This window comes from Rhinolophus sinicus, linkage group LG04 (assembly GCF_036562045.2).
Source record: "Rhinolophus sinicus isolate RSC01 linkage group LG04, ASM3656204v1, whole genome shotgun sequence".
Classification (NCBI taxonomy): Eukaryota; Metazoa; Chordata; class Mammalia; order Chiroptera; family Rhinolophidae; genus Rhinolophus; species Rhinolophus sinicus.
Window position 1 is genome coordinate 183,624,276 of NC_133754.1, and position 112,978 is coordinate 183,737,253.

General features: G+C 50.5%; 5 protein-coding genes and 1 pseudogene across 9 annotated transcripts; 3 read left to right on the forward strand and 3 right to left on the reverse strand.

Annotated features, from left to right (window-relative positions):
- Positions 1-8,803: 8,803 nt before the first annotated feature.
- On the reverse strand, positions 8,804-36,018 carry PTGES (prostaglandin E synthase). Its single transcript, XM_019728817.2, has 4 exons — positions 35,923-36,018; positions 19,126-19,316; positions 16,212-16,294; positions 8,804-9,417 (listed from the first exon to the last, which is right to left on the reverse strand). The coding sequence occupies exons 1-4, from the start codon at positions 35,954-35,956 to the stop codon at positions 9,168-9,170; spliced, it is 558 nt and encodes a 185-aa protein (XP_019584376.1). The 5' UTR covers positions 35,957-36,018; the 3' UTR covers positions 8,804-9,167.
- Positions 36,019-46,229: 10,211 nt separating this feature from the next.
- Positions 46,230-46,651, forward strand: LOC109446004 (ubiquitin-conjugating enzyme E2 variant 1; annotated as a pseudogene).
- Positions 46,652-49,914: 3,263 nt separating this feature from the next.
- TOR1B (torsin family 1 member B) lies at positions 49,915-55,803 on the forward strand. The gene is made up of 5 exons (XM_019728822.2): positions 49,915-50,183; positions 50,838-51,103; positions 52,514-52,689; positions 53,130-53,257; positions 54,037-55,803. Exons 1-5 carry the CDS (start codon positions 50,003-50,005, stop codon positions 54,276-54,278), a joined length of 993 nt encoding a protein of 330 aa, XP_019584381.1. The 5' UTR covers positions 49,915-50,002; the 3' UTR covers positions 54,279-55,803.
- A 2,124-nt stretch (positions 55,804-57,927) lies between these two features.
- Positions 57,928-66,593, reverse strand: TOR1A (torsin family 1 member A). Its single transcript, XM_019728819.2, has 5 exons — positions 66,301-66,593; positions 65,399-65,664; positions 63,166-63,341; positions 62,942-63,069; positions 57,928-58,567 (listed from the first exon to the last, which is right to left on the reverse strand). The coding sequence occupies exons 1-5, from the start codon at positions 66,479-66,481 to the stop codon at positions 58,317-58,319; spliced, it is 1,002 nt and encodes a 333-aa protein (XP_019584378.1). The 5' UTR covers positions 66,482-66,593; the 3' UTR covers positions 57,928-58,316.
- Positions 66,594-67,710: 1,117 nt separating this feature from the next.
- LG04H9orf78 (linkage group 04 C9orf78 homolog) lies at positions 67,711-74,041 on the reverse strand. Of its 2 annotated transcripts, none has more exons than XM_019728823.2 (9): positions 73,884-74,041; positions 73,486-73,545; positions 72,610-72,661; positions 72,320-72,390; positions 71,724-71,801; positions 70,757-70,954; positions 69,886-70,022; positions 69,687-69,785; positions 67,711-68,368 (listed from the first exon to the last, which is right to left on the reverse strand). In XM_019728823.2, the coding sequence occupies exons 1-9, from the start codon at positions 73,964-73,966 to the stop codon at positions 68,277-68,279; spliced, it is 870 nt and encodes a 289-aa protein (XP_019584382.1). In that variant the 5' UTR covers positions 73,967-74,041; the 3' UTR covers positions 67,711-68,276. The 2 variants fall into 2 exon arrangements, with proteins under 2 accessions (XP_019584382.1, XP_019584383.1); XM_019728824.2 differs by having other exon boundaries at positions 73,889-74,038.
- Positions 74,042-74,123: 82 nt separating this feature from the next.
- USP20 (ubiquitin specific peptidase 20) lies at positions 74,124-110,491 on the forward strand. 4 transcript variants are annotated; one of them, XM_019728828.2, is made up of 26 exons: positions 74,124-74,262; positions 85,516-85,626; positions 86,831-86,927; positions 89,312-89,365; positions 90,895-90,957; positions 91,303-91,434; positions 92,461-92,557; positions 92,984-93,053; positions 94,419-94,532; positions 95,525-95,603; positions 97,994-98,441; positions 98,711-98,851; positions 99,171-99,286; positions 99,497-99,669; positions 100,276-100,370; positions 102,666-102,699; positions 102,906-102,951; positions 103,866-104,046; positions 104,140-104,266; positions 104,571-104,740; positions 104,823-104,904; positions 105,855-105,963; positions 106,908-107,010; positions 108,303-108,374; positions 108,802-108,974; positions 109,228-110,491. In XM_019728828.2, exons 3-25 carry the CDS (start codon positions 86,847-86,849, stop codon positions 108,960-108,962), a joined length of 2,748 nt encoding a protein of 915 aa, XP_019584387.2. In that variant the 5' UTR covers positions 74,124-74,262; positions 85,516-85,626; positions 86,831-86,846; the 3' UTR covers positions 108,963-108,974; positions 109,228-110,491. The 4 variants fall into 4 exon arrangements, with proteins under 4 accessions (XP_019584387.2, XP_019584388.2, XP_019584384.2 ...); XM_019728829.2 differs by having other exon boundaries at positions 110,161-110,491; XM_019728825.2 differs by having other exon boundaries at positions 108,802-110,491.
- Positions 110,492-112,978: the final 2,487 nt, after the last annotated feature.

A 112,978-nucleotide genomic window follows, 5' to 3' on the forward strand; every position in this document is an offset into this window, starting at 1 on the left:
GGTATTTAGGTGCCTCTGGGCAGGACCCCCCTATCTGGTCAGGCAGTGTCTCCTCTTCCCTATAGCAGGGGGCAGGGGGCGTGACCATGGACGGGCTAGAGGGTGTGTGGGGCAGATACTGAAATTGAATCCCTTGCTTCTGCACATGCAGAAAGCGTGGGACCCCTCCGGGCATTTGACTGTGGAGGGGCCCAGGCAAATGGCCCAGAAGGTGGGGTGCAGAGTGGAGGTCCCAAGCTGGCTCACAGGACAGAGGAAGAGTCCTGACAGCCAAGGCCACCGGAAGGCCTTCTCCCAATTCCCCCTTTTGCAGAGGGTAACTGGGGGTGAGAGAGGACACATGTACCACCAGCCAATGACATCATTTATGAGGAGTCTATAGAAAACTGTGGGTGAGGGGAGTGGTCTGGAGCCACCCCTTCCACCTGGCTCCATGCCTCCCCTTCTGAGGGGCACACCTTCCAGGGAAGGTAAGAGATCATTTCCAATAAAAGTAACCTCAACCAGTCCCCAGGAAGTGGGACAGCACTCCTGGACCCCCAGGGGCAGCCCGCGCTGTTCCATGGCGGTCACACCCTGGTGGGGTCCACACTCTATAGTCTGCGCGTACTGCAGCAGAGCGCCCCCGAGTGCCAGCATTCCCACACAGGCTGCAGCCGCATGACCTCAAACAGGCCAAAGCCATGTGACAATCCTTGCATGAGGCATGGTGCCCGTTTTTGTTTTAGAAGAGATGGTGACTATACCCATGAGTGAGGTGAGGAGCCCTCCCCCTTCTCCCCCAATTCACCCCTAGATAGTCCTCCTGGTACTCCATCTGGATTTCTACCATGAGAACACGGTCCTTGGGGTGGAGCTTGGCCTCCTCAGATGTGCAGACACACTTGGGAAGCTCGGCCGTGTGGCTTCCTTGTGGCTGGAGGGTTGGGACTCTGGTCAGCAGGAGAGCGTGGGACACTGAGGGGGCTCCGGTGTGGGAGGGGACATTCTGCTGATGCCTTGAGCTGGCTCAGGCCCACCTGACTACGAAAGTTGGGCCAAGCACAGGAGAGACCTGCACCTGGTCAGGGGTGGGGGAGGCAGCCAGACCTGTTTTCTTGCTCACTTTGGCCTCTGCTTTAGCGAAGTGCTTTCTGGGCCTCCATTTTGCCATTTATCACGGAACAAATATTATGAAACACTTGCTGTGTGCTGGGCCCTACCCAGACCCTGAAGAGAGAGCAGAGAACTGATACTGAACTGACACAGACAAGGTGCCTGGCTATAGAGGCCACACCCAGCACAGAGGCCCCAAACATAGTCTAAGGCATCCAGGCAGGCTTCCTGGAGGAGGTGCCCTGGAAGGATGAAGAGTTCACCAAATCAAGAGGGGAGGGAGAACAGTGTTCCTGGCTAAGGAAACAGCATGTGTGAAGGCCCTGGGGCAAGCCAGAAGCTGTCTCTTTGGGCCAGCTCCAGGGTTCAATCTGGTTCAGGATAAAGGTGAAGAAGCAGGAGCCGGCTCAAGTGGAGATGGTATATCCAGATCATCCTGGCACTGGAGAAGCACAAGGGGATTTGTGTGGGGAGGGACAGGGAGGAATGGGAAGGGACCCACCCCCTGGGCTGCGTGTGGAGGCTGAGAGATCCCTAAGGAGACCCAGGCATATATCCAGGCAGGAGAACCCGCAGCCTGGACCACATGGGGACAGAGCGGGCAGATCTTGGAGGTGTCCTGGACACAGCAGGGGTAGGGTTTGATGACTAGATGATGGGCTGAGGGACAGGCAGAGGCCAGAAACCCTGGAAATGAGAGCTGCCTGGTAGAGTTCTCTGGAAGATGCTGGCCTGCCCTTCCACCTAGACAAGAGCTGGGGCCATCCTGGTCTGAGCAGTGTCCTCCCTCACTGGAGCTGACCCTCTCACCCCTACCAGGGGATTTGCACCAGCCAAAGGCTGGCCCATGGGGCCCAGAACAGTGCACTCCTGGGCAGCCAGGAAGAGTGGCCCTTTCCTCCCCAGAAGTACTGACCTGGGAGCAATGGAGGGACAGGCCCGCCCAGGCACTTGTCAGTGCTCCAGAGCTCGGATGGAGGACACACATCCGGTCTTTCTATTTGCAATCCAAAGGGAGGGTGCAGTGAAGCATGGCCAGGTTGGGGCTGCCTGCAGCAGAGATGGGGTCACACCGGGTGGGGGCTCCAGCTGAGGCCTGGAAGGCAGGTCCCAAGAATCCCAGCTTTGGAAAAAGCCAGGGGCAGGGTTCCCACAGAGGTGCTGGCCCTGCCATGGGGCACAAGGACGTCAATGTCACTTCCTCCCGAGCGCTCTAGCAAAAACAAACCCGCTTAATCGTTTACATATGTTGCTCTGGGGAGCTGAGGGAGGGGGCACAGAGGCCCTCCCCGTAAAAAGAAATGTATTTGCACATTGCTGTTGTGTTGTAGCCTAATTGCAGGGCTGTGCGGGAGCTTCGTGGGCACTCGTCCCGGGACAGAATTTTCCATGAGGAGAAGGTACCCAAGGCCCCATCCCAGGCTGGGAGAACTCGGAATCCTCTCTCTGCCTCCCTTTGTCCGTTTGTGAGTTTGGGAGAGGGCATTGTGTGCATCTACTTCTGTTTCTTGTTTGAAATACAGGAACTTAAGGAGAGAGAGAGAGAGAGTGAGGGAGAGAGAGAGAGAGAGAAGGAAAGGCAGTCTGGCTCTTATGAAACTCAAAACCTGAGAAATAAAGGCCAGTTTTACCTTGGGCAAGGCACTTCTCTGGGACTCAGTTTCCTCCTCTGTAAATAGGGAGAATAACAGAAGCCACTTCACAGGGTTGTTGGCAAAAGTTACCCTCTGAAAATGGGCACTTTGGTGTTTATGGTGGAGGAGCACAGAGCGAGGGATGGAGTTTGAGGAAGTCAAAATACTCCCCGTCCTGGGGGGAACTGGCACGTTCCCTGTCCGGGGAACCAGGCACACACAGTTCAGGGGCTCATCTCCTGTCCCTTTGGTGCCCACACTCCTTGGGAGTGCCAGTTGGGGACAAAAGCAAAATGGTGCCCCCAGTTCCTGTACCTCTACCTCCTGACCCTGGAGGGCTCTCTGGGGTCACTGTCAGGCACAGACCTGGGAGAACACCCACCCTCTCCCCACAAATCACAGGGCAAGCAGTCAGCTCCTGACCCAGCCTTCTCTCAAAAGACAAAGAAACAAACAAATCCCCAACCACCAGCGGGGGTCACAGAGGGGAAATCAGTACAAGCCTTCCGGAAAATGTACCAATGGCCATGAAAACGTGTGCAGGTTCTCACCCATCTCTAAGCCCCACTTGGAGAAATAATCCAAAATGGGGGGAGAGTGGCGGGAGGGGGAAGCAACGTGTGCCAAGATGTTTATCACACATTTCATACATGCAGTGTAAAAAATCGGGACAGACACAAGACAAAATGCAAATCGTTTCCATATTATGGTGGTTCACAATCCAGTGTCCATATTTCTGTAATGTGGTTAATAACCTGATAGAAAACCAAACTCAGCAGGCCAATGTGACAGTCTCAACGACACAAGGAGCTCTTTGAAGCTAAAACAATGTGCTTTCTTCCCTTTTCTGTCCCCCTGGGCGGCTCGGTCAGAGCTGAACATGTCTTTTCGATACCTTTCGGTGAGCGGTGCTATCCCAAGCTCTCCACTCCACTGCCTGGCGTTCCATCAGTCCTCTGGCCTTGAAGCTTTGGGGTAGTGACGTCATCAGTGACGCCCTTTTATATTGCAAGTGCTGGAAAGGGTGGGTTCGAAAGCTTCTCAACTCTTAGTTCACATCTTAGAAGTGGGAATGGATCGAGCTTGGGAGGTGAGGGATCAGGAGTGGGCACCTGGAAATCGGAAGAACTGAGAGGCAGCCAGACCTTTGTGTCATCTCCTCTCTTTGAGTGGGGGTGCAACCTCTGACTTGCTTCTAACCAACAGAGTGTGGTAATATTGAGACATGTAATTAAGATCCCTACTTAGTTGACTTTGACATAATCCAAAAGGAGATTATCTTGGGTGAGACTGACCTAACCAGGTGAGCCCTCTAAGAGGGTCCATGCTTTCCCTGAAAGGAGAGAGTCAAAGCAGAGAGATGCCTGCCTGCTGGCCTGGAAGAACAAACAGCCATGCTGTGAACCGCCTGTGGAGGGGGTGGACCTGGCTGCTGAGGGCCTCAGTCTTATAGCACAAGGAACTGAATTCTGCCCACAGTCTGAGTGAACTTGGAAGTGGACACTGACCTTCAGGGAGACCTCAGCCTGGAGGTCCCTTGCCTGCAGCTTTGTGAGACCCTGAGTAGAGTTCTTGAGGTACAGAAACTGTAAGATCATTACTGCCGTTGTTTAAAACTGCTACGTTTGTGGCAAGTTGTTACCCAGCATAGAAAACTGATACAGGTCGAGATGGTGGTGGGAAGTCCTTTTTGAGTTTGGCCTTCCTCTGCCCATGGTGTACCCAAAAGAAACCCCAGACCTACTGCAGAGGAGACATGAAGCCTCTATTCAAATTGTCTGCCAGGCCACAGTAACAACCTCCTGTCTTATCTTCTTCCAGGCCATTCTGCACAAGCCAACAGAATAACTGCCCTAAAACACAGCCTTGGGCATGTCCCTCCCCTGCCTAAAGCCTCCTATGGCTCCCCAGGGCCTCCCCAGCAAAGTTCCATCACGCAGGCCAAGTGTCTGAGGATCCAGCATCTAGCCCTGCTGTCCCCTACCCCCAGGTTCCTCAGACAACCCAGACAACTCTGTCCCTGGACCCATCACATGCTCTCTTTCCACTCTCCCCTGCAGGGACATGTTCCCCACCCAGCCCCCTCTGCCAGTGAAAATCCATTCCAACGCCAGTTCTGATGTAGTGTCAACTTTTTAAAAAACCCAGTTAAATTCTAGCAGATGCATTAGCATGTCTGGGGAACTGTGTGTGGTTTGAAACAAAATAGTTCAATGTTACAATTTTATATTTGGAAAATGGAAAGAAAAACCCTATCATTTTCATAGTTCAAACTTTAAAAAGTGAAGCTCCTCAGCGTTTTGGCTGGCATGGATAAAAGGAATGACAGTTTTCTCACCGGTGAGCACGCTGCAGGACCTCCAGGGAGTAGAGGTAACATGAACTACCACAGTCTCCCTCTCTTTTGGAGACATAGATACTGTAGATATATACATATCTAGAGTATAATATAAATATCATATATTTAATATGCACACATACAAAATATTAGACATATTAGGCATGTAATACGCATATATATTTACTATGCATGGTGAAAAAGTCTGGAATCATAATCCATAACATGAACAGTGATTTTCTCAAGGATGTGGGATTGTGGGTGTATATTCTTGAGGTATACCCTTGTAAATTTCCCTACTTGGGTACTAAGATATGGGCAAGAATCTTTTTAAAATCCTATCCAAACCGGAACCATCTTTTTTGAAGGACAATATGTACCCCGAGCCTTAAAGACGGGCATGTCTTTTGGCCCCGTGATTTTACTTCTAGACACGTACCTGAAAGAAATGGGTGTGCACAGAGATTTATGTACAAAGATGCCAGTGAAAGCATTGCTTATGCTGATGCAGCCTGGAAAATTAATTATCCAACAATAACGGCGATTAAATAAATGATGAGGGCATCCGGGGTGACAGAATGCCAGGGAGCTATTAAAATTCATGATATTGACCATTGAAAGCCCTGGGAGGAAGTACAGAAGTATTAAGTTAAGTCTCAACCAATGACAAAAGGCCAGTCCAAAGTGTTGCTGCGAGGCTGTGAGCCCTGAGCACAGACGCCACCCACATCTGTGACACACGGATGTCTCCCCCGTGCCAAGAAACATGAGTATTTTTTATTATGGAATTCCATCCTGAATAAAAACAATCCTGAATCCCTGTCTCTCCATACCACACACACACACACACACACACACACACACACACACGCGCGCGCGCGCGCATTCATTTTGCACAGCATTCATTCACCTCATAGAAACGACCTAGGAGCCAGGTGCTCTTCCAAGACCACGAGCACCACAGGGCACACAGCCACGTCTCTGCCCCCAACAGCGCACATTCCAGAGGGAGAGACGGACAATGAAGCAGGTGAAGACTGTGTGGGGCCTTGCTGGCCTTATGAGAACATGGCCTCCCTCTGATGGCAGAGAAGCCTCTGGCTCTGGGTGGGGGACGACCTGAGGACTGAGGGCAGATGCAGGGATCTGGCAGGAAGGTTGTTGCAGTGACGAAGGTCCTCAAGGCAACGTATGCCAACAAGGGTCCCAGCGGGTGAGAGTATGGGAGGTTTTCATTTCTTCTTTGAGCTTTTCTGCCTAAGCCTTTGACATTGACCATTGCTCATGAGTGCATGGAATTAACAGATTTTGAAACTTCCATCTACCTTTCAGGTTCCAATTCAAATGATGCCTCTCCCAGGAAGCCTGCTTGGATTCCCCCCAACTCCAACAGACACCTCCTCTTCTGTGATTGCCTGGCCACTCTGGAAGCCCATTCCCAAGCACAGTGGCCTGCCAGGGACACACACACAGAGGCCCCAGGGTCCCCTGGATATTATGTGGGAAAAGGGCTCTGCCTCCCCAGGGGTCCCCCAGGTTCTGTCCCTGCCTCCAGGACTATGCAAACCAGTCCCCTTTGTCCTCTCACTTTTGCCTGTTCCTCCAAGTCCCTCACACATGAAGGAAGTTCTTGGAAGCCTAGAGTCAAGAAATCCATTAAAGAGAGCCCCAGGGGTTCCTCGGAGGGGCCCTTATGGGAGCCTGGGGTGCCCAGGTGGATGGGGTGCAGCATCTGTCTTGGGCTTCCTCCTTAGGAGTGTGCACTGGGCTGAACCTGAAAGTTTCTACAGCATTGGATCAAACTGGCAACATTTCAAGGAGAGGGCTGGAACTCACAGACCAGCACCCTGACCCTGGGGTCTGACGACAGGCCAGTCCAGCTCTGGCCTCTCCCGCTCACTCTGAGCCCAGGAGAAGATACCCCAGACACATGGCTCCTACCAGAGACAGCTCCACCCTCCCAGGCCCTGGGCTCCGCCCAAAAGTCCTTGTCTTGCTGTGAGTTCCCCAGGCTGCCACCAGCACGCTCCACTCCCCGGCACTCCCCTCATTTCACACCACCCCAAACCCCAGGTCAGGAGGGAGGAGGCAGCCCCAAAGGGTCAATCCAAGTCTGGGTGGAGAGTGTGCTGCAGGTGAAGGGATGAGGCCAGACTTCACCGCTGCCCATGGTCAACCCCACTTGGTACCCGAGATGGCTGGAGGGTGGCCAACTGAGGTACCACAGAGGGGAATGAATGATGGGGTACACATGGGGCTCAGCATCCCTGTGGCTCCACCCCCTTCATCCAGGTCTCAGGTTTACGTGGTCCCGGTGGCGTCGGATGCCCTCCAAATCCGGGTCTGAGCTGGGGACGCTGCCCTCTCCGCCCTTTTTCCCAGGAGAGAAATACAGAAATATAAAAACAAGCAGGTTCTGTTCCTCTAGCCTTACCACATCCCAGGTCAGGGACATTGGGCCAGTCACCTCTCCTCTCTGAGCCTTACTGCCCTCATCTGCATCCCCTCCCTCTTGGGATCGTTTTTTAAGGGTTAAGTGAAAAAAATTCTAAGTACCATGCCCAGCCAACGCTTAGCAAACGGTAGGCTCTCAACACATGGTTTCTAGGTGAGCAGCCGCGGCCCGAGAATGGAGGTTGTCTCACCACCAGGGGGCAGTGTTATCCACTCCCAGCTCCGAGCGCGGCGGGGTAGGGAATAACTAACGCGGATTTCTAGTGAGGCCCGTCAGTCCATCACTCCACCGGGGCAGTTCAGAAGCTGCAGGGAGGGAAGGGAGGAGGTGGACATGCCCAGGTGCTGCGGGAGGCTTCCCAGATCCTGGCCAAAAGGGGCAGTGCTGGGAGAGGGTTCAGGGAAAGTGAGGCAGTACACGCAGTGGTGAGACCAGGGCCTTGGACCCCTACAGGCTGCGGTCAGAGCCGAAAAGCCCAACCACCCCCTGGAACCTGTGCCCTCACCTGTAAAAACGGAGGTCGTAGACCACCTCACTGTCCCTGGCGGGAGGCAGGAGGCTGTCTCAGAGCAGCGTGCTTGCTGGCTGCTTGGCTTAACGCCACAGGCAGGGCGCGTCTGTGCGTTTGCCAGAGCCCATGCCCTCCTGTCAGTTTGGCCCCAGACACGCAGGCTCAAAAAAGTCCAGCGAGCTGGAGCCTCAGGCGGGCGTGGGCAGCCGTGGACGCCAGGAGCAAGCAGCCAGGAGGTTGCGAGGCTATGGGCCAGCTGGTCAGATACACCACTTAATGATTAAAGCCACAGGCGTCCCAGGACAAGAGTCTAGGAGAGACTCGATTCCTCACATGTGAGCACATTTGTGATTTTCAAAACTTGCAAAGACTGAAGGAGCCAGCAAGTTCCTTTTAGTGGTTGGTCATTCCACACCCTCCTCCTTGACTGACAGTCCTCAGGAGAAGAGGAAGTGGGGCTCACTGTGGGCCCCTTCCATCAGCACCTGCACCACGGGGTGGGGGGGGATGGGGGGAGCACAGGAGGTGTCCACAGGGCACAAAGGAGCATAACCTCACCCTCACCTCGTTAAACTCCAGAGAAGTGTCAAAAACCACATCTGTCTGGGCCTGGGCCTCGAGAGGAAACTGGCAGTGGTTCCCAGGCCTGGCCATGGCTGGGACTCACAGGGGAGCTTTTTAAAAATGCAGGTGCCTAGCATCCCTTGAGACCCGCCAAACCGGAAACTCCGGGGTGGGTCTGAGAAGTCTGCATTTATTACAGGTCTGGATTCAGATGCCATTAGGTTTATTGACCTGAACGGAGTCTCCCCTCACTCTTCCCCTTCTTCGGGAGGAAGAGGGAGTGATGTTTTCAATGCTCTGTTATATGAGTGGAGAAACTGTCTATCAATCTTGACAACACATCTCCAATTGGCCACATCACCCAGGAATCCAGGAGGCACATGTGTGTGCACACGTATACACACACGCACACACACACACACAGAGGCCAGCTGGGCCAGGAGCTCACGTTCAGCAGGTCGCCAGGAAACCAGGCAACCTCGAAGGGACGAAGGGACGCCCTGTCCTTCAAGTACAGCCCCAGTGGCTTGTGGCCAGCGGTCTGGTGGCCGAGGAGGTGTCAGCTGCTGGTCACAGGTGGCGGGCTGCTTCCCATATGATCTGCAGGGCCATGGAAGCACAGGGGATCTGGGCCACGGTGTAGGCCAGGGAGCGGGTGGGCGCCCGGAGCTTCCCCAGGTAGGCCACGGTGTGCACCATGCGGCCCAGGAAGACGAGGAGGAAATGCATCCGGGCCACAAAAGGGTGGGGCCCCAACAAGGAGTAGATGAGGCCCAGGAACAGGAAGGGGTAGATGGTCTCCATGTCGTTTCGGTGGGCTCTGGGAAGGCAAGGGGGTGCAGTCAGCCAGGTGGCAGCTTTGAGAATGTCATAGAAGCTGGGGCCTTCTGCCCTGAGAGGCCCTGCCCCACTGGGGATCGTCTCAGGGGCACCAGACATGTCCATTCAGGGCCAGAGCAAGCGATACCCTGGAGGTGGGAGGGATGGCAACTCCAAGCTGGCACCTGCCAGCAGCTGAGGAAACAAAGCTCCGTTAACAGGAGCCATGGGCTATGCGTTGGGGGTTTCTTACCAAGCCCACTCCCTGCCACAGTCTCCCCGATCCTCCCCTCTGGGCTTGGACCCCAGGCGGGAAAAGTGGGGTTCTGAGGGGTTGAGTGAGAGCTGGGTGTACCTAGGTCTGTCTGGAGGCCATGCTCTTTACCACCATGGCCAACCTCCTTCCAAATGCAGGTTCCTGGGCCCTCCTGGGTGGGCTGAGCCTAAGAGCACGAAATCCATGCATGCCTCTTATTTTGCTCCTAAACATAAGCATCCCCCCTCCCGCTTTCAGGGATAATAATAACAAGAACAGCTTCCACTCACTGGAGCCAACCAATCGCCAGACGCTGGCAAAGCTCTCTGTTTCATCCGTGCAATCCTGCTTCTTTTGTTGTTGTTTAAAATAATCAAGCGTGTGAGTATGTTGTGTGTGTGTGGGGGGAGGCCTGTGTATAACCCTACCATAAATAAATGACCAAGAAAGAAAATTCACCCACTTTGGCTAAGAGTCAGTTTACATTTCCCATGACTCCTGCTAATGGGCAGCTTCCTTTACGGCGGGCGGGGAGGTCGAGTCCCATAAATTAGAGACTGAGAAAGTGACTGAAGCCATAGATGGCATGTTGGAAGCTCACATAAACAAGATACCCGGTGCCCGGGCCATGACCTCCCGGGCACTGGGTGGCAAAGGATAGGCCACATGTGTGAGGCTCAGGGAGTCTGCTGGAACCGAGGCCCTTCTCCAGGCCTTCCAGCTGGGAAGCGTTTCACGAATGCTGTGCCAGTGGGCCAGGCCCAGCCCAGCATCCCTGGGTGGTGACCTGCTGCAGAGTCCTCTTCCCTCCCATTACAAGGAGAGCCTTAGGCAAGGGTTGTGGTATGTGGTATGTGGGCTGGGCAGGGCAGGGAGGGGGCCTGGAACAACCCAAAGCTGTAGGGGCCTCTGCAGGGTGGGTGTGGTCAAGGAAGAAGAGGTTTGCACTGAAGCCTACATGATGAGGGGCTGTCAGTGCAGGGGAAGAATTTTTCAGGAAGAGGGTTTGGCACAGGCAAAGGTCCTGAGGTGACAATGAGCATAGTGTATTCAAGGCATAGAAAAGTGAACGTGTGGCTGGAAGGTGAAGCACAAGAGGAAATGGGGCAGGATAAGGGTGGGGAGGAGCCTGAGAAGCAGGATAAGGAGTCTGGAATTCAGTCGGAGTGTACGAAAGCTCCCGTAAACCCAGCAGGGCCTGGATCTTTCTTAGGTCAAACTCAGAACATGGCAGTTGTGTCTCTGTCCCCATACATTGGAGCTTACATGAGCCTTCCTTCTCCTTTTCTCCTAAATCTCGACCTTGGGACTCAGCCACAGGGAAAGTAAGTCTCCAACAGGGCATGTCTCACCCAGCTGTGTCAAAGACTGCTGCCTCCTACACCAGAGAATGGCAGGCCCTGGCAGGCCCTAGCCACAGGGAAGGAAAGGGGGAAACAGAACTGGGGCCACTCTAATTCCTCAACCCAGCAAGTCCCTTACCTTACATGGGAGTTATAGGGAGGACGCAGGAAGTGCCCCCCTAAAATCGCTCCGTCCTATTGGAATGGAGCTGTTATACCAACACTGCCCCCCTCCTTGAGTTCTTAAGGGCACACCTTTGGAAAACCCATTTTAAATTAAATCAGTGTGTCTCAGAATGGGGTCTGCCTACCCAGGTGACCTGAGAGGTGGTGCCATCTGGATGAGGTGTTATGTGTGTGTTACATGCCGCTGAGTCAGCTCAGTCTCTTAGTGACACTTTGAATGAGTGGCGTCCACAATGTCCTGTCCTCTCAGCCCTGTTCAGCTCCTATGGACTCTGCCTATGGCTTTCTTTCTTTTTTTTTTTTTCATGGGGTCAGTCCATCTGATATTTGGTCTTCCTCCTCCCAGCATTGCGGCCTGCTATTTTCCCAGCATTATTGTCTTTGCCAAAGACTCCTGATGTGCTTGAAGTAGGACAGCTTCCGTTTTGTCATTTTTTGCTGCCAGAGACGTTTCAGGCTTAATTGGCTTTAGGACCCACATACTTTAAGGAAAAGTATCTGAATGAATGGGTTTCCTATGCTACTTATGCTTTTCCTGAAACTTTTAGATAAATACGTAATTTTTGTCATGGTTACATATTTTTATCTAAAAGTTTCAGGGAAAGCGTAAGTAGCATAGGAAACCCATTCATTCAGATACTTTTCCCTATAGTATGGATTTATATTTTAAGAGTGGGTCTTTTTTTTCAAGAAAGCAGTTAAGATAATCGTTGGCCAAACCCCAAAGAGCAGGTGACAGAAAGAAGTTGGGGAAACACGGGGTGGGAGATGTTCACGGCAGGTGTGGGCCCTGCTCTGTGGGGCAGGATGGAGGCTGGGGAGGTGGTCTTTGCAGGAAACCACGCAGTGGGTGCCGAGCCCCACCTCTGAGTGCTAACAATTGGGGCTGGAAGACTCAGAGGCCAGCATGAGGGAGGAGAGGTGGCTGGGAGCTGAGAAAAGCCCCAAAGCTCTAACCCAGAGACCCCAGGGCTGGCCCCACCCTCCCTTCTCACTCTGGTATGTCTCAGACCACAGTGGGGCCCCCACGAAGCCACAAGTGGTGCCAAGGACAGGGAGACATGGGGAACTCAGGAATGATGCAAGAAAACGTACTCCCTCCCCACTCCAGGATCTGAATTGAGAGATACAGATGGAGTCACTTACGTGACTCTTGGGCAAAATGTGTCATTCAAGTAACCACCAGTTTTTAAAGGAAAATGTCATCCCAAGAAAATTCCCGCTAGACTGAACTTGCACGGCCCTCTGCAGCATTGGGCCCGCCCCCTTTCTCCAAACAGACATTGCAACACCAGCTGCATTTTACAGCATCAGGTTACATACAGCGGCGGTGGGGAGAGGGAGACCTGGTTACCCCCAGATACCCTGGGCAGGGACAAAGCTGACAGCCACACCAGGTCTCTCCTTTTCCTTTCCCTGCTCCCTTCCCTGTTTTCCATCCACATTGGCGATTTCCTCGAATTCAGTTTAATACAATGTAAAGGCTACTTAGTTTAAAAGGCAGATTTGAGAGAGTAAAACCGCCTTCGTGAAGAGGAAAAGTGTTTAAGAGCAGAGCCCACATGTCAGCAGGCCTGGGAGGCCTGGGCTCAATCGCAGTTTAGCTGTCATGAGCTATGTGGCCTTGACAAACCTGTTTCTTTCTCTATAGATAATAGTCACCTCCTGGGAAGGCTGTAGGGAGAGCCAAGCGAGCTGGTACCTATAAAGTGCTTAGAATGCTGCCTGTCAGTGAGTAGGTGCATCCTAAGTGAGCTGCCATCTTCGTCATTCTTGTCACCACCATCGCCAGCCCTGTCGTGGCCAGGCTTGTCGAAGCTAATTTCACCCTCTTGATTTTGCCAGATTCCGGACCGCCCTCAGATGCCTTGGCCAAATTAATAAAAAACACTTTAAGGTGCGGTGGAAAGTGAGTGCTAGGCTAGGAGCCTGCAGCTCTGCTGTGGGGCTAATTAGTTCCTTGGCCTAGTGCAGAGCTCCCTCCCTCCGTTCACCACCCCCAAAAGGAATGCATTGGATGATGTCTAAGGGACTTCTGGGAATGAGATTTGGGAACCCAATTTCCTGACAAACCAGTTCACTCAGACTAATTCTACACACTCCAAATAGTCAGAAACAGTCCAAAGCCGGGTCAAGTGTTCATCTTCCTTCTTTGGGATCACTCAGATATCCCCTCACTGCAGTTTCATACACAGACTCAAAATTGGACCAAAACATGCAATGCCAGGAGACTTGGATTGGTATCATAGAAGGAAGGTGGGTCTCATCATTTGCCTTGAAACCTAGCTCCTGACTTCTCCCAGAGCTGGGCTCACGGTTTGGCTCCAGCCTGAGCTCATCTGCAAGGCAGATTTACCCTCCGAGAACCAAGACCTAAGGGCTTTCCTGTTTGTGCAAAGGGTGCCCCTGACTGCACTGCAAACTCTTGTCTAATAGTTAACTAACTTTTGCTTCCAGGGCCTCGTTCCCTCTGGAACTGGGTTCCAGCCAGTTCTCCGGTAGCGGGCGGCAGGATGTGTGATTCTGAGGTCTGCACCCTCAAGGTTCCATGATGTGAAGTCAGGAGGAGGAGGAGCCCAGGGACCAGGACGGCCCAGGTCAGGCATGGTCAGTCCCCAGTCAATACTCGCCAAATGGATATGAAACAGTATTAGATCAGAGATGCTCAGAAGGTACTGAATTGAATTTCAACCATTTGAGCCTCAGTCCTACCGTGTTTCCCCCAAAATAAGACCGGGTCTTATATTAATTTTTGCTCCAAAAGAGGCATTGGGGCTTATGTTCAGGGGATGTCCTGTTGAAAAATCATGCTAGGGCTTATTTTCCGGTTAGGCCTTATTTTCGGGGAAACACGGTACTACAGATGGTGGGTCATTTTGATCAGAAGAAAAAACTGTATTGGGTGGGTGGAAATGTCTCTCGCTGGCATGGTAAGCTTAGCTATGTAGAACACCCGAACCCTGCGAGAGGCCAAACACATCCTCTTGGTGGCTGTGGTGCGTTGGCTCAGGCTGCCCCGTCATGGCAGACTGCTGCCTCACCTACACGTCCTTCTCCACTGCCCAGGGAGTCGAGCCACCCAGGGGTGAAAGTGGGATAAGGGTCACCAGTATGGCTTCGTGTATGGGAAGGCTTTTGTTCACTAAAGCACAACAAGTGTTTACCAGTGTCTTGCACATAGTAGGTGCTCATTAAATGTTGGCTGACTGGATGGACCTTATATGAAGGGCTACATACTGTAGTTACATGAGAAAAGGTGAAATAGCAAAGAATTTCACTTCTTACATTACACATATTCTGTAATTTTTAAAAGCCACAAGTATGTATATTACTTTAGATGGCCAAGGCCATAAGAAAGTAAAAAATAGACTTTCTTTGAACAAAACATTCTCTATTACATATATGACCAGTGTCCCACCCATTTCTGCCTGTGATGCATGGGAATGTGCTGAGAACTATGTGAGGGATTCTTTTCTGTCTCACTGCTGTCCCGCTACCCACTTCTCTATGAAACTCCACTGACAACCCCCAGGCCACTGGGAGTGCCACCGCCTCGCTTTCCAGCCCACTGGTGTAAAATAGCAGAGAGGAAATGGCCCAGAAGTCCAACTGAGATGGGTGACATGAAATTAAGATTTAGTCTCTGATGTAATTTTACACAGCCATTTTTTAAGAATCATTGAGGGCCGGCCCGGTGGCTCAGGCGGTTGGAGCGCGTCCTCTCAACCACAAGGTTGCCCATTTGACTCCCTCAAGGGATGGTGGGCTGTGCCCCTGCAACTAACAATGGCAACTGGACCTGGAGCTGAGCTGTGCCCTCCACAACTAAGATTGAAAGGACAACTTGACTTGGAAAAAGTCCTGGAAATACAAACTGTTCCCCAATAAAGTCCTGGACCCTTTTCCCAATAAAAATCTTTGAAAAAAAGAATCATTGAGTACTATTTACTGACATGGAAAATGAAATAATGTTAACTGGAAAAAAATCAGAACCCCAAATTGGGTATACAAGGTATGCCTATGAGTCATTTTATGAAAAATATTTAGACCTAGAAGACAAAGAGGAACTAGGTGAAAATGTTTACAGTGATTAGAATTGTGAGTGGTTTTCCTTTTTTCTTCTTCTATGTATTGTCAACATAATTCAAATTGTCTGCCATGTGCTGATTTTTATAATAAGAAAAATGTTTCTGGTGGACTGGGGGATGCTAAGTATGAGAATATGTTCAACTTCACTCGGAAATAAATGCAAAATAAAACCAAAATGTGACATACGTTTTCACCCATCGCACTGGTGGTATATCCACCCAGGAGTAGACATGCTGAGGTGGCAAGGCCCCAGAAAAACATCTCACACACCGGTGCTGGGCATACGTTTGTGCCCTATTGGACAATATTTCTTGGCATTTAATTGCATCCTGCTGTTTTGCTCACATGTACACGCAAAGGCAAATGAAAGAGGTTTGGATGCACTCTGTTCATAACAGAAGGGAGAGCAGCCTAAATGCCCATCAGAGGGGAGCTGGGCAGGTGGGTCAAAGACACATTCAGCAGAGTAATGGCATAAATGCCGCAGCCCCGAGGCAATGACCGAGGCCCCTCTATAAGCTCGTGTGAAACCTCTGCTGTTGTGTGAAAAAAGCAGAGTACAGCCAAATGGGTGAAAGGTGATCCTTTGGGGGTTAAAGGACAGAGCGTGGCACATGTGTTAGTGCGTTCAGAAAACACGGTAACTGCATTGGCGCCTTGGGAGAGAACTGGGTGGGACCGCAGTCAGAGATGGGAGGGAGACTGACCTCCCTGAATATCCTTTGCTCCCTTTGTAATCCTGAGCCATCAGCATGTATTACTTTTCCACAATTAATTAGAAATCAAATCAGTGAATAAATAGAGCAGTCTGACAGCGTCAGGAAGGCAGAAGACCTTGGCCTCCGCGATCTTCAAGCCCCAGTGTTCAGAAGAGGGCCTGAAAGGACAGAGCGTGGCCAGCCCGAACCCAGTGGTACTTGCCTGAGGCAGCGGTCCACATCCGGGTCGCTCCGGCAATACTGAAGGCCTCCGTGTCTCAGCGCATCCTCTGGGTTGGCAAAAGCCTGAAATACATCAACTGAGAATTACTGTTCAGGAGACGGGACGACCTGGTTGCCCGGGCCTGGTATGTGTTGTCACATGCACGTCCATTCACCAGCGTCCACGAGCTCCTACTATGTGCCGACTGCTGGAGACTCACTGTGAGCAAGGCTGCTGTGGATAGAATGTTTGCATGCCCTGAAAATTCAAATGTTGAAACCTAACCCCCAATGTGATGGCATTTGGAGGTGTGGCCTATGGGAGGGGATTAGGTCATAAAGTTGGAGCCCTCATGAATGGTGATTAGCACCCTTATAAAAAAGACTCGAGGCTCCCTGGCCTCTCCTGCCATGTGAGGACACAGTGGAAGACAGCCATCTATGAACCAGGCAGTGTACCCTCACCAGACAGAATCTGCTAGCACCTTGACCTCGGACTTCACCTCCTCTATAACTGTGAGAAATAAATTTCTGCTGTTTATAAGCTGCCCATCTATGGTATTTTGTTAGAGCAGCCCAAATGGACTAAGGCAAAGGCTGTCCTGTCCCTGCTGCTATGAGTCTCAATCTGCTGGACCAGGGAAGACCAGGTGGTGAGTGTTAAGAAAGAGAAGACAGGGTTGACCTTGAGAGTGTTCACAGGAGACCTCATGGAACCTGGGATCAGAGGCTTCTCTGAGGCAGTGACATTAAAGATGAGGCTTGAAGAAGGCATCCACATTACGTAGGTGAAGGGAGGGTTGGAGCAACAGCAATCAAGGCACTGGAACAGCATGTGCAAAGGCCCTGGGGTCAGAAGATGGGCACTCAATGAATTGTCAATGGCAAGCAGAGACTTCAGGTCACACTCAGGTCATTGAAGGCCCATGCCCATCACTCATGCTCCATGGTTCCCGGATGGCATCCAGGCAGGCCAGCCCCACCAACCCACAGCAAACCTCAGCACCAGGTTTTCTAAATTGTCTGTCCAATGGCAAATCCTGCTGCTTCTGACTCATGAGTCCCCAACCGCTGGTTTGTCCTGCATGTTGGGCCTGTCTCAGCCCCACCCGAGAGGCGAACGCAGTCCATTCCTATGCCTGTCTCAATCAGGACCGGAGCCCCCACACCCAGAATTCTCTGTTGGCCCTCAAGTCATGGTATCACCAATTCTGATGGCCCTGCAGAGTCCATGGACTCGTGACACCCTTCAAAGGGTCTTAGAATTCAGTGGGCAGTTGCCTTCGGAGTCTACCGTCCATAGGGTTGGTCATCTCTGAAGACAGACCTGGAATACAAGTGGGCCTGGCCAGGCGCCAGCTGCCGTGCAGATGGGAAGAGCCCTGCCATCCGAAGCTGGAGTCCTACCTCCAGCTGGGGCAGGCGGCATGTCCCTGGATGCACTCCCATGAAGCGATCCAGTTTTAATAAGTGAGGAGAACTAACAGCGGTGGAGCGTTTACTCAGGTGCTGAAATCTCCTGGCACTACTGTGACAGAGGAGGAAACAGATCCCAGACTTGCCCAAGGTCCCAAGGCTAGTGGGTGGAAGAGCCAGCTCCTGCACCCATCACCTCCATTCCTCTCCCCTCCTTGTCACCTTCCCAAGCAGAAATGAGAGAAAAAATTTGTAGGCAGCACCTTGGGGACAGCCCCAGGGAGGTTTCCTTTTGCCATTCCCCACTGACCAGGCAGACGGGCACTCAGACAGGTCTGTCTCCTCTCTTCCCTGAGTTCGGGTTAAAAGGGAAGCTCGGGGCCCCTGCACTTCACTATTGAGAACCCTATCCTCCTGTGGCAGGTGTGGACTCTGCAGCTGGGCTCAAACCCAGCTGTGTGGCCTTCCAAGTATTATTTCCTCTCAGAACCTAGGTTCCTCACCTGGAAAACAAGGTGAATAAGGCTACTCCCTTCCTCCCCCAGGGCTGTGGTGGGGATTAAATGCTCACCTCCTTGAAAGGATTCAATGGGGAATGCAGCTGCCCCTGCTGGGTGCCTGTATCCTGCAGCCTGGGTGGGCCAAGGCAGAGAGGAGGCCAATTGACCAATGGTCCCCCGGGAGCTGCCCTGCCTCAGTGCTGCATCTACCTGAGCCAGGGGCTGAGCCGGCTGCCCAGTGTGCACCCTCCAAGAGGTGCCAGAGCCAGCCTGGCCTCGCCTTTAAACTGGACAAAGGGGACAAGGCGGCGGTTTCCAGAATTGATTCCTCTATTAAATACCTGGAAGAGTAATCAGCAGGTGTCCCCTGGGCCCTGTGTGTAAGGGGGGGATGGTACGCTTGGCCCACAACGTCTCTGCTCTGGCCGTCCAGTCCCACATGAGGAGAATCTAGCTGGAACCCCGTCCCACCCACCCGCTGGCTCTGGCTCAGATCTCAGCCGCTTTATTATTGTTTTATTCCCCTGACTGGTCGGGGAAATTCCTCCCTAAAAGCTCCGTGGAGCCCGGCCGAGACCCGGCCCCTGGAAGCTGCAGTGGGTTTGTAAGTGACCTCGCCAGTGAGCTGGGAATTTCCACTTAAAGCTCTCCTGGGTCTTGTTTCACCGGTTCCCACTCCACCCAAATATCAGATCTGTGCCCGGAAGCCACTAGGTCAGACGAAGCTTTATGTTGTCTTGCTCCACCCCAGGGACCGGTATCTCAAGAGCTCAGTGGCACCGGTCCAGTCTCGTCATGCCAAGAACTTACCTGACGGCACGGTGAGTGAGTAAATGCTCTTAAAACAGAGGACAGGAAGGTGCGGGCCCTGCTGGAACTGAGAGCCACAGAAGAGGCATCCCACAGCACTGAGAGAGCCACTGGTCCCCAGCCTTGCCCACTCATACTCTGGCCCGAGCACTACCTTGGCAGGGTGGGGTCCCCGAGGGCGGCACGTACCTTCTTCCGCAGCCTCACTTGGCCCGTGATGACAGCCACCACGTACATCTTGATAATCAGCAGTGTACTGCAGAGCAGGAAGGCCGGGAGTACCTGGCCACTTACTATGGCCAGGACGGGCGCAGGCATCTTGACAGGAGGAGATCTGGGGAAGACCGGAGGCGGGCGTGTGGCTTTGCCGGTAGCCGTCTCTAGTGCAGGAGGAGGCGGGGAGAGCAGCGCTGAGGCCTGTCGGCACTGAGCACCCGCCCACTCCCAGGCTGCCGCAACTTCTGGCCCCAGGTGCTGGGACAACAGAGAGCTTGGGGGTGTCCCAGATCCAGCCTCTGGCCTTAGGCCACCCCTCCCCGGCAAATCCTTAACCACTTTCTGTTTCCTGTTAAAAAAAAAAAAATTCAGTGGAGTAAATTTGAAGATCTAATTGGCTTTTTTCAGCGATTCTAGCAACTGGAAGGGCACTCTGAGGGTTTTTTATAGGATGGATGGGCAAGGGAGTTAATAATGAAAGAAAAGGAAGGATTATTTCGGGGCTGGGACATGTTTCTTAGAGGAGAGAGGAGAGGAAAGGCTTTTATCATGCAGATGGCCTCTTCTTTCTGTGGGGGCTGTAGGGGACGGAGAGAGCCCGGATGAAACAATACCTTACTGGTTGACCAGAAAATTCCAGGCTGGTTGACTGAGAGATTATGTTTCTTGGAGAGGGTGAAACTGCAGTTAGATCAGGTATTAAAGTTTGGTATCATGGGCTTTTAGCACGAGTGATGCCGTTTTGGGGCGGGGGTGCCACAGTGCCTGCCTTCTGGGGGGCTATGACAAAGTAGGGCACCTGGAAGGACCTCCACAGGTGGCAGATGTTACTGATCTGTGCCCACCTCCCTGAGAGTCAGAGCAAGTCGTAGGCACACAACAACTGAGCCATCTGCCCCATCGCAGCCTGGACACTTGAGCCACAGCCATACCTACACTGATGTGACGGCCCCCCAAAGCTATCCACGTCCCAATCCTCAGAGCCTGTGAATATGTTAGTGTACATGGCAGATGGGACTAGTAAAAATCTTGAGATGGGGAGATTACCCTAGATTATCGGGGTGAATCCAATTTAATCACAAAGGTCCTTCTAAGAGAGATGCAGTGGAATTTGTGGATGAAACAAGGGGCTCTAAGGAAAGTGACCTCACTGGGTGATCTAATGATTAATTCCTAACTGGGTAGGTCCTGGTGGGTGTTCATTCCCCAGGCGTATAACTTCTTTAGTAAAAGGCTTCTCTTTGCCCCAAGCCAGCCCTGTCCATTGTTTCTGTGCATCTAGTTAACACGCCTCTGAAACAAGCAGTAACTACCCTGAAGAGAGTACAAAATCTTAACTATCCAGTAATATAACCCCGGACTTGCTTTCTCCCACCTTCATTTAATCTTCCTTACATTCCCTCCTTAGTCTCAAATGCATAAAAGAAGTTGCAAAACCGTCAATCTCTAGAGCCGTTGAGATCTTGCTCCCCAGCATAGGTCGTCGGTTTGGCTCAAATAAACTCTTATAAAAAGAATTCTCTACAGGTCAGGATGTCCTTACATAGACAAATGAGAGGGAGGAAAGCGTTATTAAAAAAAAAAAAAAAAGCAGAGGTCAGAGAGGAGAGAAGATACTATACTGCTAGCTTTGAAGATGAAGGGAAAATGAGCCTGGCAGCCAAAGAAAGTGCAGGTGGCCTCTAGAAGCTGTAAAAGTCAAGGAAGCAAAATCTCCCGGAGAGCTTCCAGAAGGAACCGGCCTTGCGGACACCTTGACTTTAGCCCACTGCAATTGAGTGTGGACTTCTGGCTCCCAGCACTGTAAGATAATAAATTTGAGTTGTTTTAAACCACTAAATTTGTGGTCATTGGCTACAGCAGCAGCCATAGGAAACTACTAGCACACACTGCCACTGTCTTCTTTGGCATGGCTTTACTTTCCAGGGAGGCTCCCAGGCAAATGGCTTCATTGTTCATTACAGGGAACTTCCTGAAAGATCCATCAGCTCTTCCACAGGAAGCATCAACAGTTTGTGCCCTAAGATTCTTTGAAGCCCTTGTTTCAAAATCCTTCCCCTGCTGTGTCCCCCTGCACCTTAACCCTGTTGCCCAGGTTTGGGGCAGGACCTCGGCAAAGGCAGGGAGGGATCTTGTGCCTTTAGTTTTGCCAGCACTGCTTGCTTTGCTAGGGGGCCCCCTGGGGAAGTGGGGAAGAGGGATAAAACAGTCTCCAGTGCCTGCTCCACCTTCTCTCCTCTAGAGCCACGGCAGTGCCAGTCTGGCCAAAGCTGCAGAGACCAAGGGAAGGACTGGTCAGAGGGCAACGACACTGCCCATGTGCTCTGGAGCCAGACTCAGTTGGCATGGAATCCCAGAGCCAGCCCTCGGTCGCAGCTGTGTGGCCTTAAGCAAGCAGTTTCCCTCTCTGAACCCATTTCAACTGTAAAACACAGCTGACAATCAGTCCCTCCCCACAGCAGCTGAGAGAATTAAAAGGAGTCTTGTCTAATTGTGAAGCAGCTGGCACATAGTAGGCCCTCTGCTTCCTCATCCTCAAAATGGAGATAATAACTCCCACCTCGCAGGGCTGCCAGGAGGGGGACTCTTGGAAACCCCTGCCCTTGCTGCTGGGGGCAGTGGGTTGGGGATTGGGGAGGTGGGATAGCTTCTTGTCCATTTGCAAATGTGCCAAACCTTCCTTTATCTGGACAAAAGATACACTTGCAAACCAACAGCCATGTTTCTGGAGCTGCCAGGCGGGGTTAGCCCAGTCCTGAGAGATATTGTTAGGTCACGATCAGGGACATTGAAGGCATTGAATGTCCTGAAATAAGTTTTATCTCTGTGTGTCGGGTAGAACTGTGCAAGCCTGTTCCTTGGATGTTTCTATCTGAGAACAGAGGACGCTGGCCTCTCTGGTCCCTGTTAGGCACAGCCAGAGGAATGAGTCGTGGGAGACCAAAATTGGTCTATTAGAATTTATTTGGTGTGTTTGAGCAGCGGGAGGTCAGGTTAGAAAAGACCATAACCTCTCCAAGTAAGAGGGGTATGGAGTTTTATAGGGGGAGGTAAACAGGGCTGTTTCTCTTCAATGCACCACAAGCAAGCAGGGAGCAGGAGAAGACGGCTTCTAAGATAAGATGGTTTCTATTCAGCACATTCCAGGTGGTTTCTCCAGGCCTAAGGCGGCCTCTGCTTCTGGCCTAACAGTCTCAAATTTTAGATTTTCTAACCTCGATGTAAATCTCTTTGGCCTGTGGTGGAATTTTCTATTAAATTCAGCTTTGTCCCTTAAGCCGGTTATCGCAACCTCTGCATATGTTATGTAGATTTAAGTTGGAGCCCAGAGTGGATCCCCCTACAGATGCAAAACCTCTCCCAAGTCACTGGGCCAGCACTGGGCCTAAGTAAATAGAAACATTGAAACTGGAATGCACAGTAAATGTTTGGGAGCAAAATCATTCAGAGGCAGAGAGAAAAGAAAGTTTCAAAAAGTCCCAAGCTAAGTTACACTTGTTAAATCAAATTATACCAGAGATCCAAATTTTAAAATAGAAAATTTAGTGCCACCATTACAATCCCCTGTCTTAACAGTCCCCAGCTTGGAGGAACCACTGGAAGTGGTCTTCCTTGTCAAAAAGTTCAGTTATGGGGTCTGGTGGCTGCACCACCCTCAGAATCGTGGACCAGAGGGAGCCCGAGAGGGCCTCTTGGTGTAGATTCCTCTTTAGACTAGGGGGCACGCTCTGCCCTGCTCATCTTCTGAAACAAAACCTCACCAGTAGAAGCTGGGAAAACCAGCGTGGGCAAAAAGCAGATTATTACCCGCTGTTACCCGAAGCCAAAACTAAGAGGGACTTTGTGGGGAAGCCCCTCTGATTGATGCAGCGCGACTTCAGGAATCTCTGCCTCATTGTGTGCTGAAATCAGCCAGTTAAGCCTGGGCCTGGCAAGGAGGACAAACCCTTCTCTGATCTTTGGCCAAGAATTTCCCTAAAGCCTCCTTTAGTCAGTGGAAGCCCTGTTGTTTCTGGTGGTGGAGATGATGGGGTGTTACTTTCCGCTGAGCTCCAGTTACAACATTTGCCTGTAAAATGGGATTGGTGGCCCCTGCCTTGCAGGGGGTGAGGGAAACTAGAGAGTGTGCGTGCAAAGCACTGCCCTGTGGGGGTGGGGTGAGGAGGTGGGGGGTAGGGGGGGAGGTGGGACGGGTGGGGGTGGGGCTTACTGTGGGCCTGGCCTTGAGGCCCAAGGAAAACACAGCGGTGCCTGCCCAGAATTGAAGGTGAGCAAAGGCAACGGGTCTGCCCCCCGGAGGAGGCTCCCGGGTGTTGGCAATGTTTTCTATCTTGACCTGTATGTTGGCTACACAGGTAGATATATGTGTAAAAATTCACTGAGAAATATCTTCAAAATTTGTTACTTTCTTGTATTTTTTTTTAAGCCACGAAAGTTCTCCGTCACAACTCTACAACACTGAGCAAAGAGGAACTGCTGTCTTAAGCCCCGTGTGGCTTCTTCCAGCTCATCCTCTTCACCATTTCCTGAGGATCAGAGACCCAGTTCTGCTGTTTAATTGTCTGTGACTTCAGAGGAGGCTTAGAGAGAGGAGGAAGTAGCCCAGCCTCTGGCAGCCGCTGGTTTCTGACCTCAGTGAGTATTGCTGGGGCTTTCTCCAGCCAGGGATGGGGAAATACAGTGATTAAAAAAAAAAAAAGACTGTCGCTCAAGTGACCTTTTAGGTCAGATCTTTATTGTAGTTGTCACTGTGGCATCAACCATCCTTTGGGAAGCAGTGTTTTTGAAATGTGGTATGTGGTCTACAGAAGAGGCAAATGTAGATATGTAGATTAGGTAACTCTTTCTGATGGCTCTGCAGCCCTAGGGCAGAAGCCCACCAGGTGGGACCCCTGGACTCCCTTCAGGACGAGCAATTCAATGAAGGAATATTGTTTTTGTCTGTCATCTCCCTTCTCTCTCCTACTTTCCTTTGGGAAATCACACCCTTCCTTTCAGGACCTGTACCCTAATTGCTTGTAATTTTGGTGGGCCAGCCAATCAGAGTACTTCATCTTAGTATGCGGTACTGCATTTCGTACAAGCAGAGCCAATCAGAGAACTTCCCTGGGAGGTTATATTCTGGCACTGATAAGGAGGCCCCTGTCGGCTCCAGGACTGGGCTCTGGGACAGTATTGGCCTGAAGCTGTGTGCAGCCATTGGAGGAGGCTGTATTATGAAAGAGACAGTGAGACCCCAATCTCTGACTCACCCCAGTCTAGAAGTCTAGGAGTTTCCTCTTTTACAAAAAGGAACTTAACATCCTAAACAAAACATCAGTCAAATCACGTCCCTCCTCTATGACACTCTGCGGTGGCTCCCATCTTACGCAGAGTAAAAGCCAAAGTTTGGACGATGGCTCATGGCCTTATTCCATCTGGTCCCAGTCATACTTCCTGTTCTTCAAACATGCCAGATACTGTCCTTTCTCTGGGCCTTTGTTCTGGCCGATCCCTCAGCCTGGAATTCTCTTCCCCCAGGCATCCATTGGGTTGACACGTGATCTTCAAATCTTTGCTCAAATCTCACTTTCTAGATGAGGTCCACCCTGATGGCTTTCATCAGTTCTGCAGCCTGTCCCCATCCCCACTCACCTGCCTCTACTTGCTCTTTTCTTTCCATTCATTGAATAGCACACTTTATAATTTATCCTACTAACACCTGGCTTCCTAGGGCAGGCATCTTGGTTTTGTTCAATGAAGAACCATAAGTACTGGTCCTGTGCCTGACATATAGACACAACTGTAATTTGTTGTATTGAATTGAGTTAAGGTCATTTGATTTGGATTTCTTCTTCTTTTTTTTAAATATATAACCAAAAGAGTCTAGACCAAGATAAGTAAAAAGCTCCAGAGTTTGGATGTGGCTCCTGACTCCTGCCCTCCTATTTCTCGGAATGCTGGCTGCCTCTCCTGTCAGGCAGAAAGCCAGGGAAAGGGCCAGTGAGTCTCTGAGCGGGACTGGCTGCTGAGCAGGCTGGGACCAGAACCAGATAACGAGCACTGCCCCAGGGCACCCGCTTTTGATAACCACTCAGTGAGGACTGGGAAAGACCATGTGACTTTAAATCTAGTTAATTTGCACATCAATGGCACAAACATTCATCCAGCAGCTTACAAACACAGAAACAACATTTATTGACAAGGGTAAATGATTAAGACTGGCAGCTGCATGGGCTGCCATGTGCTGCCATGAGCCACCGGTGGCCAGCGTGAGTGGCCGGTCGCTGGCGAGAGCTGCCGTGAGGTGCTGTGAGCGGATGACCAACAACCGGTGACCGACTGGCTCAATCGGAGGGAGCGCAAGGCTCATAATAGCAGCATGGGCCAGGGAACTGTGTCCTACACAACTAGACTGAGAAACAACGGCTTGAACCAGAGTGTGGGGGCGGGAGGTGGAAGAAAGAGGAAAAAAAAAAAGACTGGCAGCTGCCCATCAACAAACCAGGATAATTCAGGGCTACGTGCCAGACCACTTGACTGGGCTCCCAAGCCCACCCTGGCCCCTGAAGCCCATTCTTGAGACAGTCAAGCTGGCCTGAGGGATGATGCTATGCCACTTAAGGACAGCAGTCAGGTGGGAGATGGCCACAGGGTCACTGGGCATTGCCCTCACACCTGGCACTGGGCTAATCACAGATGCCATGGTATTTAATCCTCCTGAGGAGATATGACTTAGACCCATTTTAGATATGAGGGGTTAGGGGCTCAGGTTGGTGGCTGTACTAGCCCTGGGTCCCTTGGCTGGGCTTGGTCATTCTTATCACAGAGGGACTTATCACAGAGGGACCCCGTTTTAGTGAGCTCAGGCCCAGAGGAACCTGTATGTGGTAAACACTTCAAGAGGCAGCAACTTTTCATGTGTCATTTAAGGTCCCTTCCACTTTCTCCATGTTTCCCTGAGTCAGGAAATTCCCGGCGAGCTCGTCCCATCCAGGGAATGAGAACTAGGACACTTGCTCAGCTGTAGCGTCCAGTGGTGACAAAAGACCAGATAGCCACATGTGGAATATTATCCAGCCATGGGAAGGAATGACGCCCTGCTCTGTGCTACAGTGTGAATGGACCTGAAGAACATTCTGCTGAGTGAAAGTAGCCAGACACAAAGGGCCACATCGTGTCTGATTCCATTTATATGAAACATTTGGAAAAGGCAGATCTGTAGACAGAAAGCAGATGGGCAGTTGCCAGGGTGGAGGTGGAGTGGGGAGTGGGGCTGACTGCTTACAGCACACCAGCTTTTCTTTGGGGAAGATGAAAAAGTTCTAGAAATGGATAGTGGTGATGGCTGTACAACAATGAACATCCTTGAGGCCACCGAATGGCACATTTGAAAATGGATAGTTTTATGTTCAAAAAGAAAAAGAAAGAAGAAAAGCCAGGGCCACTGTCTTGTTCACGACTCTATGTACAGGCCTAACATGGTGTCTGCATAGAGCTGTACTTAGTAAATATTTGTTGAAAGACAGGCCTCCTGAAGGTGTGCGTGAAGTGCTGGTGAATTTCTGGGGCCGGGTGTGGGGCACACCCCCTTCTCCTGTCTCAGGGGAGAGAAACAACATGTGGCTATTCCAAGTTCTGACCCAGCGTGGCCCCTGATGGAACCCACCTGTTTCTCCTTGAGCTCTGGCCTCAGATCCCGTTATTGATGCGCAGAGCTGTGGTCAGAAATGTGTGTGAGCATTTCCTGAACGCAGCTTGGGGACACAACACAGCTGACAGGAGAGGCCGATGGGGGAGGAGAGGGAGGGGAAATGTTTGTCTCAGCACAAACCACTGCCAAGACATTTCCAGGGAAGCTGCTGTCACCCTGTGTGTGGCTGTCCGTGTTGGCTCCGGGGTCCGTGAGAGCCAAGACCATCCATGCCCGGATTGCCCATGCACGCGGTCTCACGCACACCGCCCACCAAGGCTGTTTTCCTGTGGGCAGTTCCAATGTCCAGCTCTCAGCCACATCAGGAACCCATTTCCTAGGAGGCCCTGGAGGGGAGTTTTGCATTCCTGGGATCAAATTCAGCCTGCAATGGCTCAGGGGACAGCTGGTTGGGGTTTTCAAATGCAGGAATGATGGGAACCCTTCCCACTTCCTCAGCAGCCTCCAGGACCTGAAACTTCCTCAGTTCCACGAGAGGCACCACCCCCTTTCCCTCAGGGCCCTTGTCACGGAGACAGTATTTTATGACTGGATTTTTAAACTAATCAACCCAATATGTCAGATGCTGAAACTGTCAAGGGGGTGAAGTGCGTGCTTCCTCCTTTAGCTCTGATGCAAGGGTCGAATCTGCAACTCCCTGATGGTCCATCTCAATTCAGACCCTGCCAGTCCAGGGAACTATGTCCAATAATAATAGCAATAACAATAGCAACAGCAGCAGCTGTCACGTATTTGGCACCTCCTAGGAATTAGGCATTGTCACATGCTTTAGGGAAAAAACCCTCCTTGTTTTATCTGCAGCAGCATCACCCCGTATTATGGAGCATGATCAGGCCCATTTTACAGATGGAAAAGTAGGCTCAGGGCTATGAATGACCTGCTCTAAGGTCACAGATCTGGGCAGAGGTGGAGCAGTCCCTAGCCAGAGCCCGTGCTCTTACCCCCCAGAAAGAGCTGAGGTTTGAATTTAAGCCAGCCGTCCCCTTCTTGCACAACTCTCAAAATTCCTTCCTTGTGCTGAGCTGGATCTGCCTTTCAGGGCTAAGAGAACACACAGCTCCTGTCCCCTCCCCACCGCCCTTCAGAAATTGGAGGACACACTGGGTCCACCCTAAATCTCTCTCAAGCAAAACAGCTTTTATGCCACCAGCTTATACTTGGATCCCATGTTTTCTAGGCCCCACGACCCAGTCTGTAAGGGTCCCTCTTAGAGGGGCCATAACCCTGTGTGCCAGTGAGCCAACTCAAGCCAGCCAGGCACCATCAGCCCTTGCTGGAGACCCCTCCCTGCCACCAGCATAAGAAGAATTGTGACTCCACGCAGGTCTGGGTACACGATTTGTGGGGCTCAGTGCAAAATGAAAATACAAAACCCCTTGTTTGAAAGTCATGAAGAGTTTCAGGATGATAAGAGTAAAGCATTAAACTGCGCATGGGACGCTGTGCGACTGCACGGAACTGGCCCCAATTCGAAGCTGAGGGTGACTCAGCATAGGGTGAGTAAGGAAGGCATGTCCTAATCCAAGCCAGAGAAGGATAACATCAGATCTTGATAAGGCCTGTCATCATCTCTACCTAATATAATGGATGCCAACATTTTAGTATAAATAATAACATGACCAATGATAGCAGCCAGCATTTTTGAGCTCTTCCCCTGAGCCAGGCATCATGCAATATATATATATTTTTTTGTTTAAAGATTTTATTGGGGAAGGGGAACAGGACTTTATTGGGGAACAGCGTGTACTTCCAGGACTTTTTCCAAGTCAAGTTGTTGTCCTTTCAATCTTAGTTGTGGAGGGTGCAGCTCAGCTCTGGTCCAGTTGCCGTTGTTAGTTGCCATTGCTAGTTGCAGGGGGCGGAGCCCACCATCCCTTGCAGGACTCGAGGAATTGAACTGACAACCTTGTGGTTGAGAGCCCACTGGCCCATGTGGGAATCGAACTGGCAGCCTTCGGAGTTAGGAGCATGGAGCTCCAACTGCCTGAGCCACCGGGCCAGCCTCCGCAATATTTTTTTAAACAATGTTTATATAATTTTCACCCTGTGCCCAGGAAATATTAACTTATTTAATCTTCACAACATCCGGTTGAGGTAGGGACTATTAGTCCCATTCTATAGATGAGAAAACTGAGGTATGGAGCAGTTGAGTACCTTACCAGTCATATAGCTAATAAGTGGTCTCGTAACAACCTTTCAGGGTAAGTACTCATAACACTGTTACCTCCAGTTTTCAGAGAGGCTTCCTGAGGTTCAGGGAAGAGAAAACAACCAGAGTGAAGAGATCACGAGTGGAGGGTTCAAATCCAGAAACACACAGTTGCAGAGCCCCTTTGTGGTCCAGCCTTTACAGGAAACATGCCTGTAGTGTGCTGAATAGCATCCCCCCAGAAGATATGCCAAGTCCTAACCCTCAACCTCCGGTGACCTTATTTGGAAATAGGGTTTGTATTAGTCAAGATTCTCCAGAAAAACAAAACCAATAGGGAGGGGAGAGAGAGGGAGAGAGAGGGGGAGAGAGAGAGAGAGAGAAAGAGAGAGAGAGAGAGAGAGAGGCGAAGCGAAAGAGGTATTTATTATAAGGAATTGGCTTGCGCAATTATAGAGGCTGAGAAGCCCCACAATCTGCCATCTGTGGGCCCACTGATTCAAAGGCGAATCTCATCCAGAAATGCTCTCACAGACACACCCAGAAACCTCACTTAGTCTGGGCACCCTGTGGCCAGTCCAGCTGACACATAAAATTAACCATCTCAGGGTCTTTGCAGATGTAATTAGGTTAAGAATCTTGAAATGAGATCACCTTGGATTTACGGTGGTCTCTGAATCTAATGACTGGTGTCCTCATAAGAGAAAGGAGAGGGAGGGTCCAGATCCAGAGGAAAAGGCCGTGTGAAGATGGAGGCAGAGCTTGGACTGATGCAGGCACAAGCCAAGGGTTGCCAGCAGCCACTGGAAGAAAGGCATAACGAGAGAGCCCCTCAGAGTCCCCAGAAGGAAACGGGGGGGTGGGGGGTGGATTTTCCTCTACCCCTCCAGGTTCTCCCAGGTGATCTAATAATTAAATCGACATGAGACAGATTAACAGGAGAAATAGCTGAATTTAATTACATACATACCTATGGGAACACCACATACATGAGAGGTTCGGAGACAGAGAGTTAAAATGAGGATTGTAGGGCATTCTGAGGTAAGGATAAGGTAGGGCCCCTTGGGGGCTTCAGGAAAGTCATTCACAGGACGATAAGAAGGCAGAAGTCCAGCATTAGAAGTTTGCCCTGTGGCTATAGATAGGTCATAAAAGTTATTTCTGGTGATTATGGGCAGGGCTCCAATTTAAATTCTTTAAGGGAGAGGCAAGTTTCTCATGAGCCTGCAGGGTCTCAATTGCCTTCAGCCCCAAATAATTCACATACCAAAGAAGCACGCCTTAGGGAGACCTTTTCTGAGCCCATCAGAACCAACCCAGCCAACAGCTGGATTTCAAACTTCTGGCTTCCAAAACTATAAGAGTAAAATTCTGTTGTTTTAAGCCACCCAGGTTGTTACAGCAGGCCCAGGAAATGAATACAATGCCTCTTGTGTTTCTAAAAGTGTCTGCATGTCCACAGGACATGTGTGCCTACAGTCTGCTTTCCAGAGAGTGCTTACTTCACATAATTCAGCCAAAGACTAAAGATTTATTCCACTGATACTGTCAACTTGAAAATAAATCTACAGACCCCCTTCTGGATTCCCAGAGGCCCAAGGACTGCAGGTGAGAAGTGTTGTCTTGGTTCAACAACTGGTTTACAGACAAGGAGCCAGAGGGGAGGTAGCTTCCTTGGTTGTGGTTAGAGAGCGAGGAAGGTCCAGAGCCGTCCAATGGAGACATAATGCCACCACAAGTGCACATCACGTAGGTAATTTACAATTGTCTAGGTTTCAAAAAATAAAGTAAAACAGTGAAATTAATTTAAATAATCGGATTAGTTTCTTGCAGCTGCTGAAGCAAATGACCAGAAACTTGGTGACTTAAACCAACAGAAATGGGCCGGATGGCTCAGTTGGTTACAGTGCGAGCTCTTAACAACAGGGTTGCCGGTTCAATTCCCACATGGGATGGTGGGCTGCGCCCCTTGCAACTAAAGATTGAAAACGGCAACTGGACTTGGAGCTGAGCTGCACCCTCCACAGCTAGGCTGAAGGACAATGACTTGGAGCTGATGGGCCCTGGAGAAACACGCTGTTCCCCAATAAAAAAAAGTTAAATTAAAATTAAAAAAAACAAAAAACACACACAGAAAAAGGCCACAAGTCTGAAACCAAGGTGTCAGCAAGGCTGTGCTCCCTGCCACAGCCACAGCCACAGCCTCAGGGGAGAACCTATCTGTTCCTGCCTCCTCCGGCTTCCAGTGGCGCCTGCATTCCTTGGCTTGTGGCTGCATTGCTCCGATCTCAACCTCCGTGGTCATACTGCCCCCTCCTCTTCTCTGGGTGTCTGTGTCAAATCTCCCTTTGCCTCCCACTTATCAGGGCACATGTGACTGCATTTAGGGTTTACCTGATTAACCCAGGGTAACCTCCTCCTCTCAAGTCCTTTAACTGAATCACAGTTGCAAAGGAAGATCCCCTTTGCATATAGGGTAACATTTACAGGTTCCAGGGATTAGGACCCGATATCTTTGGGGGGATATTATTCAGTCTACTATAATAATATATTTTATTTAAACCAGTGTATCCAAAATATCCTCATTTCAACCTGTAATCAGTATTTTTAAATGATTAATGAGGTGGTTTACTTTTTGTTTATAGTAGGTCTTCAAAACCAGGCATGAGTGTTAGGCTCGTGGCACATCTCCATTTGGGCTCCCCACATGCCAGGAGCTCGAGGACCATACCTGGCTTATGGCTACCCCACTGGACAGTGCAGCTCTAGAAAAGCTGCTCTGAGACTTACTTCTTTCTTGTGTTTTATTTCTTTACGACACATGGTACAAAGGCCGCAGATGTGATTAGAATCTCAGATGAAACGCAGGCCTTTTGTTCAGACCACAAGGCTTGTGAATCAAGATGCTGAAGCTGGGGGCCAGCTCAGGTGGTTAGAGCTCCGTGCTCCTAACTCCGAAGGCTGCCAGTTTGATTCCCACATGGGCCAGTGGGCTCTCAACCACAAGGTTGCCGGTTCAATTCCTCGAGTCGTGCAAGGGATAGTGGGCTCCGCCCCCTGCAACTAAGATTGAACACGGCACCTTGAACTGAGCTGCCGCTGAGATCCCGGATGGCTCAGCTGGTTGGAGCGCGTCCTCTCAACCACAAGGTTGCCGGTTGGACTCCCGCAAGGGATTGTGGGCTGTGCCCCCTGCAACTAGCAACGGCAACTGGACCTGGAGCTGAGCTGCGCCCTCCACAACTAAGATTGAAAGGACAACAACTTGACTTGGAGAAAAGTCCTGGAAGTATACACTGTTCCCCATTAAAGTCCTGTTCCCCTTCCCCAATTAAAAAAAATCTTAGATATAAAAAAAAAATGCTGAAGCTGCCGTTGAGGTACGTGCCCAAACTGTGGGCTGATTTTGAGCAAGCTGGCCTTCAAGGTCAACTCTGTAAACCCCGCAATTCCCAAAAGAACAGCCAAACTCCTCTTCCCATCTGTGATAATAGTGCCAACCTAGGGTTTGCGTTTTACAGTTTGAAAAGCGCTGACATTCTGTGACCACCTCATATGTTAAATCTTCTTATCCCACTGTGAGAAAAGGGGAAACTGAGGGAGGCCTGGAGATGCCAAGTAACCAGCCATGATGGCCCTGCGGCTGAGGAGCAGGAAGGAGCACAGGGCCTGAGCCAGTGCCTGGTCGCTGTCAGGCAGCACCTCCTTCTAGCTGAGCACCATACTTCACCTCTCGGAGCCTCGCTTTCCCCATCTCTAAAATGGGCATGTTAACAGGCTTTCCCTAAGGATTATTGAGATCATCCAGGTAGCACGGAGAATTGTGCCTGGCACGAATTAGATGTGCACTAGCTCTGCTGTTGGTGTTGGTGCTTTAACAACTGAGAGTCAGCCTGGCCAGTCTAATTCTAGAAGCAGAGCTGGGGGGCTGGGGATGCATGTGTGAAGATCCACCGCCCTCCACCAATAATGAATCGGGATGGTCCAGACTGGTAAAGAACTAATTACCTCACAACAGGATAAAAATTACCTCACAACATGATATGCGTGTACCAGGTGAGGAGAGAAGCATACAGGAGAAAGGGGTGCTTTTGCTGGGTCCCCCAGGAACCTGACTGGCGGGTTGGAAGCCAGGGGATGTACTGGACAAGCCCAGAATTGGGCCCTGCCTGAGCCCCTATGAGGGGGGGTCCCCCCACCCACACAGGTAGACACCCATCTCCCATTTCCTGGTCCGCCCATGTCCGCCACAGCTGATTGGACAGTGGAGGGCACCTGACCACAGGGAGCAGATGGGAGGCTAGCCAACAGCCAATGAAATCAACAGCTGGGGAGAGCTCTGCCCAAACCTGCCTCTCAGGTGTGAACAGAAGACACCCAGACCCAGCAATCTCTCTCCTGGGTATCTACCCAAAACATCTGAAAACATTTATACATAAAGACATAAAGACATGTGTGCTCCGATGTTCATTGCAGCTTTGTTTACGGTGGCCAAGACATGGAAACAACCAAAATGTCCTTCGATAGATGAATGGATAAAGAAGTTGTGGTATATATACACAATGGAATACTATTCAGCGGTAAGAAAAGATGATATAGGAACATTTGTGACAACATGGCTGGATCTTGAGAGTGTAATGCTGAGCGAAATAAATCAGACAGAAAAAGCAGAGAACCATATGATTTCACTGATATGTGGTATATAAACCAAAAACAACAAAAGAACAAGACAAATAAATGAGAAACAAAAACTCATAGACACCGACAATAGTTTAGTGGTTACCAGAGGGTAAGGGGGATCAAATGAGGCTAAGGGGGATCAAATATATGGTGATGGAAGGAGAACTGACTCTGGGTGGTGAACACACAATGGGATGATGTAATACAGAATTGTACACCTGAAATCTATGTAGTTTTACTAACAATTGTCACCCCAATAAAAAAAAAAAAAGACACCCAGAGAGAGATGGAAGGTTGGGCATGGGCGCGGGAGCCCAGACACAGCGAGAGGGGGCTGAGCTCAGCGGCTCCAGGGGTCCCGTTGGGCAGCAGGAGCAGTGAGTGCAAAGGATGTTGACAAATAAGCCCCTCCGTGAATCCGCTTGGGGTCCTGGCCAGCACTGGGGACCTGGCCTGCGTTCCTGGGCCCCGCCCAGGAGCTTGCCCCTGTACTCGGAGCATCCTCACTGCAAGCCCCTCTATTCCAGGATCCTCGGTGCGGCCCTAGCAACAACACGGCCCTAGCAACAACACAACGAACAACTACCACTGACTAGGTCTAGTTAGCGTGGGTCTGCCACCTGCTCTCCTGGGCACTGGGTCCACCAGAAGCCAACGCCCCTAAGAAGGCTATTTTGGAACTTGCTTGTCTTCTTGGTACCGCATGGTAAGCCATTTTCTGTGCCAGCTTCTCACTGCTTCCCTGCACCTTCTTAACTCGAACTCCTCCGCCATGAAGGCCTCTTTGCTCTCACCTTGCCCTAGGAGCCAAGTCCTCCCTGGCACAGGGAAGCACAGTACTGACCCAGACAAGCCCCTTGCAACCCCTCCTCACTGCGTGTTTCCTACCAGGCCTTCTCTGGGCATAATTCTGACCACACAGACCCATCAAAGGCCACTAAGGCTGTGGGTGTGTCACCGTTGAGCATGTGGGAGGCAGCAGCTGAGAGAAGCCAACCAGCACTCTGGGGAGGGGGCAGGCCCCCAGGGCTGAGCAGGCACAGTTTAGACAATGTAAGGCCTGACAGAAGAGAACAGCCTCTTCCCACCCCCCTGACTTCAGCTTGGGCTGGGAACACAAGTTGGGCAGTAAAATGAGTGATGCAATAATAATTATTATATAACAAAATGAATGAAAATGACAGCTCACTTTACCTGCCAGACACCATGCCCAGTGCTTTATAGATATTAGCTCTTTTTCTTCTTATAACAATCCTAGGAGGCGGGTCTATCATTATCCCCATTTTAGAGATGTGGAAACCAAGGTTCGGAGGAGTGAAGTGACTCGACCAATTTCTGTGCTGAACCACAGCTATATGTGTAAAGAAGACTCTTCAGAGAGCCCAAGGGAGGAGGACTGGCTGAGAAGGGACTGATGCTCAGAGCAGGGTGTGAGGAGCCATCAGGCGGGCCTCCCACGGGCCCAGCTGGAGCTCTGACCTCCTCCAAGACCTCCCGATTGCAATCTGGACTGTCCATCTCAGAACTGCAGTCGAGTATCACAGGCTCTATAATCAACTCTTCAGCCCAGAGCACTGGGCTGGGGGGTGGTGTTCCAGAGTTCTGAGCTTAGAGCCCAGAAAGGACCAGTTGTGTCCTTCACCGTCACCCCACCCCCAGCACAAGCTGCAGCCAGGAATCTAGGTAGCCCAGTTTGACATCCCAGGAGACCCTGGCCCTCCTATCTCATCGTCAGCGATCCTTTGCAGCCCTGGGGGTAGCACAATTTTTGGTCTCTGAATTGCACATGATCCTGGAAGAAAAAATGCTCTTCTTCCTGGCTGAGTGCCAAGCTTGCACCCAGCTCTCAGTCATTCCCCAGCTCTGCACAGATTGAGCCACACACCTGGAGCAGGTGACAGTGGCAGGCCTGTGACCAGAATGCCAGGATGAGTTTCCATGGGAACCAGGGATGTGTGAGGCCCCAGAAGAGCCATTTCTGAAGGTCATAGAATTAAAGTTGGAACCCGGAGTGCCCAGTAGAGGTGCCTTGCTTGCTCATTCATTCATTCATTCATTCAACCTCTGAACCCTGAGCGTTCAGTGTGCTATGCTGTGCTGCGTGCTGAGGACACAGAGCTTATGTCAGAGGCGCCTGACATTGGGAGCGGTTTGGAGCTCTCTGGGCAAACTCTCCACCAGTGACCTCTCTCCAAGCCAGGCCTGGAGTTCCTCCGAGCCAGCCTCCGCCCTCCCGCTTGCCTCTTACCCTGTCCCCAGGAACCTCTGCCTGAACTCATCATGTGAGGACGTCAGCGTTGTCAAGTTGGAGGCCTCAGCCAGCTCGAAGTCCAGGGGGCCTCAGGGTTCTTGCTTTCTCCTTCCTGCCTCTCAAGTATGACTCAGGCGGGGCTGTGGTGAGCCTCTCCACTTTGATGCAATCGCTTTCTTCACTCCAACCACAGGCCCTGTGAGGGGGCCCCCTCCTCTGCCCCTCAGCCCTTTGAAGGTCAGGGTTTAGAGCTGGGCAGATGAAGACCATCTCCTCAGCTGGGGGTCAAGGGTCAAGGTCAGTCCTCAGGAAAGTGCCACAATGGAAGAAAACCTCCACTCCAGAGACACCCTCTGTCCAGCATTGCTAGGACCTCCTTCCTCTTCCGCTATCACTTCCTTCCTCCCCCCCTCCCTTCTCCTCCTTTTCCTCTTCTCCAATCAAGAAAGTGTCCTCATAGCCAGTCAACTGGTTAGTGATGGGACGTATGATTTTTCCAAAGGGTAGCTTTATTTTTGAAAAAGAAAACCTGGTACTAGCCCATTCATTCATTCATTCATTCATTCATTCATTCATTCATTCACTCATGGAGAGGCAGTAGAGCAGTTAAGAGCACGGGTTCAGGAATCAGGCAACCTGTAGGTGTGTCCCAGCTCCACCGCTTGCTGCCTTTGCAACCATGGACCACTTCCCATTGTGCCTCCGTTCCCTCATCTGGGCTGTGGTGAGGACTTGGGGGACGCTGCACCCAGGGGGGCTGGGGCAAGGTTTTGATTAGCTGCGGTGCCCAGCGAGGAGGGTTGGCATTTTCCTGAGGGCACTGGGGAGCCTTAGGGGAGTCTCAGGTGGGACAGTGACCTGGTCAGAGGGGGTGCGAGAGGAGAGGGGATGAATGAGGAGGCCGGTGCTACTGCCCAGATGAGGTGATGGGCCTGAGAGAGATGAAACAGAGAACTGACGTGACTCAGTGATAGTCTGGCTGTCAGGTGTTAGAGACAGGAAGTGAGAAAACAGATGTCAACAGAAGTCAGAATAGTGGTTACCTCCGGGCAGAAGAGGGGTATTGATGGGGATAGGACACGAGAAACTGCCTGGGTGCTAAGAAATTTCTGTCTCCATCTGGGTGGTCGTTACAGAGATGTCTACAGAGGTAAAAATATTTGTTGAGCCGTGCACTTAAGAGTTGTGTATTTTACTTAGGTATATTGTATCTCAATGAAAAAGTAAAGTAAAATTCCAAGGCCCAAGTCACTTACTTGAACAGCTGAGTGGATGGGGCTGCCATTTATTGTGTTGGCAAGCCTTGGAAGAAATTCTGACTTGGGAGAAAAGATTAAGAATCCGGTTTCGTGTTTAAGCAACGCTGGGCATTTCAGTTGTTCCTAATGCATAACAGTGCCACGTATAAACAGTCCAGGTATAAACAGTGCAAGATGAACATCTTTGTGCATTCAGATAAGTTCCTACAAGTGGAATTTCTAGATCAAAGTGTATAAGCATGTTTTTAAGATTTTTGACTCACATTGCCAACAAGGTTTTATCAATTTGCATTCCGACCAGCATTCATTTGTTCAGTCATTCCTTCACTGAATGCCAACTCTGTATCAGGAGCTGCCCTGGGTCCTAGGGACACTTGGCCAACAAGACAGGGTGCCACCCACTCCCCTCGCTGGAACTCCCAGTCTGGGGGGAGGAGGGCAGGAAGAGGCACCCTCTTGTTCAGAGGGGTCTATTGCACCCTGAAGGGGTGCATAGACTGAAAACGGTTGCCTACATTCTTGGCCCGAAACCAGCTGTTTTCAGTGATTTGTCTTCTGTCCTTAGAGAAAGATATGTTAGAAAGCTAGAGCTAACAATGCTGTACAGAAAAGAGCTCCAGCGGGGAACAGCATTCCAGGAAAGGGAACAGAATGTGCAAAGGTCCTGCACTGAGGAGAACAGGGCAGGGGGGCAGGGCCAGGCAAAGATTTAAACCCAAGGGCAGTGGGAACCACAGGAGCATTTTAAGCCGCCAAGAGATTTTTATTTATTTATTTATTTTTTTGAGATTTGGTTTTCTTAAAGATCTCTCTGACTGCAATAGGAGAAGGGGTTGTGGGGATGGGGGTGTGGCTGAAAGTCCACTGAGTGAGTGAGACACTATCTTGCCGAGGGAATTTAAGTCCCCTAAACCCACCATACGGGGCTTAACAGCAGTTTATACACCAAAGAAGCATGGCTTTTAGGCCTCAAAAGTTAATGTGATCTTAGGTCATATTGACAGAGGTTCACTATAAAGACATGGAGAGATGGCTAAAATGCATAGTAACTTTGTCCCGAAGTTCCAGAACAAAACTATTGTATCAATCCTGTTTTTGTAAAAACAAAAGTAAGTATCCACACATAGGGACAGCCATACATCTCTATAAAGAGAGAAAAAAGGTCTGGAAGGAGGACTACCCAGCCAGTAAGTGTTCACTTCTGGGGAGGACGACCAGAAAGACGAGGGTGGACCATTTCTCTTGAGTTTACATACTTCTCCATGGTTGCAAATCATCACAGGCTCCTATTTCCCACTCTCCAGCCTTGCTTTAACTTCCGGTTTAGAGGAAACATGGGGGGTGGAGGAATAAGTTAAATGACCTCAGGAGGCAGCAAGAGACAAATATAAACAGTGTGGCTTTCTGAGACGGAACACTTGGCCCAGTCTCTCCCAAGGTCAATCCCACATAAAGGGGCGCACTAACCTAGAGCCTCAAGGTCATACAGTTAGACGCAATGCCAGGCTCTGGACTGAGGACCAGTGTGCACAAACCAGTTGGAAAGGACAATTTGGGGTTCAGTGGAAAAATCTTAATAAAATCTTGTTTTAGATAAGATGAAAATTTTCTGAAATGGAAACGTGGAAATCGCTGACTGATTGAAGCGGGTCATAAAACAGTATATTTTGTTTTGTTCCCCAAATGAAATCTCATTAAGATAATTAAATCAGCCTCTCCTAAGAACAATAAACATTCTCTTTTAAACCACAGCATCTTGTCATCCAGTGAAGGCATCAGTGGTTGTGTGAGATCTCAATCAGAAAACATAACCCTTATGAGTGTGTACGTGCCTGGTAAAAGATCCAGAAAGATCTTTTGTTTTGATCCCTTTGAACAGCCATGATGTCTGGGTGGGGATGTGATATTTTTGGGTTTTTTTGCTTGTTTGATTGTATTTCATAATTTTTTTCATGCACATGTCCTGTTTCTGTAATATTTTTTTTAAAAGATTTTATTGGGGAACAGTGTGTTTCTCCAGGGCCCATCAGCTCCAACTCGTCCTTCAATCTAGTTGTGGAGGGCGCAGCTCAGCTCCAAGTCCAGTCGCCATTTTCAATCTTTAGTTTCACGGGGCGCAGCCCACCATCCCATGTGGGAATTGAACCGGCAACCTTGTTAAGAGCTTGCGCCCTAACCAACTGAACCACCTGGCCGCCCCAAGTTTCTGTAATTTTTTTTTTTTTTAAGTTTAAAAATATACACAAGCATTATGGGTGCTTATCCCAAAACTCTCAAATCAAAAGAAGTGATGGGTGGCAGCCCGAGGCTCCCCCACCCTCCTCTGGTAGACCCTTCCTTCGGTTGCTCAGGGTTTTTCAAAACCTCTGTGAGGTCTGAGGTGGAGGAGATGCCCACCAGGAAAACAGAACCTGCACAGGGTCCCCAGTGCTGTGCGCTCCCCAAATGCGGCGGCGGGGAGCCCTGCGCCCTGGCTTCACCCTTGCGGCATGGTCCGGCAGGTTGTGCCTGTCGGTTGCTCTGGGCTCTGGCGTCACATCTGGGTTCCCCTTGCGACCTCCTGGACTCGGACCACCTGGTGCGGCCTGATTGCACCCATCGAAAAGGCAGGGGTTCACCAACACCGGGGAGCCTCTGGGGGCTGGGGGCGCGGTCTTTGCCGGTGCGCTTCCCGCTTCCTGGCCCACTCTGAGCGCAATGGGTAGCAGGGCAGGACCCCAGCTGGGACGAGAGGCACGGTAGACCAGATGCTTCAGCGACTTGGCGCTCAGAGTGGGCCAGACTTGGGTTCAAATCCTGACTCTGCCACTCTGGAGTTGGAGCCCAGCAGGCAAGGTGTTTCAGGTTCCCTAACCTCCTTTGCTGAGCTCAGTTGTCTGCCAAGGAAACCACCTACCACTTCTTCTCTATAATGTGGGCAGTAACTGCCACCAGGCTGTCTGAGGATTAAATGAGGGGCTGTGTGCACAGGACTTCCCTCGAGTTCCTGGCCAGGTCAAATTCTCACACAGACGAGCAATTTTCATTCATTTTGGTTCAATTCAAAGTCTGGTTTCCCATGACAACTAAATGCAAGGCTTAATCCTTAATTAGCTCTTGGATTAAAAGAAAAACAACTCTAAAGTACACATTGCGGGATAATTGGGGGCAATCTGAACGGGGACCATATACTAGACAATATTACTGTGCCGAAATTAAATTGGCTAAGATGGTGGTAGTGTGGTTTCCCAGGGGTTATCCTAACCTTAGCAGATACCTGACGAAGGGTTTAGGGTTTAACGATGTCTGCAAATTGCTTTCAAATGGGTAAGACAAGAGAAAGAGGAGGCCTAAGGCGTTGACATTTGGTGGGTCCCGGAGAAGGATATGGGGGTGTTTGTGGTAGTGTTCTTTCTGCTTTACTGTAGGATCACACATGTTTTCCCCCCAAAATAAAATGCTATCAATTTTCTAAGAAGGAGGATCTTGCTTTCTTGTCACATCAGTAATGGGGTTGGGAGCTTGTCTCTTCCCCCCACCCCATCACTCTCAGGGTCCCCAACTAAGGTCTGTGCTGTGTGTTAAACAGATGTCGCGGGCTAGCCTGGGAGCCTCACCACTTCTTAATGCTGTTCCCAGGGAGAACTGCTACCAGCAAACTTTCAGAAGCCCAACCCCATCCTTGCTGGGCTGGTACGGCCTGGATACGGCTTCAGGATCATGTCAGTTTGGCCCTTGCTGGCCACTGTCCTCCAGCCTCCACCAGGAGCCCCTCTGAGCAACGTCCCCAAGCAGAGGCCCACACTCTTTGATTCGCGTGATAAATAACTCCACCTAATGTAGACTGACTTCACCAAACCAGCTTCCTTTAGAGTTGTGCTTCTTGGCATTTGGGGGAGTTGTCACAGTGACCTTGGACGCTATGTTAAAACTATAGGACTTCTTCCAGAACACACACACACACACATACATACACACACACACACTCACACACATGCATTTTGTGTGGCATGTCAAGGAGCTGACAGAAGCTGTGCCATCCACCCACTGGCCCTAGTGAAAATTTGATGGGCTAGACAGAAATGGGAAACAACCTAAATGTCCATCAACTGGGGAATGGAGAGACAAAATGTGATATACACTTACCATGGAATACTATTCAGCAGTAAAAAAAGTATCTACCGATAAATCCTACAGCATGGATGACCTTCCAAAAAGTTATGCTCAGGACACAAGAGACCAGATATTGTATGTTCTGTTTATATGAAATATCCAGAGAAGGCAAAACTATAAAGACAGAAAGTAGGTTAGTGGGTGTCTGGGGAGGGAACAGGAACTAAGAGGAATGTCCATGAGGGATCATATTGGGATGATATAATGTTGCAACATAATTATGGTGATGGTTGCATAACTTGGTAAATTTATTTAAAATCATGAAATTGCACACATGAAAAGTTGAGCAATATGGTATGCAAATATGCCTCAATAACGTTATTTTAAAATGTCATTGGGCAGAAACAGATTGACTGAGATTTTTTAAATATTTTTTTTATTTCAAAGAAACTTATGTTTGAAAGGCTAGCCCACCTCTGGTGGACACTCTGGGCCCATAATTCAAACTCACGTGATCTTATCCCTGCCCTCCTCTCTTGCTCAAATCCTCACCACTGGTTTGTTCTGCCCAGGCTGGCCTGTGTGTCCCCCAGGGGACGGAGGGGCAGTGTCTGTCTTCGTCACCAAGCTGTGTCCCAGGGCTTGCACAGGGCAACTCATTTCTAAATACTTGTCTAATGAGTCAAAGAAGGAATACATGGTGTCACCCCTCCACACTCCGCTTTGGGAAATGGCAGGTGTCTAGGGGCTCCTTTTACATGGCCATCAAATATCTAACCACTTTCCTTCCCCATGGCTAAGTACCTTAGAATAGCTACCCTGCAGGGGAGCACTAAACTGTGGTCATCGTGTTGCTGGTTTGAAGCCTTGTCTTTGCTCCCCGGAATTGCTAACCCTAGAGTGGTTTGGGTGTTAGGGTCTAGTGTGTCTACCATTTATCAAAGGCCTACTATGTGAGAGGGACACCGTGTGTATTATCTCATTGAATCCTTGCAACAGTTCTGTGGACTAGGTACTGTTATTATCCCTAGTTTGCATATCAGAAAACTAAGGCCCAGAGAGGTTAAGAGTCTCCCAGCTGGTCACACAGCTAGCGAGTCAGAAGCAGAGCCAGGATGGGAACTCAGGGTCTTTATGCCAAAGTCCTGGCACTTGAGACAAAACACGGATCATTCCGCCTTCCAGGGGGTGTGCACATCTCTGGGTCCATCAATGGAATGATGTCAATCAAACGTGGGAACAGAGTTTCCTGAACCCCTGGTTGACATCTGTTTTAATGCCTAAGAACTGCATCTTGGGTAATTTTAAAGACTAGAAAATAGGTTCTTTATCAACACCTGTAAATGGGATTGCTACTCCAACCAACTGGTGGTCTTTTTGTTACCAGAGCGCTGGTTTCTACTTCTACCTCTTATGTTCTCAAATGAATTCTTTTTTTTTTAACTTTTATTTAAGTGTTTTTCTAGCTCCATCAGCTCCAAGTCAAGTAGTTGTTTCAATCTAGTTGTGGAGGGTGCAGCTCACAGTGGTCACTGTGGGGAATCGAACCAGCAACCTTGGTGCTAAGGCCACCACGCTCTAACCAACTAACTGAGCTATCCAGCCGCCCCTCCAATGAATTCTTTGACTGTGCTTCTCTCCTGCAAAAATTGCTTCTTCCTTGTTTCGAGTTGCAGGAGTTGATCCCGGCTCCCCATTTCTAACCCTGCGTGCTGGCTCCATCTAGTGGTTGAAAGTGGGAAGTACACCAGGCTCCCTCTGACAAGGTTGGGGAAATGAATGCCTTCTAGTCTTTCTCTCATGGACAAAAACAGCAACATTATCCAGGTTACCAGAGGGCCAGATCCTCCAGGTGTCATCAAGCTACCTCTTTGGAGGCCACCTTAACGTTTTTATTTAATTATAAACTATTTTGTCGAAGGAACTAACACAACACTCCAGATTTAATAGATGTTACATTTTGCTGTATTTCCTTTAGCTCTCTGTATCTTTAATAAAACTAAAGCTCCAAGCCCCAACCCTTTGGCCCTCCTCCCCCAACGTCACCTCCATGCCGAAGTTGGAGGGTATTAATTCCTTGCCATGTTTTGTTTTTACTTTAACTACATGTGAACATATCCATCAATGACTAGCATATGTGCATTTTAATATGTAAATAAATGATGTGCTGTAATACTCTTGCTATTTTTTTCTTTTTCACCCAACTCTGGTTCCTGAAATTTATAGACACTGATACACATAATTCAAGTGCATCCGTTTTTATCTGCTGTATAATATTCCATTGTAGGACTAAACAATGGTTTGTTTATCTGTTCCCCAATGACGGGAAATTGGGTTTAATTCCATAAGAGTGTGTCCCTGTAGGGCTGGGTTTTGCACCCTGCTTGCCATAAATGGGCTACAGGTGAAAGATGGGATGGGACAGGGCAGCCAGAGCCCTGGGCCCTGTCACTTCATCCAGAAGCCTCTCCACTAACCCCAGTGAAACACTTTGATTTTCAGCATGTGCCACAACGTAATCAAGGCTTAAAGAGGGGAATTTCTAAATCATGGGGTACACACATCTTCGACTTTACCACGTATGGCCAAATTGGTCCTGTCTGCTACCTTAAATTTTCAACTGACTCTGGGTGGGGGGTGGTTCTTGCTCCCCCAAAAGATCTGAGTGACTGCCGTTTCCTGGCTATGTAGCTTAGGACAGGAGAGCATCCAACCATCTAGTCATTTCACAAATATGTACTGACATCTGCTGTGCCATGAGGTAGGAAAGTCCCTATCTCTGACTCACGAGGCACATGGCCTTGCCAGCCTCTCGGAAACTGGCAGGCTAACTTGTGAGCGTTCAAGCAGGGCAAAACTTGAGACCCTTCACTGTTTTCAACAAGTCACCCCCTTTCCCCATCATGTACAAAGCACGGTCACCCTTAGTCTTTTCTGAAAGGTACGATTTTTCATTTTATGTGTCAGGTTGATTCAGTCATGGGGTGCCCACATATTGGGTTAAATGTTATTCCTGGGTATGTCTGTGTGGTGTTTCTGGATGAGATTAACATTTGCTCGATCAACTGAGTAAAGCAGATTGTCCTCCCCATGTTGGTGGGCCTCATCCAATCCGTTGAAAGTCTAAATAGAATAAGAGGCTGAATAAGAAAGGATTCTTGCCCTCTGCCTCATTGTTTTCAAGGTGTGACATTGGACTTCTGCCTTTGGACTCAGAGACTCAGACTGGAGCTACACTGTCACTTCTCCTGGGTTTGGACCGCTCAGCTTCCATACTCAGGTAAGTCAATTCCTTAGAGTAAATATATACATATATTCTATTGGTCTGTTTCTCTGGAGAACCTTGATTGATATAAGCAGGGCAATCTCCACTTCACAGGTGAAGAAGTTAAGATCCAGAGAGGTTAAATAATGTGCCCAAAGAACTTACTATAAGAGAAGAACGGGGTGGATCCAGGAAAAGCATTGCAGCACCACACACTAGTTTTTTCTCAATAGCATTTGTTACCATCGGAAGTGATCACAGCAGTGTATTTGTTCCTTTGCTTACTGTCTCTCTACCACAGCCCCATGGAGGAGGTCCCTGGGGTGTCGTGTTCATCCTGACACAGTGCCTGGCAGATGGGTGGTGCTCAAAGAATAGTGGGTGAGTGAATGAATGAACAAGCTTAGGAGTTGGAAACAGGGCTGAGTAGAGCTGTGGGGCAGAGTGAGAATGGCGTGACAGGCATGGAGACTTTGTACTGGAGGAGAGTGGGAGACAAGAGTGCTTACTCTGTATATTCTGAGCACTTATGACATCCCTACAGAGCAGTCATTGCACATTGCCTGCACTAGTGGAAGGAAGGGAGTCTGGCACTCAAAAGGCAACACATAATAGGTGGAGGCATATTAGGTTCCCTTTGCTATGCAGCCCTTTCCTCCTTCACATAGTTACAGTGGAGGCAATCGTGTCACCCCAGGGAATGTGGCCCCCACCCCAGGCTACAGCTGATTGGATCAAGGGGGCACCTGATCCAGACTGGCCAATCAAAGCCCTTCCCTGGGAGTTTGGAATTGGGGCTGAGAGAGTGAGGGGGAGAAGAAGGGAGGGAGTGCGTGGTCTGTCTGGGTGTCTGGACCAGCACACAGCCAGGTGCTGTGCAGAGAAGACTGGAGCAGATAGATCCACAGAGAGAAATTGGTGACAGAGAAGGAGGGAGAGAGGCAGGCACTCCCGTCCTGACCTGGCCCCTTCCTTGGCACCTCTGCTTGTAAGATTTCCTTTCCCGATTTTGTTTTGCTTATAAAGCAGCTTGGCAGCCCTTGAGCCCACACCCATTAAGATTTCATAGAAATAAACTATCATTGTGTGCAAGGTAACAAGAAAAGGAAAACACCAAAAACCATGTACCCCTCTGTATACAAGAAAGTCTTTCTGTGTAATATAGACACTGGTAAAGTTTGAATGAGAACAGGGCTTAGTGTAAACAGTTGGTATTTTAAATAATCTAGGCTTTTGAACTTTTTCTGTTGTCATTATTTTTGTGACCTTCTGAAGGTCACAGAGGTAGGGAGAGTCACATTTGAACCCAGTTTCTGAGTCCTCAGACCAGCAGCTCACCAGCACCCTCTAGTACTTTCCTCGGGGTGAGCAGGTCTCCCCAGCCGTGGGCAGCTTCCCAGTCTACCAGCGAGGGGGAGGATACCTCTCCTTTCAGTCATAGCCAAAGCTCCCTGAGAAACAGGTGCGAACCAGGGCTCGCTGTCTCTGGTCCTGAAAATCTCCGCCAGCCGCGAAACCAAAGGGCAGATCCCTATTTATAGCAGAATCACCCTTCCCCGTCTTTCCTGGTTGCTCTTTGAAGTCATGACGGCTATAAGGAGTCAAGCTGGTGGTTCTGAATGTTTCTGATTAACAATGTAAACATCGCAGGCAATGCTCCCAGAGAGCAGTGATAGAAAGTGAAAGGGATGAGCAGGCATAAGGACCGGGGGACGAATGACGGGTGGAGAAGTGACGCAAGAGGGCTGCCACCGCGGGCTCGGACAATTTATGAAAACTGAACATACAGCCTTAAAATCGAATGTGGATCTAAATACCCACAAGCACTCCCCTTTGTAAGGTGTGTAACAAAATTTTATATGAATGGAGTTAATAGTTCAATTGGAGGGGTCACCAAGAGCCGTATCCGTGCTAGCAAAATGGCAGAATCCCCAGTGTTGAAGTTTTCCTACAAGAGCTTTGGTGCCTAACGATGTCTAAAGAAAACATGAAACTCCCTCAGGCGCCCGAAGGACAGTGTTATAGCAATCAATAAAAGAGATAAACCATACACTCTGCACTGCCTTCCCCCAACCTCATTTAAGCAGTCTCATTTTCCACAGTAGCAAGATTTCTAGATACGTCTTGCAGACCTCAGAGTACTAGATTTCTCTTAAGATACTGTAAATGATACTAGTTTCTCTTACGATACTACAAATGATACTAATTTCTCTTATGATATTGTAAATGATACAATTTCTCTTATGATACTGTAAATGATACTAATTTTTGGCCAACTTGAAGTATAGAAGTTGTTTTATAATTTTTTAAAAACCTTTTTAAAAGAGGGAGAATGGGGCACAAAGCAGTGTCCGGATCATTATGTAGTCGGGTGGTGGGGTGCAAGTGTTGGGGCTCAGTTATATCTACTCCTTGAGCTCAGATGTGTCTGAGTTACCCAGAGAGCTCTTTGTGGGGGATGAGGGGTTGTGGCCGTCTTCCCACCGTCCATGTATTCCAGTGACCAACTTCAAAATAAATGGCCAAATGACAAATCAGGAAACAGTCACACTTTTCTTCCTTTTTTTCTTTTTAAGGAGGGTGCAGGTCAAAGTGGCTCATGTGGGGATTGAACCGGCAACCTTGGTGTTAGTAGCAACGTGCTCTAACCAACTGAGCTAACCGGCCGTCCTTTCCTTCCTTTTTTAAAAATTAGTTTATTTATTTATTATTATTTTTTAACAGTCACAATTTTAAGAGGACAAAGTGTCATACAAGTATGCAAATTAGCACAAACTGCAGGGCACAACACCACCCCTCCCTATGGCTAGGTTGGGCCAATCAGAGTCTCCTGCTCGCTCCAGGAGGGTGGAGTAATAAGGCCCCAGAGCTCCTGCCACTGAGGCCTACACACCTCACCCCCACCTTCCTCCCAGCGTGGTCACTCAGCATTTTTTTTTTTTTTAAGATTTTATTGGGGAAGGGGAACAGGACTTTATTGGGGAACAGTGTGTACTTCCAGGACTTTTTTCCAAGTCAAGTTGTTGTCCTTTCAATCTTAGTTGTGGAGGGTGCCGTTCAGCTTCAAGTTGTTGTCCTTTCAATCTTAGTTGTGGAGGACGCAGCTCAGCTCCAGGTCCAGTTGCCTTTGCTAGTTGCAGGGGGCACAGCCCACCATCCCTTGTGGGAGTCGAGGAATTGAACTGGCAACCTTGTGGTTGAGAGTCCACTGGCCCATGTGGGAATCGAACCAGCAGCCTTCGGAGTTAGGAGCACGGAGCTCCAACCGCCTGAGCCACTGGGCCGGCCCCTCAGCATTTTTTACATTTCGACAGGCCACCCTGTATTATTCTAAGAAACCCTTACAAAACCCAAGCCGAGCAGTGTCAGCCTCTGTGGTTTGGAAGCACAGAACCTCAACTTGTAGCACAACTGGAACCTGACAGAGTAGAAGACAGGCCACAGAAGCTTAGGGAAATGGGGGGACTTGAAATTGATTACTGAGCCCAAGTGCAGAAAACTGCAGGGGACACCGCCTTCCCCACTCTCCACCTTCTGGGAGAGGAGAGAGAGTACTGGAGCCGGAGCCGACAGTGACGAAACACTGAAGCAAATGTCACCTGGACTCCCCTCGGGACCATCTGCCCACCGAGGGGATGAGCGCCAGAGCCCTGAGAAGCTGAGGCCAAGACCCCTCTCCACCACCAGCAGAGTAGAGCAGGGGGTCCTGATGAAGCAGGAAAGCAGAAAGTAGTTGAAAGATACGCACCAATTTGAGCATCTTGCCTCAGAGACTCCCAGGCCTTGATGTGAAGAATTGTCTAGAAAAATCTCCTACTGAGTTCAAAGGGCCGAGGCCTCTGGAAAATAAGTTCAGAGATGGATCCTATGGATGCTGAACTGTATCGTGGTCTGATTCCTCGCTGCCAGGACCTTGCTAGAGAAAAAGTGGCACGCAGATGGGACGTCTGGGTGGAAGCTGTCAGGGCATCAGGATGACCTGGCAGGGCCGCAACTCCAGGCCCTCAGAAGTGCCCCCCAGTTGTGCCTTCCCCGAAGTTGTGCGTCCACCAGTCGCAGCCTCCATTCAGCCTCAGCACAGCCGGTGGAGGGCGAAATGTAGGATCTGAATGGGACAGAAGCATTACCTCCAGGCGGAACTGCTATTTCACATAACTAGGCTATCTAGGGGGATGTGAGAACTACAGGTTTTGAAGGTTATCTGAGCAAGGAGGTGTCGACAAAAAAAATCCAGACTAAGAGAACACTTATAAGAGTTTATTTGAGCCAAACTGATGACACTTTCCGGGAAGCAAAATCTCAATGGATTGAGAAAATGCTCTGCAAAATGGCGGTTTGCAGTTTATTTTACACATAGAATCAAAGGAGGAGGGGTACACGAAATCCACTGGTGGTAGATTAAGGGGGTGCAAGAAAGCGAAGTGAGGAAATCTCTGGGACTGGATAAAAGTAAATCAGAGAGACAGGTACTTCTTTCACATCGGTGGGTACAGGACAGTTAATAGTTCCCTTTTTATAGCACCTAGAGATGGTCATCAGGGGACAAGAATAATAATGAGGGATTCTGTACTTTCCTGCTCTGGTCCGGAAAAAGGGATTACTGACATTCCCAGGACATGTTACCTTAGATGCAAAAAGACAATAGACAGGCTCACTTAAGGTAAAGACTGACCTTTGTCAAGGAAGCTACAGGCCAAGGATGTGACTTCAGGCCATGGCCCACGTTAGTTAGGAATGTTTATGCTCACGCCACCTATGTGGTTATTTTCAGGCTCCTGAGCTTGTCAGGTTTAACCTGTGGCCCCTTTTCCGTCCACAGAGCGCAGGCAGAATTGAGGACGGTAGGGACACACAGGAGACTCTGCATTCAAGGACCAGCTGGGGAGACCAGGGCAGGCAGCACCAGGGAGGGGCTGCTGGACCAAACACAGCCCCTGACACGTGACATCAAAGGGCATGAGAAGGGCAGACCTCGCACCGCAGGAAGGTACCCCGAGCACCACAGACTCCCAAGGAGTGCGCAGCATGAGTCATGCAAAGGAATCGATTTCCAGGTCCTCAGCTTCCACTGGACTCCTTCCTAAAATCGACCTGCCTCCCCTTCTCCATCTCCATCTCCTGTCCTCTCGCTCCGCAGAAGCGCCAGCCCTCAGCCACCCCAGCTCTGACACCAGACGAGGACTGGAATCGGCGGGTATCGGCAAGGCCTCCTTCCACCAAGGCCTCTCCCGCGGGGCCGTGGGGGCGGGGACCAGAAAGCAAAGCGTGGACTCTGAGACGCGCGTGAGCAAACACAACCGGAAAAGCCGTGCGTGGCGGCGCAAGCCACGCCCCTCGCCACCCGGCCGTGGGAGGGGCTGGGCGGGCCTGCGGGGCGGAAGTGAAGCCAGGCGGAAGTCCGCCCTGTCACGCAGCCGCCGGGCGCCGGGCGCGGGGCGAGCGGTGGGCTGCGCGCGGGGCGATGCCGCCGGCGGGGCGGCTGCTGCTGGCGGCCCTGGCGCTCCAGGCTGTGGCGGCCTTCGAGCCCGTCAGCGTGGCCATCGCCGTCGGGGCGGCGTCGGCCCTCACCGGCTACCTGTCCTACAAGGACCTGTACTGCCGCTTCGCCGAGTGCTGCCGCGAGAAGCCGCTCAACGCGTCGGGTACGGCGGCGGGTCGGCCTGGAGGGGCGCGAGGGGCGCGGGGGCCAGGCCCCTGCGGGCGTCAGGACGGCTCGGCCCAGGTGGGGGGAGGGAGCGAGGACGGACGGGGCCTCGGCCCGGACTCCAGGCCTGGAAGCCGTGCGTCCGAGACGGATTCTGCAGACCGTGCGGCTCAGCCCACGTTCCTTTCTAAGTGTTTGCACTCCTTGGGATTACAGTCGGAGGAAGAAACTGAAAGCAGCGTGGCCAGCCCTTCTGCGCCATGGCGACCCTTTTAAGTAGATTTCAGATGTGCAGCGTCTGCCCAGAACGCCCACATTTGGCCCTCGGCCTTTGCGAGCCAGCAGGGGTGGCCGGGGAATAGCATGCACCTCAGTCCCGAGAGGGCTAATCCCGGGACGAACGGACACGTTTAGTTTCCTTGTCAGACACGTAAGTGTTGAGGAGGACACCCACCTAGCGCATTCCCTTGGAAGTGGCATCGTGTGACAGTGCAGCCCGAGGTTCCGCCTCAGTGCCAGCCCTGGGGTTTGGCAGAGGCCCCGCTGGACCACTTTCGACTCTGTGCCGCTCTGGCCAGCTGGGGAAAGTGCTGCTTTTCTGGTGCATGTTTAATGTGTATTTTTCTTTCTGTTCTCGGGCTGGCTCCTGCAGCCCTCAAGCTGGAATTGGAGGAGAAGCTGTTTGGGCAGCATCTGGCCACAGAGGTGATTCTCAAGGCCCTGACTGGCTTCAGGAACAACCCAAACCCCAAGAAACCACTGACTCTTTCCTTACATGGCTGGGCTGGCACCGGCAAGAATTTTGTGAGCCAGATTGTGGCCGAAAATCTTCACTCCAAAGGCCTAAAGAGTAACTTTGTGCACCTGTTTGTTTCGACTCTGCACTTCCCTCACGAGCAGCAGATAAAACTGTACCAGGCAAGGGAACCCTGTTACCCCGCCTACCTGCTACCCCGCCTACCCCACCACTTCGGCTGGTCTGGGAGGGGTCCTGTTTACTGACGCCCGCTTCTGCTGCTTTTCTTTGCACTGCCGTGACCCTGGCGCGCAGAGTTAAGGCACACTTACCCCATAACCCTTTGCCATTTGCTGAGCTTTTTCCTCACTTGATTCCAAAATAGTTCAGTGGCATAGATGATGTTATCCCCATTAAAAGATGTGGCCAAGAGGTGAGCTTTTTACAATCTGCCACCTGGGGGCAAATCAGAAACTTGAACCCCAGTCTCCTAACTTCCAGGTCGCGGGGTAGCCACCTTCTGCCATGAATTAAGCACGCTCAATGTTCCCCTCACAGCCCTGGATTAAGGAGAACAGCCTTCAACGCTGTGTCTGGACGCGGCTTCTGTTGAAGGCCACGCCCTGACGCAGCGTCAGCTTTGCCTCTGCAGTTAGCCATGCAGAGGAGAGAATTTTCTCCTCTGAATTCCCTTTGCTCCTCCCATCCGTCAAATCCTTGGCATTGCGTTTTTTCTTCAAATGATAGCCTCAAAGACCTGAACCTTAAGGCATTTCTCTTTGAGATATTCTTTCCACATTTAATTTATATTAAGTTGTCTGGTAGGGTTCTCATTTAAATGAATGTCATCCTTGTAAAGGTTAATATTCCTGTTGGTAGGTGGGGACTGAAATAAGAAATACAAACTGAACTGAACAAGGAAATGAAAGCGGATATTTGCCAAACTGTAAGACAAGGAAGAGTGCCCTGAAGAAAGAGTTATTTTCTTGGTTTCCAAATTTTTCATAAGTCTCTAGAAATAGAGTAACACAGCCTTGGAGCCTTTCACGTTTTGGAGTTGAGGGCTGTTGCTTGGGTGTCTTTTTGTTTGTTTCAAGGAAGCCTGGGAACACATGCGTTTTGTGAGATGTCACCTAGGTCAGCTCCTTTGTGCGTGGCACCAGTAAAAGGCACTGGTCTTGGGCACTGCACACATCTTCGTCTACGTTCTCCTTCCTCAGTATGGCTGGTACAATTGAGGTTTCAGTCCATAGTGAGACGAAAATTATGGGTTGGTTAACAGTGAAATGGTAACTGTGCATCTAGCTTCTACCTCTTATTCCTTTCAAAAGTCTCCTCTAGCACATCGTTTGAATTAGAAAAAAGCTTTGCATCTTAGCACCTACCTCTCTGCTGGTTTCCGCTTTTTGTAGATCAAGTTTTGGAAAAGCTGTTAGCCAGTGGATGGAGGGTAGGGAGCAGCTTCTAAGAGTGGTTAGACCCTGAGAGCTCTGATGTTTAGTCGTCCAGAGCATGAAGAACAAACAGGTGGCCGCTTTGCTCCTCTTGGCACATCCTTTGAGCCTCCGCCTCCTACTTCTTTTATGGTCTAGGACCAGTTGCAGACGTGGATTCGGGGTAATGTGAGCGCCTGTGCAAGCTCCATGTTCATATTTGACGAGATGGATAAATTGCACCCTGGGATCATCGACGCAATCAAGCCCTTTCTAGACTACTACGAGCAGGTTGATGGCGTGTCTTACCGGAAGGCAATCTTCATCTTTCTCAGGTTAGTGGGCAGTGGCTTCTCGGGGACATACTTGCCCTTCATTCTCCCCAGATAGAATGAGGTCCTGGTGGCCAGCATGCTGTTTCCCAGGGACAAAGCGCCAGCCTGGCAAAAGTAACTTCCCGATTTCTTTTACTCTGGGGTTGCTAGTATCAGCATGGCACAGAGAATGGGCAGGAGAAAATGAATTAAAGCAATAATTGCTAATAACAGGCAATTTCATTACCTGCACATGTTGTTTCTGAGGGTTATAAAAAGTCACAGTGGCAAGTTCTGAAAAAGATTTTCAAGCTCCTTGAGGGCAGACACTTTTTTCTTTGCCTAGTAGCACTTCATAAATATTCCTTGGTTAAAAATAGGCCTTAGAGCAGGTACATTTCCTGATTAGACACAGAAGTCTTAATATGTGGTCTTAATCTTTGTTTCTTGGGCAAACTCAGCAATGCAGGCGGGGACCTCATAACCAAGACGGCCCTGGACTTTTGGCGGGCAGGAAGAAAGAGGGAAGACATTCAGCTGAAGGACCTGGAACATGTGCTATCTGTCGGAGTTTTCAATAATAAACACAGTGAGTCTTCCAGGGTGAGGGAACTCTGACTCTGCCAGCAGAGTCGTCTCACTATAAGCCTTTCACAAAGCCACAGAATACATGTGCCTTCTTGGCTTTGCTGAAATCGGGACTTCTTCATAGGGTATTTCTTAGGGGTCCTAGGGAAAGTGACCTCACAAGGTGATCTGGTCATCCATTCCTAACTGGGCAGGTCCTGGTGGGTGTTCACGCCCCAGGCATGTAACTTCTTTTAGTAAAAGGCTTATCTTTGCCTTTAGCCAGCCCTGTCCGTTGTTTCTGGGCATCTAGTTAACACACCTTTGAAATGCCTCTTTTCAGACCCCTCGGAGGCATAACCACCCTCCAGGGAGCACATACTCTTGTTAGTATCCTGTAATCCAATCCCTGCCTTGCTTTCCATTTAATCTTCCTTAGGTTCCCTCCTTAATTCCAGATGCATAAAAGAAACTGCAAAACTGTCATTCCTGGAAGCATTTTTCTCATTCTATTGAGATCTTTCTTCCAGGAGTATCCCGTTTGGCTCAAAGAAATTTTTATAAAAATGCGCCACAGATTTGGACATTTCTTACATCAACATATTCTAGAAATCAATTAGCAGGGGAGCCAACTGATCCTTACATCAGGCTTGTTGCACACTTGACAAAACGAGAATCTCAAGGGTTAAAGACATGAAGCGTGTCCTGTGGGTCGGAATCAAAATGGCCCTGTAGGCAGTGAGCTTGGCCAGGTGATGGTGACAGTAATGGGTGGGAACCCACTTGTGTCTTGTTCTGCAGGTGGCCTGTGGCACAGCGGGCTGATCGACAGAAACCTCATCGATTACTTTATCCCCTTCCTGCCCCTGGAGTATACACACGTGAAGGAGTGTGTGCGGGCAGAGATGAGGGCCCGCGGTGCTACCGTAGACGAAGACATTGTCACCAGAGTGGCAGAGGAAATGACGTATTTCCCCAAAGACGAGAAAATCTACTCAGACAAGGGCTGCAAGACTGTGCAGTCGCGGCTGGATTTTCACTGACCTCTTACCCAAGCCAGGAGTTTGTCTTTTGGAAACACTTTGAAGACGTCCTTGGAGTTTGCACATTTGTACCTGTGGACTTTTGGAATATAGAAGTTTCTATTTTTTGGAAAAGCTACTAATCTGTCAAGTGCACTTGTCATTTTGCAACATAACAACTGGTAATTGCAGTTGAAGATGAACTTTTAAAATCCCCCCCCACACACACACACACACTGCTGACAGAAGTGCATTGAAAACAGCTGTAAGTGAAGTGAAACCTAGGACTGTTCCTGACCCCACGGCACCCACCCCAGAAGCTGCTATTGTAACTGAAGTTCAGGGGTCGGCTGCCATCTGGGAGCACCAGGTTTTTACCTGCCAAAAACATTCTGCTGTAGTTGTTTTTCTTTACACAGAGCGTTCTCTGACTTTAAGTCTCTCCAGGTAAAACTGGTGGCACCTTCAGGCACAGACAGTGTCCGGTGGGAGGACGTGGATCTGCATGTAAGCAGCGGCGGCGTGTGGGGCGGGGGCTCCCTCCTCGGCCTCTGCAGCGGCCAGGACACACAGGACCTCTCGGCCTGGCCATCGCTCTGGCTGCTCATGGCGTTCCCTCGCTCACCTGTCAGTTGGTATCGCTGCCAGCCTGCCTTTATTCCTGAGCATCAGTCACTGCTAGATTTGCCCCAAACACATCACTGCTAGAGTCAAATCAGAATGAGACCGTTGGTTTTGAATTTGGTCCCCGTGGTGAAATGTTGTCTGTTGCAGTTTATATGTGGGTCAGTGTTTCATTTTACTCCACAGAACCATTTGAAATCTGTAGGACACGTTCATCTCCATGGATGACATGTGCCCAGGCTGAGTGGTCAGCTTGCAGGTTATACTGCCAAAGAAGTGGAAGTAGCAATACAATAGGAATGAAAACAGCTCGCTAGTTTTCAAGGATGTGTATATTTTTTATAATGTTTTTATTTCTGAATCAGAGAATAGAAATATAGGATGCTGCTTATTTTAAAACATGGGAAGGACACAAAATAAAATAATTGTCTATTTTATCAGATAATCTTAAAAGAAAGGGGAGGAATTTTTGTTGTTAAATGCGTGCTAATATATGGTCACAATTGTGGATGAAAGAAGGTCAGTCTGAAGTTGTGGCTGGTCCTGAGTCATCTAATAATGACACGTTCTGTGGCAGCACCAGGCTGGACTGCCTTGGTCATTGGGAAATCACTTAGATTCTGTGAATCTAAGTCAGTATAAACCGTCTGGGTCTACCTTGTAGTTGCACCTGCAGACATACTGAGAGCAACAGTTAACCTTTTTATATAGAAGTGGTTGAATGAATATTTTCATGACATGAGAAGGCCTTATAGAGGATCACACTTAGCCTTTTAAAAATGTCAATCTAGGGCTTAAAAATTTTAGTACAAATGTGCAAATTGGAGCTGTTACATTTCTTTTAGAACCTTTTGGGTGTCTGGTTGGGGAAGACGGGATTTTCTGTTTACAGTGATGCAATAAACTCAACATGTGTTGGCCACCTTTGGACTTGCTGTTACTGATTTGTAACTTGAAAAAGCCATGGGTGACCATGGCCCAGCCTCCTCCACCCCACATAAGATGCAGAGAGGAGCTGGAATTGGACTAGTGAATATAAAGTAATAAAGCCTAAATTTTATCATGTGAGATGTCATTTGCTAATTTTCCCCTAGTTTATGCATTTGGTAACTGAACAGTCAGAGCTTGGAATAAAGGCTCTTCAACAACGTAGGTGTCACTGGGCTCAGTGTACCTTGAACATGCTGGTTGACAGTCTTTTGCATCACACAGAATCAATATTGACCTAACAGGCTCTTATCCCCAAATACAAAGTTAAATTGGTTTAGATGATGGACTGCACTCCCATCTTATTTTCATGGATGGAAATAGCACCGGAAAGAGCTGCACTTCTCACAAGTATATTCTAAAATTCACGTAGGAAGGACATCGAAGCATGGGAAAACGTGACTGCCTGCTGACATTCTAACCTGAGCAAGGCCAAGCTCAGACTAGGAACCTGTCTGCCAGGTCTTCCCTCTAGGACTGGAAATGAAATCCTGGTTGTTAACCAGATCTCAGCTCAGTCACACTTAACCAGGCCTCTTCTATCAGTGAATTGTTAACATCAGCCCTCTTTCCAGGACTGAGGATGAGCTAGCTGACTTTCTAGAAAGTTCACTCTGCCATCGTCCCACCTACTCCCTTCACTTCTCACTTGAAGGTGCTCAAATACAAGGAGACTGACTCTTGGTCTGGTTCCCAGCCAAACGCATTTTCTTCTCCACCCTGTACTGCCTCATCTACAAGACTGAACTTTCCAAATTAAGTCAGGGGACCCCTGTGTTCCCTAATTAGGGACTCCCAAGTGCTGGGGCTGCCACCTTCAAATGATTAGCCCTAATCTGTGACTGCTGAGGACATGACAATAGGCTACCCTCAGCTGAGCATCAAGACATTCCCAGCCCAGAGGCGGTCAGTTATAGCGCGGTGCTCTTAAGGTTGCCAGTTCGAGTCCCACCTGGGCCACTGTGAGCTGCACCCTCAACAAGATTGAAACAACTACTTGGAGCTGATGGGTCCTGGAAAAACACACTTAAATAAAAGTTAAAAAAAAAACTTCCTAGCCCAACCCCCTGTACAGGCTGGGTAGCCATGAGGCAAAGGCGCCCTGCATCAGCCCGGCAGCCAGCTGCCAACCCAGCTGCGCCTGCTAAACACTGCTCCTGCGTACACGGCTTCAGCACTCACACCCTCAGGAGGCCTGTCTGCTGGTGGGCGCACACGCGTATGCTTAGTCTCTTATAGAGCTGGACACTCCTGCCTGGCATCTCAGCTGGGGGGTATGTCTCTGGGTGTCAGGAGCTCCACGAACCCCCACCACAGTGTGCAATGCTCCGTGCAGCTGAGCGAGCAGCCGGTTGTCCCAGGACCCTCAGTCCCTGCATCAGGCTCTGCGTCCTTCCATCCTGGACTGCTCCTGCTTCGCCTTCATGAATAGCTTAAGCACGTCAGGCCTGCAGGGGATGGGGTTTTCCTCCTTCACAAATGTACGCACAAGTTACACGCAGTTTTACTGTAAAATGGTAGCATTTATAAATAAAAACAGTTCTCAGCATCCGGGGGTGGGGGGCGCTAAGCTTTCCTAGGAGACACTGGGCGTTCCGATTAAACATAACAAAAACTAGCAGTAAATAAGGTTTTCAAAACATGCCAGACAGCCTGTGGCTCCTCCAGGATGGAAGGGAGAGGAGGGCCTTTCTTGGCACAGCTGAATGACTGGCAAGTGACAAGCCAGAAATACTTTCCTTTCGAGGAAAATGTTTCTAACAAATGTTCACAATTATTGAGATGCAAACCCTCGGAAAGGACACTTAAGGCCTTATCCGTGACGTGCGTGAACATGTCCTCTTATGTACTCGTTCTTTTATCTAAACACTTCACTGTCCCTTGTGATGGGCCTCCTGTGACAGCTCTGGTCACTGCTCCATCCAGCCTTGGTCCCCAGTAAGGCCGTCCTACGTACCGAATGAATACATGCCAGGGACTTGGCTTGGGCTTGTCTGCAGTAAAGACATCACGGTGTACGTTACGATGAGAACTTTAAAAAACACACAAAGCCAACAACTTAAGAGTCTGAAAAGGTTCTCATAATGTTAAAAACCATTTTAAATAAAGGTATCACATTTTCAGTAAAACTTGTTTGTTCTTCCTTGAAACAGAAAACACGTGAAATTAAAACATGATTTTAAAAAATCATGGGCCCCTGTCACGAGTGGGCTGGGAGCGGCTGCTTCCTTCTCTGAAGGCTCCAGGGCTTGTTCCGAGGCCACCACGGGTAAGGTGATAGCCTGCAGGCTCTGCTGGAATGACACATGCCCAGGAAAATTTCTGTCATGTCAAACAGGAAAAATTCATTTTCACTCTTCCTTCAGAGGACGGAGTGGGCGGAGGTATGGGGAAGATCTGAGTGCTGAGTTCTTTCTTCTCCAAAGCCAAACAATGACTCTTGCACCATCAGTCATCGTAGTAATAATCTAACTTGGTGAACACCGTTTTGCAGCCTTTGTCAGAGAAAACTCTCTCTTCTTTGGGGAAAAATGTCATCTCCTCAGCCACTTTGGTAACAATGTCCTCATCAACTTCATAGCCTCGGGACTGCATTTCAATTCTGATGCACATTTTTAGGTGTTTATATTCCAGGGGGAGGAAGGGAACAAAATAATCAATGAGATTTCGGTCAATTAAGCTGCTGTGCCAGAAGCCACCTGGGAAAAAGAAAAAGGTGCTGTTCATCCATGGTCCATCTGCCCACCCGTCCATCCAGCACACGTCTCCTGGGTGTCGACAGGAGACAGGCCCTGGAGGTGCAGCCCCACACCTGCCCGTGGGGAGCTCCCAATCTAATGAGGTAGGAGGTCTGACCTCTGAGCTGGCCCAGGAACAGCTGCAAGTCTTGATGCGTCTGTGAAAGCAAAGGGCAGGCAATGCGACAGCGGGGAGGGACACATTCGTTATTCTGTAGGCTCAGTGGAGGCCTCGCAAAATGTGACTTAATGACCTGAAGTGGGACAGCGGCTCCCCATGGCCAGAACAAGCAGAGAGGCAGAGGGGAAGGGAGCGGGTTCACAGGGGGCAGAGTTTCAAAGAAGGCAAAAGGTGGGAAGAGTTCCCAGGGCAGGACCAGCCACTCCTTTATTGACGAAACCTGTGACTCACTGGAGTTTCAGCAGCTGCATAAGCAACAGGGCAGAGACCCACGGCCGCTGCCAGTGTGTCCAAACCAGACAGAGCATTTTGGGGACCAAAACCTAGGAACCTCAAGAGTAAGAACGTGTAAGGACAACACTGTGCTCTGGCCACAGGGCCCGGATTCTGCCGCGTGTTTTTCCCCAGGACAAGGGTGGTGCAGCAGTCACGTCTCCCCTCCCGAGCCCATGGCCCCCCACCCCGCACGCGCTCCCTCCTCTGAGACTACACAGCACCCGCTGGATCACGCCCAGTATTTCTTCAGCCGCTTCCCTTCCGCTTTGCTGCTTGACTCTCGTGCCTTAAATCCCACCTGGGTCTGACAAAATTTCCGACGTGTGGGGTGTTTCACACCAAGCAATTCTCTGACACCAGCTGGGTGTCCTACAATTCACGTTAATTCTGACACAGTCTACACGGAGGTAGTGTCAGAGTCCACAGGTTGAGGGCTCAGTGCCCCCCCTCAAGTCGCCAATCTCAAGTGCAGGTTGTCACCTGTGCTTCCGACTGGCCAGCTACAGAGGTTCCAATGACACCCTCCTTGGGTTCAATTAAGTTGCTGGAGTGGCTCACAGAACTCAGAGAAACTTTCTACTGACTAGATGAGCAGTTTATTATAGGATCGAACTCAGGAACAGCCGGGTAGAAGAGACGCACAGGGCGAGGTTCGAGGAAAGCACGCGGGGCTTCCATGCGTTCTCCAGGAGAAGCAGCCTCCCTATTCATGGACCCGGAAGTCTCCCACCCCAACCTGTCCTCTTTTTATGTAGGCTCATTATCCGGGCATGATTAGTTCAACCTCCAGGCCCCTCTCCCCCGAGGTCCGGGGTGGGACTATAGTTCCAACCCTCCAATCACTTGGTTGGTCCCCTTGGAAACCAGCCCCCACCGTTGGTGCTTTTCCAAAAGTCACCTTATTAACACCAACTCAGTTGTAGTTGAAAGGGGTTTGTTATGAATATCAAGACACCTTTATGGCTCCTTATCACTTGGAATATTTCAGGATTTTAGGAGCTCAGAGCCAGAAACAAGACAAAGACCAAATACAGAGGGTGCCAAAAAAATGTATACACATTTTAAGAAAGGAAAAAACTGCATTAAAGTTGTAATACTCAATATATACCAATAACAAAAGATGAACTACAAGTCACGTTTGACTTCTGCAATTACAAGAGGTGCTACCGTAATTCAATTCAACTTTAAAAAGTAATATATGGATAACATCTCTTAAAATGTGTATGCATTTTTTTGGCACCCCTGGTATATATTTCTTATTACAAATCACAGTATCACAACTGGGGTTTATGCTTTTCTCTGCCAATAGTGCTTTGCACACAACTGGTGCTCAACAAATATGTGATTGCCAGGATAGGGTGGGGTCTGAGGCTGTGGGGAAGAACAACACTAACCGCTGAGCCAAGAGGGACAGCTCCCACTTCTTGCAACTGTGCTTGGACAGGTCCTCTCCTGCAGGCTGCTGTGTGCCAGGCATGCCCTGGGCCAGGCAGACACGATGCTGCCCTCCTGGGGTTCACAACTGAGGAGCGCCCCAACAAGCCAGTCAATAGACCATTTCAGACAGTGTCAGGGGCTGAGTACGGAGATGGAGCAATTAGGCAAGCAGAGCAGACGGCTCACTAGCCAGGGGGACCGGTGAGGCCTGGCTGAGGAGGTGACCTCCGGGCACAGCCCCCCCACCCCAAGACCCAGGAAGAGTGTGCCGCCGAACTAGTGATTTCAGACAGTCTCCTGGCTTTAAGAACCATCTAAGGACCCTCCCCAATTTGTATTCTCAGCCTGACACCCCGGAACTCCACAGGAATATCCAGCCGTCAGCTCCTCGTCTCTGCTTAGATGTCACCAACATGTCATCGCTCACTGAACACCCCTGCCTTCATCTCCCACCCTTCCCCACAAGCCTGCTGCTCCCGAAGTCCGTGCGCCTGCAAATGGCAGGCCAATTGCTAAACCAGATTCTTGATTTGTCCCTCTCTCATTCCTACACACAGTCCTTCAGGAAGGATTATTTCTACCTCCACAGTGCATCCTAATCCAACCATGTCACCAGCCCCACCACGACTGTGCTGCTCCAAGCTCCCAGAACCTGTCTCCTGGGCTGTTGCAGCAGCTCCCGGCTCGTCCCCCTGGCCCTGCTGCCTTCAGTCTATCTACCCAGCAGCTAGTGCAGTCCTGTTCAAACTAAGTCCGATCACGTCACTGTCTGCTCAGAACCCTCCAGGGGCTCCCTTCTCTACATGGCGTCAAACCCAAGGCCTCGCTGTGGCCCCTAGGCCTTCCAGGATCTGCACCCGTACCCCGTCTGGCCTCTTATCTAACCTCCGTTCTCCCTGTTCATCCTGGACCAGCCTCAGTGAGCCCAGGCACACCCCCACCTCAGGGCTACTGTACAGGCTGTTCCCTCCAATGGAATGCTATTCCCTCCCCTCCGACGTCCACATGGCTTGCTCACTCCTCAGGTCAGCTCAATGTCACCCTTACAGTGAGCCTTCCCTGATCACTCTATTTAAAACTGCAGCCAATCCTCTTCCCAGCACCCCCAAACCCTCTTTCTGGCTTTACTCTTTTCCTATTGGAAGGAGGATGGAAGAAGATACATCTCTACCTCTGTGATACATATAGACATACCCCATCATCTGACACTTTTCCTTCCTTACTTATTATCATTAGGATGTAAGCTCCTTCAGAGTCAGGACTTCAGTGTTTTTGTTCACTGCTGTGTCCCCAGGTCTTGGACCACACACCTAGTAGCTGCTCAATAAGTATTTGTTAAATGAATGAGTGAGTGCGAGTTCAGCCATCGCCCAGGGCCACAGCCAGTAAGCGACTGGGCCCGGTCTGCCGGTTCCGAAGCTGGTGCCCTGGAATCCCTTTGGAACCTCCCATCGCGTGGGTGTTAGGCGCCTGGCCTCATGCTGCAGCACTCAGGCTATGCTTTCTATGGCAAGTGTCCATCCCTTGTGGCATGCCAAGAAACTATTGAACATAACACAAAATACTCTCTTTTATCAGTAATTCCAGTTGCACAAAATTGACAAAAAATACCCCGCACTGTTCACGTAACTCCACATAAATATGAATTTCTGGGCAAGTCTGTTTGAAAGGAGAACTTTTATTTTGTAAGCTCAAGAATGAACCAGAGCAAAGACCTGAATGCTAATGGTCAACCTGCACGGCTCACAGGTTTTACCCAGTGGGTCAGGCTTCACCATGGTGGTTTTCCACCTCCAAGGGCTCAGGGTCAAAGGTGTACATGAGTTCACTGGAAGAGCCATGAACTTGGTAGTTAAAAGCTTGGGCTCTGGAACCAGGGACATCTAACAGGCTGTGTGGCCTTGGGCAAGCTGCTATCGTTCTCTGACCCTCAGTTTCCTCATCTGTAAAATGGGGATGATAATAGTCTCTACCCCATGAGGTTACTGTGAAGATTAAAGGAAAGATGCAGGTAGAGGGTTTCACACAGTGCCCGGTACAGAACAAGGGCCCAACCACTGTTTGGCTGTTAGTCTCGGGCATAGAACCTCTGAGTTCAAGGGAAACGCATAGAAAACCAGTGACCTAACAAGCCACCTCCTCCTTTGCAGGCACCTACAGCAACCTTCCCTGCTCAACCAGCTGCTTTTCTTCTACAAAAGAAAAGGATTTAGCTGAAGAAAACAGGGAACTAATTTTCAAGATCGCCATCACCAACCATTTCCCTCTTTCTGTAAAACAGCTTTCTCACACTTTGGTGTGCATAAAGGATCACCTGCAGTTCCTAAGGCAGATTCCGCTGACAGGCCTGGGGTAGGCTCTGAGCATGCGCGCTTCTAACCGGCTCTGGGGGTGGGGATGCCCAAGACTGAAAACGTAGGGACGCAGGATCACGAACTTACTGTTCTTGTTATTGAAGGCCGACACAGACAAGGCATGCTCCATGTCTCTGAGCTTGATTTCTTCCCTCTGCTTCCCGCTTCTCCAGAAATCTAAAGCCACATCTGTGATCCTTTCCGCTCCAGCATTGCTACAAAATAACTCCAGTGAATGAGGGCTGGGTTCCTTTCCTGAAGCCCATGGACATAGGTTCAGCTCTTCAATCGTGGCCCAGCCCTGAACTTACCTGAGAAAGATGAAGATGGCTTTCTGATAGGAGACCCCATCCAGGTGGTCATAATAGTCTAGGAAAGGCTTGATGGCATCTATGAGGCCAGCGTGCATCTTATCCATTTCATCGAATATGAAGATGGACCTTGCACAGGTGCTCACGTTGCCGCGAATCCACAACTGTAACTGATCCTGAATTGCAAGGGAGAAAACCAATACAAAGCTCTCAGCAAGTTCACCTGAAACCAGCATGAGCACCACTAATGCTACAACTATGGGAGAGCTAAGAACTTTACACACACACACAAGCTATCATACCCATTTTGCAGCCAAGCAAACCGAGGCACATCAAAATGGGTGTTTTCATACCCATTTTGCAGCCAAAGCAAACCGAGGCACAGAGAGCTTAATGAATTTGTCCAAGATGACAAAACTACTATGTGGCAGAGCTGGGATCTGAACTGCACCCCATCTGATTCCAAAGCCCCAGTTTGATTATAATTCCTGTGCTATGAGATGTCACACTGCTGCTGTGGCACTGACTTGCTGGTCCTTTGTCATTCAAATGGCAATGTTAGCACATATCCTGTGTACACCAGCCTTCTAGGAAAAAGGCAGAGACAAACCTATTCTGGAGAATAGCCTGGAGAAGGTTCTCTCACTTTCCGATGGGGAAAGTAAGAAATGCAGGCTCCTTTAATGAGGCAATTGAACCTGAGAGCACACGCGCTTTGGCACCAGTGCAGTCAGCTAACTAACACTCGAGTTTCTAGAGCAATGCCTGGAGGTTTCTGAAATAAATTTAGGTTTAAACAGAAACATTCTATAAGGACATATTTAGATACTTCTTGCAACACTAAGCAATCAAGGTAAGGAGAAAAGACCCTTTTAATCAGAAATTTGAGCAATGGTTCTATATACTGCTTTCTTAGACCTCCCCTCATCCCCAAGGTGGAGAAATGAGCTGTTTTCTGAGGAAGACTCTGGATGTTACAATGTATATCTTGATTTTTTATGGCTTTGGTTTTTGCTTGGCTACAATGACCACGGTTACAATGTTCCATGTGTACAAATCTAACCTAAGTGGTAATTCTGTTCTGTAGGCATGGACTAGCCTCTATTTAGAGAGGAGGAGCCTCCAGAGAACTGAAGCAACTTGTGTGAGACCCCAAAGTGAGTCACTATTTAAATAGGGATTCGCTAAGATCTGCTAGGCTCCTGAGCAGCCAAGGTTTTCTCACTGTTACCCCAATTTTCAGGCAGTTAACAGAGAGCATGTATTGAGTCACTGTCCTAAGCACTGTTCCTGTAACGTTTTATTGTGATCTCTCCAAACCCATGCAAGTTGTGTGCAATACAATGCTATTGCATTCTCTATTTTACAGATGAGGAAACTGTGACACAGAGAGGTTAAGTAACTTGCCCAAAGTCACAGAGCTACGTAGTGGAGCCTGAATGCTAACTAGGATGACCAACTTGTCACAATTTGTCTGGAACTTTCCCAGTTTTAACATTGGAAAGCCCACATCCTGGGGAACCCTGGACAGTTGGTGACCCTCACGTTCCCCCAAGCAGAAGGGAATAATGTGTTCACATGGGTGCGGGTTGAATTTCTGAGTGTCTTGCCCACATCGCAGGTTTGTTACATGGATTAAAAAAAGTGATAGTTCACTCTTACTTGAACACTCATGTGCCAGCCAGGTCCCATGACACACACTTGACAGAGCTCATTGAATTCTTACAACCCTCATTTTACAGATAAAGAACCTCAGACTCAGAGCGGTCAGGTAACTTTCCTGAGATCACACAACTGGTAAGGTAGTTAGGACTTAAGTCCAGGTGCGTTGCTGCCAAAACACAGGCTATTTAAACTGTAAAAGGAGTTTGCAACACTGCAGTTAAACAAACTTAGGCCTCTCTAGAAACGTGTCCTCTGCAAAATGAGTTAGACTTAATGATCTTTAAGCTGGATCTGATCATGTCCACCTCTGAAATCCTACCACCTCACTTACTTAAAATGAGAATCACACTGGGCCTATTTCTGGAAACCACAAAGCTTCGACAGTGTAACTAACTACCCCATGCATCTCCAATCCTCTGTAACTTCCACACTTCTCAAAGGGGAACTGACACATGTAGCCATATTCAGAGCTCACTCATTTCAACATGCAATTCTCAGGTCTCACCCCACAACCAAGATACCCCCTAACCCAGCACCATCCAGGAGGGTTCTGAAATTCTGCCCTTGCCTTATACAGGGTGATGTTGGAGGCATGTGGAAAGTGCAGTGTGGCCACAAACAGGTGCACAAAGTTACTGTTCAGACCACCCTCGTAAATATTCTCAGCGATGATCTTGCTGACAAAATTTTTGCCAGTGCCCGTCCACCCGTGTAGGGAGAGGGTGAGAGGTTTCTTGGGCTTCGGGTTGCTTATGAAGGCAGACACGGCGTTTAAGATGACTTTCTTTGCAAGATGCTGTCCAAAGAGCTTGCTGTCCAGATCCTTCTGCAGCACTGGGAAAAACAAAGCCAGTCAGGGAGGGGTTGGGGGGCACACAGCTGGCAAAATTTAGCCAAGTTTACAGGCTCATGTGAAAGCCAGCTACGCTCTTCAAGCACCTTACGAAACACTGAGGTATGTAAGCACTTGGCCCAGGACGGCAGGTGGGTCCAGGAGGCACCTCCTCTGCGAGTGCTGCCCAGTCTACAGCCCTGGCAGGAGCCTAGCTCCTTCCTGAAAAGGACCTCGGCTCCACTGCTTCTGCCACCAGCGTGCACCCCGCACCCCAGCTCTGTTCCTCCTGCCCCAGGGCCGCGCAGGAAGGAGGCTGCAGTTTGGTCACCACGGGTCCGCGCCACCCTTCCGGTCTCCAGCCAAGAAGGCGCAAAACTCGTTGGTGGGCGTTTACAACCGCCACACCCCCCGTTTCTGCGTGAAGCAGCCCAACCCGCAGCTCGCCTCCCCTTGTCGGACCAAAGTCCAGTCTGTCTGTGGTCGTGGCCCCACCCCGCACCCTCCGGCGCTCGGGTTCCGGGTCCCGGTTCCGCGTACCGGCCCCGCGGGCCTCAGCTCTGTCCGGGCTCCTGGCCCCCGAGGCCCGACCCCCGCCTCTGACCCCACCCCAGCCCCCAGCCTTCGCCCCGTCCTACCCTCCCGGCTGAGGCTCCGCTTCTGGCTGCAGCACTCGGCAAAGAGGCAATAAAGGCGCGGGTAGGAGATGTAGCCGGTGAGGACGCCGGCCAGGGCCAGTCCCAGGCTGATGGGCTCCACCGCCTGCACCGCCAACGGCGCCAGCAGCAGCAGGCCCAGCGCAGCCCGGCCCAGCTTCATGCCCGGACCCGCGCCTCCGTGCGCGTGCCGAGCCTACCACGGGCCCGCGCTCCCGCTACACCGCGCTTCCGGCTCCTCCCCAATGTCACCGGCGGCCGCCATCTTTGTGAGGGGCAGCGCCCTTTGCTGCTTCCGGGAGGCGGGCGCCGGAAGCCGCTGGGGCCACTTTAGTATTTTTTAAATAAAATTTAAGTTTAGATTTACAGAAAAATAGAGAAGACAGTACAGAGAGGTCTCATATTCACCGCCCCCCCGCACATGGTACATAGTTTCCCCTTTTAACATCTTACAATTGTATGTTACATATAAACCTATATTGATGAACCTATATATTGATATACAGCTAAAGTTTGTTCAGACTTCCTTAGTTTACCTAATGTCCCACTTCTGATCCAGGATCCCATCCAAGACACCACGTTATATTTAGTTGTCATGCCTCTTTAGCCTCCTCTTGGCTATGACTGGTTCTCAAACTTTCCTGTTTTGATGATCTTGGCAGTTTTGGGGAGTCCTGGTCAAACGTGTTGTAGGATGTGACACTATTGGAATCTGATGTTTATCTCACGGTTAGACTGGGGTTATGCGTTTTGGAGAAGAATATACAAAGTTAAGTGCTATTTTTATAACATATCAAGGGTATAGACTGTCAACATGATTTATGACCATTGATGTTGAAATTCATCACCCGGATAAGATCGTGTTTGTCAGGTTTCTCCACTGTAAAGTTATTTGCACTCATTCATAGTTTTGAAGCCTGCCCATGTGTCGCATTATGGACTAGACCCTGGGGATTCAAAAAAACAATGAGGAACACATAATTCCTCCCTTCACCTTGCATTCTAGGGGAGGGAAAGAAAAACAACGATCTCCATTTTACAGATGAGGCTCAGAGGGAAAGGGATTTGTCCAAGGATATAATAATAAGCGGTGAGCAGGGCTCAGATCTGACTCCAAACCAAACTTCTCTAACCACAACGCCTACTCTAAATCAGCCCACAAGTCAACCGACATGCTCTTTCCTCATCCTGAGCTATTTATATTCTACAGAAAAATGACAGCACATATGGCATCATACTTGACAGCTAACAGGTTGTAGCCTATCTATGTCTCTTGAACTAAATGAGAAGATCTGTCTCAGTAACTCAGTTTTGCATTGGCACTGCCCCACCCCTGCGTGCTGAACACATTACCTAGTGTTGGTGTAAGGAGACACAATACAAACAAAAAGGTTGGATTCATTTTACATTTAATACTTAAGTGCTGAAGGTGATAAAAATTGTTTTCTTTCTTATTGAAGAGGAACAGGTAACTTTGTAAAAGTCAAAAATACCAGTGTCCCTTTGATGCTATCCTAGATTTTTCACTGTCAGCTGGATCCACCGTAAACAGCAAAGGATGCACCTCTAAACCCTATTCCAGATATTTGAAAGTGGAAGGCATAATTATATATACAATAAAAGCACAGTTTAAAAGGTATTGTATCTCCCCCTGAACACACCGCTGTTTCCTCCTGATCCAGGGAAAATATTAAGAGGAAGTCAACATTATTTACAAACAAGATTTAATAATGCTCACAAGAACAGTGTGCCCCCAAATAAGAAAACTACACATTGTTTTGTTTCAAAAACAAATCCAGCAAGTAAGCAGCTAGACTAACAGAATCTGTTTTTGGAACTGTCTGCTAGCGAACGATCAGGTTTCTGTCCAGGAAGGCTTTTATCATGGGGGGGAAAGGGGGCGGGGAGCAGTGGTATTTATTTGCACCCCATTCTGCATGTCTCCCATTTAGCTACCCTCAGTACCGTCTGTTCATCTTCTTGAACTTCTCGTAGTGATAGTCATCAGTGGCCTTCTCATTAGGGGGACGCTTGCGATTAGGAGGGGACCCTGTGAAGGCAGAGGAAAAGCTGTTTGCCATGCTGGAAGTCGCCGATTGGCTTTTGCTCCACAAAGGCAAGGACCATGCCTGTCTCATTCCCCACAGGAGCCCCAGTGCCTACCCTAATAACAGAAACATAATAGGGCCTCAGTAAATACTCGTTACTGAGTGAATGTGGTGAAGGGCCAACCAAAACATGCTGACGTCAGCATTAGACTGGTGAACAGTAGTAGCTACGCTTCACTGAGAGTGTGACTATGTACCAGGCTCGGTGCTAAATCCTTTCAGACATGACTTCCTTTCACCCTCACAGCAACGTCGCAGGGGCATGTTACCATCTATGCTCAGAGGTTAGGTGAGTTGTTCAAGATCACTCAGAAAGTGAAAATAGGCTGAGAGTTGAACCCAAGTCTGGTGACTTCAAAGTCCTTGCTCCCCACGTGTGAAGAGCATGAAGCTCTTTGGGAATCAAAGACTACAAAACCAAGATGTTACAGAAAATAATTTCTCACGGAGGAAGGAAGAAACAGAGTAACAGCCTCAGCAAATTGTCCATTTCCTTCGAATCATCCCACTACTGATAAAAAAGATGAGACCTCCTGGTGCCGGTAGGCTTGTGGGAAGGGGCACTGTCGGATGCTGAGAAAACAAAGGAGCATCACACTTCTAGACGATTGGCTATCATTTGGCGACTTATCAGAATGAAGCCTAAGGACATGATGTAATCAAGAACGACCATTGAAACACTGTTTAACAAAGGAAAAGTGAGAAACAACCTACGTGTCCAACCAGAGGCAAACGGTTAGACTACAGTGGATCTGTCTACACGATGGAGCATGACATGGCCAGCGAAAAGGAAAATAGGTATTTACTGTCATGGACAGACATGCAGGGCGCACCAGTGAGTAAAACGCTGAGACCCCAGTAAGTGTATATACAATGTTTCCTAGATGTGTGACTATTGAAAAAGCCTGAAAGATTGTACATAAAAATGTTAACAGTGGTCATCTTTGGGTGGTGAAATTATAAATAACTTTTATTTTTGTTTATTGAAAATTTTCTAATTTTGGGGTCTCTTTTATATTTGACAGCCCAGTAAGTCCTCACAGCAACCCCAAGTGGTAGGTTTTATTACTCTCCCCAGTTTATAGACGAGGAAATTGAGGTTTGGAAAGGGGAAGGCACGTGACCATAGTCCAGAGCATGGACTGAAACGCAGCTGCTCTGGCCCCAAAGCCCCAGCTCCACCCCTACCAAGTTCCACCCCCTCCATGGGCCCTGGGCTATGTGACCGCTCCAGGGAGCCGAGGCCTCTGCTGTACTCACGCTCGGGCTCCGGCTTCTCTGTGTCACCCACTCTCAAGGGTCGGGCTTTGGGCTCTTCTTTGTTTCTCCGAATGGGGGCATTGAGCTCCTCGTGATAAACTGGACCAAAAGAGACCAGCGGACACGTCAGACAAAAAACATGGGAAGCAGGGGACCTCAAACCAAGCAGGAGCGGGGCTGCTTCCCCAGAGGAACTTACATCGGTTGTGCTGCACGTAATTCACTGCCATGTTGGTGGGCACGAAAGACGTCTCACTGTCCTTCTTCTTGTTCTGCTGTTCTGCCAGGAGACGGGCCTTGGCATCCTCCGTGGAAATGATATTTTTTATTTTAGCACTATGGGAAGAAAGGAGCCATGCCACGCATTAGATCACCACACCTCTGGTCCTCAGAAGGAAATGCACGGTGAGACTGGCAGCCCACCACTGCAGGAGGAAACTGTCTTTCTTGGGGCACAGCTGTGTAGTTTACCAGCTGCTTTATGGCCACGTTTTCAGGGCGCTCTCACAACTATCGGAGAGGTGGGGAGTTATCCTCTTCTGATCAAGAGGAAAGTGAGCCTCCAAGAAGTAAAGTGAATGGCCTAAGGCTCGAAGCTAGAAAGGCCAGAAAACAGGCAAGAACCCAGAAGTCTCCCAACTTTCTACTACACCCAAAGATGTTTCTGACCACTGTATCTCCTCCACAAGCATCCCTTTCAGAGCAGATGTTCTGCAGTAAAAATGAGAGGACGATCATGGGGTGGCTAAGTCTTTAACATTGCTCCTGCGAGAATAAAACAGAAGAATACAAGGGCCTGACTAAACAACTGAAGAGCTGTGAACAAAGGCTAAATAAAAATAAACACTTTGCTGTCAGCAGTCAGGTCCCTAAGTCTCTTTTACGACTCTGACCAACTCTTCAGAGAAATTCCTGGGACCACCATCTCAGCCCACCAGAGAGAATACAGTTTGTGTAGGTTTCCAAGGGAACAGGTAAGAAACAGTCCCCTCAACTTTGCACTGGAAAGCAGAGAGCTCTTCCTCCAGCCTAGGGGCAGGGGAGAGATAGATCACGGGTTTGAAACATACTCGATGCCCAGGTCCACCTCAGGGATGCCGCTCAGCATCTGGTTGGAAAGCATCTCCTCGGTCTTTTTTGCTGAGGAAACGCGGATGTTTTCTGGAAGTTCGTAAAGACAGTCCTCTGCATTCTTCGGCTTCACTTTCTGTTCCTCGTGTTCCACTATCCCTTTCCTCTTCTTCAGCTCCGTCTCAATGTACTTCATCCTGAAACGAGAAACCCACGGGTCTCAGGGAGAGGCAGAGTGCTCACAACGGGCGTCTTTTAAATTAGTGGTCCCCAACATTGGCCCATGGAGAAGTGATGGTCCGTGAAATCTTCATTAGCCCATGGAGAGGTAACAAAAACAAAAGTAACGAGTTTTTTCATGAGGCTAAAATTTACAACTTAAATGCACCAACTGATGAGATTATGTCCTACACTCTACTGGCATTATTAAACGTAAGGTTCTTCGAAGACAGAAAAATAATTGTACTGTATTTCCCCGAAAATAAGACCTAGCCAGACAATCAGCTCTAACGCATCTTTTGGAGCAAAAGTTAATATAAGACCCCGTCTTATAGTAAAATAAGACCGGGTCTTATATAGCATAATAAGACCGGGTCTTATATTAATTTTTGCTCCAAAAGACGTATTAGAGCTGATTGTCTGGCTAAGTTTTACTTTCGGGGAAACATGGTAGATGGTAGTTGTTTAACAGCCTTGTTGGCAAAATAAAGAGTGGGTAGTCTGATGTTTATCTGTGCAATGTTTTAGGGAAATATTACTAGTCAAGGAATCTAAAATCTCAAGAACCGCTTTTGAAGAACTTTTAGGAGTTTTTCCAAGTTTTCCAGCCTCAGATATGGGGGTAAGAAGGGCCAACTTTAATGTCTTTGGATAATTCCAGAAATGTCACCTGTGACTAAATATCTTGGACTGTATCTGGTTGGAGCCCACCCTCAATTGCTCACAGTCAAACAGACTGACACCTACATGTCGGCGTCCTCGTCCCTTCGGTTGGTTTCTGCAGAAAATGACGTCCCCAGGTGGAGGTCTTCCTCGTCACTGATCCTAAAAGGAGAGGAGAGTGAAGTGGGGCCTTCAAGTCACAACTCAGGCTGAGGTTTATGTTATAGCAATAAGACAAATATGCACTTGTTTTATCATCCTGTTTATAGCGGGAAAAAATATGTAGGATACGTAAATAAAGTCAATGTATGGAAGTGAACTGCTGGCCTCTGGAGATTCCTCTGGGGAATGAATAGATATTTTATTTTTTACTCATATATTGTTTGAATGTGCTAATTTTATAATTGTGCTTTTATGTTTCCTTAAAAAAGAAAAATGCAACATCCACATGGATTTGAAAGACAAAAAACAATGCACCTTTAGAAAGGAGTGTACCCACATCTCTCTAAGCTAACTTTTAAGGAGTTTTTGTGTTCTTTTGTTTTGAAACCCTGTACAAAGCACAAAGGATACTTGAAGATGTCCCGCTAAAGCTGCTACTGCAGGCCCCCGCTCTCTGGGGCACACAGACCCCAGCAGGGGTACAGGTGACTCTGTACGTCAGTGAGCCCTGCACTTACTTATCTTTGCCCCTTTCCTTCAGTTTCTTCATGTCCACCATGCCGCCTGTCTTCATCTGAAAGGGATCATCCTGCAGAACACAAACACAGCTGAGAGGAAACAGCTATATATTAGCTTGCTGCAAAAGTAATTGTGGTTTTTGCAATTATTTTTAACCTTTTAAACCACAATTACTTTTGCACCAACCTAATACTTGGCAGTGGATTTTTTCTTTTTTTAAAGAAAACACCATCACTCAATGAAGAGCATCCACATCTTCCCACTGCTCAGGGAGGACCCCACAACTTACCACTAGAGTGGTCTCTTCTTGTACCTTCTCTCCCACCAGCAGGGCCACAGCACTGTGCAAAACCAAAAAGGGAGGGAGGGTGGAAGGGAGAATGGCATGGTTTAGTGATGTGGAAGAACGTTTAGGAAGTTTGTAGGTTGCAACATTAGTGCAAGGGGGAGATCTGAGGGATGGACACCAAAGCCAGCTGGAAAAGCCTACAAGAATGAAACAGGGCTCAACAAGCACGTTAGATGCTGGGGGTGCTGGGTGAAGGGGTACACTTTCCTATAAAGCCATTTGGCATGATCTTGGCTTGGAAACATCAGTTCTAAAATTTTGCCTTCAGGGAAAATAAAGCTAAAGACAAATGCTGGAAGATAGATATTGCAGCCTTATTTGATGAAAGTTTACAAAACAACCTACAGGTCCTCAAATAGGGAATTAGCTAAATTATGGGACATGCATTTGGTGGAATGCTATGTTGCCGTTAAAAAGGTTTTTGGGAAAATAATCCACAATGTGAGTGAATGTCTGCAATGTCGTAGAGTTGAAAATAGCATAGAAGTACCCACTACCCTTTACAAACCAGAGAAAGAATACAGATCGGAAAGAATAGTAAATGATAACACTGGTTACCTCTGGATGGGAGAATTATATTAATAGGTGCTATTTACTGACCTGTTTCTGCACCTTCAGAGCAAACCTTAAGACCACACCGTTCAGGGCATCTCCTGGTTAAATATTTTCAAAGAATGCTAGACCCCTTTCAGGGCAGCGGAAGGTGCACAGTGTGTCAAGAAAAGGGGCTATGTCTGAGGAGGTGTGTGTGACAGCGACCGGGAAAGGGGCGTGTCTGTCATCCCCTGCTCCTCCAGGTTCCCCCGCGGTACCCACCTCACCCCGTTGGGCCGCTTCCTCAAATTCTGCACCTCTCGAGTCTCTTCCAGTTTTAATCTGAAAAAAAAAAAGGCAATACGCAGGCTGAGAGACCCTCCGCAGAACTCAACAGTCAAAAAGCAGCTTCGACCCAACCCGCTGCTGAGCCGCGGGCACAGTGGTACGGAAGGCGAACCTGCGCCAAGACCCATCAGATCCACCGCCCATCCCGGAGACAACTCTCCTAACTGCGCGGCCTTGGGGGCGGCGACCACATCACTAGGACCCTCAACTTCTTCACCCGCGACAACAATCCCGGCTCACAGCAAATACGGTCAACGAGGCTCCCGGCCGGTGGTGGGTCCCCAAGTCGGCCTCTCTTTTCCTGCCCCGTGGAAACCCCGCCCCAAACGCACCGAACCTCCTCTGAGTCCTGCTCATCCTCCTCCGACTCCGAGTCGGCCCGGCGCCGGCGGAAAGTCTTCCCGGTCACCGGCATGATCGCGCCAGCCCCGCGGTCCCGCCGCTGCGCCGCTGCGCGAAGGCCTAGTATGCTTCCGGCGCGCAGCAGTGCGGTCAGAGCGCCGGCTCCGCCTGGCCCCGCCCCAAGCCCTACCTGGGCCCGCCCCTGGCACCGCCCACCTGGCCACGCCTCCACCGGTGGTGTCGGCCTCTTCCGATTGGGAAGCCAAGGAGGAGAAGGCGGGGCACGGCCGACCCGGCCCCAGGACCCTGCGCGGCGTAGCGGAGGGCGCGTTTGACTGACAGGCTGAGGCAGCGAGGTAGCGACGGCAGGTGAGTTCCCGGCTGCGGCGGGCAGCTTCGGGGGGCCTGGCCTCTCGGAGCAGGGGCGACCCAATCCCTGCTCCGGGCCGGCGGGGGCCTGGCCCTGCCAAGTGCGCTGGACGCCGCGGCTAGGTGAGCGGAGCCCGGGACCCCCGGACGCTGTCGCCCATTCCCCTCCTCCGTCCGGCGCCCAGGGGGTCCCTTGTGGTCCCGTCGCCCTACTTCGAGCTCCCGGGGGCTCGCCGCTTCTCCGGGACAGGGGCCGCCATGTCCTTTATTTCTGCCAGGGCCTGATCCAGCGTTGAAAGCACGCATGTGGCGTTCGGGGCGCTGACTTTTTTATTTCCCCGAGGTCTGGGCCCTGACGTGTTTTTTTCTCTTTAGGGACAAAAAGATGACCACTTATTAGCGGCGGTGAATTAAAGCCCCAGCGCCGACTGCCCCGCTAGTAATGACCTCCAGCCACTTCTCCCCGAGGAGAGGCGCGTCTGATCTTTTGAATCCACTCGGGAGGGTTTTGAGGATATAGGGCCCCCCTCTGGTGCTTGCGGCCGTCTCTCTGGACCTTCGGGGGCCTTGTTTTCGTCCTTTGTCACGCAGACTGTCGCCCTACCCTTTGCCCCTTCTACCCCAGGGATGCTGTGAGGATTAAGTTGATTTGAAAAAAGGGCATCAACAAACGCTTAGGAAATAACTAAAGGCATAAATAGTGGCTTTGCTTTTCTCAAGCTCGGCTGGTCCTTTCCTTTGACAAAGAACTAGCGGCTATTAAGCACTTACTATGTGGCAGGTACTGGGCTAAGCGTTATCTCATTGAACTCTTCCAACAATCCTATGAAGCAGATTCAGTTATTTTTCACTTTGCAAATGTGGATACCTGGCTTCAGAGAGGCAATACATGCCTCAAGTTGCACCGCTGGAAGGTGGAGCAGGGATCAGCCACAGGCCTACCTCTGCTGCACGTTTTGCAGTGCCTGGCACAGTAAGAGTTCAGTAAATGTTTGCTGCAGCTGCTGTTATTATAGCTCTTTGGCTGAGGGGAGGTGCTGGTGGAGACTGTTTGGGGTTCCCTCGTCGGGAAGACCATTCGGAAGCTGGGCGGCATTTATGGAATGCCTTTTCTCTGAAAGAGTCTCCTCTGAGATTGTTGTTCTCTCCCTTGGACTGAGACAAATAGTAGACTCAGGACTTCTTGGAACCTTTTGGCTTTGGTCAAAAGCTGCTCAGTAGCTGCTGTGTGACCTCCAGCCAGTTACTCCACCTCTCTGAGCCTCAGTCTTTCCTCTTTTAGTGGTGGAGGTGGAGATGGGTTTAGCTCCCAATGTGGCCATCCCCCAGGGTGGTTATGAGGATTTAGTGAGTTCTCTTAATATCAGTTCCAGGATGCAGGGGCCATTCGGGAGGAGGCAAGGTGGGGAAGGCAAATGAGATCTGGAGATGTGTGGGAAGCAGGACTTGCCAAGGCAGGAGGCGCCTGAGGGTTCTCCTTTGAGAATCAGAAGAATGGTGGACCCTCAGTGAATTAAGACTGGGTTAAAGGAAGGAATGTATTTGGGATTTAGGGAAAATGGAGCTGCGTGGAAGTCTACTGGAGAGAAGAGGGCAGGAGGGAGGGAAAGGGTACATGTTCTGAGGGGCAGAGGGGTGTGGGCGCGGGTGTGTGGGGTGTGGCAGGGCTCATGTGGTGAGGATCAGGGCAGGTGGGTGTCCTTATGTTAATGGGGGGTGTGGCAGTGTCACCTTTCCTGTCCAGAGGAAATTGGCTCCTGGCTGGGAGGAGGATGGAGCCAGAACCTCCAGGAAAATGATGAGTAATGGGCACCTGAGGCCTGGTCTCAGCAGCTGGTGCCAGGCCCGGATATGCTGCCTGCCTGCCCGCGTCCCTCGGGAGGCACTTTCCTCCTCACTCAGTGAAAGCCCCAGGGAGGGAAAAGTGCCTGTCCTTATTCCGGATGAAGCATCTTGGAAGCCTCACCCGGTCCTTGAATGCACGGGCTCTTTGCCAGACCTACCATCCTGCCTCCTTTCCTCCTGCTTGTTCATCCCCAAGAGAGGAGGCGGGTCTGGTGGGTCAGGAGGGAGAGGTGCTCTGGGGTGGGTGTGGAGGAAGCCCAACTCCTTTGGCTGGCGATTTGGGCACCAGCTGTGGGGCGGGCACCTCACAGACTCCCAACAGCACAGTCATCCAGCTGCTCTCAAGAGGTCCTGTTTCCAGCATCCAGTTCTCTGAGGGGTGCAGGTTTCTTCCCCTTTCAGTCTTACGAAATGCCTACTATGTGCACTCCATTTATTTGCACAGAGGGAAGGTTGGGAAGGGCTATGAACGCAGACACACCTGGCATACTTCTAGCTGTGTCCGTTTCTGTGTGGCTTCCCATCTCGGAGCCTCCATCCTTCCTCTCTAAGATAAGAAACAGTGGTCCTTACCTGAGTGTAGGTGAGCCACTGGGCATAGTGCCTGGCTCAGAGTATGTGCTGGATCCTGGAGCTCTCTTGTTGAGTTAGGGTTACCTTTTCAAAAAGACCCCCTCCCTGCTTCCACCTGACACAAGAGGAAGGGAATCTTTAAAAAGTTTCTATTTAAAACAAAACAAGGGGGCCAGCCTGGTGGCTCAGGTGGTTGGAGCACTGTGCTCCTAAGCTGCAGTGGCTGGTTCGATTCCCACATGGGCCAGTGAGCTGCGCCCTCTACAGCTAAGATTGTGAACAACGGCTCTCCCTGGACCTGGGCTGCCGTGAGCAGCCAGAGGTGGTTGTCAGCTGCTATGGGCTGCGTGGACTACCATGAGTGGCCGGTGGCCAGCATGAGTGGCTGGTGGCCAGCAGACGGCGAGAGGTGACCGGTGACCGACTGCCTCAGTGGGGGCGGGGGAGAGCGCAAAGCTTATAATACCAGCATGGGCCAGGGAGCTGTGTCCTACACAATGAGACTGAGAAACAACGGCTTGAACCAGAGTGTGTGTGTGTGTGTGTGTGGTGGGGGGGGTGGAAGAAGGGGGGCAAAATAAGAAAATAAAAAAACAAAACAAAAAATCAAACTTACAGAAAAGTTACAAGAATAATAATGAAATCCCATTCATACGATTCACCAATTATTATTTTTGCCCTGTTTACTCTTCCTATATTTATATGCTCAGAATCATCATCATTATTGCTGATCCATTTAAAAGTAAGTTGCAGATATCATGACCCTTTCCCCCTAAATATTTCAGGGGGAATAATCCAAGAGCAAGGATATTATAATACACAACCAGAAAACAATTTCCATCTTCAGAAACTTTAATGTTGATATAATACTGTATTCATGTGCTGAAGCAGTCATAACAAAGTCCCACAGACTGGGTGGCTTAAACATCAGAAATTTATTTTCTCAAAGTTCTGGAGGCTGGAAGTCCAAGGTCAAGGTGTGAACAGATTTGGTTTCTTCTGAGGCCTGTCTCCTGGGCTTGTAGTCAGCCGCTTTCTTGCTGTGTCCTCACGTGGTCTTTCCTCTGTGCATCCTCGTGCCTCCTGTGTGTCTAACTTTACTCCTCTTACTATAAGGATATCAGTCAGACTGCATAGAGGTCCACCCTAAAGACTCATTTGAACTTAATTCTTTAAAGACCTTATCTCCAAATAAGATTACATGCTGAGGTATTAGGGGGTAAGGACGTCTTCAACATATACATTTGGGGGAGGGGACACAATTCAGTCCCTAACAAATACTATCTAATATATAGTTCATATTCAGATTTGTCTGCTGTCCCACTAATGCCCCTTTTTCCCGTTGATCCAGGATCCAAGTTTGTCATATCTCTTGAGTGCCTTTTATCTGAAACAGCTTCTCAGCTTGTACTGAGAAAGAGAGTCAAGTTGCTGGAAGCAGAGGTGCTGGCTGCCTCAGGACAGGAAAGCTGTAAGGATTTGCTTCGTTTCCTCGGGTCACTTTTCCTGGTTTTACATTGATGTCCGAAGTACCAGGAGGTGAGCTTGGATCTCAGAAAGTAGCACTGTGAGTCAGAACTGCCCTGCATTAGTCGCCTGCTGTGTGTCACACTTGGTTGACATTGTCCATTTCTTGACTGGTCAGCCTGGCTGTCCTGGGCACCAGAGCCCTGAGGGAAAATCTCAGGGATGAGGGTGGCCTGTGGCCTGCCTCTTACATTCCTACCAGCCTCAGTTGCCTGACCTATGAGACATGGCCAGTAACACACATTACAGTACTCAACACTTTTTGAGCTTTCTTGCTGTGCAGAGCCACCCTGAAAGTTCACGTGATCAGAAATCATCATGGTAAATCCTTCCTGTGTCTTGCTGTCTTTGTCCCCATTTCATGGATGAGGAAACTGAGGATTAAGTGATGTATCTAAAGACACACAGCTTGCAAATGACAAGAGCAAGTTGCTGAACGCAGGGCTAGCTGTCCTTACTGCTTCCTTCTATAATTATAGTCAACTCCAGGATTGATCTGTGTGACACATTGATATGTGATAAAAGCACAAAAAAAGGTGGCTACCATCAGTAATTATAACATCACCAGTGGCTGTATGCAGGTTCCCTGGTGTTGAAATATGGCCCTCTGTGCCCCGTGAGGGCGGGATCCATGCCTGGCTTGTTTTCTGTCACCCCCAATCATCCCCCCGAGGAGGTGCTCGCTCAGTGTTGGTTGCGTAGCAAGATAAAGCAAAATGGAAACTTTTGGACAGCCGAGATAAGGTACAGTTTTTGCAGATGCATGCACTCATGTGTCAGGTCCTCTGTGTGGAATATTAAGCACCCACAGTTTTTGGTACAAACCACTCAACCTTTCTCTTCATGTAAACAAACTGATTTTTAACCATTAACTTTAAAAAAAGTTAGTAAACTTTACATTTTCTATGTTGGGCACACTTTTGCGTTGTTGTGGGTAGGCAGATAAATTTATATAATTTTTCTGGTGGGAAGTTTGTTCATACATATCTGGAACTTTCTAAGCATCCATTTTGACCCAGTAAGTTGTCTTTTGGTCAAAGATGTAGTCAGAAATTTATATTCCAAAATATTGCTTAGTGCCTTATTTATGACAAAATACACACACACACCACAAATACCCTACGTGTTCACCGTAGGTAGCTTACGTGGGACGTGGTATAATTCAGCCATTAGAAATGAAGTTGTTGAAAAGAAGCTTAGTGACGTGATAGAAACCAAAAAACCTGTATACAAACTGTATGTGTTAAATTGTAGCTTAGTTTTTTAAAGTTATATACACATATATAGGGACAAGACTTACCACAATAGTAACCGTATTTTTTTTCTGTATAATGGGATTACAGGTAATTTGTACATCAGATTATGTTTGTCTCTGTTTTCCAGCTTCTACAAAGGTGTATATTAATTTTATTAAGACCAGACAAATGTCTTTTTCTGTTTTCAGGACAGGTAGGAGAAGATGAACACTTTTAATCCAACATGGGAGTTAATGAGGCTAAAACAAAGGCGTTAAGAGCAAGTTTTCCACACAGTGGGTCATCCACTTAGGCACTTCCTCCGTCGGGGCTTCCGGGACCACTCCGGTCCCACTGCCCTGTCTCTGAAATGGACCTTGCGTGTCCTGTTCACACTCTGTGGGCCTGGAGAGTTCCAGGGATGGAGCTTCTGGCCCTCCAGAGTGCCCTCTGGGGTCTGAGGAAAAGCAAGGACAATCGCAGGAGGAAACCACATACCAAAGAAGCCAGACACATCTCTTCATCTTTTCAAAACTTCAAAAAGAATGAAAAGTAACTTACTAGGTTAGATATAGCATTACACAAGCAACACAAATTCATTGTAGAAAATGCAGACCAGCAAAAGAGGAGGAAATAAAAATCACTTGATTTCACTCTCCCAGAGATGATCCTTTTTGTAGGCACAAAACAAAATTATTTACCACGGTGGAATGTTCCTGTAACAGTGTTTTATAACTTTTTGCACTTTTGATCCATTCAGTAAACATTTACTGGGAAGTTACTGTGCTCCGGGTGTGGTTTCAGGCATTTGGGTTACAGATCCCTGCTCTCAGGGTGCTTACATTCTTGAGTGGAGACAGGCATTTGACAACAAAAAATGGATAAATGAGCAAATGATTACAGAGCCTGCCAGGTACAGGCCAGGATGGACAGAGGGCCCTCCTTGGAACAGAGATTCGGCGGATAGGGTAGCCAGCCAGCACATGCCTTCCCTGGTCAGGGGACAGTGAAGCTGAGACTTGAAGGATGAGCGAGGGACAGAGTGTAGCGAGCAGCATGGCAGGGCGCCTAATGGGACCAGTATCTTTCCTGATGTATCTTGAGTATTTCACTTCATAATCTTCTCCCCACCCCCAGCTTTTTCAGATCTTTCTAATGGTTCATACTAAATGTATCCTGCAACTTTTAAAAAATTTTTAATAAAAAATTATTTTTCAAATTTTGGTAAATTACATATAACAAAATTTTCTATCTTCATTTATTATTATTTTTAACCTTTTAAACCACAATAACTTTTTGTTTTAAATATTATTGGGGAATATTGGGGAATAGTGTGTTTCTCCAGGGCCCATCAGCCCCAAGTCATTGTCCTTCAATCTAGTTGTGGAGGGTGCAGCTCAGCTCCAAGTCCAGTTGCCATTTTCAATCTTAGCTGTAAGGGGCAGGGGGCACAGCCCACCATCCCATGCGGGAATTAAACTGGCAGCCTTGTTGTTGAGAGGTCATGCTCTAACCAACTGAGCCATCAGGCTGCTCCTCCAGAGAAGCTCAGCGGCAGCTTGTTGTCTTTAATCTAGATGTGGAGGGCGCAGTTCACTGGCCCATGTGGGAATCAAACCAGTGACCCTGTTGTTCAGAGCGCGTGCTCTAACCATCTGAGCCATCCGGCCGCCCCATCTTCATTTTGAAGGGTACAGTTCAATGGAATTAAGTACATTAGCATTTTTGCCCTACCATCACCACCATCCATCTCCAGAACTTTTCCCAAACTGAAACATTGTACCCACTAAACAGTAACTCCCCCTTTCCCCTCCCCCTGGCAACCACCATGCTACTTTCTGTATGGATATGACTTCTCTAGGGACCTCAGATACATGGAGTCATAGAAGATTTTGTCCTGTGTCTGGCTTCTTTCACTTTGCATAATGTTTTCAGTATTCACCCGTGTTGTAGCATGTAACCGTGCTTCGTTCCTTTTTAAGGCTGAATATTATTATTCCATCGTGTGGATAGACCACATTTTGTCTATTCATTCATCTTTCGATAGATCCTTGGGTTGCTTCCCCCTTGGGCTACTATGAATAATGCCGCTGTGAACGTGGGGCTGCAAATACCTGTTCAAGTCTCTGCTTTCAGTTCTTTGGGGTGTGTACCCAGCAGTGGGATTGCTGGATTGTATGGAATTTCTGTTTAATTTTTGAGGAGCCTCCAGACTGTTCTCCACAGCAGCTGCACCATTTTACGTTCCCACCAACAGCGCACAGGGTTCCAATTTCTCCATGTTTTTGCCAACATTTGTTATTTTCTGTTTTTTGTTTTGTTTTTGTTTTTTTAAATTAAAGTTTATTGGGGTGACAATTGTTAGTAAAGTTACATAGACTTCAGGTGTACAATTCTGTAATACATTATCTGTATATCACACTGTGTGTTCACCGCCCAGAGTCAGTTCTCCTTCCATCACCAGATGGTTTTGTTTTTGATAGTAGTCATCTTAATGGGTGTGAGGTGGTACAACTTGTTTTTTATTACGTTATAAATCTCAACATTCTCTGAGATTTATCTGTATTGGTAATATAGGTCTCAGTCATTTAAAGTGTGGGGTTTTTTCCCCAGGGCTTTAAATCAGTTTTACTGAGGTATAATTTATATCCAATAAAATGCTCCCTTTTGAAGAGTTTTGTCTAATGATAACTCTCTGTCTCCTGTTCTTAGCTCCAGATAACCTGGAGCTAAGGTTGAGCTGCTTTCTGTCGCTATAGATCAGTCGTGATTTAAAGGTCTTTTAATCAACTTTATTGAGGTGTAAATTTACACCAGTAAATTACATGTAAAATGCATGTGCTTTAAAGATATATTTCCTGAGATTTGACAAGTATAGAGACCTGGTTAAATCTCACCCCAATTAAGATCTAGAACATTCCAACACCACAGAAAGTTCCTTTTTGCCTTCATGCTGTAGCCTTACTCTCTGCCCCAGGCAACAACTGTTCCAATTTCTATCACCATAGATTATTTTTGTTTATAGTCATGTGCTGCATAATGACATTTTGATCAATGATGATCATTTTGGTCAATGATGGACAGCAGATATGACAGTGATCCCATAAGATTATAATGGATCTGAAAAATTCCTGTCGTCTAATGAGGTCGTGATTGTGGTAAGATTGTGACGTCATAATGCAATGCATTACTCATGTGTAGTGATGCTGGTGTAAGCAAACCTAAAGAGCTGCCAGTCGTATAAAAGTACAGCACATACAATTACACATAGTACAGTATACTTGATAATGATAATAAACAACAATGTTACTGGTTTATGTATTTACTGTACTTTTAATCATTATTTTAGAGTATACGCTTTCTACTTGTAAAAAAAAAGGTTTGCTGTAAATCAGTGTGCCAGCAACACTGTTATGCCAGCAACTTCATACATCTTGTGTGTACCGTGCCTCTGATTGCATCATTTTCTCTTGTGCTTGATTTAACCTCGTGTTGTTTTGTACATGTTATACAGGCTTGTAGCCTAGGAGCAATAGGCTGTCATACAGCCTCGGTGACGGTGTGGGCTGCACCATCTAGGTTTGTGTAAGTTCCCTCTGATGTTCGCAGAATGACAAAATTGCCTCATGTCTCATGTCTCAGGATGTAACCCTGTTGTTAAGTGGCGTATGACTATGTTTTGAAATTTCATATAAATAGAATCATATAGTGTGTACTCTTTTGTATCTGACTTCTTTTGCTCAGTTTAATGTTTCTGGAATTATGTGACTTAAAACAGAGTTGATAATAAGAACAGAGGGCAGCTCTAGTGCAAATGGACGAAGGAAGGAAAAAGGGAGCAGGTGGCCGAGATGAAGGAGATGGAGACGCAGCATGTATCTGAGATGGACTTCAAAACGGGAGGACTTGGCAGCTGAGCTCCAACAGTGCCATGAGCAAGTGGAAATGAAACTGGAAACACAGTCCAAAGAATTAAGAGGAAAAATGTCATCAGTTTCAAGATAAGAAAGCAAATGTGGACAAGCAACGTATTTTGGACCAACCAAATTCTTCGAGAACCTTGGAAAAGAACAAGAAGAAAGGAAAGATCTTTTAAACCCTCTATTGGCCGTCAATTACATAAAGTCTGTGATCCATTTCTAGTTAATTTTTGTGTACAATACGAGATAAGGGTCAAAGTTCATTTTTTTGCCATATGGATATCACTGTTGAAAAGACTATGTTTTGCCCATTGAATTATATCAGTACTTTTGTTGGAAATCAATTGACTACATATGTGCAGGTCTAATTCTAGACTCTATTCTGTTTCTTTGAGCCATATGTCTATGTTTGAGCCAATGCCACGCTAACTTGATTACTGTAGCTTTTTTGAAAGCCTTAAGTCATAGGGTGTAAGTCTTCCAACTTTGTTCTTTTTCAAAATTGTTTTGGCTATTTTAGGTCTTTTGCTTTTCCATCTAACTTTTAGAATCAGCTGGACAGTTTCTACAAAAAAAACCTGCTGGGAGGCTGATTGAAATTGCACTGACTCTAAAGATCGATTTGGGGAGAATGGACTTCTTAACAATTTTGGGTGTCCTAATCCATGAACATGGTATATCTCTCCATTTCTTTAGATCTAATTTAATTTAATGGATAGGAAGATTCAATAGTCATCATTTTTAATGGCTATATAGTGCAGCAGTGTGTGACTGTCATTATTTATCCGGTTGCCTGTTGTCACTTAGGTTACATCCAGTTTCCCCCCATTATAAACAGTGTTACAGTGGACGTCTTTGGAGTTCTTTGCACTCACCCTTGATTACTTACTTAGAAAAAAATCTGTAGCCAGGTTAGCCCTCCTGACTGTTCTTTGCCCTTTGCCTAATGTAAACTGGCAGTGATTTGTATGCAGTGGGAAGTGGAATGCCAGTGGTCTGGGCTTCTTTTGGCGATGCCCAACAGCATAGAGATTTAGAACAGAGGTCAGCAAATGGGCAGCAGGCCAAGGTAGTTTTGTGGGGCCTTTGAGCTAAGAATATTTTAAAAACATTTTTTTAATGGATTATAATTTTTTTTAAAAGAACAAACTATGTGATAAATATTGATGTGGCCCGCAAAGCCTAAAATGTTTACTACCTTGTACTTTATAGAAAAAGTTTGCCGACCCCTGATATAAAGCAAGGCTCTGTACCTCACCCACTATTTGCTAGTGAAGGACTGACTCTGGCCAAGTTTCTTCGTTACTTAGGCTCCAGTTCTGTTTCTTCATCTGTCAAACAGTGAGAGCACAAAGAGGGTTGTTAGCCACAGGGCTTTTTATTTTATTTTATTTTTTTCTGTCTGAAGTTGCAGGAACCTAAGTAGTCTGATTGTACACGTGAATCCAGAGTGAGCCTGTCACTGTCACCCTTGTCCTGGGCACTGCTTGTGGCACTGGGCGTCAGGCTTACAACCTGGCTCCACCGTGTAGCTGGAGAGATGGGGCACATACCAAAGACACTGAACCCACACACACACTGCAGCTTAAAACAGTGTGGGACTAGCAGCAATCCAGTGCACTGGACCTCAGTGCAAACAATAAAAAAACTAAAAATCTGGTTTCAAGTGAGGAGGCTTGGAATTTAGAACCTTCTAACCCTATCATTGTCATGTGACCATTTTGAATGTTAGCCTCTAACTGCCTCTCCCTCTTTGAACTGCCCACATCTGGGAGACTGTGGCCCTCTGAGGAAGGGGTGGGCACTGGCCACATGTGGATAACCCTGGTTGTGCCTGTAGCCTGGGGTTGCTCAGCACCTGGGGGTTGGGTTCTGAGCAGCACAGCGTTCTTGGGAGATTCAAAGATGATCTGAAGGTCACAGTGGCATGTGTGGAGGGGGCTGAGCCATCTATCTAGAGGTTTAAGGGGCTGTGGAGCAGTAGTTGAGGCCCGGGGGCCCTCTCCTGCAGACCTGAAAGGTCTCCGTTCTCAGAGATCACAAAGGTAATGCCCAGCAATGACTAGTGTGGGGTTCGCTAGCACCCCTGGGCGGTGCTAAGAGTGATTTTTAAACAACGCAACTACATCAAGTACACTGGTTTGTTCCCCCAGGTTCCCTGCCGGAGATCTGCTCTCACTCCTGCCTGCCACGGCCCACCACTGTCCACTGCCTCGGAGAATGCAGATGTTGGCTGTTTCCTGGGGGTGTCGCTGTACACAGAGGTAGGCCCACAGCCTCCCCCACTCAGGTGGAGCCATTAGGCACCCACTGAGGAGGACGTACGGAGTTTTCTTTTTAGGTGAAATAATGGAATCATGGTTATGCTTGCTTTTCTCTTTTCAAGTCCTTTTAGAAAAATTTACACAGATGAAATGATGTCATACCTGGGACTTGCTGCAAAAAAGTGGAAGTGGGAGGTTGAGGTGAAGCAGGGTTGGCCGTGAATTGTTAATTGTTGAGGCCAGGGGCTGGGTATGTGGGAATGCACTATACCGTTCTGTCGACTTTTGCGTTGTTTATATTTTCCGTAAGTTAAAGAGAATGTGAGCAGGGACTTGGGTTTCAGCTTAGCTCTAGCACTACTGAGGCCTTAGACAAAAAGGAACCCCTTTCCTAGTCTGTAAAATGAGGCTGATCACAGCTGCCGCCAAGATCACGGGGGCAGCTTTTAATGAAATAATGCGTGGAAAGCACTTGGCCAGTTGCCTGGCATCTAATCCATACCAGTAACTCCTGTTCTGGCTGGGAGTCTTGGCCATTCAATGCCTGGCTGACCATTTGGGGCAGGGAGGTGTCTTGTCAGGAGAGGCCTGGGGGTTCACCCCCCTCCAGTGCACACATGGCCCCTGCTTTCCATTAAACCACTCTGGACTCCACTTAACATCTTTGGTTGGTTTGGACCATATTTTGGCAACACTTTAGAAGTAGAGAATCAGCAATCAGATTCCTGGGTGTGATTTCTACTAAAATATTGGGTGGTGGAAGCATTTATTCAGTTATTTATTTTTAAACATTTTCATTAGAAATAATTATAATTCACAGGAAGTTGCCAGAAAAGGTACCGGGAGGTCCCACGTACCCTTCACCCAGTTCCCCCCAGTGGCATGTCTTTGGTCTGTCCATCTGTAGTCTGTCTGTAGTACAGTATCACAGCCACAACGCTGACACTGGTACAACGCACAGAGCTTATTCCGGCTTCACCGGGTCTACACACACCCACTGTGAACCCTCTGAGCAACCCCCTGGGGTGGTGTCGTCTTCCTCCCTAGGCCCCAGACGAGGAGACAGAGGCTCAGAGAACTTGAGCAGCTCCCTCCTCACGCAGCCCAGAACCGCCCGCCGAGAGCAGACGCATGCCCTTCACCGCTCGCCTCCCTGCCTCCTGGGAGCCATTGCCAACCTAGCACTGCTTGTGTTTTCCTGTAGGTGAGCCCAGGCCAGAATGGGGGACGCCAGGGACCTTTGCCCCCACCTTGACTTTATAGGGGAGGTGACCAAGGACGACTTGCTGCTCAAATCTAAGGTAAAGGGTCAGACTTCATGGGGCTGTGGCCCACACTTCCGGGCCTCTGCGTGGGTGAGGCGCAAACGTTTCTGGCGCAGTGGAAGCACTGGTTCCTGACGGTCTCTGCTCATCCCTTTGTGCAAATGGAAGAGCTGGCGTCTGTTTGGGAGCTGTGCCCTAAGGGCCATCAATTATCATTTAGACCAGTCCATCTGGGAGCCACTCATGCCCTGTCATTAGCTGCCTGGAGCCGGTGCACAGAGCCTTTCCAAGGCACGGGATGAATCAGGATTTGAGACTCCGTGGGCGGTTTTTATACCCATGTGACCTGAGGATCATTCTAGGGGGCCCGAGGCAAGAAAGTGGGCCTCTCTGAGTAAGGGGATGTGTCATCATCTTTCTCTGTTAAATTAGAATTTTTTGAATAGGTAATTCTTTCACATGGTTCAAAAATGTGTTCCCCTTCGCCAATAAAATCTTAAAAAACAAAACAGAAAAGAGACTATTAGAATAATAAATGTCAAGAAGTCTCCCCTCCACCCCCTGCTCTCTCCCTCCCCAGGTAACCAGTTACATTAGTTTCTTTTGTAATTTTTCAGAGTTTTTTAATGCAGATATATGCAAATATGCGTATTTTTCCCTTTTTCCCTTTATTATCTAACGGTAGCATCCTGGAGACACCTTCGTGACCTGCTTTATTCTCATGACAATGTATGTTGGAGCCCTTTAGACATTGGTCCACAGGGACAGCTTTCTTACCGTTTGTCTTGAGGTTGTGTCCTATTTCATCGTGTGAACTCTATAACTGACCCTCTGTGGGTGGACGCCGGGGCTCTTTGCCACCTCCTGACAAAACGAACAATGTTGAGATGGATGGCCTCATAGAAATGTCCCTGTCACATGGGCAGAACCATGTCCAGGACACAGTCCCAGCAGTGGGGTCATTGGGTGAGATTCCTCCTGGCGGCTCTTCCTTCCAGGCAACTAATGCCCGCATGCAGCCTCCCTACACTGCCGGCAGGTCCTGGGTGGCCTGGCCTGAGCTGGTGTAGACTGGCCTGTGTGAGGGGCAGTCCTTCAAAGTCCCTGTGGCTTCTTTTGATATAGTTTCACTTCTTTGTGTGGTGTGGAGGGGGTATAGAGCAAGGCTCTGGCACATTTCCATGTCTGCTGCGGGTTTCCTTCTGCATCTGCACAGAGGAGTAAGTGAGACAGCTCATGAGGATTTTCCCTCCAGAGGAGGCAGGAAGAGGGGACCCTGAGAGCAGGGAGATGAATGAGGTGGAAAGAGGGAGGCTGAACATGGGACGATGTGGGCTGGGAGGTGGCAGCCTTTGGAAGCGTTAGTGCTTCTACAGTGGAAAGACCCGGAGCGTTGGAGCTGTCTCAGGCCTGCATCTCAGAGAGCCTGTTTTCAGCACCTCTCTGAGCATCCAGAAATCTACAAAATGAAGCCAACATTTTAAAATTCCAGAAGGGGCAAGGATGTGAACAGGTAGCTCATAATGAAGAAAAATAAACCATCTCGTTTAGGTCACTCACTGTATTTCATGGTCTCTTTGTTACCACAATTTAAATTGTGGCCTAAGTACTTATTGTTTAGAACTGATAGGGTAGCTTTGCCATTCTCAACACGTGGCTTTCATCTCCAAGTCCAAGGTGGTTGCCTCAGTTCCTGCCTTCACATCCATATTCCAGGCACTGGAAAGAAGAGAAAGAGGAAGGGTAGTACACAGTTCGGAGGTGGCACATGTCGCTGTCACTGTTGTCTCATCGAGTAGAACTGAGCTCTGTGGTCACAGTGGGGGCTGAGAATAGTCTCCAGCTGGCTGGCCAAGTGCTCAGCCAAAACTCACACATTCTGCTATTGAAGCAAGAAGGGGAGATATCAGTAGACAAGCACACTCTGTCTCCCAGACCACCAGTAACCTGGGTGTTTCCTGTGGTCAACAAGTAGATTGAGCTCCTAATTTGTACCAGGCCCTGTCAAGTCACAAGAGTAGATAAAACAGACTGCCCCTCTCACAGAGCCCATAGTCTCGATGGGGAGAGAGCCTTAAATAAATGTGCCACGAGGCAGAGTAGAAGGTGTGATGAGAGAGCATGGTAAGGGGTTTACGTTTCAAATGGTTTTATTGAAAATGTTTTTGCAGGCACAGAAAACAAAATTCAAACAATAAAGTGTAAAGTGTCCCTTGGGAAACCGAATTTAGATGGGTGGGCTGGTGAGGGCCTTTGTGAAGCAGACAAAGCCTTAAGCCGAGACATTTAGGGTGAGAGACATTTAGGGTGCTCGTGTGTCAGCGGAGGCAGGTGTGTGGCTGGAGCAGGCCGGGGCTCTGTGAGCGCCTCCCACAGGCTGCTCTCACTTTGCTCTTCTTCTCTCACCTCACCTTACACAGGGAACCTGTCAGTCCTGTGGTGTTACTGGTCCGAACCTGTGGGCCTGTCTGCAGGTAAGGAAGGGGTCCTGGGAGCTGCTGGGGGCGTGGCGTGCGGGGTGGACTCTGCGTTGGGCACATCCGTCCCCTCTGGGCACTGCCAGCGGGGGCACACAGAGCAACGGGGCATGGAGGTCGCAGACGAGGTTCCCAAGCCAAAAGGGCTCCAGTGTCAGCGAGTTCCTGGGCTGGCTGCCTTGGCAGCCATTGAAAACGTCAGGAGTGAAAAGCAGGGCGGAGAAGACTGTGGACTAGATGGTCCCATCTGCATGGGAGGCACAGTTCTCCACGCGCGGTGTGTGTGAGCCTGGAGGCAGGCCCCGTGGCTCTGAACCCCGGCACTGTTAGAGCTGCCTGGGCCTTCGTTTCCCGCCTGGAAAGTAGGCGCCACAGCACTGACGACTGTCCTGCCTTGGGGTTGGGGTAGAATTTGATGAGATAATGCCTGTGATGGGCTGACCAGGGTGTGTGGCCCAGAGACAGTATCCAGGAAACTCTGATTGTGCTTTGTTAGTTTTTGTTTATTAAAAAGGATAGCAGATATAGCAAAACATGACAGTTGTCAGTAGGTGGTAGAATTATGAGTAATTTCCTTTGTTTTCCTCTGTAATTTGGTAGTATTTTCCAAATTTTCTACAAGTATGTCTTGCGTTTTGTAATCATACTAAAAATGATTGTTACTGAAAATTTCTTTAAAAATAAACGTAAGTAGAAATAAAAAGGAGATCCTGACGGGCTGAAGACATCACCATTCAAGTCTGTCTTTACAGAAGACACCGGGGCCCCCAGGGGCCTCTGGCCTGGTCCTTTCGGGCCTATCACTCAGTATAAAGTAGATTGCAAGACTGTCTGGGCCCCCGGGGGACAGCAAGAAGTATGGGACATGGTCCTACCTCCTGGGAGCCCACAGACCCCAGAGAGATACAGAAACCTTGTGCAGAAACTGACGCGTCCTCTGTGACTCGGAAGGCCCCCCTCACCCTGGGCAGTGCTGGTCACAGGTGGAAGTGACCCCACTGCTCCCTCCAGTGGAGAGGTCAGCGGGTCGCTGGGTGGAGCTGCACAGCGGAGACGCCTCTGAGCTGGGCCTGGCGGGTGGGAGCTTTGGGATAGGAGAGGGCCAGGCTGAAGGCAGGCCCCACTGCCTCTGCCCGTTCCGCGTCCCCTGTTAGGAAATGGCTGTAAGACCCAGGCTCACGCACCAAAATACGGATCCCAGTAACTGGCCCATCAGGAAGCTGGTGAAAAGGGGGCCCGTGGAGGTGGGGAGGCTTTGCCCAGGTCGAGCTGTGGCCCTGCCTGGTCTTGTTACAGTTACAGGAGAACAGTTGCCCAGGGCACGCTTCCTGTCTCACTCAGAGGGCAGGGGCAGCTTTTATGGTGGCCATCCCTGCCCAGTGCAAATTTCAGGGGTGTAAATCTGTGTTCCTGGGGGTGGCAGGGTCTTGATCCCTTGTAGAACCTATGGGTAGAGATGGGGACACGGGCTCACTCTGCTGGCCCCGTCCTCGGCCAGCCCGAATCCACTCCTCCCTTCTCCGCAGGTCGCCTGCCCCTACGTTGGCTGCGGAGAGTCCTTCGCTGACCACAGCACCACTCATGCGCAGGTGAGCGTGGTGGCCGGGAGCAGTCAGAAAGCCCAGAGTCCAAACCCCTGCCAGCTGCCTCCAGCTCCGTCTGCCCGCTCTGGGCCTCAGTGGCTTGTCTACAGAATGGGAATAATCCTAGCAGAGGCCAGAGCTAATGCAGGTGCAAGTACTTGGCACGTGTGTGTGTTTGACCCATGGCAGCCCGTGGCGTCCCTGGCTGGAGGGCGAGCAGATTCTGAGCTCCAGGCCTCTGTCCTGGCAGGGCCTTTTACTGAGGCCCGAGGGCTAAGGCAGCCCCGATGCAGGCCTGGGGCACCTATTAGGCCAGTCTTTCCTTGACCTCATTTTGGGTCTTGCTTGTAGGCCAAAAAGCACCACCTGACAGTGAATTTGACCACATTCCGGGTATGGTGTTACGCCTGTGAGAAGGAGGTGTTCCCGGAGCAGCGGCTGGTAGCTCACCTGCCAGGCACCTCGCCCAAGTTCTCCGAGCAGGTAAGGAGTTGCAGCAGGGTCAGTTTGGTTGGTGACGTGTGTTGAGGGTGGGGCAGTGTGACCCAAGCATCAGTGGAGCCCAAATTAATGGGTCCCTAATGGTCTGTTCCTGGTCACCATTCCCAGGTGACTCGGGAGCTCATGCCAGCACATGCTCACTGAGTCCCAGCTATGTGCCGAAGCCCCAGTGGGGCGATGAGGAAGCAGAGGGGACTGGGAGCAGGGCCTGCCTTGGGGAGCTTGCAGGCTGTGGGGGGGCCATGTGTAAATGCGGGGCTTGGGTGAGCCTGGGCCCGGGGGCCAGTGCGGATGCTTCCAGACCTACGGAGAACCCGTGGCAACCCCAGACCTAAAGCGGATCCCAGCACCCTTCTCCATGGGAAACGCCTGGAAACCACCTGGGCAGTGGTGGGTGCCTGTGCAGCCCTTGCAGGTGGCGGGCTCAGCGAGCCCTGCACGGGGACCCAGCGTCTTGTGGCGGTCAGTCAGCCAGGGTCGGACTGGCCTGCCGGAGCAGGTGCTCGGGGCAGGCCCAGGCGTGTCTGTGTTCATTGTATCTATCAGTGACTGTCACGTAATAGGTGCTCAACAGTGTTTCTGGAATACATTCACGGACATCGTAGATGTTTGTGATTTTTTTTTACAAAAAATGTCTATAAAACAATGCATACAATACCCCGTTGTTATTTTTGCCGGGGGTATTTGTATATTAGCAGTTAAAAATCTATACAGATACATGTAGATTGTTAACAGTGGTTGTCTCAGGAAGGTTGGATTGCATGTTGTTATTGTTTGTTTCTATTTTTTCCCCAAGTTTATAATAAATAAAATAAATAATTATTCATGATTGTAAATAAGATACAAGTTCCCAGGGTGAGGCTGCCAGTGCCAGCTCTTTCCTCGCTGCCTCTGCTCAGATGGGCTGACTCAGTGCTGGCTTGGGTCTGGGCAGCTGTGCCCCCTTCACTCAGGAGGCACGTGGGCCTCTGACCGCACCCTTCTCCTCACTCTGGGTCTTGAATGCAGGACCCTCCGCTGCCCTCCCACCCTCTGAAAGCTGTTCCTATTGCCGTGGCTGATGAAGGAGAGTCCGAGTCCGAGGACGATGACCTGAAACCTCGAGGTGACAGCCTCTGGAACAATAGCCTCAGTGCTGGGCGGGAAGCGCCGTGCGCCCTGGACACTGGGAGGCGTGATAGATGGCCCACAGAGTGTGGTGGCTTCCCTGGGGGTTCTGACCACCCAGCTGAGTCCTCCCCGGTCTCGGCCATGTGACCCTGGGCCTGCACATGCAGACAGCGGGCTGGGCTGGGTGGAGGGCGCAGTTGTCCTGTTTCATCCACTCAGGTGACCGTAGCTGTGTGTGCGGCAGCTACATTCACGTACTTAGCAGATCTCTGGGGTGAACCACCAGCCACTGTGTCCTCCTCTGGTTGGGTCCTGGGGGCTCCAGAGCCACAGCTCACCTACGGGTGTGACCTGTGAGGGTCCCTGGCCGGGGCAGGGCACTCACATCCCCGCCCCTCCCCTGTGTGCACTGGTTTCCTAGGTCTCACGGGCATGAAGAACCTCGGGAACTCCTGCTACATGAATGCTGCTCTGCAGGCACTGTCCAATTGGTAGGTTGTCACCTCATCCTGGCGACAGGGCTAGGAGCTGTCCCCGGGGGCCTGGAAATAGCAGCAGCAGTCCCCGGGCTGTGTTGCCCAAGGACACGTGTATAATCAGACCCCCTAAAAACACACTTGCCCTTTGACCCAGCAAACTGCTGTCGGAGTTTATCCTAAGGAGATAACAGAGGTGCGGAGAGAGTTGTCTGTGCAAGGACGTTTATTGTTTGTGTGACAATTTAAAGGTCCATAGAGTCACAGTTCACTGTAGTGCTGCAGGAGAAAATGGTGCGTAGAGTATTGAAATGGGAAGGGGTTCAGAATATGGTCAGGGAGAAAAGGGAGGTTATAAAGCTTGGTTTGGTGCAATCCCATACAAAGGGATGAGGGGATATTAACTCTCATCTAGGAGGGGCTGTCAACTCCATGAGGCAGGGGCACCTCCTATGCCTGCACACAGGTGTGTCACCTGGTAGGGATTCAGTGTGTGTATGTGTGAGGGAGGGAGGGGTGTGAGGCCTAGGAAAGTCTGGAAGGGTATGCCCTAAAGTGTTAGAGTAGCTACCTTCACATGGTAGATTAAGGTCGGTTATTATCGTTTGCTTATCTATATTTTCCAGTTTTTCTACGATGAGTGCATTTCTTGTGTAATGAGATAAGTTTTAAAAACATAAGCAAAGGGGGAGTGAGGGCGATGCTTTCCGGCTGGGGAAGTTTTCACTGAATGCGCTGGCTGGAGGAGTCGGTGTGGTTCCTGTCTCATTCATGTAACAGCCGACCGCTGACCCCACCGGCCCTAAAGTGGGAAACTCAGCTGACCTGGGAGAGGACAGGGGCTGCCTTAGTTTCCTGTGGCCGCAATAACATAGTCACAGACCAGGTGGCTTAAACAACAGAAATGTTTTCTCTCTCTGTTCTGAGGCTGGAAGTCCAAGGGCCAGGTGTGGGCAGCGTTGGCTTCTTCAGAGGCCTCTCTGCTTGGCTTATGGGTGGCCCCCTTCTCCTGTGTTTTCACGCCATCTTCCCTCTGCAATTTTCCTGTTCTTGTAAGGACACCAGTCATATTGGATTAGGGCCCACCCTGATGACCTCATTTACCTTAATCACCTCTTTAAAGACCCCGTCTCCAAATACAGCCACATTCTGAGGTCCTGAGGATTAGGGATCCCAACATATGAAGGGGGGGATACAGTTCATCCATAACATGTGGGATCCTTGTAGTCTGCAGGCTTTTCTGGCTCCGGGGGCTCCAGTGTGTCCCCCACACAAGCACTTGCCACACAGAAAGCTTTTGCTTCTCCACCCAGCTCTCTAAACGATGCCATGCTCCCCTTCTTTTCTCTCCTGACCTGGCTCACTGGCCTGGTCCCCCAGCCCTCCGCTGACCCAGTTCTTCTTGGAGTGTGGCGGCCTGGTGCGCACAGACAAGAAGCCAGCCCTGTGCAAGAGTTACCAGAAGCTGGTCTCTGAGGTCTGGCACAGGAAACGGTGAGTGACAGGCCCTGACTCGGGCAGGTGAGTGGGACGTGGATTTCCCCTCAGCCCTCATTGGCCTCTTACCATACTCTACCCCCTGTAATACTTACGGCTGCCCTGCAAGGTGAAGGTCAGAGCCAGCCTGATTCTACATGGGGGCAACTGAGGTTCCGAGAGATTTAAGTATCTTACTCAAGGTCACACAGCTCGTGAGAGGTGGAGCTAGAGTTTGAACCTGGCGTTGATCCGAGCCAGCAGCCACTCTGCACCTGTGTGTGCCAAGGCACAGACACGTGTTGTGACCACTCCTAGGTCTCAGACACAACTGTGCTCATAAGGAATTTCCTAAGAGCTGGCTGGCCCTTTAGCTCAGTGTGAAATGAACTTAAAGACCAGAAACTTGGATTAGACCTATTTCTCTGGAAAAAGTCAAAATTGGGAATAATTTAAAATGACAGCATAAAAATATGTTTAGTGTAGAAACAGATTATACAGGATGCAATGTATGATGCAATGTAATTCCCATTGTATCAGAAGCCAAGTTTGTTTCATGTATACCCGTATGTGATTTTGTAAATGTTTCTGTATTTTCATGGAAAAATCTGGAAATCTTAATGGTAGTCATCGCTGGGCGGTGCTCTGAGTGGTGATGTTTCTTTGTTGGGCTTTTCTGAAATTTTAGATTTTTCAATAATGAAAAATCTTTTTACTTTTGAAATCAGAAAAACTACAATAAATGTTTTAGAATGTAAACAATTTTAACGTAGGTTTGTCATGGGCTATGACAAGTCAAGAGCGCCTGGCCTAGGTGAGCCATGACTTGACATTTTCCTGACTGTAGAGATGTGTGAGGCTGCTGGGACCCTTGGCCAGGTTGGCACCTCCCACAGGTGTGACAGATACTTGCTGCGTCTGATTCTGCCCTGCCGGCTGGCTGCTGCCAGCCCTCACGGGGCTGAGCTCAGAGCAGGCCACCTGCACTAACGGGTCTGGTCTTCCTGCAGCCCAAGCTATGTGGTTCCCACCAGCCTGTCCCACGGGATCAAGTTGGTCAATCCGATGTTCCGAGGCTATGCCCAGCAGGTAGGCCATCCGAGCTGCCCAGGGGGCACCCAGGTCCATTGCCCACCAGGCCTGGCTCTGAAGCCACGACCAGCATGGAAAATGGCAACAGCACCTACGTGTTCCTCTCGCTGCCTGAGCCCTTCACATGTGAGGACACTGGAGCCTCCCAGCAACCTGCTGGTGTTCTCCCCACTGGACAGATGGGGAGACCGAGGTTCAGCGGGCCAAGTCACTTGCCCAGGTCACATGGCTGGTACATGATAGAGGGGAAATCTGACCTCAGGTGGTTTAACTCCAGAGTTTATGTGCCTCGGCTCTGCATTTAAAACGGGATGTGGTTCCTCGGTTTCCAACCCACAGGCAGAATTTTTCACTTTTATTAAAGTAAACATTTGTTTACAAATTTTGTAAATCTAGAGAACCCCATTGAAACCGGTATCTTCTATTGCATAAAATCATGAGACCAAGACGAAGCAGCGTGCAGCCACAAAGATACCTCAGCCCCACGCCAAGCTAATAATGGTCCAGGTCCCTGCCCCAGGCTGTCACACAGCTGGGTTGCTGTCTGGGTCGCTGTTTCTGCTGCCTGGATGCGGGGGCCAGGAACAGAGCAGTGGTCACGGGAGGGATGCCTTCAGTCCCCACCACTCCGCCTCTCACCCCTTCCTGGGACGAGGGCTGCTGGGTGTTTCTCTGCTCACACCCTCCGTTGGGTGAATGCCAGGCTCCTGACCCAGAAGCCCTGCGCTACCAGAATACCACCATTTTGGGAGAACGATAATATCTACACAGTGGTCAGAATGCACCGTTTATTAAGTGCTCACTACCTGCCACACCGGTACAGTCCTGTTTATAGTCGTACAACTCTCTCAAAGTGCCCTAGCACCGCTCGCATGTTACAGGTAAAGAGCTGAGGCTCAGAGAGGTTCTACAACTCTCTCAGGTCACACAGCACATAGTGGCCGGCCTAGCTGAGCTGTCCCGTCCCTCATTCTGACAAAGGGTCTTGCTGGCCTTCAAGCTCTCAGTGAGGACACGGAGGGCCACTTGCTGCTGCCTCGCATCTGCCTGGACTCCAGAAGCATCCCTTTCTCTGGCTCTTGGATGTCAGCAGAGGACGTTTCTGAGTCTGAAGCCAGAGATGCTGTCATGCTTCCACTTGGCTTGAGATTTTAGCAACGACCACAGAGTACTTTTGTTAAGAGGACGAACCAGAAAGAAAAGTAGATGGCGTGTCAACAGCCTGTTTCTTAAAAGAACCTTCCAGAGCCCCGACACAGGACACACCTTTCCTCCCCCCTCCCTGATGCCAGATAAGCTAGTGGTTCATTTCTTTGATCTTTGTTTGGCACTTGGACTAAGGACGTGCATCTAGAGCCCACTTTCCTCTGCTAGAACGGAGAGAACGGGGCCCCTGTCCCTACATCTGATGTGGGGCTTTGGGTGCATGGCTGGGTCTGGCTACTGCATGACGCCTGCCCGCCTCGTGTGGGTCAGGAATTGGGTGGGAGGTGGGGGCTGCTTCTGGCATCCAGGTCAGGGACTGTGAGGGACCAAGCTGGCCTTTGAGTCCAGTGGCCCAGCATGACACCAGGTATCCTCAGCTGTCAGAGCCTGTCACCATCTTCAGACCTTGTAAAGCACTTCTTGTGTCTGCCACTCTTGGCGGGGCCCAGTGGGCAGGCTGTGCCAGAGGCCTCGCTGCCCTGACTTCCTGTGGGTAGTGACCTAGTCAGAGAGTAGTCAGAATACAAGTGTCACAGCTGTAATTTGAGCCCTGAAGTGGCAGCTTCGTCCAAGTCCTGCGCAGGTCAGTGGGAAGGTGAGATCCTGCCTCCAGAGCCTGTAGTCACGCCCAGGTCCCAACAGCAAGGGAAGGTGTGGGCATGGGGACGCTGGCAGGACTGGGAGAGCAGGGAAAGCCAAAGGCGGGATGGAGGATGCAGACCACCTGGCCTGCGGGTGGCATTGCTCCCCGTGGATCTAAGCTGAGTGAGCCCCATGAGCACACGCACCTTCATCCTTCCATGGGCTTCCTTCCCACCCCCAGTGTCGCCTCCTCTAGGGAGCAAGGTGACTTGAGCACTGAATGTGATACCTCCGCTCTCTCCCAGACCGAGTTGGAAGCAGGGCTAGAGTCAGATGGACCCGGTGGGGATCTCGGCTCTGCGGCCTCACTGCTGTGTGAGCTGGGAGGGGTCCCTCAGCCTCTCTGAGCCTCGGTGTGCTCAGTAGAATGGGGGTTAGGACAGAACTGCCATGAGGTCACTCTGAGGGGTCGATCACACCCCCGCTCAGGGTGCCAGCGAGGGCCCGCTAGAGACGTGACCGGCGTCCTCGTCAGCAGAAGCAGCGGGGTGCCCGCCCAGCCCCAGGGGAAGCCCTGCTGACACAGCCCCTGGTTCCAGGACACCCAGGAGTTCCTGCGCTGCCTCATGGACCAGCTGCATGAGGAGCTGAAGGAGCCGGTGGTGGCGGCGGCGGCGGCACTGACAGAGGCTCGGGACTCGGACTCGAGCGACACAGATGAGAAGCGGGAGGGCGACCGGAGCCCGTCTGAGGACGAGTTCCTGTCGTGCGACTCAAGCAGTGACCGGGGTGAGGGTGACGGGCAGGGCCGTGGCGGGGGCGGCTCGCAGGCCGAGACGGAGCTGCTGATCCCCGACGAGGCCGGCCGCGCCATCTCTGAGAAGGAGCGGCTGAAGGACCGCAAGTTCTCCTGGGGCCAGCAGCGCACCAGCTCCGAGCAAGTGGACGAGGACGCTGATGTGGACACCGCCATGACTGCCCCTGACCGCCAGCCCGCTGACGCTCAGCCCCCGTCTCCGCGGTCCACCAGTCCCTGCCGGACACCAGGTACCGGGCAGCCCTGTTTGTCCAGCACCTACTGAGTGCCAAGCACCAACACGCAGGTGCCCACTCAGTTGTCCCACTTCCCTGGGGTGTTTCTACCACAAGACCCAGCTTCCGGGTGAGAAATCAGCTAGCTGATGGGTCCAGACGCGCTTAGCTAATAAAGCTGGAGTGGGGTGGGCACAGACAGAGGACACACAGTGGCTTCAGGCCTCGGTCCTGTTAGGAGGTGCTTGGCTGCCCTGGCCCAGCACGGTCCCCTTTGTCCCCAGAGCCGGACAACGAGGCCCGCATGCGCAGTGCCTCTCGCCCCTGCAGCCCCGTCCACCACCACGAGGGCCACACCAAGCTGGCCAGCAGCCCTCCTCGTGCGAGCCCTGTGAGGATGGGGCCATCGTATGTGCTCAAGAAAGGTTCGGAGGGTCAGGCGGGGAGGGTCGGTCAGCAGGGCAGCCCCAGCTGGAGCTCAGGGCTGGGCATGGAAAGCGAGCCTGTGGCTGCCATTTTTGAGCACTCACTACCAGGGGCCATGCTCATGCTTGTCCCTGACCCCCCTCATAGCACTGGGACATGAGTGGGGAGCCCCATCTTGCAGACCGTGAATGAGGCACCAGGAGGTGAATTGCATACTCAGTCACGTGGCCCCATGTCCTGGCCAAGCAAGCCCCAGCTCCCACCCCATGCCCCAGGCAGGCTGGAGGGCCTGGGCCCAGTCCTGTGCTGTGCCCCCAGCCCAGGTGCCGAGTGCCGGCAGCCGGAGGCGGAAGGAGCAGCGCTACCGCAGCGTCATCTCGGACATCTTCGACGGCTCCATCCTCAGCCTCGTGCAGTGTCTCACCTGTGACCGGGTGAGTGCCTGGGCGTGCAGAGGGGCCTTCAGCCTTCAGCAGCCTCGGTGGTGCTCACCGGGGTTAGGGGTGGGGGGCAGGTTCTCCACCCACTGCCCTTTGCCCTACACCTGTCAGCTGGTGGCTGGGACTCGGGGTGCTGGCTCTGCTTGGTCTGGGCAGGGTGGAACCCTGCAAAGTGGAGACCCAGGCTGACCTTACACCCCACAGGTGTCCACTACGGTGGAGACATTCCAGGATCTGTCGTTGCCCATTCCTGGCAAGGAGGACCTGGCCAAGCTCCACTCGGCTCTCTACCAGAACGTGCCAGCCAAGCCTGGTGCCTGTGGGGACAGCTATGCTGCGCAGGGCTGGCTTGCCTTCATCGTGGAGTATATCCGACGGTATGCCCCCTTCTGCCCGCTGAAGACACAAGACCACCCTGGCCTGGACTTGCAGCCTGGGCAGGCGACATCTTAAACAGCAAAGTACAAGCATTTGCAGGGAGGAGGGCAGAGGCCAGAAGGGAGCTCGAGGCTGCAGGATGCCCGGGAGTTAGCCAAGTGGGGTGGGGGTGTCCCTGTCCACACTGGGATGGCCTGGATTGGGCGGGCCCTCAGATTGGAAGACAGGTAACGACGGGAGTGACCAAGTGGCAGCTAGAAAGGAGGCTGGCAGCTGGAGGGCAATGGGCAGCTTTCCGTAGCTCCCATTGTGCCACGATGCCTGCTTTACCTGCCTGATGTTAGGAACCTGTACTCTGCCCAGGGGACGGCCAGCGTGATCAGGGCTCCTTTACAGATGAGTAAGGAGAGACTCAGGGAGAGATGACGTCACTCTCCCAAGGATACCGAGCTGCTGGCTGGTGGTCCCAGGTGTCTGGCTCCAGACCTCTGCCCGTTCTGCCCACTGGGCCAAGCTGCCTCTGGGCTGGAACAGACCTCCGCCCCACGGCGTACCATTGCCCAGGCCCTGCCAGCACTCCCACCACCCCTGTTCTGTCTCTGTAGGTTCGTGGTATCCTGTACCCCCAGCTGGTTTTGGGGGCCGGTCATCACCCTGGAAGACTGCCTCGCTGCCTTCTTTGCTGCTGATGAGCTGAAGGGTGAGTGGCCCAGGCTGGCTGGGGCGGGGTCTCCGGGTCAGCATACAGTACGGGGTTTCTGGGCTTCACTGTCGGTATCCCACCCCTGCCTGCCAGGCTGGGCTTGGGACTGCATGTTCTCCTAGCCCAACACCTGGTAGTCTTAGGGGTTCACCTGCTTTGCTTTTCTTACCACTTTGGTGGACAAAAATGATGTCGTGCTTTAATTTTGCATTTCCTTGTTTATTGATGAGCTTGAATATTTTTTTTTTGTAAGGGTATTAGCTGTTAGGATTTCCTATTTTGAAATTTCCCATTCCTGTCCTTTTCCTATTTTTCTGTTGAGTCCAGCTGGGACTTCCAGTACTATGATGAATAGGAATGGTGAGCGTGAACACGCTTGTCTTGTTCCTGAACTCAGAGGAAAAGCTTTCAGCTTTTCATCGTGGATTATGATGTTAGCTGTGGGCTTGTCATATATCTCCTGTATTATGTTGAGATATGTCTCCTCTACACCCAATTTCAGAGCTTTACCATGGAAAGATGGGTATTGAAATTTGTCAGCTGGTTTTTCTGCGTTTATTGAGAGGATCATATGATTTTTATCTTTCATTCTATTAATGTGATGTATCATGTTTATTATTTGCATATGTTGAACCATCCTTGCATCCCAGGGATAAATCCCACTTGATGGTGGTATATGATCCTTTTAATGTGCTGTTGAATTCGGTTTGCTAGAATTTTGCTGAGAATTTTTCCATCAGGGATATTAGCCTATAGTTTTCTTGCAGTGTCCTTACCTGGCTTTGGTATCAGGGTCATGCCAGCCTCGTGAAATGTCTTTGTGAGTGCTCCCTCCTCTTCCTTTCTTGGGAAGAGTTTCAGAAGGATTGGCATTAATTCTTCTTTAAATGTTTGGTAGAATTCACCAGTGACATCACCTGGGCTTTTCTTTGTTGGGAGGTTTTTTATTACTCCTTCAATCTTAGTCATTGTTGCTTGGTTCAGATTTTCTATTTCTTCATGGTTCAGCCTTGGTAGGTTGTATGTTTCTAGGAATTTATCCATTTCTTCTAGGTCATCCAATTTGTTGGTGTAGAATTGGTCATAGTAGTCTCTTACAATCCTTTGTGTCTATATTTTCAGTTGGAATGTCTTTTTCATTTATAATTTTGTTTATTTGAGTCTTCCCTTTTTTTCTTGGTTAATCTAGCTAAAGGCTTTCAATTTTGTTTATCTTTTCAAAAAAACAGCTCTTAGTTTTATTGATTTTTTTAAAAAAATTGTCTTTCTAATGTGTTTCATTCACTTCTGCTCTAATCTTTATTATTTCCTTCCATCTGCTAACTTTGGGTTTAGTTTATTCTTTTTCTAATTCTTTGAGGTGTAAAGTCAAGTTATTTATTTGAGATCTTTCTTTTTTCTTAATGTAGGCATTTATTGCTGTAAAATTCCCTCTTAGTACTGCTTTTGCTGTATCCTATAAGTGCTGGTATGTTGTATTTTTATTTTCATTTGTCTTAGGATCATTTCTGATTTCGCTTTTGATTTCTTTGATGCAGTGGTTGTTCAGGAATGTGTTGTTTAATTACCACATATTTGTGATTTTTTTAGTTTTCCTTTTATTATTGGTTCTAGTTTCATACCATTGTGGTTGGAAGAGATACTAGATATGATTTCAGTCCTTTTAAATTTGTTAAGTCTGGCTTTGTGGCCCAACATGTGACCTGTCCTGGAGAGTGTTCCATGCTCATGTGTGCAGAACACATTCTGATGCTGCTGGATGGAATGTTCTGTATACGTCTCTTAGGTTTATTTGATCTGTAGTGTTACTCATGTCTGCTGTTCCCCGATTAATTTTCTGTCTGGTTATTTATCCAGTGTTGAAAGTGCAGTATTGAAACCCCCTACTGTTATTGTATTGCTGTCTAATTCTCCCTTCAGTTGTGTTAATATGTTTTAAATGTTTAGGGACTCCTGTGTTGGGTGTGTATGTATTCACAATGGTTACACCCTCTTGATGAGTTGACCCCTTTGTCACTATACAGTGACCCTCTTGTCTCTTGTAATGGATTTTGATTGAAAGTCTATTTTAGCTGACATAAGTGTAGCCAGGCCTGCTCTCTTTTGGTTACCACTTGCATGTAATCTCTTTCTCCATCCCTTCACTTTCAGCCTGTGTGTGTCCTTTAAACTAAAGGAAGTCTCTTGTAGGCAGAATATTGTGGTTTTATTACTTAAGCATAAATCACTATGTGCACTTCTGCTGCCCATTTCCCATCCCTGCTGACCTTTGTGTCTATTTCACTGCCCTAGGTGACAACATGTACAGCTGTGAGCGGTGTAAAAAGTAAGTGTGTGTATTCTGGGGGCTTCTCCCCAGTTTCCCGTTTCTACCCTCTGTGCTCTATCTATGTTCCACACACTTCCCATGAGTTTCCCCCAGAGAGTTCGATCCTGACTCACGGAGGTGACCAGGGTGGGAGGGGTGCTTACCTGGCCCCTCGGCCGTCACACTGGGTCACTCACCGTCTCTCGTGGGCTGTCTCCTCCTAGGCTGCGGAATGGGGTGAAGTACTGTAAGGTCCTGCGGTTGCCTGAGGTGAGTGGAGCAGCTCCCCACCCCCTCAGCCTGCCAGGGTCTCTCCACGCTGACGTGTGGTGGCATGCCGGGCAAAGGCTGACGCCTCCCTGACTCGGGGCTTCTGAGATAAAGAGGCCTGTGGCAATGCTACTGCGTAGGCTGCGGGACCTCCTTCGAGGGTCTGCAGATGCAGAGGGCTCTTTTTTCAATGTGTAACTTGGCTCCCTTTCTCTCATCAGCATGAGGCAGGTGTAGGGGGCGCTGAGGCTACCACCTGGAATAGGCAGCTGTGAGGGGTGGGGCCCTGGCCACAGAGTGTCAGGGAAGGCCTTTCTGAGGAGGTGGCGTCTGAAGGAGCCCTGAGGATGTAGGCTGGTGTCAGCCTTGAGGGAAGAGGGAGGAAGGAACAGTGGGCAAAAACGCGAAGCAGGAGTGGGTTTGGCTGAAGCAAGGAAGGCCTGTGCGGCTGGAGCACACAGGAGAGTGGCCCAGGATGTGGGTCCCTGGGACAGCCGCACAGGTTAGGGAACCCCCTGGAGAAGCCCTCAGAGCCTGTGCCAGCAGAGCTGGTTGTCAGAGTTCTTCGGATGGTGAACTCGACAGGCCAGTGGCGGTCAGCGTCCTGTGCAGACCAGCCCAGCTCTCGGGCCGCCAAGCCTGTTATGCAGCTCAGCCCCACCGTCGCCTCTGCCTGTATCGTGGGACTGAAGGGAGCCCCGCCGGCTCCCATGCAGAGTTCTGCCTCAGATGGAGTCAGTGGGTGGGACCCATCAGCGGGCCTCTGGCTGCTGGGTTTCTCGTTACCACCTGCATGACAAGACTTGAGTGGGTCAAACAGTGGGCGAGTGGGTGTCTGGAGCCCTGCCCCGAGACCCTGTCAGGTTACCAAGGTCACGGCCAGCCCTGGACTGACCGGCGCTCCCCTCCCCCAGATCCTGTGCATTCACCTGAAGCGCTTTCGGCACGAGGTGATGTATTCCTTCAAAATCAGCAGCCACGTGTCCTTCCCCCTGGAGGGGCTTGACCTGCGCCCCTTCCTCGCCAAGGAGTGCACGTCCCAGATCACCACCTATGACCTCCTCTCAGTCATCTGCCACCACGGCACGGCAGGGAGTGAGTCTGGCCACCCCCACCCTGCCCCACCCCGCCCCTGGCCCCAGCCCCGGCCCTGGGGCATCTGTGACCGGCCTGCCTCTCCCGCCGCAGGTGGCCACTACATCGCCTACTGCCAAAACGTGATCAACGGGCAGTGGTATGAGTTCGATGACCAGTATGTCACTGAGGTGCATGAGACGGTGGTGCAGAGTGCGGAGGCCTACGTCCTCTTCTACAGGTGTGCGCCTGGGCAGGCATGGGGTGGGGGCCGCGTCTGCTGACCTGTGGGCCTGGACGTCCTGCCACCCAGGCCTTGGCTCTGCGTGCTGTGGGGATGCTGGAGTCTGGAAGGTTTTAAGGCCCAGGGAGAAGCATTTCAGTTTTTAAGAAAGAGCCCTCTGACTGTTAGAAACCCGAGGAGTCGGGTTTGGGTCTTTGGGAGGTGGGGTTGGGGAGGTGAGGGTGGCTCTGAACGCACCCCTGGACGTGGCGGTGCGCCCAGGCCCAGCCGCTCCTCTGTCTCCCGCCTCACCCCTGCCCAGGAAGAGCAGCGAGGCGGCTGTGCGGGACCGGCAGCAGGTGGTGTCCCTGGCCGCCATGCGGGAGCCCAGCCTGCTGCGCTTCTACGTGTCCCGAGAATGGCTCAACAAGTTCAACACCTTCGCTGAGCCAGGGCCCATCACCAACCACACCTTCCTCTGCTCCCACGGAGGTGAGGGCGCCTTCTCGGTGGTCGGGGTGTGGGGCGGGTGAGCTGAGCCCCCACCGCCCCCTCCCTGCGCCTTCCTCCGCAGGCATCCCGCCCAACAAGTACCATTACATCGACGACCTGGTAGTGATCCTGCCCCAGAACGTCTGGGAGCACCTCTACAACAGGTAAGGAGCCAGGGCCAGCCTCTTCCGGGAGGCCAGCCTGCCCCTGTCCAGGCCAGCACCCAGCTGGGGAAGGACTGCCACCATGCCTCCCACGCTGCCTTCCACTCCGGCAGCAGACGGCACGGGAGCAGCGGTAGGGACTTCCCTTGCAGCTGTGTCTGCAGTGAAAAAGACACACGTCACTTGTGGGCATCCGGGTGGATCCTTCCAGTGGCAAGGGGCAGAGAACTCGCTCCAGCAACAGCGAGCATATTGGCCTCTCACAGACGGTCCTGGGCGTGCTGGCTGCAGGGCAGGGGCAGGCTGGCTGGCGTCTCTCCCCAGCCCCATGTCTGGCTCAGGTGGCCTTGGCCTTGTGCTGCATGGGGCCTTCCAGGTTGCAGTCCATCAAGACCAAGAGTGTGGCTCTCTTGTTGAGGATGTGCCCAGGCTCGGGTCCCTCTGCAGCTAGGCAGACAGGATGTGCCACTAGGCAGATGGGGAAGGAGAGGCCAAGGAGTCGTGTCTGCCTGGCCTCTTGTTGGACTGGCTTTGCCCCATCCACGTGAGGTCAGGCGCAGAGCTGGTGGATGGGTCGGAGTCCCACGGAGAGCTCGTCCCAAATCCTGTGGGATCCACCCTCCTACCTGCAGAAGGACCTGCAGCCTCCCCCAGTAGTCAGGAGAGGAAGTGAGAACATTTGCCCATTAAGCAGACACTTGTGCCGTACCGACCCGGGGGCAGCTGCTCTGCTCGGTACTGTGGGCTCCTGCCGGTCTAGTGAGGCAGACAGACAAGGAGACAGGCCATGCCCAGGGTGCCGAGGGAAGCCAGTAGGGCCCTGATGGGTGGGCCTTCTGGACGGATGAGGGGGCCTGGCCAAGTTCCACTGCCTGGCCCACCAGGACCTGCCCCTCAGGGCTTGTGTATATGTCTCTTTCTCTCTCTCTGTTCTCTGACCCTGGGTACAGGTTTGGGGGCGGCCCTGCCGTGAACCATCTGTACGTGTGCTCCATCTGCCAGGTGGAGATCGAGACACTGGCCAAGCGCAGGCGGGTGGAGATTGACACCTTCATTAAGGTGCGTGCAGGTGGGAGAAGCGTGGGGGAGCCGGGCCTCCAGGCCCTGCTGGAGACGCCTGGGGACTCGAGGATGAAAGAGCTGTGTGCAGTCAGGTTCTGTTTGGAGGGTGTGTTCTGTGGGAGATCAGAGGTCTGGCCAGACATTTAAGGGTTTTGCTGGCAGGAGGGGTTGGGGTAGTAAGGTTAGGTCCGTCTGCCTGGCATACTGTGCAGCAGCAGTTACAGGGTTAGGGCACTGCTGTTTGGGGCTGGGTGGCTCTTTCTGGTGGGGGCTGTCCTGTGTGTTGTTGGAGGTTTAGCAGCGTCCCTGGCCTCTATCTGCTCGATGCCAGTGACAACCAAAATCACCCCCAGACATTGGCAGGTATCCCCTGGGGGGGCAGAGTCCCCCCGGTTGAGAACCACTGGGTTCCACAAACTGACAGGGATTCAGGGAAAAAAGCAAGTTGCAAAACAGGACCCGCTAGGATCCATTTAGGAAACGGACTTCTGCAATGGAGATAGACGTGTGTGTGTGTGTGAGGACAGAGGCCCGGAGGCCACCCCTCTGTGGTGCCACTCAAAACAGGGGACTCTGGGAGCCTCTGCCATTTAACAGTAGTGTGTGAGGTAGGCGCTCTGTGGCCATTGAAACATGATCCAGTCAGAGCAATTCGTGAGCCAGTCAGTTCTACGAAGTGAGGAAAAACAGCACTGACCATGTGATCTCAACGGAGTTTTTTGGAAGTTATGGAACAGAGTCACTAACATGTTAGTGGCCGTTGTGGGAATGGTGGGTCGTGGGAGACGTTTGTTTATTTTGAACTTGTCTGGAAGTTCTAAATGGCTTACCCTGAGTATCTAGTGATGTGTCTGTGTCAGAGGGGGGTGAGGATTTGTGGGTGTCGGGATCTTCACGCTGACCCTCCCTTTTGCTCCCCCGCAAACCCCCCCCCCCCCCAGCTGAACAAGGCGTTCCAGGCCGAGGAGTCGCCCGGCGTCATCTACTGCATCAGCATGCAGTGGTTCCGGGACTGGGAGGCCTTCGTCAAGGGCAGGGACAATGGTGAGTTGGGCGGGGCCTGGGCACGGCGCCTGGCATCCCCCCGCCAGGAGGGACTGCGGGTTTTCCGTCTGCTGGGAGTGTCCTAGGAGGGGGAGGCCGGGCAGTGGCCCTGAACCCCAGCGGGCGCCCAGGGTCTGTGCCGGCCGAGGAGGTTTTTGGTGCCACCCCTTCAGGTGAGTGCCCCCACCCCGGGGTGAGCAGAGAACGCAGGTGCTCTTCCAGTGTCCCCACCTGGCCAGGCCTTCCGGCTGCAGTAGGCCCAGAGCCAGCTTGCTCGGCCCTTTCCCTCCTGTCCTCCCAGCTGATGCCTACAGGAGGCTGCCGTCCCCTCCTGCCAGGCCCTTTCCCCTGGGGATTCTGTTGCCCTGTATAATAGGTTTTAGTTGACAGATAGCTTCAGACTCTTCGGAAAGGACTAAGACACTGTGTCCTCTGACCCCTTGACTTACTGAGGTGGAAACAGACCCCTCACAGGGCAGCTCCCAGAGTCCCCCACAGTCCGGCAAGGAACAGCCGAGCCCCAGTCCTGGCCCACAGGGGCCACCCTCACCGCCCTCGAGCCCCACACATGGGCTCCCAGACCAGGGTTTGGGGCCTGGCAGGGTTGGCAGGGCCAGTAGGTTCTGTGCCCTGGCCATTTGCCTTCCAGAACGGAAGCACCAGCCTGAACGGGTTGGTGCCTCACTGCCATCTGGCCCCTGCTGGGTGGTGAGGCTATCAGACACCCCGCGGCCTCCCTTGGTGTGGGGGGCAGGCGGGCGTGGCTGTGCTCGAGAACCCCACTCCAGCCTCACTGCGCCACCTGGGCCCTGGCTTTGCCTCCTGCCAGCTCTGAGCTGGGTGGTTACTTCCCGTCTCCAAGCAGTTCTCTTCTCATACGGCTGTCGAGGATTACAGGAGCTATTGGGGCACATGGAAACGGTGCTCAGTGAGTGGCAGCTGCCATCAGAGATTAGGGCAATGTCCACCTGGCACTGGCCCCCGCCCCCCACACACTAGAGTCAGGAATGCGTGTGTGTGTCCCAGAATTCCCCCTGCTGGGTCCAGGGATGCTGCGAGGCCCTCCTGGCTCTCAGACTGCTGCAGCTGGCACTTGGTGCCCCAAGCACCTCACCCCGTAAGGACTTTACACTGACCCCTTAGGCCCAGGACAGCCTCTTCGAGATCACAGGTGTTGGGGTCACACCTTGACATTGGCTCTTCTCTGTCGGATCGAGTGCCATGGTGGAGGCTGGGACTGGGGTTTCTTCCCGCTGGGCAGAGGTGCTGAGCCCAAGCCACGTCTGTTCCAGAGCCCCCTGGGCCCATTGACAACAGCAGGATCGCGCAGGTCAAAGGAAGTGGCCACATCCAGCTGAAGCAGGGTGAGTGTCACTGGCTCCAGCGCCGGCCTCCCAGGTGCCCCCGTCACAGCCCTTCCAGGAGCCCCGCTGCTGCCTGAGTCAGGCTGAGCCATCCACCTGAGTCCAGGCCCAGGGCCCAAGCAGATGGGCCAAGGTGCTTGGCCTCTGTGTGGGTCTTCAAGACCTCTCTGCCCACCCCAATCCTCTACCGCCTTCTACCTGCCTCACCTGCCCACCCTTCATGTGAACCTCAGTGGGGTCCTCGGAGAATGCATGTTGTACTGGAAGGTCCTGAGATTTCCATTGGGCAGCTTTGCACAGAAGCCCGTGGTTGCCCTCCTTTCCCTCAGGGGCCTGGCCCTCCAGGAGACCCCACTGCCAAGACCGTGGCTTCCTGGAGGGGACGAGGGTGATCCAGCCCTGACCAGGGGCCTCTTGGGCCCTGCAGGTGCTGACTACGGGCAGATTTCAGAGGAGACCTGGGCCTACCTGCACAACCTGTATGGCGGCGGCCCTGAGATCGCCATCCGCCAGAGTGTGGCCCAGCTCCAGGACCCGGAGATCTTACACGGGGAGCAGAAAATCGAAGCTGAGACCCGGGCCGTGTGACTTGGTGGGCCGGTAAGTCCCCTCCTCCCTCTCCAGAGACCCTCTCGTGTCCCCTAAGTTTTGGAAGAGCGTGTCCCTGAACACACCTTCCATGAGGCTGCTTAGAAGGACCCTTGAGTGGGCCCCGCCGGGCCAGGTGACCTGGGGGCCCCCACAGGACCCACCTTTGCCCTCCTCCCTGTGGAGGGCGTGTTTATACCCGGAAGAGAGGCTGGTGCTTTGGAAACCCAGACGTGTAGAGGCAGAAAAGTTGTCTGGTTCACAGTGAGTGATGCTGGAACTAGGAAATACGTCCACTTCAGGCTTCTTTAACGACCAAGGCTCTGTGACGTTAACTTGGGTCTTCATCCTGGCAGTGCCCACGTGTCACTACCATCGTTGTCGTGTCCCCATCCCAAACTGCCTTCTCGCTAGCTCAGGCCCAGCCTTTGTCCCTGGAGTCTCAGTTGGGCTGTGGCCATGGGACAGAGGGTCGGGGAGTAGCTGCTGCGTCACAGGCATTGCCCACCCGGAGCCTGGTCCAGCATCCGAGACCCACAGGTAGTGCTGAAGCTGGCGAGCAGCGTGCCCAGTGCCCAGGCAGCAAGGATGCTGCCGCTTGTCACTGGAGCCACTTCCTCCTGAGGCCCCGCCTCACCCCTGCAGCTCCCAGTTGTCACAAAAAGACTCCGGAATCCTGCTGCTCTCAGTGGTTTGGCTGCAGACTAACGACTCATCTGAGCTTGGGACCGGGTGGGGGGCTGTTTCTGGAGGCAGCTGGTCCCCTTCACCCTGTGCTGGTGAGCTGGCCTCGGGGATTGGCTGTAACTTGCCCCCGGCAGGGAACCGGATGACAAAACAAAATAGTTCGTGTTGCTATCGTTTGCCACTCATGTGGCTCCCGTGGGGGCTGACGTCAGAGAACAGTACTGCCCTTCGTCCCCAACACTGTCCAGCTGCGTGGAGAACCTGCCCACGCCGATGTGGCACTGGGGCAGCTCTCACACCTAAGCCCCAGGAGTGTGTTCTCCGGATGCTGAGCGAGGCCACTGCTGGGGTGTTGGGACCGCAGAGCACAGCTTCCGGTGGCGCTTCCGGTGGCACGGAAGCCCCTGGATGAAACAGCAGGGGGCGAGATGCTCACCTCGTCAGGACCAAAGCGAACATGGGGGTGGGGAAGGGTCCTGGGATCACAGCCCCCAAATACTGTGGCCTTCAGCCTCTGCAGAAGCAGATGTCATGGAAATTGCAGCAGGCAGTTCTGGCAGAGCCCCTGAAGCTCTTGCAACATGTCGCGCACCTGTGATCTCGTTCTACCGGATCCGGTTCCTCCCCCACCGACAGACAGCATGCGATCAAAGAGCAAGACACTGTTGGAATTTCTTGACATTTGCTACAGTCTTTTGAAAGTTGCTGCTACAGCCAGAGGCGACCCCACTGCAGGGCTGTGTGATGAGAGATTCCGCGGTGCAGGCTGTTATCTCGCCCCACATCTGTGCGGTCTGGCCTGTGTTCAGGGTGTCATAATAAATCCATACGCATCCCCCACAGGCCTGCTGTTATCTCTGCATCAGATGCAGTTAATTCTGTCACTGGAGGGAAGTGTGAAGCCCGCCACTGGGGGTGTGGGGGGGTGTGGACGGGGAGCCATGGTGACTGCAGGTACAAAGGACCACAAACAGTAGGGGGCTCTGCATCCCTCTCTGAAACCAGGGAGCATCTGGAGGCTGCAGGAGTGGAAGCAGCCCCTTTAAACACCTGGCAGTGCCTGGCTTTTCTTTCATGGAACCAGCCCCAGCCTGAGGAGCTGGGCCAGTGTCTTGGGGGGAGGAGGCCAACATAGCCACAGGCTGGCCCCTGCTGGCACCATGCACAGGCTTGGTGCCATTGATCAGGGGTCCCCTCCCTGGACCCAGCGGGCTCCCCTGCCGGGGGGGACCTTTCCTTGCCTCACCGGCCAACGTCCTGTCAGCATGACAGTTGCTGGTGCTGGCACTGGGAGTCCTCCATTATAGTTCCTGCGGTTTGGGGTAGTTTTGTTTATACTTCTTGGGTTTGGGTGGGGAGAGAAGACTGAGATTTTTATGTCTTACGTTAAACATTTACTTGTGAGATCCCATTAGACACGAATGTGCAGAAACACGTTTAACATAAGTGTCACGCAGGGTGTCATGCGGGGTCTCAGCTCCCACTCCCCACATAGGAACACAGGACACGGTGAGGCCAAAAAGGAACACCCATGGAGCCATAGATGGGGGAGTCATACCACTATATTCTCGCTGGCGGCTGCGTTGGAGACACAGGAAGCAGGAGCCACACTATCCGCAACCTGCCGTCTGCTTCTCTGCCAACCAACCTCACTTGCTAGCTGCAATCCGCGCTTGCTGGCGTAGCCACGGCACTTATATCAATGGCCAATGGCTCACTGGTTACAGCTCATGGCCAACTAGTCACAGCTGACGGCCATCTACTACCTGAGCCAGCACCTTTCCACATGAGGCCAAGAGCCTGGAAACTGCTCTCCTGGCCCTGTCCCCACTCCCACCTCCCCTGATATGTGCCATTGCCAGTTCCAGAGGAACCCCTGGGCCCTCCTGAGCTCACCTGCCACCTTGCCCTCCCCGGAGATGACGCCAGGCCCGCATTTCCTCCATCCTCACTTTTCTTTATAGTTTTACCACATACGTGTGTGTCAGCAGTATTTCAGCTGTGCTCACAGTTGAATGTTGTTAGCCGTGGGATTCCATGGCACGTATTTTGTGACTGGCTTTTCTTGTTAAACATGGAAGATGAGAATGGAAAAGTTTTGTCTGGAGGACTGATTCTGGAGGCTTAGACATTCATTTGTTCTACAGGAAGGTGAGAGAAATAGGTAGCAACTGGCCTTAAAACGCTTCCTTTATGTTTTCGCTTGGAATACCAGGTTTTTAAGTGGCCAAACTTAGATGCTGGAATCTGAAGACAAAACGGGAGTCTGTGAATGCTCACCTCACAGCCCCAGCGGGGACAGGAAGCGCTGGGCTCAGGGGAGGCCACATCCGGTCTTCTTTCTCCCACGGGCTTTTGCCCCGCCCCCGCCCTCAGCCCGGACTCGCTCCAGCTGCGCTGCTCTCTGCAGATGGGAGTTTGTGGACCAACTGCTCCCGGTACCTGCTGGCCATTCCACCTGCCTGTACTTCTGCTCATAAACCTGCATCAGAAATACGTGTGCAAGGCTCTGGCCACCCAAAATGGGTAGCTTCTTACCTTCGTTCTAGCTTGAATTCAGTGCAAACATAAATTATCCTGCGAGTCTTAACACGGCCTGACTTTAAACCCCAGAGAGGTTCTGGGGAAGCGAGTAGTGGTTTGGAGTCAAAACTCCCTCTGGCTCCTTTCCCTACTAAGGCTTTACCTCCAGCAGAGAGGAACTCCTCAGATGTAGGCACAGAACAAATGAACACCCTGAGGAAAAGTTATGTAGGGGAACGGGCAGCATTTTGCACAAAATACGTTCAGGAAAAAAGCCCCAGGGACGTGTTAGGATGCAGTCTCCAGTCCTTCCTTGGGTTTGACACCAGCGAGCAGCCCGGATGAGGGGGTGTTTAGAAAGCAGGAACTGGGGACAGGGTTCCAAAGGACTCATGCAGGGCTCCGCCAGCTGGCCTGCTGCTGTGTGCGGTGGGGGAATGTGCACACTAAGGGCAGAATGCAGGACCCACCCAGAGGGCCCCCACCCCACTTCTGAGGCCCAACAGAGAAGGAGGAGGAAACCCGTTTTCTCCTGAAGCTTTTGGCCCCTTGGTTCTGAGGACAAAGGCACATGGGGCCCTCTCTCATTTTGTGCTCTATCGTTTGTGGCCCAGTGATGTCCCCAGCTAATGGGAGATCATTTAAATAAATGTCACTCATTCTACCATCTGGACAGAGACAGAGTCTTTAAACCAGGGCCTAATGGATGCAACTCTGGACAAAGACACAAAGCGGCTGCTGAGTGTCAGTTTGCAGCTTTTGCACTTTAATTCCTGGTCTCAGAGGGCATTGGGAACACAGCCTAC

Bases quoted from the DNA above. Each gene is read 5' to 3' on its own strand.
- PTGES (XM_019728817.2), bottom strand. From the start codon at position 35,956: ATGATGAGTTCAGGCAGAGGTTCCTGGGGACAGG. The intron at 19,317-35,922 runs GTAAGAGGCAAG...CTCCTGCACTAG, and splicing joins CAGAGGTTCCTGGGGACAGG to AGACGGCTACCGGCAAAGCC. The intron at 9,418-16,211 runs GCAAGTACCACT...TTGCCTTCCCAG, and splicing joins GATGTGGACCGCTGCCTCAG to AGCCCACCGAAACGACATGG.
- TOR1B (XM_019728822.2), top strand. From the start codon at position 50,003: ATGCCGCCGGCGGGGCGGCTGCTGCTGGCGGCCCTGGCGCTCCAGGCT. The intron at 50,184-50,837 runs GTACGGCGGCGG...TGGCTCCTGCAG, and splicing joins GAAGCCGCTCAACGCGTCGG to CCCTCAAGCTGGAATTGGAG. The intron at 53,258-54,036 runs GTGAGTCTTCCA...CTTGTTCTGCAG, and splicing joins AGTTTTCAATAATAAACACA to GTGGCCTGTGGCACAGCGGG.
- TOR1A (XM_019728819.2), bottom strand. From the start codon at position 66,481: ATGAAGCTGGGCCGGGCTGCGCTGGGCCTGCTGCTGCTGGCGCCGTTG. The intron at 65,665-66,300 runs GTAGGACGGGGC...TGTTTTTCCCAG, and splicing joins GCGGAGCCTCAGCCGGGAGG to TGCTGCAGAAGGATCTGGAC. The intron at 63,070-63,165 runs GTAAGTTCAGGG...GTTATTTTGTAG, and splicing joins GCCATCTTCATCTTTCTCAG to CAATGCTGGAGCGGAAAGGA.
- LG04H9orf78 (XM_019728823.2), bottom strand. From the start codon at position 73,966: ATGCCGGTGACCGGGAAGACTTTCCGCCGGCGCCGGGCCGACTCGGAG. The intron at 72,662-73,485 runs GTGGGTACCGCG...GGTTTTGCACAG, and splicing joins AAGCGGCCCAACGGGGTGAG to TGCTGTGGCCCTGCTGGTGG. The intron at 70,955-71,723 runs GTAGGTGTCAGT...TTCTCGTTTCAG, and splicing joins AGGGACGAGGACGCCGACAT to GATGAAGTACATTGAGACGG.
- USP20 (XM_019728825.2), top strand. From the start codon at position 86,847: ATGGGGGACGCCAGGGACCTTTGCCCCCACCTTGACTTTATAGGGGAG. The intron at 89,366-90,894 runs GTAAGGAAGGGG...CCTTCTCCGCAG, and splicing joins ACCTGTGGGCCTGTCTGCAG to GTCGCCTGCCCCTACGTTGG. The intron at 95,604-97,993 runs GTAGGCCATCCG...CCCTGGTTCCAG, and splicing joins TCCGAGGCTATGCCCAGCAG to GACACCCAGGAGTTCCTGCG.